The 140,284-nt window shown below is 40.6% G+C and overlaps 1 protein-coding gene and 1 long non-coding RNA gene across 2 annotated transcripts; both read left to right on the top strand.

Moving 5' to 3' along the window:
• The first annotated feature begins 19,007 nt into the window (after nucleotides 1-19,007).
• LOC115149678 (uncharacterized) lies at nucleotides 19,008-21,580 on the top strand. The gene is made up of 2 exons (XR_003866933.1): nucleotides 19,008-19,093; nucleotides 21,274-21,580. It is a non-coding gene; the product is annotated as an uncharacterized LOC115149678 (long non-coding RNA).
• A 22,697-nt stretch (nucleotides 21,581-44,277) lies between these two features.
• On the top strand, nucleotides 44,278-119,952 carry LOC115149579 (zinc finger protein 850-like; the record flags this gene model as incomplete). The annotated part of the gene is made up of 3 exons (XM_029692533.1): nucleotides 44,278-45,153; nucleotides 73,045-73,324; nucleotides 119,195-119,952. Coding segments are annotated over 3 exons (1,914 nt in total), but the record flags the coding sequence as incomplete, so codon positions are not given.
• Nucleotides 119,953-140,284: the final 20,332 nt, after the last annotated feature.

Here is a 140,284-nt window from a genome sequence, read left to right as displayed (position 1 = left end):
CTTTCTACCCCTGGTAGAGTTTTCTACCTTGTAGACTTTCTACCACTGGCAGAGTTTTTCTACCCCTGGTAGACTTTCTACCACTGGCAGAGTTTTCTACCCCTGGTAGACCTTCTACCACTGGCAGAGTTTTCTTCCCCTGGTAGACTTTCTACCACTGGCAGACTTTCTATCCTTGGTATACTTTCTACCACTAGCAGACTTAAGATCCCTGGTAGACTTTCTACCACTGGCAGAGTTTTCTACCCCTGGTAGACTTTCTACCACTGGCAGAGTTTTCTACCCCTGGTAGACTTTCTACCACTGGCAGAGTTTTCTACCAATGGTAGACTTTCTACCACTGGCAGAGTTTTCTACCACTGGTAGACTTTCTACCACTGGCAGAGTTTTCTAACCCTGGTAGACTTTCTACCACTGGCAGAGTTTTCTAACCCTGGTAGACTTTCTACCACTGGCAGAGTTTTCTACCCCTGGTAGACTTTCTACCACTGGCAGAGTTTTCTACCTCTGGTAGACTTTCTACCACTGGCAGAGTTTTCTACCCCTGGTAGACTTTCTATCCCTGGCAGAGTTTTCTACCCCTGGTAGACTTTCTATCCCTGGCAGAGTGTTCTACCCCTGGTAGACTTTCTACCCTGGTAGACTTTCTACCACTGGGAGAGTTTTCTACCCCTGGTAGACTTTCTACCCCTGGTAGACTTTCTACCACTGGTAGACTTTCTACCACTGGCAGAGTTTTCTACCCCTGGTAGACTTTCTACCACTGGCAGAGTTTTTACCACTGGCAGAGTTTTCTACCCCTGGTAGACTTTCTATCACTGGCAGAGTTTTCTACCCCTGGTAGACTTTCTACCCCTGGTAGAGTTTTCTACCCTGGTAGACTTTCTACCACTGGCAGAGTTTTCTACCCCTGGTAGACTTTCTACCACTGGCAGACTTTCTATCCCTGGTAGACTTTCTACCACTGGCAGACTTTCTATCCCTGGTAGCCTTTCTACCACTGGCGTAGTTTTCTACCCCTGGTAGAATTTCTACCACTGGCAGAGTTTTCTACCCCTGGTAGACTTTCTACCCCTGGCAGAGTTTTCTACCCCTGGTAGACCTTCTACCACTGGCAGAGTTTTCTTCCCCTGGTAGACTTTCTACCACTGGCAGACTTTCTATCCCTGGTATACTTTCTACCACTGGCAGACTTTCTATCCCTGGTAGACTTTCTACCCCTGGTAGATTTCTACCACTGGTAGACTTTCTACCACTGGGAGAGTTTCTACCCCTGGTAGACTTTCTACCACTGGGAGAGTTTTCTACCCCTGGTAGACTTTCTACCCCTGGTAGACTTTCTACCACTGGGAGAGTTTTCTACCCCTGGTAGACTTTCTACCACTGGGAGAGTTTTCTACCCCTGGTAGACTTTCTACCACTGGCAGAGTTTTCTACCACTGGTAGACTTTCTACCACTGGGAGAGTTTTCTACCCTGGTAGACTTTCTACCACTGGGAGAGTTTTCTACCCCTGGTAGACTTTCTACCCCTGGTAGACTTTCTACCACTGGTAGACTTTCTACCACTGGCAGAGTTTTCTACCCCTGGTAGACTTCTACCACTGGCAGAGTTTTCTACCCCTGGTAGACTTTCTACCACTGGCAGAGTTTTCTACCCCTGGTAGACTTTCTACCACTGGTAGACTTTCTACCCCTGGTAGAGTTTTCTACCCCTGGTAGACTTTCTACCACTGGCAGAGTTTTCTACCCCTGGTAGACTTTCTACCACTGGCAGAGTTTCTACCCCTGGTAGACTTTCTACCACTGGCAGAGTTTTCTACCACTGGTAGACTTTCTACCACTGGCAGAGTTTTCTAACCCTGGTAGACTTTCTACCACTGGCAGAGTTTTCTACCCCTGGTAGACTTTCTACCACTGGCAGAGTTTTCTACCTCTGGTAGACTTTCTACCACTGGCAGAGTTTTCTACCCCTGGTAGACTTTCTATCCCTGGCAGAGTTTTTCTACCCTGGTAGACTTTCTATCCCTGGCAGAGTTTTCTACCCCTGGTAGACTTTCTACCCTGGTAGACTTTCTACCACTGGGAGAGTTTTCTACCCCTGGTAGACTTTCTACCCCTGGTAGACTTTCTACCACTGGTAGACTTTCTACCACTGGCAGAGTTTTCTACCCCTGGTAGACTTTCTACCACTGGCAGAGTTTTTACCACTGGCAGAGTTTTCTACCCCTGGTAGACTTTCTATCACTGGCAGAGTTTTCTACCCCTGGTAGACTTTCTACCCCTGGTAGAGTTTTCTACCCCTGGTAGACTTTCTACCACTGGCAGAGTTTTCTACCCCTGGTAGACTTTCTACCACTGGCAGACTTCTATCCCTGGTAGACTTTCTACCACTGGCAGACTTTCTATCCCTGGTAGCCTTTCTACCACTGGCGTAGTTTTCTACCCCTGGTAGACTTTCTACCACTGGCAGAGTTTTCTACCCCTGGTAGACTTTCTACCCCTAGCAGAGTTTTCTACCACTGGTAGACCTTCTACCACTGGCAGAGTTTTCTTCCCCTGGTAGACTTTCTACCACTGGCAGACTTCTATCCCTGGTATACTTTCTACCACTGGCAGACTTTCTATCCCTGGTAGACTTTCTACCCTGGTAGATTTCTACCACTGGTAGACTTTCTACCACTGGGAGAGTTTTCTACCCCTGGTAGACTTTCTACCACTGGGAGAGTTTTCTACCCTGGTAGACTTTCTACCCCTGGTAGACTTTCTACCACTGGGAGAGTTTTCTACCCCTGGTAGACTTTCTACCACTGGGAGAGTTTTCTACCCCTGGTAGACTTTCTACCACTGGCAGAGTTTTTCTACCCCTGGTAGACTTTCTACCACTGGGAGAGTTTTCTACCCCTGGTAGACTTTCTACCACTGGGAGAGTTTTCTACCCCTGGTAGACTTTCTACCCCTGGTAGACTTTCTACCCCTGGTAGACTTTCTACCACTGGCTAGCTTTCTACCCCTGGTAGACTTTCTACCACTGGCAGAGTTTTCTACCCCTGGTAGACTTTCTACCACTGGGAGAGTTTTCTACCCCTGGTAGACTTTCTACCACTGGCAGAGTTTTCTACCCCTGGTAGACTTTCTACCCTGGTAGAGTTTCTACCCCGGTAGACTTTTCTACCCCTTGGTAGACTTTCTACCCCTGGTAGAGTTTTCTACCCCTTGTAGACTTTCTACCACTGGCAGAGTTTTCTACCCCTGGTAGACTTTCTACCACTGGCAGAGTTTTCTACCACTGGTAGACTTTCTACACTGGCAGAGTTTTCTACCCCTGGTAGACTTTCTACCACTGGCAGAGTTTTCTACCCCTGGTAGACTTTCTACCACTGGCAGAGTTTCTACCTCTGGTAGACTTTCTACCACTGGCAGAGTTTTCTACCCCTGGTAGACTTTCTATCCCTGGCAGAGTTTTCTACCCCTGGTAGACTTTCTATCCCTGGCAGAGTTTTCTACCCCTGGTAGACTTTCTACCCTGGTAGACTTTCTACCACTGGGAGAGTTTTCTACCCCTGGTAGACTTTCTACCCCTGGTAGACTTTCTACTACTGGTAGACTTTCTACCACTGGCAGAGTTTTCTACCCCTGGTAGACTTTCTACCACTGGCAGAGTTTTTACCACTGGCAGAGTTTTCTACCCCTGGTAGACTTTCTATCACTGGCAGAGTTTTCTACCCCTGGTAGACTTTCTACCCCTGGTAGACTTTCTACCCTGGTAGAGTTTTCTACCCCTGGTAGACTTTCTACCACTGGCAGAGTTTTCTACCCCTGGTAGACTTTCTACCACTGGCAGAGTTTTCTACCACTGGTAGACTTTCTACCACTGGCAGAGTTTTCTACCCCTGGTAGACTTTCTACCCCTGGCAGAGTTTTCTACCCCTGGTAGACCTTCTACCACTGGCAGAGTTTTCTTCCCCTGGTAGACTTTCTACCACTGGCAGACTTTCTATCTCTGGTATACTTTCTACCACTGGCAGACTTTCTATCCCTGGTAGACTTTCTACCACTGGCAGAGTTTTCTACCCCTGGTAGACTTTCTACCACTGGCAGAGTTTTCTACCCATGGTAGACTTTCTACCACTGGCAGAGTTTTCTACCCCTGGTAGACTTTCTACCACTGGCAGAGTTTTCTACCACTGGTAGACTTTCTACCACTGGGAGAGTTTTCTACCCCTGGTAGACTTTCTACCCTGGTAGACTTTCTACCACTGGTAGACTTTCTACCACTGGGAGAGTTTTCTACCCCTGGTAGACTTTCTACCACTGGGAGAGTTTTCTACCCCTGGTAGACTTTCTACCACCGGGAGAGTTTTCTACCCCTGGTAGACTTTCTACCACTGGCAGAGTTTTCTACCACTGGTAGACTTTCTACCCTGGTAGACTTTCTACCACTGGTAGACTTTCTACCACTGGCAGAGTTTTCTACCCCTGGTAGACTTTCTACCACTGGCAGAGTTTTCTACCCCTGGTAGACTTTCTACCACTGGCAGAGTTTTCTACCCTTGGTTGGACTTCTACCACTGGCAGAGTTTTCTACCCCTGGTAGATTTTCTACCACTGGCAGAGTTTTCTACCCCTGGTAGACTTTCTACCCCTGGTAGACTTTCTACCCCTGGTAGAGTTTTCTACCCCTTGTAGACTTTCTACCACTGGCAGAGTTTTCTACCCCTGGTAGACTTTCTACCACTGGCAGAGTTTTCTACCCCTGGTAGACCTTCTACCACTGGCAGAGTTTTCTTCCCCTGGTAGACTTTCTACCACTGGCAGACTTTCTATCCTTGGTATACTTTCTACCACTGGCAGACTTAAGATCCCTGGTAGACTTTCTACCACTGGCAGAGTTTTCTACCCCTGGTAGACTTTCTACCACTGGCAGAGTTTTCTACCCCTGGTAGACTTTCTACCACTGGCAGAGTTTTCTACCCCTGGTAGACTTTCTACCACTGGCAGAGTTTTCTACCACTGGTAGACTTTCTACCACTGGCAGAGTTTTCTACCCCTGGTAGACTTTCTACCACTGGCAGAGTTTTCTACCCCTGGTAGACTTTCTACCACTGGCAGAGTTTTCTACCTCTGGTAGACTTTCTACCACTGGCAGAGTTTTCTACCCCTGGTAGACTTTCTATCCCTGGCAGAGTTTTCTACCCCTGGTAGACTTTCTATCCCTGGCAGAGTTTTCTACCCCTGGTAGACTTTCTACCCTGGTAGACTTTCTACCACTGGGAGAGTTTTCTACCCCTGGTAGACTTTCTACCCCTGGTAGACTTTCTACCACTGGTAGACTTTCTACCACTGGCAGAGTTTTCTACCCCTGGTAGACTTTCTACCACTGGCAGAGTTTTTACCACTGGCAGAGTTTTCTACCCCTGGTAGACTTTCTATCACTGGCAGAGTTTTCTACCCCTGGTAGACTTTCTACCCCTGGTAGAGTTTTCTACCCCTGGTAGACTTTCTACCACTGGCAGAGTTTTCTACCCCTGGTAGACTTTCTACCACTGGCAGACTTTCTATCCCTGGTAGACTTTCTACCACTGGCAGACTTTCTATCCCTGGTAGCCTTTCTACCACTGGCGTAGTTTTCTACCCCTGGTAGACTTTCTACCACTGGCAGAGTTTTCTACCCCTGGTAGACTTTCTACCCCTAGCAGAGTTTTCTACCACTGGTAGACCTTCTACCACTGGCAGAGTTTTCTTCCCCTGGTAGACTTTCTACCACTGGCAGACTTTCTATCCCTGGTATACTTTCTACCACTGGCAGACTTTCTATCCCTGGTAGACTTTCTAACCCTGGTAGATTTCTACCACTGGTAGACTTTCTACCACTGGGAGAGTTTTCTACCCCTGGTAGACTTTCTACCACTGGGAGAGTTTTCTACCCCTGGTAGACTTTCTACCCCTGGTAGACTTTCTACCACTGGGAGAGTTTTCTACCCCTGGTAGACTTTCTACCACTGGGAGAGTTTTCTACCCCTGGTAGACTTTCTACCACTGGCAGAGTTTTCTACCACTGGTAGACTTTCTACCACTGGGAGAGTTTTCTACCCCTGGTAGACTTTCTACCACTGGGAGAGTTTTCTACCCCTGGTAGACTTTCTACCCCTGGTAGACTTTCTACCACTGGTAGACTTTCTACCACTGGCAGAGTTTTCTACCCCTGGTAGACTTTCTACCACTGGCAGAGTTTTCTACCCCTGGTAGACTTTCTACCACTGGCAGAGTTTTCTACCCCTGGTAGACTTTCTACCACTGGCAGAGTTTTCTACCCCTGGTAGACTTTCTACCCTTGGTAGACTTTCTACCCCTGGTAGAGTTTTCTACCCCTTGTAGACTTTCTACCACTGGCAGAGTTTTCTACCCCTGGTAGACTTTCTACCACTGGCAGAGTTTTCTACCACTGGTAGACTTTCTACCACTGGCAGAGTTTTCTACCCCTGGTAGACTTTCTACCACTGGCAGAGTTTTCTACCCCTGGTAGACTTTCTACCACTGGCAGAGTTTTCTACCTCTGGTAGACTTTCTACCACTGGCAGAGTTTTCTACCCCTGGTAGACTTTCTATCCCTGGCAGAGTTTTCTACCCCTGGTAGACTTTCTATCCCTGGCAGAGTTTTCTACCCCTGGTAGACTTTCTACCCTGGTAGACTTTCTACCACTGGGAGAGTTTTCTACCCCTGGTAGACTTTCTACCCCTGGTAGACTTTCTACTACTGGTAGACTTTCTACCACTGGCAGAGTTTTCTACCCCTGGTAGACTTTCTACCACTGGCAGAGTTTTTACCACTGGCAGAGTTTTCTACCCCTGGTAGACTTTCTATCACTGGCAGAGTTTTCTACCCCTGGTAGACTTTCTACCCCTGGTAGACTTTCTACCCCTGGTAGAGTTTTCTACCCCTGGTAGACTTTCTACCACTGGCAGAGTTTTCTACCCCTGGTAGACTTTCTACCACTGGCAGAGTTTTCTACCACTGGTAGACTTTCTACCACTGGCAGAGTTTTCTACCCCTGGTAGACTTTCTACCCCTGGCAGAGTTTTCTACCCCTGGTAGACCTTCTACCACTGGCAGAGTTTTCTTCCCCTGGTAGACTTTCTACCACTGGCAGACTTTCTATCTCTGGTATACTTTCTACCACTGGCAGACTTTCTATCCCTGGTAGACTTTCTACCACTGGCAGAGTTTTCTACCCCTGGTAGACTTTCTACCACTGGCAGAGTTTTCTACCCATGGTAGACTTTCTACCACTGGCAGAGTTTTCTACCCCTGGTAGACTTTCTACCACTGGCAGAGTTTTCTACCACTGGTAGACTTTCTACCACTGGGAGAGTTTTCTACCCCTGGTAGACTTTCTACCCCTGGTAGACTTTCTACCACTGGTAGACTTTCTACCACTGGGAGAGTTTTCTACCCCTGGTAGACTTTCTACCACTGGGAGAGTTTTCTACCCCTGGTAGACTTTCTACCACCGGGAGAGTTATCTACCCCTGGTAGACTTTCTACCACTGGCAGAGTTTTCTACCACTGGTAGACTTTCTACCCCTGGTAGACTTTCTACCACTGGTAGACTTTCTACCACTGGCAGAGTTTTCTACCCCTGGTAGACTTTCTACCACTGGCAGAGTTTTCTACCCCTGGTAGACTTTCTACCACTGGCAGAGTTTTCTACCCTTGGTTGGACTTCTACCACTGGCAGAGTTTTCTACCCCTGGTAGATTTTCTACCACTGGCAGAGTTTTCTACCCCTGGTAGACTTTCTACCCCTGGTAGACTTTCTACCCCTGGTAGAGTTTTCTACCCCTTGTAGACTTTCTACCACTGGCAGAGTTTTCTACCCCTGGTAGACTTTCTACCACTGGCAGAGTTTTCTACCCCTGGTAGACCTTCTACCACTGGCAGAGTTTTCTTCCCCTGGTAGACTTTCTACCACTGGCAGACTTTCTATCCTTGGTATACTTTCTACCACTGGCAGACTTAAGATCCCTGGTAGACTTTCTACCACTGGCAGAGTTTTCTACCCCTGGTAGACTTTCTACCACTGGCAGAGTTTTCTACCCCTGGTAGACTTTCTACCACTGGCAGAGTTTTCTACCCCTGGTAGACTTTCTACCACTGGCAGAGTTTTCTACCACTGGTAGACTTTCTACCACTGGCAGAGTTTTCTACCCCTGGTAGACTTTCTACCACTGGCAGAGTTTTCTACCCCTGGTAGACTTTCTACCACTGGCAGAGTTTTCTACCTCTGGTAGACTTTCTACCACTGGCAGAGTTTTCTACCCCTGGTAGACTTTCTATCCCTGGCAGAGTTTTCTACCCCTGGTAGACTTTATACCCTGGTAGACTTTCTACCACTGGGAGAGTTTTCTACCCCTGGTAGACTTTCTACCCCTGGTAGACTTTCTACCACTGGTAGACTTTCTACCACTGGCAGAGTTTTCTACCCCTGGTAGACTTTCTACCCCTGGTAGACTCTCTATCCCTGGCAGAGTTTTCTACCCCTGGTAGACTTTCTACCCCTGGTGGACTTTCTACCACTGGGAGAGTTTTCTACCCCTGGTAGACTTTCTACCCCTGGTAGACTTTCTACCACTGGGAGAGTTTTCTACCCCTGGTAGACTTTCTACCCCTGGTAGACTTTCTACCACTGGTAGACTTTCTACCACTGGGAGAGTTTTCTACCCCTGGTAGACTTTCTACCACTGGGAGAGTTTTCTACCCCTGGTAGACTTTCTACCCCTGGTAGACTTTCTACCACTGGGAGAGTTTTCTACCCCTGGTAGACTTTCTACCACTGGGAGAGTTTTCTACCCCTGGTAGACTTTCTACCACTGGCAAAGTTTTCTACCACTGGTAGACTTTCTACCACTGGGAGAGTTTTCTACCCCTGGTAGACTTTCTACCACTGGGAGAGTTTTCTACCCCTGGTAGACTTTCTACCCCTGGTAGACTTTCTACCACTGGTAGACTTTCTACCACTGGCAGAGTTTTCTACCCCTGGTAGACTTTCTACCACTGGCAGAGTTTTCTACCCCTGGTAGACTTTCTACCACTGGCAGAGTTTTCTACCCCTGGTAGACTTTCTACCACTGGCAGAGTTTTCTACCACTGGTAGACTTTCTACCACTGGCAGAGTTTTCTACCCCTGGTAGACTTTCTACCACTGGCAGAGTTTTCTACCCGTGGTAGACTTTCTACCACTGGCAGAGTTTTCTACCCCTGGTAGACTTTCTACCACTGGCAGAGTTTTCTACCCCTGGTAGACTTTCTATCACTGGCAGAGTTTTCTACCCCTGGTAGACTTTCTACCCCTGTTAGAGTTTTCTACTCCTGGTAGACTTTCTACCACTGGCAGAGTTTTCTACCCCTGGTAGACTTTCTACCACTGGCAGACTTTCTATCCCTGGTAGACTTTCTACCACTGGCAGACTTTCTATCCCTGGTAGCCTTTCTACCACTGGCGTAGTTTTCTACCCCTGGTAGACTTTCTACCACTGGCAGAGTTTTCTACCCCTGCTAGACTTTCTACCCCTGGCAGAGTTTTCTACCCCTGGTAGACCTTCTACCACTGGCAGAGTTTTCTTCCCCTGGTAGACTTTCTACCACTGGCAGACTTTCTATCCCTGGTATACTTTCTACCACTGGCAGACTTTCTATCCCTGGTAGACTTTCTACCACTGGCAGAGTTTTCTACCCCTGGTAGACTTTCTACCACTGGCAGAGTTTTCTACCCCTGGTAGACTTTCTACCACTGGCAGAGTTTTCTACCCCTGGTAGACTTTCTACCACTGGCAGAGTTTTCTACCACTGGTAGACTTTCTACCACTGGCAGAGTTTTCTACCCCTGGTAGACTTTCTACCACTGGCAGAGTTTTCTACCCCTGGTAGACTTTCTACCACTGGCAGAGTTTTCTACCCCTGGTAGACTTTCTACCACTGGCAGAGTTTTTACCACTGGCAGAGTTTTCTACCCCTGGTAGACTTTCTACCACTGGCAGAGTTTTCTACCCCTGGTAGACTTTCTACCCCTGGTAGAGTTTTCTACCCCTGGTAGACTTTCTACCACTGGCAGACTTTCTATCCCTGGTAGACTTTCTACCACTGGCAGACTTTCTATCCCTGGTAGCCTTTCTACCACTGGCGTAGTTTTCTACCCCTGGTAGACTTTCTACCACTGGCAGAGTTTTCTACCCCTGGTAGACTTTCTACCCCTGGCAGAGTTTTCTACCCCTGGTAGACCTTCTACCACTGGCAGAGTTTTCTACCCCTGGTAGACTTTCTACCACTGGCAGAGTTTTCTACCCCTGGTAGACTTTCTACCACTGGCAGAGTTTTTACCACTGGCAGAGTTTTCTACCCCTGGTAGACTTTCTACCACTGGCAGAGTTTTCTACCCCTGGTAGACTTTCTACCCCTGGTAGACTTTCTACCCCTGGTAGAGTTTTCTACCCCTGGTAGACTTTCTACCACTGGCAGACTTTCTATCCCTGGTAGACTTTCTACCACTGGCAGACTTTCTATCCCTGGTAGCCTTTCTACCACTGGCGTAGTTTTCTACCCCTGGTAGACTTTCTACCACTGGCAGAGTTTTCTACCCCTGGTAGACTTTCTACCCCTGGCAGAGTTTTCTACCCCTGGTAGACCTTCTACCACTGGCAGAGTTTTCTTCCCCTGGTAGACTTTCTACCACTGGCAGACTTTCTATCCCTGGTATACTTTCTACCACTGGCAGACTTTCTATCCCTGGTAGACTTTCTACCACTGGCAGAGTTTTCTACCCCTGGTAGACTTTCTACCACTGGCAGAGTTTTCTACCCCTGGTAGACTTTCTACCACTGGCAGAGTTTTCTACCCCTGGTAGACTTTCTACCACTGGCAGAGTTTTCTACCACTGGTAGACTTTCTACCACTGGCAGAGTTTTCTACCCCTGGTAGACTTTCTACCACTGGCAGAGTTTTCTACCCGTGGTAGACTTTCTACCACTGGCAGAGTTTTCTACCCCTGGTAGACTTTCTACCACTGGCAGAGTTTTCTACCCCTGGTAGACTTTCTACCACTGGCAGAGTTTTCTACCACTGGTAGACTTTCTACCACTGGCAGAGTTTTCTACCCCTGGTAGACTTTCTACCCCTGGCAGAGTTTTCTACCCCTGGTAGACCTTCTACCACTGGCAGAGTTTTCTTCCCCTGGTAGACTTTCTACCACTGGCAGACTTTCTATCTCTGGTATACTTTCTACCACTGGCAGACTTTCTATCCCTGGTAGACTTTCTACCACTGGCAGAGTTTTCTACCCCTGGTAGACTTTCTACCACTGGCAGAGTTTTCTACCCATGGTAGACTTTCTACCACTGGCAGAGTTTTCTACCCCTGGTAGACTTTCTACCACTGGCAGAGTTTTCTACCGCTGGTAGACTTTCTACCACTGGGAGAGTTTTCTACCCCTGGTAGACTTTCTACCCCTGGTAGACTTTCTACCACTGGTAGACTTTCTACCACTGGGAGAGATTTCTACCCCTGGTAGACTTTCTACCACTGGGAGAGTTTTCTACCCCTGGTAGACTTTCTACCACCGGGAGAGTTTTCTACCCCTGGTAGACTTTCTACCACTGGCAGAGTTTTCTACCACTGGTAGACTTTCTACCCCTGGTAGACTTTCTACCACTGGTAGACTTTCTACCACTGGCAGAGTTTTCTACCCCTGGTAGACTTTCTACCACTGGCAGAGTTTTCTACCCCTGGTAGACTTTCTACCACTGGCAGAGTTTTCTACCCTTGGTTGGACTTCTACCACTGGCAGAGTTTTCTACCCCTGGTAGATTTTCTACCACTGGCAGAGTTTTCTACCCCTGGTAGACTTTCTACCCCTGGTAGACTTTCTACCCCTGGTAGAGTTTTCTACCCCTTGTAGACTTTCTACCACTGGCAGAGTTTTCTACCCCTGGTAGACTTTCTACCACTGGCAGAGTTTTCTACCTCTGGTAGACCTTCTACCACTGGCAGAGTTTTCTTCCCCTGGTAGACTTTCTACCACTGGCAGACTTTCTATCCTTGGTATACTTTCTACCACTGGCAGACTTAAGATCCCTGGTAGACTTTCTACCACTGGCAGAGATTTCTACCCCTGGTAGACTTTCTACCACTGGCAGAGTTTTCTACCCCTGGTAGACTTTCTACCACTGGCAGAGTTTTCTACCCCTGGTAGACTTTCTACCACTGGCAGAGTTTTCTACCACTGGTAGACTTTCTACCACTGGCAGAGTTTTCTACCCCTGGTAGACTTTCTACCACTGGCAGAGTTTTCTACCCCTGGTAGACTTTCTACCACTGGCAGAGTTTTCTACCTCTGGTAGACTTTCTACCACTGGCAGAGTTTTCTACCCCTGGTAGACTTTCTACCACTAGCAGAGTTTTCTACCCCTGGTAGACTTTCTATCCCTGGCAGAGTTTTCTACCCCTGGTAGACTTTCTACCCTGGTAGACTTTCTACCACTGGGAGAGTTTTCTACCCCTGGTAGACTTTCTACCCCTGGTAGACTTTCTACCACTGGTAGACTTTCTACCACTGCAGAGTTTTCTACCCCTGGTAGACTTTCTACCCCTGGTAGACTCTCTATCCCTGGCAGAGTTTTCTACCCCTGGTAGACTTTCTACCCCTGGTGGACTTTCTACCACTGGGAGAGTTTTCTACCCCTGGTAGACTTTCTACCCCTGGTAGACTTTCTACCACTGGGAGAGTTTTCTACCCCTGGTAGACTTTCTACCCCTGGTAGACTTTCTACCACTGGTAGACTTTCTACCACTGGGAGAGTTTTCTACCCCTGGTAGACTTTCTACCACTGGGAGAGTTTTCTACCCCTGGTAGACTTTCTACCCCTGGTAGACTTTCTACCACTGGGAGAGTTTTCTACCCCTGGTAGACTTTCTACCACTGGGAGAGTTTTCTACCCCTGGTAGACTTTCTACCACTGGCAGAGTTTTCTACCACTGGTAGACTTTCTACCACTGGGAGAGTTTTCTACCCCTGGTAGACTTTCTACCACTGGGAGAGTTTTCTACCCCTGGTAGACTTTCTACCCCTGGTAGACTTTCTACCACTGGTAGACTTTCTACCACTGGCAGAGTTTTCTACCCCTGGTAGACTTTCTACCACTGGCAGAGTTTTCTACCCCTGGTAGACTTTCTACCACTGGCAGAGTTTTCTACCCCTGGTAGACTTTCTACCACTGGCAGAGTTTTCTACCCCTGGTAGACTTTCTACCACTGGCAGAGTTTTCTACCACTGGTAGACTTTCTACCACTGGCAGAGTTTTCTACCCCTGGTAGACTTTCTACCACTGGCAGAGTTTTCTACCCGTGGTAGACTTTCTACCACTGGCAGAGTTTTCTACCCCTGGTAGACCTTCTACCACTGGCAGAGTTTTCTACCCCTGGTAGACTTTCTATCACTGGCAGAGTTTTCTACCCCTGGTAGACTTTCTACCCCTGGTAGAGTTTTCTACCCCTGGTAGACTTTCTACCACTGGCAGAGTTTTCTACCCCTGGTAGACTTTCTACCACTGGCAGACTTTCTATCCCTGGTAGACTTTCTACCACTGGCAGACTTTCTATCCCTGGTAGCCTTTCTACCACTGGCGTAGTTTTCTACCCCTGGTAGACTTTCTACCACTGGCAGAGTTTTCTACCCCTGGTAGACTTTCTACCCCTGGCAGAGTTTTCTACCCCTGGTAGACCTTCTACCACTGGCAGAGTTTTCTTCCCCTGGTAGACTTTCTACCACTGGCAGACTTTCTATCCCTGGTATACTTTCTACCACTGGCAGACTTTCTATCCCTGGTAGACTTTCTACCACTGGCAGAGTTTTCTACCCCTGGTAGACTTTCTACCACTGGCAGAGTTTTCTACCCCTGGTAGACTTTCTACCACTGGCAGAGTTTTCTACCCCTGGTAGACTTTCTACCACTGGCAGAGTTTTCTACCACTGGTAGACTTTCTACCACTGGCAGAGTTTTCTACCCCTGGTAGACTTTCTACCACTGGCAGAGTTTTCTACCCGTGGTAGACTTTCTACCACTGGCAGAGTTTTCTACCCCTGGTAGACTTTCTACCACTGGCAGAGTTTTCTACCCCTGGTAGACTTTCTACCACTGGCAGAGTTTTTACCACTGGCAGAGTTTTCTACCCCTGGTAGACTTTCTACCACTGGCAGAGTTTTCTACCCCTGGTAGACTTTCTACCCCTGGTAGACTTTCTACCCCTGGTAGAGTTTTCTACCCCTGGTAGACTTTCTACCACTGGCAGACTTTCTATCCCTGGTAGACTTTCTACCACTGGCAGACTTTCTATCCCTGGTAGCCTTTCTACCACTGGCGTAGTTTTCTACCCCTGGTAGACTTTCTACCACTGGCAGAGTTTTCTACCCCTGGTAGACTTTCTACCCCTGGCAGAGTTTTCTACCCCTGGTAGACCTTCTACCACTGGCAGAGTTTTCTTCCCCTGGTAGACTTTCTACCACTGGCAGACTTTCTATCCCTGGTATACTTTCTACCACTGGCAGACTTTCTATCCCTGGTAGACTTTCTACCACTGGCAGAGTTTTCTACCCCTGGTAGACTTTCTACCACTGGCAGAGTTTTCTACCCCTGGTAGACTTTCTACCACTGGCAGAGTTTTCTACCCCTGGTAGACTTTCTACCACTGGCAGAGTTTTCTACCCCTGGTAGACTTTCTACCACTGGCAGAGTTTTCTACCACTGGTAGACTTTCTACCACTGGCAGAGTTTTCTACCCCTGGTAGACTTTCTACCACTGGCAGAGTTTTCTACCCGTGGTAGACTTTCTACCACTGGCAGAGTTTTCTACCCCTGGTAGACTTTCTACCACTGGCAGAGTTTTCTACCCCTGGTAGACTTTCTACCACTGGCAGAGTTTTTACCACTGGCAGAGTTTTCTACCCCTGGTAGACTTTCTACCACTGGCAGAGTTTTCTACCCCTGGTAGACTTTCTACCCCTGGTAGAGTTTTCTACCCCTGGTAGACTTTCTACCACTGGCAGAGTTTTCTACCCCTGGTAGACTTTCTACCACTGGCAGAGTTTTCTACCCCTGGTAGACTTTCTACCACTGGCAGACTTTCTATCCCTGGTAGCCTTTCTACCACTGGCAGACTTTCTATCCCTGGTAGCCTTTCTACCACTGGCAGAGTTTTCTACCCCTGGTAGACTTTCTACCACTGGCAGAGTTTTCTACCCCTGGTAGACTTTCTACCCCTGGCAGAGTTTTCTACCCCTGGTAGACTTTCTACCCCTGGCAGAGTTTTCTACCCCTGGTAGACTTTCTACCACTGGCAGAGTTTTCTACCCCTGGTAGACTTTCTACCACTGGCAGAGTTTTCTACCCCTGGTAGACTTTCTACCACTGGCAGAGTTTTCTACCCCTGGTAGACTTTCTACCACTGGCAGAGTTTTCTACCCCTGGTAGACTTTCTACCCCTGGCAGAGTTTTCTACCCCTGGTAGACTTTCTACCCCTGGCAGAGTTTTCTACCCCTGGTAGACTTTCTACCACTGGCAGAGTTTTCTACCCCTGGTAGACTTTCTACCACTGGCAGAGTTTTCTACCCCTGGTAGACTTTCTACCACTGGCAGAGTTTTCTACCCCTGGTAGACTTTCTACCACTGGCAGAGTTTTCTACCCGTGGTAGACTTTCTACCACTGGCAGAGTTTCTACCACTGGTAGACTTTCTACCACTGGCAGAGTTTTCTACCCCTGGTAGACTTTCTACCACTGGCAGAGTTTTCTACCCCTGGTAGACTTTCTACCACTGGCAGAGTTTTTACCACTGGCAGAGTTTTCTACCCCTGGTAGACTTTCTACCACTGGCAGAGTTTTCTACCCCTGGTAGACTTTCTACCACTGGCAGAGTTTTCTACCCCTGGTAGAGTTTTCTACCACTGGCAGAGTTTTCTACCACTGGTAGACTTTCTACCACTGGCAGAGTTTTCTACCCCTGGTAGACTTTCTACCACTGGCAGAGATTTCTACCCCTGGTAGACTTTCTACCACTGGCAGAGTTTTCTACCCCTGTTAGACTTTCTACCACTGGCAGAGTTTTCTACCCCTGGTAGACTTTCTACCACTGGCAGAGTTTTCTACCCCTGGTAGACTTTCTACCGCTTGCAGAGTTTTCTACCCCTGACAGTTTTGTACACAGTCATGTGATACGTGGTATAGAAAAGTCCAATCTTAGGAGAGTACATGGGAGGCACTATACTGTGTGTCTGCAGGTGTCTATCTGGTCAAAACCACTGACACAGGTGCCCCTCCACCCTCTGCTGGGATGGATCATGTCTACAGAGAAACCTAGACTCAAATACTTAGATGTGTGTGTATTGGGTATATGTTGGGAAATTGTTAGATATTACTTGTTAGATATTACTGCACTGTCGGAGCTAGAAACACAAGCATTTCACTACACCTGCAATAATATCTGCTAAACATGTGTATGTGACCAATAAAATGTGATTTTGATTTGAAATAAACGTCCTATTTATCAAAGGTGCTTTTGGCTGGGGTCAAAATGGCTCCAAGGGATTTGAATTTGTTAAAAGTCCATATTGATACAGAAACACTAAACCATGATATAGATTTATTAACTTCTTGAGGCTACCTGGGACGTTAGCGTGCCACCTGTGGCGCACCCTATCAACAGCAGGTGCATTTCAAGAGCGGCAAATTTGAAACCAAATAAATGTACAAATTCAAATTTCTCAAACATACAACTAACTTACAGCCTTTGAAAGATAAACATCTTCTTAATCTAACCACGTTTACCGATTTCAAAAAGGTTTTACGGGGAAAGCATAAAGTTAGGTTATGTTAGGAGAGTACATTGACAATAGCTGTGTGCAATGCATTGTCGATTCAAAGACATGCCTCACCAAAACCATACAATCAGCTAAAATTATGCACTAACCTTTTACAATCTCCATCAGATGACACTCCTAGGACATTTTGTTAGACAATGCATGCATTTTTAGTTCTATCAAGTTCATATTTATATCTAAAAACAGTGTTTTACTATGGCGTTGATGTTCAGGAAATCGTTTCCCTCCAATACCGGCAGTCAAGTCATGACGACAAAATAATTAATTAATATTAGAAAACATTGCTAAAATATTATATTGTCATTCAAAGAATTATAGATTTACATCTCTTGAACGCAATGGACTTGTCAGATTTTAAATTAACCTTACTGGGAGATCACACTTTGCAATAATCTGAGCACTGCGCCAGACAAATACGCATCGCGATACAGACTAACCGCCATGTTGGAGGAATCTAAAATCGAAAATACTATATAAATAATCCATTACCTTTGATTCTCTTCATCAGATGTCACTTCCAAAGAGTCCCAGGTCCATAACGAATGTATTTTTGTTCAAAAAAGCTCATCATTTATGTCGAAAAACCTCCGTGTTGTAGCGCATGATCTAAGCCAGCCGGACTTCACTTCACTTCAAGAACGGAAAAAATATATTTCCGTTCGTTCAAACATGTCAAACGTTGTATCGCATAAATCATTAGGGCCTTTTTTAACCAGAACATGAATAAAATTCAAGGCGGACCATTGGGTTTTCTTTTAAAACGTTTCGGAATGAGAGTACCCACCATCAAATCGCGCGCCAGGGTGAATGATGGACCATCACGTTCCATGGCTCTTATTCGGTCAGATCTCACTGTAGAACACTCAAAACACTTTGTAAAGGCTGGGGACATCTTGTGGAAGCAATAGGAAGTGCCAGAATATAATTCACCCCCTTTGTTTTTCAATGGCATAGGCTCAAAGTCAATTCAACACATCAGGTATCCACTTCCTGTCAGAATCTGTCTCAGGGTTTTGCCTGCCAAATGAGTTCTGTTATACTCACAGACACCATTCAAACAGTTTTTGAAACTTTAGGGTGTTTTCTATCCATATATAATAAGTATATGCATATTGTAGTTACTGGGTAGGTGTAGGAGGCATTTAAAAATGGGCACATCTTTTTTCAAAAAATTCTCAATACTGCCCCCTATACCCTAACAGGTTAAGAACAAGTTGATTGACAAAGTTATGAAAAAATGAAAGAATTGAATAAATCACATTTTGGCTGTGATAAAAGATATGCCTCTGGGGTCAAAATGATCCATGTCATAAGTATGGTTCAATGCAAATATGTAGTGGGTGTAAAGTTTGTTTTAAATTCTCACTCATTAAACACGAATCAATTAACACATGCTTCTCTTTGAACGACTTAATATAATATTAAACTTTATGAGATAAATGAAAAATAAACGTTTGGTTCCTCAACTGCGTTGCCCCCTCCAGTCAGCAGATGGCGATGTGTGTCTTTTAGGTTCAGGCGATGCTGCCAGTGTGACGTATAATCTAGTGGACGGGACGCTCCTTCAACAACAACAGCTAGTCAGACACCTCGGTAGCTTTCTAGCAAACATAGCTACAACATTCACGCTCTTTACACTGTTTTGGTGTATATTAGTCTCTGTGTATTAAACACACTTCTGTCGTATGTACTTGTTGGCCCATTTAATTATATGTTTACGTTGTTTGTCAGCTAGCTGGTTTGCTAAGTTACCTTAGAACTAGACTAGTCGCTAATGCTAACTAGCTAACATCCCCGACCATGAGTTCACTAAGCTACTCTCCTGATAAAGAAGAGGTCTGCTGGACGGAGAAAGGAGCTCTTGTGAAAGAGGAGGAGGAAGAGAAGGATGTTACAATACAAAGACAAGTAGAGGGTGAGTCTGTTACCGTGAAAGAAGAAGAGAAAGACGTTACAGTGAAAGAAGAGGAAGTCGCGTTCAGAGTGAAAGAGGAGGAGGATGTTACTGTTAAAGAAGAGGAGAAAGAGAAAGAGGAGGAGGGGGAGATGACTGTCACATTGGAGGAAGAAGAGGAGGAAGAGGATGATGCAGTTTTTGGAGTGGAGAAGGAGAAACAGGGAGAGAGAACGGTCATATTGACAGAGGAGTCAGGAGATCTGATTACCACCAGTAAGTACTGTCTTAAAAAACGGGCTCTAACTGTCCAAAGGTTTTGAACGAATGTGTTGTTTTAAAGCAGCACGCTACTGAAATTCTATACTTGAAAATGTTGTTCTGTTCTATAGCAATTCATGTTATAATATAATGTTAAAGCTACATTTTAAAATGGGTGATTAAAGCCCTGAATGCTGATTGGCTGACAGCCGTGGTATATCAGGCCGTATACCATGGGTATGTCATGTATTTTTACTGTTCTGATTACGTTGGTAACCAGTTTATAATAGCAATAAGATGCCTCAGTGATAGATGGCCAATATACCACGGCTAAGTTCTGTATCCAGGGACTCTGCATTGCGTTTTGCATAAGGACAGTCTTTAACCATGCTATATTGGCCATATACCACACTTCCTCTGGCCTTATTGCTGAACTGTAACATGTGTATACCATCAGAGCCCCCCCCCCCCCACCTCAAAATCACAACTTAATTGTCTCACAGAATGGCAAACAAGTTATAAATGAAACGTTTGACGTGTGTCTATTGTAGGCCTTGCGTAGAGTGTGTATACTCGCGACTGAACATATTAGCAAAAGGACAAGCGTTTTGGGGAGACTGAACATATTAGCAAACGTTTGTTAGTCGACAAAAAACATGGGCAAAATAGCCATTTCAAGGAAAGGCTAAACTAAAGAATTATCATTTAGAAAAGATGGTAATTATTACTTTAGAGATGAAGTGGGCCACCAACAAAACGTTAATAACAATGGATCAACTGCAGCCTTTAACATTAGTAATATATATTATTATAGAGCTCTGCTCAGCCTATAAACATGACATTATCTATTATTATAGAGCTCTGCTCAGTCTATAAACATGACATTCTCTATTATTATAGAGCTCTGATCAGCCTATAAACATGACATTATCTATTATTATAGAGCTCTGCTCAGCCTGTAAACATGACGTTATTTATTATTATAGAGCTCTGATCAGCCTATAAACATGACATTATCTATTATTATAGAGCTCTGCTCAGCCTGTAAACATGACATTATCTATTATTATAGAGCTGTGCTCAGCCTATACACATTACATTATCTATTATTATACAGCTCTGATCAGCCTATAAACATGACATTATCTATTATTATAGAGCTCTGCTCAGCCTGTAAACATGACATTATCTATTATTATAGAGCTGTGCTCAGCCTATACACATGACATTATCTATTATTATACAGCTCTGATCAGCCTATAAACATGACATTATCTATTATTATAGAGCTGTGCTCAGCCTGTAAACATGACATTATCTATTATTATAGAGCTCTGCTCAGCCTATAAACATGACATTATCTATTATTATAGAGCTCTGCTCAGCCTAAACATTACATTATCTATTATTATTGAGCTCTGCTCAGCCTATAAACATGACATTATCTATTATTATAGAGCTCTGCTCAGCCTGTAACATGACATTATCTATTATTATAGAGTTCTGCTCAGCCTATAAACATGACATTATCTATTATTATAGAGCTCTGCTCAGCCTATAAACATGGCATTATCTATTATTGTAGAGCTCTGTTCAGCCTATAATCATGATCTATTATTATAGAGCTCTGCTCAGCCTATAAACATGACCTTATCTATTATTATTGAGCTGTGCTCAGCCTATACACATGACATTATCTATTATTATACAGCTCTGATCAGCCTAAAATACGACATTATGTAGACTGGCAGGTGGGAGCGTTGGGCCAGTAACCGAAAGGTTGCTGGATCAAATCCCCGAGCTGAAAAGGTAAAAACGCTGTCATTCTGCCCCTGAGCAAGTCAGTTAACCCACTGTTCCCTGGCTGCCGACGACGTGGATGTCTATTAAGGCAGCCCCCCACACCTCTCTGATTCAGAGGGGTTGGGTTAAATACGGGACACACATGTCAGTTGAATCCATTCAGTTCACTAGGTTTCCCCCTTTCCCTATTGTAGAGCTCTGCTCAGCCTATAAACATGAGAGCAAGATTAGATTTTATGTTCTACATTATTATTATTATTAGGGCAGCCACCAAGTTTTTATTAAACTATGGAATGTTCTGAAAACTGACTTCAGGTTTTTGAGGAATCTATGGAGGTTTAATTCAGTTCTCTGTTTAATATTTAACTAAATACTCTGTTTGTCTTTGGTAGGAGAGGGACCAGACTCTCACTCTGACAGCGGGGAGACTCCTTCAGGGGAACCAGACCCAGAGACGCCCAAACCAGCGAGACAACATCACTGTTCCCAGTGTGGCAAGCGTTTTAAGTTGTTAAGGAACCTGAAAGTACATGAGAGAACGCACACAGGAGAAAACCCTTACGATTGCTCCCACTGTGGAAATAGTTTTACCAAGTTAGGGATCCTAAAAGAGCATGAGAGGACACACACAAGAGAAAAGTGTTTCCAATGTTCCCAGTGTGGAAAGAGGTTTACCCAGTTACGGTACCTGAAACAACATGAAGAAATACACACAGAAGATAGGAAGACCTACCACTGCTCTCAGTGTGGAAAAATATTTACTGGGTTAGGGAACCTGAAAATACATATGAGAATACACTCTGGAGAGAAGCCGTACCACTGTTCCCACTGTGTAAAGAGTTTTACTCAGTTAGGGAGCCTGAAAACACATGAGAGGGGACACACTGGAGAGAAGCCTTATCACTGTTCCCACTGTGGAAGGAATTTTAGGTGGTATGCGAGCCTGAAGGAGCATGAGAGAATACACACAGGAGAAAAGCCTTACCACTGTTCCAATTGTGAAAAGAGTTTTACCCATCGAGGGAGCCTGAAAGCGCATGAGAGAATACACTCAGGAGAAAAGCCTTACAAATGTTCCCGATGTGAAAAGAGTTTTACCCGGTTAGGGAGCTTGAAAAAGCATGAGAGAACACACACAGGAGAAAAGCCTTTCCAACATACTAATACACAGGAGGAGAAGACATACCACTGCTCTCATTGTGAAAAGACATTTTCCCAGTCAGAGGACCTGAAATCACATGAGAGAATAGAGAGGCTGTGTTCTGACTTATGTTTTTGATTGAGAAATTGTGTTTTTGTTCATTCTACATTAAATAATATTGTATGAATGAAATCATACTGAAAAATAGGTCTACATGTTTTTTCCAGCTCAAGACATGATCATGTCGAAAATCGGATTAAAAGAGTAAAAAAAAATGTTTTGATTATGAACTTAAGATTGATTGAATGCAAGTGTAAACCCCTACATGTTGTTCACTATATAATTGGGATATTTCAAACATGTTAATTTTTAAATAGATTGATATTAGTATTTCTTCATTCAGATTGTCATTGTAAATGCGTATTGGTTCTCAATTGACATATCTGATTAAATAAATGTGAAATAAAGTAAATGCCATATTATTTTTGGGAGGTCTATTTGGTTCTATGTTGGGACTATAAGAATATTTTGAAGATAAATACACAAGGCAGAGTACGAGAGAGACAGAGAACGAGAGGTCAGTACAGTACTAACAACCAATGGAAATAGTGTTTTTTCCTGTAATAGGGAGTTATTGATCAGTGGTTCAGCGACATGGGAGGATGTAGATGTACACTACCGTTCAACAGTTTGGGGTCACTTAGAAATAACCTTTTTTTTTAAAAGAAAGCAATTTTTTGTCCATTAAAATAACATCAAATTGATCAGAAATACAGTGTAGACATTGTTAATGTTGTAAATGACTATTGTAGCTGGAAACGGCTGATTATTAATGGAGAATCTGCATAGGCGTACAGAGGCCCATTATCAGTGTCCATCACTCCTGTGTTCCAATGGCACGTTGTGTTAGTTAATCCAAGTTTATCATTTTAAAAGGCTAATTGATCATTAGAAAACCCTTTTGCAATTATGTTAGCACAGCTGAAAACTGTTGTCCTGATTAAAGAAGCAATAAAACTGGTCTGCTTTAGACTAGTTGAGTATCTGGAGCATCAATGTAACCTCTCAAATTCATAGACAGGTGTCGCGTCTTTTTTACCCAAAAGTAGTTTTTTTACCCGGAGACTGTAGTGCTACTTTCTCAAAATGAACATAAATGCTGTAGGAGGAGGGTTCTGGTGTTTTACCAGGAGACTGGGGCCGATCCCCATTTAGGAATGTATGCCTTGCTTACGCACACTCTGCATGTGTTGATACCTTGCTGAAAACCCTCACAATTGTTGGCCAACAGATTTTGTCATGGAGTTTTCATTCAATAGGGTTTAGAGTACATTTCATCTTAAGCCATTCTTTTAAATACGGTAATACCTTTAATTGGAATGTTGTACCTTTAAATACCTTTTTATTCTAATTTTGTTGACGGACTCAATAGAATACACGGAGTCAGAATCTAGGGATCAATTCAAGAAAGTCATCATTCGTCTCTGTTTCAGCACCAACTGGTAGATTTAAAAATACTCTGATCTTGTAGATTATTTAGGTACATTTTAGGGTTAGGAAAGTATGTATGAATCATAAAAAACAATAGTCCTATAAATCTACCCTAATTCTTACTAATCATGGAAGTGTGATGACAACGGCCCAATCCTACATTTACATAAGTGTTCAGACCCTTAACTCAGTACTTTGTTGAAACACCTTTGGCAGCGATTACAGCCTTGAGTCTTCTTGGGTATGACACTAGAAGCTTGGCACACCTGTATTTGGGTAGTTTCTTCCATTCTTCTCTGCAGATCCTCTCAAGCTCTGTCAGGTTGGATGGGGAGCGTCGCTGCACAGCTATTTTCAGGTCTCTCCAGAGATGTTTGATCGGGTTCAAGTCCGGGCTCTGGCTGGACCACTCAAGGACAACAGTGCAATAATTTGTAACAACTTCACAACAAATACACACATCTAAAGTAAAGGAATGGAATTAAGAATATATAAATATTTGGACGAGCAATGTCAGAGTGGCATAGACTAAAATACAGTAGAATAGTATAGAATACAATATATACATATGAGATGAGTAATACATAGACAGATACAGTAGAATAGGATAGAATACAGTATATACATATGAGATGAGTAATACATAGACAGATACAGTAGAATAGGATAGAATACAGTATATACATATGAGATGAGTAATACAGTAGAATACAGATACAGTAGAATAGGATAGAACCTAGTCTGTTCATTATATACTTCAACATCATGTATTGTTACACCATGTAGGAGCAGTATAGACCTAGTCTGTTCATTATATACATCTACATGATGTATTGTTACACCATGTAGGAGCAGTATAGACCTAGTCTGTTCATTATATACATCTACATGATGTATTGTTACACCATGTAGGAGCAGTATAGACCTAGTCTGTTCATTATATACATCTACATGATGTATTGTTACACCATGTAGGAGCAGTATAGACCTAGTCTGTTCATTATATACATCTACATGATGTATTGTTACACCAACACAAAAAAAGGAAATTATATTATTTTATACTAATACAATTGCTCAGAGAAAGAGATTTAGTTTAAAATGTAATTCTCAAAAGGTTGGGGTCTGAATTATTGGCACTCATGTTTTCAGTACTCCAGCACCCTCCCCTTGGGAGGATAATGACACTGAAAGGTTTTATGAGATTAGAGAACACATTGGGTGGGACCTTAGACCCTTCCTCCATACAGAATCTCTCCATGTCCTTGATTTATTTAGTCTGCGCTTATGGACTGCCCTGTTCAATTCAAACCACAGGTTTTCAATGGAGTTCAAGTCCGAAGACTGAGATGGCCATTGAAAATGTTGATTTTTGTGCCCAAATAACCATTTCTTTGTGGATGTTGATGTGTCTTGCTGGAAGATCCACTTATGGCCAAGTTTCAGCCTCCTAGCAGACAGGTAACCATGTTTTGGGCTAAAATATCCTGGTAGTGGGTAAAGTTAATTTATTTATTTCATACAGTAATTTTTGCTCATCTTTATCAAGGGTATCAATAACTAGGTGCTTATTTTGATATCTAGTTATTTGACTGAATCAGAAATACAGATGTGGAGTAGATGTAGAGTTTGTTTTAAATTCTCATAAAAAATCTGAACTAATCAAACAACACTTGTTACTCTTTGTACGTGTTGATATAATATTCTTATTTAATGGAGAGGAAAAAACCGTTTCCCTAAACTGCTTTATAATATTATAATTCAATGAAGAATACAAATAGTTTTCCCTCCTCAACTGCGTTTCCTCCCTCCAGACAGCAGATGGCGATATGTGTCTTTCAGGCGATGTTTCTAGTGTGACGTATAATCTAGTGGACGGAACGCTTCTTCAACAACTGCAGCCACCTCGGTAGCTCGCTAGCCGACAAAGTCTGAACGTTCAAGCTCTTTAGACAATTTCGTGGTTTAACTGTAACTGTGATTTAAACATACTTATGTGTAAACAACTAGCTACCCCATTTAATTTAATATTTACGTTGTAAGTCAGCTAGCTGGCTGGTTAAGTTAGAACTAGTCTAGTCGCTAATGCTAACTAGCTATTATCTCCGACCATGAGTTCACTAAGCTACTCTCCTCCTGCTAAAGAAGAGGAGGTCTGCTGGACGGAGAAAGAAGCTCTGGTGAAAGAGGAGGAGGAAGAGGAGGCTGTTACAATACAAAAACAAGTAGAGGGTGAAGCTGTTACAGTGAAAGAAGAAGAGAAAGACGTTACAGTGAAAGAAGAGAAAGACGCGTTCAGAGTGAAAGAAGAGGAGGAAAAGAAAGAGGAGGATAATAAGGGACTATCATTTGTCCCAACATCACAGGCAACAGACTTTGATACAGTTAAAGACTTCCAAAAGTGTTTTAATGGGGTTTCTCCCTGTGCACCTGCCAATGTAAATCTATTGAACGAGACAAGTTACCAGACAGGACATATTGCTAATGCTCTTCCCATTGATAACCTGAATGACAATTAACTAGTGGGCGGTGGTGGTGACGACGGCCTATTGGATGACGTCCTCCATCGGGATTCCCCCCAAAAAGAAGACGCTCAGAGTTACCTCTGCTGCAGAAGATACGTTCATGAGAGTTAACTGCACCTCAGATTGCAGCCCAAATAAATGCTTCACAGAGTTCAAGCAACAGACACATCTCAACATCAACTCTTCAGAGACTGCATGAATAAGGCCTTCATGGTTGAATTGCTGCATGCAACAACACTGTTTAGAAAAGCTTTGTTAAAGAACAAGAAAGCCAGCACACTGTTTACAAATAATTTGCTTTCCTTTCAAAAACAAGGACATTTCTAAGTGACCCCAAACTGTTGAACGGTAGTATACATCTACATGATGTATTGTTACACCATGTAGGAGCAGTAACGACACTCAAATGTTTTATGAGATTGGAGAACACATTGGGTGGGACCTTAGACCCTTCCTCCATACAGAATCTCTCCATGTCCTTGATTTATTTTGTCTGCGCTTGTGGACTGCCCTGTTCAATTCAAACCACAGGTTTTCAATGGAGTTCAAGTCCGAAGACTGAGATGGCCATTAAAAATTAGATTTTTGTGCCCAATTAACCATTTCTTTGTGGACGTTGATGTGTCTTGCTGGAAGATCCTCTTATGGCCAAGTTTCAGCCTCCTAGCAGAGAGGTAACCAGGTTTTGGGCTAAAATATCCTGGTAGTGGGTAAAGTTTATTTATTTTATACAGTAATATTTGCTCATCTTTATCAAGGGTACCAATAACTAGGTGCTAATTTTGATATCTAGTTATTTGACTGAATCAGAAATACAGATGTGAAGTAGACGTTAAGTTTGTTTTAAATTCTCATAAAAAATCGGAACTAATCAAACAACACTTGTTACTCTTTGTACGTGTTGATATAATATTCATATTTAATGGAGAGAGAAAAAACGTTTCCATAAACTGCTTTATAATATTATAATTCAATGAAGAAGAAAAAAAGTTTTCCCTCCTCAACTGCGTTTCCTCCCTCCAGACAGCAGATGGCGATATGTGTCTTTCAGGCGATGTTTCTAGTGTGACGTATAATCTAGTGGACGGAACGCTTCTTCAACAACTGCAGCCACCTCGGTAGCTCGCTAGCCGACAAAGTCTGAACATTCAAGTTCTTTATACGGTTTCGTGGTTTATTTGCCACTTTGCTTTAAACATACTTATGTGGAAACAACTAGCTACCCCATTTAATTTCATATTTACGTTGTAAGTCAACTATCTGGCTGGTTAAGTTAGCACTAGCCTAGCTAGCTAACATCCCCGACCATGCGCTCACTAAACTACTCCCCTCCTGTTAAAGAAGAGGAGGTCTGTTGGACTGAGAAAGAAGCTCTGGGGCTGAACATTGTCGTGAAAGAGGAGAAGGAAGAGGAGGATGTTACAGTAAAACAAGAAGTAGAGGGTGAGGCTGTTACAGTGAAAGAAGAAGAGAAAGACGTTATAGAGAAAGAAGAAGAGAAAGACGTTATAGAGAAAGAAGAGGAAGACGTGTTCAGAGTGAAAGAGGAGGAGGATGTTACTGTGAAAGAAGAAGAGAAAGATGCAGTCTTTGGAGTGGAGTATGAAGTGAAAGAAGATGAAGACGTTTTTGGAATGAAGGATGAAGAGGGGGAGATTACTGTCACATTAGAGGAGGACGAAGAAGAGAAGACTGGAGAACTGATTAACACCAGTAAATACAGTGAGTACTATCTTATAAAACAGGGACATTGATCTGATTAACACCAGTAAATACAGTGAGTACTATCTAATAAAACAGGGACATTGATCTGATTAACACCAGTAAATACAGTGAGTACTATCTTATAAAACAGGGACATTGATCTGATTAACACCAGTAAATACAGTGAGTACTATCTTATAAAACAGGGACATTGATCTGGTTAACACCAGTAAATACAGTGAGTACTATCTAATAAAACAGGGACACAAACTCTGCAGTTGTTGAACTAATGTGTGATTTTTTTTTTAGTAGATGTTTTTTTTACTAAGTCTTTTTACTAAATATTCTGGGCCCTCAGTTTCCTGCTCCAGTGAGTTCTGGACAGACACAGCTGTAGGCTATTTGTGCAAAGGATAAGAAGTAATCAGGTATTTTATGACATTTCCACAGGATCAGAGCATGACATTTTTATCTTTTATGCCGAGTGGTTATCGAAAGGGCGAGAGCTGGAAATATTTTACGAAAATACTTTGAGGAACTATTGTCATTTACAATTGATTTTGATTAGACTTTGTTTACTTGCTGTTTGAGGTGAAGAAAAATTAGCTTTGAGAAGCTCCTCAGCTCATTAGTGGTGGTGCATTAAGACAATCAGAAATACTATCAGACATCCCCAAATGGGCACATTTATAGGCCTACATTTGCACACAGGCCAGGTAGACTAGTCCTACTTCTATATGTGTAATTAGGTGTGTGTCTTTACTCAACATTGACAGGAGTGTTTCAAACAAAAGACAATGAATAAATTGACAACTGACGCGTTTCATTTAGTATCCGTTTGGGTCGGCATGGGGAATGATTGTATTTCCCCATAGTATGTTGTACCGAAGTTGACCAACTGAAAGGGAGTGTAACTTTATGACTATAATTACTGTTCCCTGAAGGAAAATAAATAAATCCTAAATCATTTCAGAGTTTGCTAAATCCAGTGGTTCTAACCAAGAGTCACTTTAACTTTATTGACACCCAAATAGATACTGTCATTAACGCAGTTCTTCAATAATTACACATAATTCTTAATACTGTAGCTGTTTAGTTACAGTCACATGTTCAACTATCATCAGCTGATCCAGGAAATCATTTTCTGAATGACAGTCACATGACAAACATCACGACATGCAACATCAACCAAGTGCTTCTTCATTCATTACTCTGGTAAAGACAGTTATGCCGTGCTCCACGTTGGATCCAACATCCCTAACAAATTGATGTTTATAAAGTGTTATTATCTGGTTGATTTACAGTAGGGTCTCATTAGTCTGTCTGGACACAGAGATACTTAGCTCATAATGTGTAGAGAACTGTTCCTTGATGGATAGGCTATTGTACAACACACAGAGCTATTTTCCTATATTTGTTGTTAGGTGAAGTTATGGGTCCGACAGTAGGTCTATGTTATTGTTAGGTGAAGTTATGGGCCCTACAGTAGGTCTATGTTATTGTTAGGGGAAGCTATGGGTCCTACAGTAGGTCTATGTTATTGTTAGGTGAAGTTATGGGTCCTACAGTAGGTCTATGTTGTTGTTAGGTGAAGTTATGGGTCCTACAGTAGGTCTATGTTATTGTTAGGTGAAGTTATGGGTCCTACAGTAGGTCTATGTTATTGTTAGGTGAAGTTATGGGTCCTACAGTAGGTCTATGTTATTGTTAGGTGAAGTTATGGGTCCTACAGTAGGTCTATGTTATTGTTTGGTGAAGTTATGGGTCCAACAGTAGGTCTATGTTATTGTTAGGTGAAGTTATGGGCCAATTTGTCAAACTGTACAAACCCTCATTGTCAAGCTGATGGAAAAGCCAAACAGCATTTTACTGGTTGAAGTGTTTTTAAGTACAAAGTGGTTTATTTGCGATGATGACACAAACATTATATTAAGCAGGACATTCAAACGAGCCTTACAATTATAATCCAAAGTAGTGTGAAATGAACTCATCATCAACCTGGAAATGGAGGTTTCTCCCCTGAGTTTTCCCCCGTTCACATTCAGAATACATTGTGAAAAACTCAAATCTTTGCTCACCATTTTTGCTCCAGGCAGATATAGTACATCCATAACTATCGGTTTCCTCATTAGCAGGGAGGAGTTTCTACAACCAAATTGCATGTGCATCGCCCTCGTGCCGCAATTTTAGCAAACACAGAAAGGGGCCTATATTGGAGACCAAAAGTTGTCTGGCACACTGCTTAGAGTTTCAACAACTTGAATAACTCAATCATTGATGTTACTACTAATGTGAAAACAAGACAAAATATGACTATTCTTGCTCATTTTAAGACAAATGTCAAATAATTTTAACATTCATTACAGACGTCAATTGTTGTACAACATCATGGCTACGCTGTTGGCATCACCTTTTACAGTGGATTTCCGCTGTTGTGGGCCTTTAACCATCTGTCTGACTTTGTTGTTCACACAGGAGAGATACTTACCTATCGTGGATCCTCTGGGGAGCCTCAACAACCTCATGATGCTGACAAGGCAAAGAAGAGTCTCTCCAGATCAGAACACCTCAAGAAACACCCGCAGAGATGCACAGGGAAGATAACTCACTGCTGCTCTGAGTGTGGGAAGAGATTCACCTCATCAGGCATTAAAATGCATCAGAGAACACACACAGGAGAGAAACCTTATAGCTGTGGTCAATGTGGGAAGAGTTTTGGTCAATCTTGCCATCTGACTCAACACCAGAGAACACACACAGGAGAGAAATCTTATAGCTGTGGTCAATGTGGGAAGAGTTTTGGTCAATTTTGCCATCTGACTCAACACCAGACAACACACACAGGAGAGAAATCTTATAACTGTGATCAATGTTGGAAGAGTTTTGCTCGATCTGGAGAGCTGACAGCACACCAGAGAACACACACAGGAGAGAAACCTCATAGCTGTAATCAATGTGGGAAGAGATACTCTGATAAAAGATCTCTGATTAAACATCAGAAAATTCATGAAGGAGTTGTTACATGATATCAGTGAAATAAAATGTAGAATGTTTAAACATTGTAGAAGGAGTATTTGAATGATGTCACAATGTAGAACCCTAAACGTTTGTCCCCTGTTCTATTGATTTCAACATGATATGGATATTAGCCTCAGGGGGAAAATCCAGGCTCTGAAATGGAAGAGTTACTATTTATGAGATTTAACAAAAAGTAACTAACAAAAAGAGTTGTTACACTTACCACGTTGGTGACCCACTGGAATCAAAATGCAACACTTCAAAATGTATCTGGCTGTTTTCTACAAATTGTCCTCTAACCAGGGATGTACACATTATTCCCAGATTCCGTGTGGTTTTTGAGCTGTTAGTTTTAACAGGACGTGCAACTTCATCTCCCTCCTCTCGGCACAATTGATTTCAACATGATATCGATGAGTGATGACAAATAAGTGTTGTGTTCCTTTGTTTAGCGACCCCTACATTTAAATGCATCACTCCAAAATGTAGCTGACTGTCTTCTGCAGGTTGTCCTCTAACCAGTGAGGTAAAATATATCTCCCATTTCCATGTGTTTTTTTAGTTGTGTTAGTTTCAACAGCACGTACAACCTGATTTCCCCCCTAATTGATATCAGTGATTTATTGCTACTTGTCAAAACAACAGCATTTCTGGTGCTTGTGCAGTTTATAAGGTGCTTGTTTAAAAAAATACAAGTAATAGGATTATTGTGGCAGATGTTTTGTGTATATAGCACATTTTATGTTTAGGTTTTCAATTCATCCCAAACTGTTTCTGCATATTGGTTATTGATTTCGACACTTTAAAACTGTGTTTTGACATTGGGGCTATTTCATATTTACATTTCATGTAACATTTAGTAATGATATTTTTTCAAGCAACCAACTGACAATTTTTTGGTACAATTATATTGAAATTGTTGCCCTGCTTTTAGAATATCAGGGTTAATTCTCACATATGCCAAACCAAATGTACTAGAGCATGACATTGGGGACTGGGCCCCGATCCAACAACATGCCTATCTAGTGAACCCTGAAAAGAGAGAGAAGCTCTGCAGTGAGGTGGAAAGTTACTATGGATATTGCAGGAGTTTCCTCTTGAAATCAGACATGTCTGTGGTAAGGACAACTTGGTTGCTGATTGTCTCTAGGGTGGGCAGTCAAAAAGTGTTGTGTTTTGCGTTTAGCCAGTGTGTTGCCATGGATCACAATTTATTTTGACTGCACGTTTTTCTGTATTGGAGATGAGTTTTGTTTGGGCTCGTTCCAAGGACGAGAGTTCAAGAAGCTAGTGAGTTTTAGGATTCTATAGAAAGAAAAATGAAGGAGAAAAGTATATATTATTATATTATAGTGTATATTATTTAGAAATGTGTTTTTTCTTGTTTTTAATTGTTGACAGCCAGTAGACACCATGTTTATATTGTAGAAGGGAATCAATTTAGTTGATTATAATGTGAAATGGAAGTTGTTTTCCGTTGGTGGTGAGCAAACTTGTCCAACAAAAATATAGGATATATTTGTTGTCTTAAGGTGTTAAAGGCTTTGGTTTTTCCATTTATGTTTTGAGGTTGGACTTTAGCACGTCTGGCTCGTTAGCACGTCTGGCTCGTTAGCACGTCTGGCTCGTTAGCACGTCTGGCTCGTTAGCACGTCTAGCTCGTTAGCACGTCTAGCTCGTTAGCGCGTAGGACGCACTGATTGGTGTAGGACGCACTGATTGGGTTGGATGTTGCATCCAATTAATATTTTAATCAATGGCATTTCCTTAGAATGTTCATTAGTCTTTCAGTTGTTAATCTTCTGTTTGTTGTGTACTAAATATTTCTGTTTATTTTCATTTTTTTCCTGTGAAGCCATTGTGTTGCATCCATGTCTGAAATGTGCTGTATAAATAAAGCTTGATTTGATTTCAACAAATTAACCCAATGACTGACCAATCAACAGACTCCTGGTCCCTCTTAGTATGAAACCAGTATCAATCCCACTTTTCCAGCCTGCTGAAGGCGTGGTGGAGTGGTAAACACCACCCCCGGCTCTACCAGGGGCTTGAGGTGGTCTCCCACAGCTCTGCTTATGTCATGTTCTGTGGCCTTGCTATTCCATTTCTTGACTGTCCCTGCAACACAGAAACACATTTAGTCATATCATATATAACACTCAAAGTAATGGATATGGAGCATCTATGGCCTCAGTTACACCTGGCACTTAAATGTGACTTCTGTCATCCGATCACTCCAAGCTGCATTAGGTTCAGATCTACCAGGATGGGCCTTTGACATCGTCTGGATGCAGTCAGGCCACCAAATATGCATCAGCAATGTAAAGAGATGGGGTGAATGAGTGGGGAAAGGTACATTTGACACAAATTACCTTCATAATATCAAAGAACATATGTGTGTGTCTGAGGGGAAATTAACTTTCATTCAGCCAAAAGGGGTGAGAAATTACACCAATATCAGTGGACAGTTTGCACTAATGTAAATAAACATGGATGATGGAACATATTCCCTTTAGCTGACGTGATGAACCGCTAAGGGGACATAAATATTTACCATCTAAACCATGTGTCTGTGACCTCTCACCTCTCTGGCTGTAGAAGTGTTCTTCCTAACCAGTCCCTCAACAGCTCTCTGACTGAGCTCCACCCTCACTGGGTCTTCAGAGGAGAGGAAGGCTGAGGAGGGATGGAAGGATGAATGGATCAGTCAGTCAATAAAGTGTAGAGCTGCTGTCTATGCTGTCTGACAAAATCACTATTTTAGTAGTTTATTAAAGTAAATTAGGCTTTATGACTGCTGAATACCAACTATCAATCACTTAGATCATGTATTTTCAGGTAGAGATACATCCTTGGGACGTCCCTAGCCCGTTGAAGTTGACATTTAAAATGGTTAAGGTTAGGGTTTAGGGTAGGGATGTCCCAAGGATCCCAGATAGCATTGACCATTGTGCATTCTTCTGTCTCTTTTATATAGCAGGTGTAAAAGAAACACAGACAAGACAAGTAGGCATGCAGTGCATTATGGTCATTGTAGTTAAAAAAATAGCATCTTATTATGCCAATCTGTATGTGGGGTTGTTAGAGAAGATTGTGATTGTCAGCCCTAACAATCCATTCTAGCACCTCATCAGGCTCTGTAAAAGTCTTCATTGATGACGTGTTCCATCTATTCCAGGGGACAGCAGAGGAACTTAAACGATTCCACTCCTTCATCAATACAAGCAGTGAACATCTGAAATTCACCCTCACCTTTGATGAGCATGAAACAAGTTACCCGATGGTTGGACAATACTTTTCTCGTTAATCATCTTAAATACTTAAACTGGAAATCAACCAATCCTCCATTGTTAACGCAGTGGAAAGGTCAAATGCTTTATTATCTACACATGTAAAGTGGGTGACGGAGAGAAATAAAATGGTTAGGTTATGGTAAAGTTTATAAAAGATCAAATAAAATATTTTTCCCAAAAATTGTTTTAAGTCCCAATGCAAAGTTACACCTCACTGTTCTATTTTTGGAGTTATTACATAAAACCAATAAGAATTCAGAAGAATGATAAAGTCAGGTGTGATGTAGTGTGGAGGACCAGCCTATTCCCTATGATGTAAACTACAACAGAAATAACTTGAAATGTATAACTTCAAATTAAACCATTCGTTTGCACTCATGACTTGAGTGATTAAAGTAAACCAACGTTTTGGAAATACATAACGCCATCTAATCAAAGAATGTTAGCTATATGCAGTTATCTTAGCCAGCCAGCTAACATTAGCTATTTAGCCAACTAGTTATGGTCAGCGAGCTGGAGCCCAACTAGACCAGTTAGAACCCAACTAACAAAACCCAACTAAAACATAACTGCAGATCAAAAGAGCAGAGACATACAGAATGATGGCAGGGAAAATCCCCAACATCCAAAATATATAGATTCCAGATGTCAGTCAGCTAGTGCGCTAGCAGTAAACCAAGGTGGAAAAAGTGACAAAACTCCCGTAGTCGACTTCACAGAGAATATGCTGAAAAGTAGTGATGGGGAAACAAAGCTTCCTGAAGCATTGACGCTTTTCAGCCTGTTGTGTCAACAAAAAACAAAAAAACGAGCAAGCAGGTTGATATCCTCTGTCGTTTTGAACCCACGGCAAGAGGCACCAGAGCCTAATGTTCTAACAGGTTCCCTCTAGATAACACAACCACACAGTTCATGAAAAGCATGAGGTGTGACTAACGTTTGCAAGCTTGAGCTAGATATCGAGCTAGCGTGACCTTCCTGGTCCCTCAAGTCAGTGAGTCAACACAGGAAGGAGCAATGAATGGATAGTTAATTTATTTCCAAAGCTGCAATGATGGGACACACACAGTGTGGATGAATGATCAGTAGTGACGGGATATAAATAGCACTCCCACACAGTATAGATGATATACAGTTTATAATGTAATGTCAACTTTATACATTTCTATGCCAGGAATATTCCATTTTCAACTCACCGACAGCAATTCTCCATAAATCTGATGTGGATTATCAAGAATCCCGAAATAAATTAATACATATTAATACATAAATTAATACATAGGTCAAGCCCGCCTTATCTCAGCTAATTGGTCACCATAGCAGCACCAACCGGTAGCACGAGCTCCAGCAGGTATATTTCACTGGTCATCCCCAAAGCCAACACCTCTTTGGCTGCCTTTCCTTCCAGAAAATGATGTCATGGCTTTAGAAGCTTCTGATAGGCTAATTGACATCATTTGAGTCAATTGGAGGTGTACCTGTGGATGTATTTCAAGGCCTACCTTCAAACTCAGTGCCTCTTTGCTTGACATCATGGGAAAATCAAAAGAAATCAGCCGGGACCTCAGAAAAAAAATTGTAGACCTCCACAAGTCTGGTTCATCCTTGGGAGCAAATTCCAAACGCCTGAAGGTACCACGTTCATCTGTATAAGCAATAGTACGCAAGTATAAACCCCATGGGACCACGCAGCCTTCATACCACTCAGGAAGGAGACGCGTTCTGTCTCCTAGAGATGAACGTACATTGGTGCGAAAAGTGCAAATCAATCCCAGAACAACAGCAAAGGACCTTGTGAAGATGCTGGAGGAAACAGGTACAAATGTATTTATATCCACAGTAAAATGAATCCTATATCGTCATAAACTGAAAGGCCGCTCAGCAAGGAAGAATCCACTGCTCCAAAACCGCCATAAAAAAAGCCAGACTACGGTTTGCAACTGCACATGGGGACAAAGATCGTACTTTTTGGAGAAATTACCTCTGGTCTGATGAAACTGTTTGGCCGTAATGACCATCGTTATGTTTGGAGGAAAAAGGGGTAGGCTTGCAAGCCGAAGAACACCATCCCAACCATGAAGCACGGGGGTGACAGCATCATGTTGTGGGGGTGCTTTGCTGCATTAGGGACTGGGTGCACTTTACAAAATAGATGGCATCATGAGGGAGGAAAATGATGTGGATATATTGAAGCAACATCTCAAGACATCAGTCAGGAAGTTAAAGCTTGTTCGCAAATCGGTCTTTCAAATGGAGAATGACCCCAAGCACACTTCCAAAGTTGTGGCAAAACGACTTAAGGACAACAAAGTCAAGGTATTGGAGTAGCCATCACAAAGCTCTGACCTCAATCCTATACAAAATTTGTGGGCAGAACTGAAAAAGCGTGTGCGAGCAAGGAGGCCTACAAACCTGAATCAGTTACACCAGCTCTGTCAGAAGGAATGGGCCAAGATTCATCCAACTTATTGTGGGAAGCTTGTGGAAGGCTACCCGAAACGTTTGACCCAAGTTAACCAATTTAAAGGCAATGCTAACAAAATACTAATTGTGTGTATGTAAACTTCTGACCCAATGGGAATGTGATGAAAGAAATAAAAGCTGAAATAAATAATTCTATCTACTATTATTCTGACATTTCACATTCTTAAAATAAAGTGTTGATCCTAACTGACCTGAGACAGGGAATTTTTACTAGGAGTAAATGTCAGGAATTGTGAAAAACTGAGTTTAAATATATTTGGCTAAGTGTATGTAAACTTCCGACTTCAACTGTACCTCATCGCCATATTGTTATTTATTGTTTTGCTCCTTTGCACCCCAGTATCTCTACTTGCACATCCATCTTCTGCACATCTATCACTCCAGTGTTTAATTGCTAAATTGTAATTACTTCGTCACTACGGCCTATTTATTGCCTTACCTCCCTAATCTTACCTCATTTGCACACACTGTATATAGACTTTTCTATTGTGTAATTGACTGTACGTTTGTTTATTCCATGTGTAACTCTGTGTTGTTGTTTGTGTCGCACTGCTTTGCTTTATCTTGGCCAGGTCGCAGTTGTAAATGAGAACTTGTTCTAAACTGGCCTATCTGGTTAAATAAAGGTGAACTAAAATTGTAAAAAATATATAAATATGTGATAATTCAAAAACATAACTGGTTGTGCTTATAGGTAACCAGATCTTCAATACAACTAGGTTTCTAAGTTTTTGACCACACTGTGTTGTTACACTGGTGAGTAAAAACTAATGCTTCCTACCCTTTAACTTTTTGTCTGAAAATAAAATAAACATTTTACTCAACTGCGTTACCCACTCCAGTCAGCAGATGGAGGTGTGCGACTTTAAGGTAATACTGTTAGTGTGACGTATAATGTAGTGGACGGAACGCTTCTTTCAACAGTAGCAGCAGTTATTCAGCCACCTCGGTAGCTTGCTAGACAAAATAGCCGAACCAATAAAGCTCTTTAGACGCTTTAGTGTATATTAGCCACTGTGTTTTAAACTCACTTCTATCGTCTAGTTTATTATCCGATTTTATTTCATATTTACAGTGTTGTTATTAGTCAGCTAGCGGGCTGGTTAAGTTAGCATTAGCCTAGCTTGCTAAATGTTAGCTATTATCCCCGACCATGAGGTCACAAAACTACTCTCCTCCTGCTAAAGAGGCCTGCTGGACGGAGAAAGAAGCTCTCGTCAAAGTGGAGGAGGAAGAGGAGGCTGTTTCAATACAAAAACAAGTAGAGGGTGCGACTGTTACCGTGAAAGAAGAAGAGAAAGACGTTTCAGTGAAAGAAGAGGAAGATGCGTTCAGAGTGAAAGAGGAGGAGGATGTTACAGTAAAAGATGAGGAGGATGCAGTTTATGGAGTGAAAGAGGAGGAGGAGGAGATCACTGTCACATCGATAAAGGAGGAGGATGAAGAGGAGGAAACTGGATATCTGGGCCCGGTTTCCCAAACGCATCTTAAGGCGTCCAATGGTTCTAACGGTGAACTTAGCCATAAGATGGTTTTGAGAAACCGTTCCCTGATTAACACTAGTAAGTACTGTCTTAAATACAGAGGCACAAACTCTGCAGTTGTTGAACTGATGTGTGGTGTTAAAGGGGAAATAGTCAATAGCTACATCCATATTTGGACTTAATAATTTATTTATAGCCATTGATTCTTGAAGAATATAACACATGCCTCATGAGCTTAGTTTAACTGTTGTACCCCATCAGAACCCCAAATAAGCTTTTTTTACTCCAATGTTTAGAAACAATGTAAATCAAAACTGTATAGCCTCAACATGGTTAAAACTATAATGTTGATATCATGGATGGTCAGTCCTTGCCTCCATAGGTCTGTCTATGAATCTGAAAGTAGTTACATTTCTCCAACCCCATAGTCATCTTATTACCAAAACAGTGGTGGAATTACAGATTTGTTATTGTTTGATCTGCAGATTGGTTGATAGATGTGCGGCTATTTTATAGAGGTAACCTAGGATTTAAACAGCAAAACATTGTCAGCCCTGAGATTTGGTTTGGTAAACAGCTGAGGAATGGGGGCTGGAGAAATGTAACCACTCTCAAATTCATAGAGGAAGCTATTGTAGAAACCGTAACCCAACACCTAGCGACCTCGTCAAGAAGTTCAGACATCTTGGTGTAACAGTTATAAGGTGTTGGCTTGACAGTCGCTGGACCCAGGTTTGAGTTCAGCTCAGGACTACCCCCTGAATTGACTACACTATAAATACAAGCACTGGCCATCCATAAGGTCATAATTATCATTTTAAACAAGATTTCAAGGCTATACAGTGCTTGTTTACAAACAGTGGCATTATACAAGCTTATGTTTTGGTTTCTGGTGGGGTAATAAAGTTTAAACATTTGAGGCATTTATAAGTTATATTCTTCAAGAATCAATGGTTATATAGTAAATGGGTCTTTCTATAACTGCCAGTGAAGATTTCCTGTGGGGGTCAAATTGTTAACCAGGTAGGTTAGTTGAGAACAAGTTCTAATTTGCAACTGCGACCTGGCCAAGATAAAGCGTAGCAATTCGACACATACAACAACACAGAGTTACACATGTAATAAACAAAACATACAGTCAATAATACAGTAGAACAAAAGAAAACAAAAAGCCTATATACAGTGAGTGCAAATGAGGTAAGATAAGGCAATAAATAGACTATGGTGGCGAAGTAATTACAATCAAGCAATTAAACACTGGAATGGGAGATGTGCAGAAGATGAATGTGCAAGTAGAGATACTGGGGTGCAAAGGAGCAAGATAAATAAATACAGTATGGGGATGAGGTAGGTAGATAGATGGGCTGTTTCCAGATGGGCTATGTACAGGTGCAGTGATCTGTGAGCTGCTCTGACAGCTGGTGCTTAAAGCTAGTGAGGGAGATATGAGTCTCCAGCTTCAGAGATTTTTGCAGTTCGTTCCAGTCATTGGCAGCAGAGAACTGTAAGGAAAGACGACCAAAGGAGGAATTGGCTTTGGGGGTGACCAGTGAGATATACCTGCTGGAGCGCATGCTACGAGTGGGTGGTGCTATGGTGACCAGTGAGTTGAGATAAGGCGGGGCTTTACCTAGCAGAGACTTGTAGATAACCTGTAGCCAGTGGGTTTGGCGACGAGTATGAAGCGAGGGCCAACCAACGAGAGCGTACAGGTCGCAATGGTGGGTGGTATATGGGACTTTGGTGACAAAACGGATGGCACTGTGATAGACTGCATCCAGTTTGTTGGGTAGAGTGTTGGAGGCTATTTTATAGATGACATCACCGAAGTCGAGGATCGGTAGGATGGTCAGTTTTACGAAGGTGTGTTTGGCAGCATGAGTGAAGGATGCTTTGTTGAGATATAGGAAGCCGATTCTCGATTTAATTTTGGATTGGAGATGCTTAATGTGAGTCTGGAAGGAGAGTTTACAGTCTAACCAGACACCCAGGTATTTGTAGTTGTCCACGTATTCTAAGTCAGAGCCGTCCAGAGTAGTGATGCTGGACGGGCGAGCAGGTGCGGGCAGTGATCGATTGAATAGCATGCATTTAGTTTTACCTGCGTTTAAAAGCAGTTGGAGGCCACGGAAGGAGAGTTGTATGGCATTGAAGCTCGTTTGGAGGTTAGTTAACACAGTGTCCAAAGAAGGGCCAGAAGTATACAGAATGGTGTCATCTGCGTAGAGGTGGATCAGAGACTCACCAGCAGCAAGAGCGACATCATTGATGTATACAGAGAAGAGAGTCGGCCCGAGAATTGAACCCTGTGGCACCCCCATAGACTGCCAGAGGCCCGGACAACAGGCCCTCTGATTTGACACACTGAACTCTATCAGAGAAGTAGTTGGTAAACCAGGCGGGGCAATCATTTGAGAAACCAAGGCTGTCGAGTTTGCCAATAAGAATGTGGTGATTGACAGAGCCAGGTCGATGAATACAGCTGCACAGTAATGTCTCTTATCGATGGCGGTTATGATGTCGTTGATGTAGTTAGTATGCCAAAAGTTCCCGGATGTCGTACTAAATTTGCCAAAATATGACGTATACACTCAGTACTTTAGGGCCCATAATGCAATTATTCAGGAAATGGACGTAGCTTCACATCATTTTCAGATTTGAAGAAAATGGCGGAAAATATGCAGCCGAAGTCCAACGAGAGCCGAAACAAATTCATTGCTTTAACTAATTATGACAAATGTTAAGAACATGTTAAGCAATGTAATAAAGACATTTCTTTTCAAGTAAGTTACCTTACACAATATTTTGGCTGACAATTTGCTTGCATGTTATTACAGCAGTATGTACCGGCATGTTAAAACCTCTCTGGGGTAGGTGGGACGCTACCGTCCCACCTCGCCAACAGCCATTGAAATAGCAGGGCGCCAAATTCAAAACAACAAAAATCTCATAATTCAAATTTCTCACACATACAAGTATTATACACCATTTTAAAGATACACATCTCATTAATCCAACCACAGTGTCCGATTTCAAAAACGCTTTACGGCGAAAGCATAGCATTAGATTATGTTAGGACACCACCTAGACAAGAAAAACCACACAGCCATTTTCCAAGCAAGGAGAGGCGTCACAAAAACCAGAAATACAGCTAAAATTAATCACTAACCTTTGATGATCTTCATCAGATGGCACTCATAGGACTTCATGTTACACAATATATGTATGTTTTGCTCGATAAAGTTCATATTTATATCCAAAAACCCCATTTTACATTGGCATGTAATGTTCAGAAATGTTTTGCCTCCAAAACCCCTGGTGAATGAGCATATCAATTTACAGAAATACTCATCATAAACGTTGATAAAATATACAACTGTTATGCATAGAATTAAAGATATACTTCTCCTTAATGCAACCGCTGTGTCAGATTTCAAAAAAGCTTTACGGCGAAAGCACACTTTGCAATAATCTGAGTACAGCGCTCAGACACCAAAACAAGCCATACAGATACCCGCCATGTTGTGGAGTCAACAGAAGTCAGAAATACCATTATAAATATTCACTTACCTTTGATGATTTTCATTGGAATGCACTCCCAGGTATCCCAGTTCCACAATACATGTACGTTTTGTTCAATAAAGTTCATGTTTATGTCCAAATACCTCCATTTTGTTTGCGCGTTAGGTTCACTATTCCAAATGCAGAAGGCGCACGCACTAAAGTCCAGACGAAAAGTCAAAAAAGTTCTATTACAGTTTGTAGAAACACGTCAAACGATGTGTAGAATTAATCTTTAGGATGTTTTTATCATAAATCTTCCATAATATTCCAACCGGACAAGTCCTTTGTCTTCATAAAGGAAAGAGAACTGAGCTCGTGCTCATGGCTGCGCACGTAACTAAAATAAGACACCTGACTCAATCAGCTCTTATTCTCCCCATTCACAGTAGAAGCCTGAAACAACGTTCTAAAGACTGTTGACATCTAGTGGAAGCCTTTGGAAGTGCAATATGACCCCATAGACACTGTATATTGGATGTATATTGTGTGTTAAATAGGCAATCACTTGAAAAACTACAAACCTCAGATTTCCACACTTCCTGGTTGGATTTTTCTACGGTTTTGCCTGCCATATGAGTTCTGTTATACTCACAGACATTATTCAAACCGTTTTAGACACTTCAGTGTTTTCTATCCAAATCTACTAATTATATGCAAATTCTAGCTTTTGGGCCTGAGTAGCAGGCAGTTTACTCTGGGCATGCTTTTCATCCGGACGTGAAAATACTGCCCCCTACCCCGATGAAGTTAAGCATTTCCAATCCAAAATTAAATCTAGAATCGGCTTCATATTTCGCAACAAAGCCTCCTTCACTCACGCTGCCAAACATACCCTCGTTAAACTGACTTTCCTGCCGATCCTTGACTTAGGCGATGTCATTTTCAAAATAGCCTCCAACACTCTACTCAGCAAACTGGATGCAGTCTATCACAGTGCCATCCGTTTTGTCACCAAATCCCCATATACCACCCACCACTGCGACCTGTAAGCTCTCGTTGGCTGGCCTTCTCTAAATATTCGTCGCCAAACCCACTGGCTCCAGGTCATCTATAGGTCTTTGCTAGGCCGCCTTCACTCAGCTCACAGGTCACCATAGCAACACCCACCCATAGCACGCACTCAAAGAGGTATATCTCACTGGTCATCCCCAAAGCCAACACCTACTTTGGACACATTTCTTTCCAGTTCTCTGCTGCCAATGACTTGAACGAATTGCAAAAATCGCTGAAGTTGGAGACATATATCTCCCTCACTAACTTTAAGCATCAGCTATCTGAGCAGCTTACCGATCGCTGCAGCTGTACACAGCCCATCTGTAAATAGCCCATCCAACTGCCTACCTCATCCCCATGTTTTTATTTACTTTTTTGCTCTTTTGCACACCAGTATTTCTACTTGCACATCATCATCTGCACATCTATCACTCCAGTGTTAATTTTCTAAATTGTAATTACTTCGCTGCTGTGGCCTATTTATTGCCTTACCTCCTTACTCCATTTGCACAACTGTATATAGATTTTTCTATTGTGTTATTGACTGTATGCTTGTTTATCCCATGTGTAACTCTGTGTTGTTTGTGTCGCACTGCTTTGCTTTATCTTGGCCAGGTCGCAGTTGTAAATGAGAACTTGTTCTCAACTGGCCTACCTGCTTAAATAAAGGTGAAAAACAAAATGTAATTAAAAATACATTTAAAAATTTATTGACAACACCCAAATGGATACTGTCATTAACTCGGTTCTTAATACTGTAGCAAATATTATATTAAGCAGGACATTCAAGCGAGCTTTACAATTATAATCCAAAGTAGTGTGAAATGCACTCATAAGCAACCTGGAAATGGAGGTTACTCCCCTGAGTTTCCCCCATTCACATTCAGAATACATTGTGAAAAACTAAAATCTTTGCTCACCATTTTTGCTCCAGGCAGATATACTACATCCATAACTATCGGTTTCCTCATTAGCAGGGAGGAGTTTCTGCAATCAAATTGCATGCGCATCGCCCTCGTGCTGCAATTTTAGGAAAAACAGAAAGGGGCCAATATTGGAGACCAAAAGTCGTCTGGCACACTGCTTAGAGTTTCAACAACATGAATAACTTATTTCTAGCCTACAATCTTAGATGTTACTACTAATGTGAAAACAAGACAAAATATGAATGTTCTTGCTCATTTTAAGACAATTGTTAAATCATGTTAACATTCATTACAGATATCAATTGTTGTATAACATCATGGCTACGCTGTTGGCATCACCTTTTACAGTGGATTTCTGCTGTTGTGGGCCTTTAAATCATCTGTCTGACTTTGTTGCTCACACAGGAGAGATACTTCACTATCTTGGATCCTCTGGGGAGCCTCAACAACCTCATGATGCTGACGAGGCAGAGAAGAGTCTCTCCAGATCAGAACACCTCAAGAAACACCTGCAGAGATCCACAGGGAAGAAAACTCACTGCTGCTCTGACTGTGGGAAGAGATTCACCTCATCAGGCATTAAAATTCATCAGATAATTCACACAGGAGAGAAACCTTATAGCTGTACTCAATGTGGGAAGAGATGTACTACATCTGGCCATCTAACTCAACACCAGAGAACACACACAGGAGAGAAATCTTATAGCTGTGGTCAATGTGGGAAGAGGTTTACTCAGTCAACCAGCCTGATATCACACCACAGAACACACACAGGAGAAAAACCTTATAGCTGTGGTCAATGTGGGAAGAGTTTTGTTCAGTCTGGCCAGCTGACATTACACCAAAGAACACACACAGGAGAGAAATCTTATATCTGTGATCAGTGTGGGAAGCGTTTTGGTCGATCTGGAGGTCTGACAGTGCACCAGAGAACACACACAGGAGAGAAACCTTATAGCTGTGATCAGTGTGGGAAGCGTTTTGGTCAATCTGGAGATCTGACAGTGCACCAGAGAACACACACAGGAGAGAAACCTTATAGCTGTGATCTATGTGGGAAGAGTTTTGCTGCACCTAGCACACTGACTCGACACCAGAGAATACACACAGGAGAGAAATCTTATATCTGTGATCAGTGTGGGAAGCATTTTGGTCAATCTGGAGATCTGACAGTGCACCAGAGAACACACACAGGAGAGAAATCTTATAGCTGTGATCAATGTGGGAAGGGTTTTAGTTTGTCTGGCTCTCTGACTTTACACCAGAGAACACACACAGGAGAGAAATCTTATAGCTGTGGTCAATGTGGGAAGAGTTTTGCTGCACCTAGCACACTGACTCGACACCAGAGAATACACACAGGAGAGAAATCTTATAGCTGTGATCAATGTGGGAAGAGTTTTAGTAGGTCTGGCTCTCTGACAGTGCACCAGAGAATACACACAGGAGAGAAATCTTATAGCTGTAATCAATGTGGGAAGAGTTTTACTACATCTGGCTCTCTGACTCAACACCAGAGAATACACACAGGAGAGAAACCTTATAGGTGTGATCAATGTGGGAAGAGTTTTACAGGATCTAGAAATCTGACAATACACCAGAGAACACACACAGGAGAGAAGCCTTATAGCTGTGATCAATGTGGGAAGAGTTTTATTACATCTAGCAATCTGACTCGACACCAGAGAACACACACTATTTATGAGATTTAACAAAAAGTGACTAACAAAAAAAGAGCTGTGTTACATTTACAGCATTGGTGACTCACTTTAATCAAAATGTAGCTAGCTGTTTTCAACAAATTGTCCTCTAACCAGTGATGTACACATTATTCCCAGATTCCGTGTGGTTTTGGAGCTGTTAGATTTTACAGGACGTGCAACCTCATCTCCCTCCTCTCGCGCAATTGATTTCAACATGATATCGATGAGTTATGACAAGTAAGTGTTCCTTTGTTTAGTGACCCCTAAATTTAAATGTATCACTCCAAAATGTAGCTGACTGTCTTCTGCAGGTTGTCCTCTAACCAGTGAGGTAAAATATATGTCCCATTTCCATGTGTTTTTTTTAGTTGTGTTAGTTTCAACAGCACGTACAACCTGATTTTCCCCCTAATCGATATCAGTGATTTATTGCTACTTGTCAAAACAAGGTGCTTGTTTAAAAAAAATACAAGTAATATGATTATTGTGGCAGATGTTTTGTGTATATAGCACATTTTATGTTTAGGTTTTCAATTCATCCCAAACTGTTTCTGCGTATTGGTTATTGATTTGGACACGTTAAAACTGTGTTTTGACATTGGGGCTATTTCATATTTTCATTTCATGTAACATTTAGTAATCATAATTATTTATGCAACCAACTGACAATTTTTTGGTACAATTATATTGACATTGTTGCCCTGTTTTTAGAATATCAGAGTTCATTCCCAGATGTGCCAAACCAAATGTACTAGAACATGACATTGGGGACTGGGCCCCGATCCAACAACATGCCTATCTAGTGAACCCTGAAAAGAGAGAGAAGCTGTGAGGTGGAAAGTTACTATGGATAATGCAGGAGTTTCCTCTTGAAATCAGACATGTCTGTGTCCTATTGGAGATGAGTTTTGTTTGGGCTCCAAGAGGACGAGAGTTCTAGAAGCTAAGGAAGGATTGTATAGAACGAAAGATGAAGGAGAAAAGATACTGTATATTATTTAGACATTTTTTTTCTTGTTTTTAATTGTTGACAGCCAGTAGACACCATGTTTATATTGTAGAAGGGAATCATTTTAGTTGATTATAATGTGAAATGGAAGTTGTTTTCTGTTGGTGGTGAGCAAACTTGTCCAAAAGAAATGTAGGATATATTTGTTGTCTTAAGGGGGAAGGTGTTACAGGCTTTGGTTTTTCTATTTATGTTTTGAGGTTGGACTTTAGCCCGTCTAGCCCGTTAGCCCGTCTAGCTCGTTAGCCCGTCTAGCTCGTTAGCACGTCTAGCTCGTTAGCACGTCTAGCTCGTTAGCACGTCTAGCTCGTTAGCCCGTTAGCACGTAGGACGCACTGATTGGTGTCACCTCGTTAGTCAGTATGTGTTACACCTGTGCTGGCTTGTCCATCTCGTTAGTGGGAAGGTGTTTCACCTGAGCTGGTCCAGGTTCTATTTAAGAGTGTCTGGCCCCGTGCTCCAGTTGTCTTGATACATGTGGAGAGTCAACACCTTTAGTTGCTCCACCTTTTTGGTTTGTTTCCTGTCTTTAAGTTTGGTGTGGGTTTTTATTTTGTTTGTCTCTTCTTGGGCAGATTTAGTGGGTCTCATGGTGGGTGTCTTTTAGGTCTCAGTTGTTGTTTCTAGTCAACTTTCCAAGCTTATATTTTGGGTTGGATATTGCATCCCATTAACATTTTAATCAATGGCATTTCCTTAGAATGCTCATTAGTCTTTCAGTTTAGTCTTCTGTTTTTTGTGTACTAAATATTTCAGTTTATTTTCAATGTTTTTTAAATCTTTTTCCTGTGAAGCCATTTTGTTGCATCCATGTCTGAAATGTGCTGTATGAATAAAGCTTGATTTTATTTGAACATATAATGAACCCAATGACTGACCAATCAACAGACTCTTGGTCCCTCTTAGTATGAAAAACAGTATCAATCCCACTTTTCCAGCCTGCTGAAGGCGTGGTGGAGTGGTAAACACCACCCCCGGCTCTACCAGGGGCTTGAGGTGGTCTCCCACAGCTCTGCTTATGTTATGTTCTGTGGCCTTGCTGTTCCATTTCTTGACTGCCCCTGCAACACAGAAACACATTTAGTCATATTATATAAAACACTCAAAGTAATGAATATGGATTATCTATGGCCTCAGTTACACCTGGCACCTAAATGTGACTTCTGTCATCCGATCACTCCAAGCTGCATTAGGTTCAGATCTACCAGGATGGGCCTTTGGCAGTCAGGCCACCGAATATGCATAAGCAATGTAAAGAGATGGGGTGAATGAGTGGGGAAAGGTACATTTGACACAAATTACCTTCATAATATCAAAGAACAAATGTGTGTGTCTGAGGGGAAATTAACTTTCATACAGCCAAAAGGGGTGAGAAATTACACCAATATCAGTGGACAATTTGCACTAATGTAAATAAACATAGATGATGGAACATATTCCCTTTAGCTGACGTGATGAACCGCTAAGGGGACATAAATATTTACCATCTAAACCATGTGTGACCTCTCACCTCTCTGGCTGTAGAAGTGTTCTTCCTAACCAGTCCCTCAACAGCTCTCTGACTGAGCTCCACCCTCACTGGGTCTTCAGAGGAGAGGAAGGCTGAGGAGGGATGGAAGGATGAATGGATCAGTCAGTCAATAAAGTGTAGAGCTGCTGTCTATGCTGTCTGACAAAATCACTATTTTAGTAGTTCGTTAAAGTAAATAAGGCTTTATGACTGCTGAATACCAACTATCAATCACTTAGATCATGTATTTTCAGGTAGAGATACATCCTTGGGACGTCCCTAGCCCGTTGAAGTTGACATTTAAAATGGTTAAGGTTAGGGGGTAAGGTTAGGGTTTAGGGTAGGGATGTCCCAAGGATCCCAGATAGCATTGACCATTGTGCATTCTTCTGTCTCTTTTACATAGCAGGTGATGGGTTCTGAACTTGAAAATATTAAATATCCTTATTATGTGAAATTGAATGAAACAATAATGTATGTTGATACTAATATGATGTACAATATTCCATGATGTTTCTATATGATAACAATAGAGTAATATATTTAATATGATGTACAATATTCCATGATGTTTCTATATGATAACAATACAGTAATATATTTAATATGCCATAAACTACAGTTTCACTAATTCATTTTAATTAACTTAATCATTATGACACCCCTCACTATTGTCATTGGTTACACTAATTGCACTGTTTGTCTACATAACCTGGTTCAAGTATTCATGACATCACCCTGAGGAAGGCACAATGACGCTGAAACGTTGGTAAATACCCAATAAATTACTGGGAGTTTATATATGGAGTGTGCGGCTTTCTTTATTTTGATAGTTTATAGTTTATTTGCCATTAGTCAGCACCTCCACACAAACTGTTTTTCTGGGTGTGCGCCAGCTCATGTTTTTTAAGGGTAGGTAACAACACATCCGCCACGCTGATCCTCAATACAGGGGCCCCTCAGTGGTGCGTGCTCAGCCCCCTCCTGTACTCCCTGTTCACTCATGACTGCACAGCCAGGCACGACTCCAACACCATCATTAAGTTTGCCGATGCCACAACAGTGGTAGGCCTGATCACCAACAACGAGGAGACAGCCTATAGGGAGGAGGTCAGAGACCTGGCCGTATGGTGCCAGGACAACAACCTCTCCCTCAAAGTGATCAAGACAAAGGAGATGATTGTGGACTACAGGAAAAGAAGACTGAGCACGCCCCCATTCTCATCGACGGGGCTGCAGTGGAGCAGGTTGAGAGCGTCAAGGTCCTTGGTGTCCACATCACTAACAAACTATCATGGTCCAAGCACACCAAGACAGTCGTGAAGAGGGCACAACAAAACCTATTCCCCCTCAGGAGACTGAAAAGATTTAGCATGGGTCCTGAGATCCTCAAATGGTTCTACAGCTGCACAATCGAGAGCATTCTGACTGGTTGCATCCCTGCCTGGTATGGCAACTGCTCTGCCTCCGACCGCAAGGCACTACAGAGGGTAGTGCGTACGGCCCAGTACATCACTGGGGCCAAGATTCCTGCCATCCAGGACCTCTATACCAGGCGGTGTCAGAGGAAGGCCCCCCCCCCCACTCTCTGTTATCATCTATGCATAGTCACTTTAATAACTCTACTTACATGTACATATTACCTCAATTACCTCGACTAACCGGTGCCCCCACACATTGACTCTGTACCGGTACCCCCTGTATATAGTCTAGCTATTGTTATTTAACTTCTGTTCTATAATTACTTGTTCCTTTTATTTCTTATTTGTACTTTTTTAAAACTGCATTGTTGGTTAGGGGCTTGTAAGTAAGCATTTCACTGTAAGGTAAAATTTTGTTTAATTTTATTTGATAGACTCATAGTACAGAATGAATGACTGATTGCCCAGTTCAACATCAGTTCACCGTCTCACCTCATACTGTATTGGAGCAGCAGCAGCTGACTGCCCGGTTCAACATCAGTTCACCGTCTCACCTCATACTGTATTGGAGCAGCAGCAGCTGACTGCCCGGTTCAACATCAGTTCACCGTCTCACCTCATACTGTATTGGAGCAGCAGCAGCTGACTGCCCGGTTCAACATCAGTTCACCGTCTCACCTCATACTGTATTGGAGCAGCAGCAGCTGACTGCCCGGTTCAACATCAGTTCACCGTCTCACCTCACACTGTATTGGAGCAGCAGCAGCTGACTGCCCAGTTCAACATCAGTTCACCGTCTCACCTCATACTGTATTGGAGCAGCAGCAGCTGACTTGATCGTTGATGCTAATCATCATGTTTGAATCTGAGAGTAAATAGAGCCGACTACACTCTAAAAATGAAGGGTTCAACTGGAGTTGTTCTCAGATACCCTAAGAACCGTAGGGTTCTTGGTCAATGAAAAACAGCCCCAAAAGGTTCTTCAAAGAACTTGTTAGAAGGTGGGTTCATCGAGGAACCTCCGTTGTTGCTGGACTTCTTCCGGGAACTTCGCAATTACAACTGAAAACGATGGTGACAAGTTTGGATGCGACAACAGTTAAAAAGGTTAAGTTGGGTTGATGTTTGGCTCTGAATATGTCTCAAAATAATTTATTATAATAATATAACATACTAATAATGAATAACGAAGACGATGGTTTTCTGTGAATATATGCCAGGTCCGCAGGGAGGCTAGTTTTCCCGGAGCCCTGTTCTGTGAGCTCGCAATGAGTCGTCAAGCCACGGAGCAGGAGGGGAGGACCGAGCCGGCCGGGAGGATAGGGGACATAGAGAGTCAAAGGATGCAGAAAGGGAGGAGAGGAGGGTTGAGGAGGAAGAATCAGGAGATTGGTTGGAGAAGGATTGAGCAGAGGGAAGAGATGATAGGATGGAAGAGGAGAGAGTAGCAGGAGAGAGAGCGAAAGTTGCGACGGCGCAATACCATCTAAGTAGGGGCAGAGTGAGTAGTGTTGGAGGAGAGCGAGAGGGAAAAGGATACAAGGTAGTGATCGGAGACTTGGAGGGGAGTTGCAGTGAGATTAGTAGAAGAACAGCATCTAGTAAAGATGAGGTCAAGCGTATTGCCTGCCTTGTGAGTAGGGGGGGACGGTGAGAGGGTGAGGTCAAAAGAGGAGAGGAGTGGAGAGGAGGAGGCAGAGAGAAATGAGTCAAAGGTAGACGTAGGGAGGTTAAAGTCACCCAGAACTGTGAGGGGTGAGCCATCCTCAGGAAAGGAACTTATCAAGGCGTCAAGCTCATTGATGAACTCTCCAAGGGAACCTGGAGGGCGATAAATGGTAAGGATGTTAAGCTTGAATGGGCTAGTGACTGTGACAGCATGGAATTCAAAGGAGGAGATAGACAGATGGGTCAGGGGAGAAAGAGAGAATGTCCACTTGGGAGAGATGAGGATTCCAGTGCCACCACCTCGCTGACCAGATGCTCTCACTAAATAAACAATTAATTATTTAAATCAATATTGTTATTATTATAAAAATATGTTTTTATAATGGAGGGAGGGTGGACAGGGAGTTTAAAAAATGAACCCCAAAAGGTTATTTGAGGAAGCATGATAAGGGGTTCTCCAAAGAACTTATAGGAGTTCCCAAAAAAGGTTCTTCAAATAACTTTTAGGGGTTCCCCTACAGTTACATATTGAAGAACCCCTAAAGGATACTCCAGGAACCTTTACTTTTTAGAGTGTATATTGATAAAAGTCACCTTGTCCGAGAGACATTTACAAAGTTATTTCAAATGTAGTACCCGGACGAAGAAAATCCAATAAGCGTTTTTTAGTTACATCGTTAGGGTAAGACTCGCATCAGCTTCTGAGACAATTGGCCAGACTTTGTAGACTGTTTAATAATGCTTAAAACTTCATCTTTATCAAATTATCCATGAAAGATACCAACTCAAAACCTACGTTCATCTACATATGGGTTGTTTAAATGGTATCTAATTATATTCCCAGTATTACTTTATCAAATCTCTGGTAATCGATTATACACACATACAATTCATCATATTTTCATATATTCACAGAATCCATATAAAACGTAAGAAATTCTCAGGTAGTCACGACAACCATTCCATTTGCTTTTTCAAGGACTCTCCACAGCTACGAAGCATCTCTCCAAACATACTCCCAGCAAAACAAAAAATAAACGTTTGTTTCCCGGACAATGACCATGGGATCCTCAATGGTTCTCTAACCTCCCAGAGACCACGGCAAAATCAAGCCTCCCAGGAACTATAGACCTTTTGCTGCTTTCTAAAATATCATCCCGCTCTCAATACCACCCCGTGATCTTCTATGATGGGCAGTGAAGGAACGGAACCCCAAGATAACGTTATATCAAAGCTTATTATCCAAATGTCAATCATCTGATTAAGCATATTTCTATACGTTACTATCCAAACGTCAGATTAAGACTCAGTCACAAAACTCTCATATCACAGTCACACAATGCTATTCCCAAACAGACCTAATCAATTAGTTGTTTTTCAACAATATTTTAACCTGCAGGAATATTTCCACATTTCTGTGTGGTTTCCCTGAGATCCCAATTTAGAGGAATCCATCGTGCACCGTTTACCCAGGTCGTCAGTCACCAAGAGAAGATTCACAACCCCATCGCCAAATGTGGTGGTTAATTTCTTTAATATCAAATGAGACAAACTTATCACACAAGTCAGAGTTATTCTTAAACTAAATCTTTAATCACTTAATAATGGAGCAGGTCAAGACAACGCACAAATATAGAGTGAATCAATTGAGTGCTCTATGATAATGATGGCTGGTCGACGAATCACCCCCAGATGATTCGTTGAGAGCCACGAGACAAAAGTACAAAGGTCTTTTATACCTCTTTCAACCTACATGACGAACAACAGATGTATAGAACGGGTCACAAGGTTAAGATTTGTATGAAAGATACTTATAATTCTCAGCAGACAGTATCTGCTGTAAAAACAGTACTCTGTGTAGAGACCAGGGTCTGGCCCTGGGGTCATCTCTCCCTGGTACCATATAGAACAGAAACATTAACTTGTGCTCTGGAATGTGGTCTCTTTAGGTTTTATCACCCAAAAGACATTGTAAATCTCCTGTCAGTGTTTTCTCCCAGAGGCCCATCCTCAGTAGAACACACAGACACAATAGTTCTAAGAACCCTCTATTCTGTTGCATAAAACAACCATTTGATGCAATAAAAGTGTAATAACATAATCTTGCAATTTTGCTCTCAGTATCCACTGAAAGTTGACGAGTAACAACAACTGGGACCTAAAAGACACCCACCATGACACCCACTAAATCTGCCCAAGAAGAGGAAAACAAAAGAAAAACCCACACCAAACTTAAAGACAGGAAGCAAACCAAAAAGGTGGAGCAACTAAAGGTGTTGACTCTCCACATGTATCAAGACAACTGGAGCACTGGGCCAGACACTCTTAAATAGAACCTGGACCAGCTCAGGTGAAACACCTTCCCACTAACGAGATGGACAAGCCAGCACAGGTGCAACACATACTGACTAACGAGGTGACACCAATCAGTGCGTCCTACGTGCTAACGAGCTAGACGTGCTAACGAGCTAGACGTGCTAACGAGCTAGACGTGCTAACGAGCTAGACGTGCTAACGAGCTAGACGTGCTAACGAGCTAGACGTGCTAAAGTCCAACATAACATAAATGGAAAAACCAAAGCCTGTAACACCTTAAGACAACAAATATATGCTATATTTTTGTTGGAAAAGTTTGCTCACCACCAACAGAAAACAACTTCCATTTCACATTATAATCAACTACAATGATTCACCTTCACCAATATAAACATGGTGTCTACTGGCTGTCAACAATTAAAAACAAGAAAAAAACACGTATTTCTAAATAATAATATACAATAGGATTATTTGTTTCTCCTTTTTCTTTCTATAGAATCCTAAAACTCACTAGCTTCTAGAACACTCGTCTTCCTAAAACTCACTAGATTCTAGAACTCTCCTCTTTCTAAATCCCACTAGATTCTAGAACTCTCGTCTTCCTAAAACTCACTAGCTTCTAGAACTCTCGTCTTCCTAAAACTCACTAGCTTCTAGAACTAGCTCCTTAATATCCGTAGTAACTTTTCACCTCACTGTGGAGCTTCTCTCTCTTTTCAGGGTTCACTAGATAGGCATGTTGTTGGATCGGGGCCCAGTCCCCAATGTCCTGCTCTAGTACATTTGGGTTGGCACATCAGAATGAATCCTGATATTCTAAAAGCAGGGCAGCAATGTCAATGTAATTGTACCAAAAATTGTCAGTTGGTTGCATAAATAATTATGATTACTAAATCTTACATGAATATTAAACATGAAATATAAAAACCAAATGTACACCCCTTTGTTAATATGTATTAGCAATAATTCACTTAATGGTGAGGCATAACATTTATCTTTTGTCAGGCTTAATGTTTGAGTCATGCTTCTTCAGTAGTGGAATAAAGACAATTAGCACATGAATGTTGTAAATAAATACTGGAGTGATGTAGGAATGTTCATATAATTGATTATTGTACTGTGACTATGTGTTTAGGCTGCAAGTAAGTTATAAACAAACTTATATTGTATGTCGGGCATAGTCTTATTTTCAACGACATTTTGCTAGGTGAGATATCCCCAATGTCACAGTTTAAACGGGTCCAAATCAAAAGTCTAAATGCAGAAACAGTTTAGCAATAAATCACTGATATCGATTAGGGGGGAAATCAGGTTGTACGTGATGTTGAAACTAACACAACTAAAAAAAACACATGGAAATGGGAGATATATTTTACCTCACTGGTTAGAGGACAACCTACAGAAGACAGTCAGCTACATTTTGGAGTGATGCATTTAAATGTAGGGGTCGCTAAACAAAGGAACACAACATTTATGTCATCACTCATCGATATCATGTTGAAATAAATTGTGTGAGAGGAGGGAGATGAGGTTGCACGTCCTGTTAAAACTAACAGCTCAAAAATCACACGGAATCTGGGAATAATGTGTACATCCCTGGTTAGAGGACAATTTGTAGAAAGCAGCTAGCTACATTTTGAAGTGTTGCATTTTGATTCAAGTGTGTCACCAACATGGTAAGTGTAACAGCTCTTTTTGTGTTCGTCACTTTTTTGTTAAATCACATAAATAGTACTCTTCCATTTCAGAGCCTGGATTTTCCCCCTGAGGCTAATATCCATATCATGTTGAAATCAATAGAACAGGGGACAAACGTTTAGGGTTCTACATTGTGACATCATTAAAATACTCCTTCTACAATGTTTAAACATTCTACATTGTGACATTAATTCATTGATATCATGAAACAACTCCTTTATGTATTTTCTGATGTTTGATCAGATGTCTTTTATCGGAGTATCTCTTGTTACATTGACCACAGCTATAAGGTTTTTCTCCCGTGTGTGTTCTTTGGTGTGATGTCAGCTGGCTAAAAGTAGTAAAACTCTTCCAACATTGATCACAGCTATAAGATTTCTCTCCTGTGTGTGTTCTCTGGTGTGATGTCAGATGGCCAGATTGACCAAAACTCTTCCCACATTGACCACAGCTATAAGGTTTCTCTCCTGTGTGTGTTCTCTGGTGTAGAGTCAGAGTGCTAGATGCAGCAAAACTCTTCCCACATTGATCACAGCTATAAGGTTTCTCTCCTGTGTGTGTTCTCTGGTGTATCTTCAGTTCGCCAGATTGAACAAAACTCTTGCCACATCGAGTACAGCTATAAGATTTCTCTCCTGTGTGTCTTCTCTGGTGTATCTTCAGTTCACCAGATTGAACAAAACTCTTCCCACATTGAGTACAGCTATAGGGTTTCTCTCCTGTGTGTCTTCTTTGGTGTATCGTCAGATGGTTAGATTTTTAAAAAAACTTCCCACATCGAGTACAGCTATAGGGTTTCTCTCCTGTGTGTGTTCTCTGGTGAAGAGTCAGATTGCGCAAGCAAGTAAAACTCTTCCCACACTCATCACAGATATACGGTTTCTCTCCTGTGTGTATTCTCTGGTGTGATATCAGGCTGCTTCGATGAGTAAAACTCTTCCCACATTGATCACAGCTAAAAGGTTTCTCTCCTGTGTGTGTTCTTTGGTGTACAATAAGATGGCTAGATGTATCAAAACTCTTCCCACATTGAGTACAGCAATAAGGTTTCTCTACTGTGTGTGTTCTCTGATGAATTTTAATGCCTGCTGATGAGGTGAATCTCTTCCCACAGTCAGAGCAGCAGTGAGTTCTCTTCCCTGTGGGTCTCTGCAGGTGTTTATTGAGGAGTTCTGATCTGGAGAGACTCTTCTCTGACTTGTCAGCATCATGAGGTTGTTGAGGCTCCCCAGAGGATCCACGATAGTCACGTCTCTCTCCTGTGGGAACAACAAAGTCAGACAGATGGTTAAAGGCCCACAACAGCAGAAATCCACTGTAAAAGGTGATGCCAACAGCGTAGCCATGATGTTGAACAACAATTGACATCTGTAATGAATGTAATGATTACTTGACATTTGTCTTAAAATGAGCAACAATAGTCATATTTTGTCTTGTTTTCACATTAGTAGTAACATCTAAGATTGGAGGCCCTTTTCTATGTTTGCTGGTGAGAAAAGATTTTTGCTCAGGGGAGTAACCTCCATTACCAGGTTGCTTATGAGTTCATTTCACACTACTTTGGATTATAATTGTCAGGCTCGCTTGAATCTCCTGCTTAATATGTTTGTGTTATCATCGCAAATCAACCGCTTTGTACTTAAAAAACACTTCAACCAGTAAAATGCTCTTTGGCTTTTTCATCAGCCTGACAATGAGGGTTTGTACACTGTTTGCCAAATTGGCCCATAACTTCACCTAACAACAACATAGACCTACTGTTGGACCCATAACTTCACCTAACAACAACATAGACCTACTGTTGGACCCATAACTTCACCTAACAACAACATAGACCTACTGTAGGACCCATAACTACACCTAACAACAAATACAGGAAAATAGCTCTGTGTGTTGTACAATAGCCTATCCATCAAGGAACAGTTCTCTACACATTATGAGCTAAGTATCTCTGTGTGCAAACAGACTAATGAGACCCTACTGGAAATCAAGTAGACAATAACACATTATAAACATCAATTTGTTAGGGATGTTGGATCCAACGTGGAGCACGGCATAACTGTCTTTACCAGAGTAATGAATGAAGAAGCACTTTGGTTGTTGTTGCATGTTGTGATGTTTGTCATGTGACTGGCATTCAGAAAAGTATTTCCTGGATCTTCTGATAGTTGATCATGTGACTGTAACTAAACATCTACAGTATTAAGAATTATGTGTAATTATTGAAGAACTGCATTAATGACAGTATCCATTTGAGTGTTGTCAATAAAGCTAAGATTAAAAAAAAAAAAAATGTATTTCACCTTTATTTAACCAGGTAGGCTAGTTGAGAACAAGTTCTCATTTACAACTGCGAGCTGGCCAAGATAAAGCAAAGCAGTGCGACAAAAACAACAGTTACACGTTGGATAAACAAACGAACAGTCAATAACACAATAGAAAAATCTATATACAGTGTGTGCAAATGGAGTACGGAGGCAAGGCAATAAATAGACCATAGTAGTGAAGTAATTACAATTTAACACTGGAGTGATAGATGTTCAAGTAGAAATACTGGTGTGCAAAAGAGCAAAAAAACGTAAATAAAAACATGGGGATTGTTTTCACCTCCGGATGAAAAGCGTGCCAAAGTAAACTTGGTAGATTTGGATAGAAAACACTCTACAGTTTCCAAAACTGTTAAAATAATGTCTGTGAGTATAACATAACTGATATGACAGGTGAAAACCTGAGAAAAATACATCCAGGAAGTGGGATTTTGTTGTTGTTGTAGTGTTCCATTGACTGCCTATACAGATTCCATTGACTTAGGTCTCAAATTGCACTTCCTATGGCTTCCACTAGATGTCAACAGTCTTTAGAAATGGTTTCAGGCTTGTATTCTGAAAAATGAGAGTGTAAGACCACTCTGAATGAGTAGACCATTCAGTGTCCCATAGATTTTTCATGCGCGAGACCGAGAGCGCACCTTTCTTGTTTACCTTTTATATTGACGACGTTATTGTCCGGTTGAAATGTTCTATATTATTTAGGCTAAAAACAACCTGAAGATTGATTATAAACATCGTTTGACATGTTTCTACGAACTTTACTGATACTTTTCTGATTTTTCGTCTGGCTGTTGTGATTGCCTTTGAGCCTGTGGATTACTGAACAAAACGCATGAACAAAACGGAGGTTTTTGGATATAAAGAGAGACTTTATCGAACAAAACGAACATTTATTGAGTAAATGGGAGTCTTGTGAGTTGCAACGATATGAAGATCATCAAAAGTAAGTGATTCATTTTATTCGTATTTCTGAGTTGTGTAACTCCTCTACTTGGCTGGTAACTGTTTGTAATGATTTGTCTGCTGGGCGCTGTTCTCAGATAATCGCATGGGATGCTTTCGCCGTAAAGCCTTTTTGAAATCTGACACCATGGTTTTATTAACAAGAAGTTAATCTTTAAACTGATGTATAACACTTGTATGTTTTATGAATTCTTATAATGAGTATTTCTGTTTTTGAATTTGGTGCTCTGCAATTTCACTGGATGTTTGCCATGTGGGATGGTAGCGTCCCACACCCCCTAGAGAGGTTAAGCATATCCCAGTTTAGGTCACCTAACAGAACAAACTCTAAAGATAGATGGGGGCCAATCAATTCACATATGGTGTCCAGGGCACAGCTGGGAGCTGAGGGGGGTCTGTAACAGGCGGCAACAGTGAGAGAATTATTTCTGGAGAGATTCATTTTTTTAATTAAAAGCTCGAACTGTTTGGGCTTAGACCTGGAAAGTATGATAGAACATTGCAGGCCATCTCTGCAGTAGATTGCAACTCCTCTCATTTTGATGGAAAATGTTGTAGTTGGGGATGGAAATTTCAGAATTTTTGGTGACCTTCCAAAGCCAGGATTCAGACACGGCAAGGACATCAAGGTTGGCGGAGTGTGCTAAAGCAGTGAGTAAAACAAACTGAGGGAGGAGGCTTCTGATGTTAACATGCATGAAACCAAGGCTTTTACGGTTACAGAAGTCAACAAATGAGAGCGCCTGGGGACACACAGGGCCTGGGATAACCTCTACATCACCAGAGAAGTAGGATGAGGGTACGGCTAAAGGATTTCAGAACTGGTCGGCTCCCTCCAGTCAGGTTACGTTGACGACTGGCTCCCTCCAGTCAGGTTATAGTGACGACTGGCTCCCTCCAGTCAGGTTATAGTGACGACTGGCTCCCTCCGGTCAGGTTATAGTGATGACTGGCTCCCTCCGGTCAGGTTATAGTGATGACTGGCTCCCTCTAGTCAGGTTATAGTGATGACTGGCTCCCTCTAGTCAGGTTATAGTGACGACTGGCTCCCTCTAGTCAGGTTATAGTGATGACTGGCTCCCTCCAGTCAGGTCACGTTGACGACTGGCTCCCTCCGGTCAGGTCACGTTGACGACTGGCTCCCTCCGGTCAGGTCACGTTGACGACTGGCTCCCTCCGGTCAGGTCACGTTGACGACTGGCTCCCTCCGGTCAGGTCACGTTGACGACTGGCTCCCTCCGGTCAGGTTATAGTGATGACTGGCTCCCTCTAGTCAGGTTATAGTGATGACTGGCTCCCTCTAGTCAGGTTATGTTGACGACTGGCTCCCTCCAGTCAGGTTACGTTGACGACTGGCTCCCTCTAGTCAGGTTATAGTGACGACTGGCTCCCTCTAGTCAGGTTATAGTGACGACTGGCTCCCTCTAGTCAGGTTATAGTGATGACTGGCTCCCTCCAGTCAGGTCACGTTGACGACTGGCTCCCTCTAGTCAGGTTATAGTGATGACTGGCTCCCTCTAGTCAGGTTATAGTGATGACTGGCTCCCTCCCTCTAGTCAGGTTATAGTGATGACTGGCTCCCTCCCTCCCTCTAGTCAGGTTATAGTGACGACTGGCTCCCTCCGGTCAGGTTATAGTGATGACTGGCTCCCTCTAGGTCAGGTTACGTTGACGACTGGCTCCCTCCAGTCAGGTTACGTTGACGACTGGCTCCCTCCAGTCATTTGTGTGTTTTAATTATTTAATCAAATAGCATGCTTAAAGCATCAGACAAGTTCAGTACATATAGTTGATTTTATAAAAACACATGGGGCGATTTGTAGAAAGAACAGATGACTCTTGGTTGACCAAGATTTATTTTAGTTGGGGACAGCACTAGAACATGATTTTGGGGCTCCCGAGTGGCGCAGCGGACACTGCATCTCAGTGCTTGAGGCTTCACTACAGACACCCTGGTTCAAATCCAGGCTGTATCACAACCGGCCGTGATTTGGAGTCCCATAGGGCGGCGCACAATTGGCCCAGCGTTGTCCGGGGTAGGCAGTCATTGTAAATAAGAATTTGTTCTTAACTGACTTGCCTAGTTAAATAAAGGTTACATTTAAATACATTTAAAAAATAGAGTTTCATGACAAACCATTTTTTACAAATCCGGCAAGGCACCAATTTTGAGAAGGGTTTAAAACAAAGGTTTCAAACCAATTCATGAATGTAATTGAATCTAGGTATGTCTTGCCTTTAATGTAATGGCATGAAAAACAATTGGCTGAATATTATACAATGACTTATCAACAGCTCTAATAATTTGCCTCCACAGGAAATCTACACTGGCAGTTATAGAATATACTATATATCCTAGAAACCTGGTTAAACTATCATTATGACATCATGGATGAATTCTAGAATATACTATATATAGCCTAGAAACCTGGTTAAACTATCATTAGGACATCATGGATGAATTCTAGAATATACTATATATCCTAGAAACCTGGTTAAACTATCATTATGACATCATGGATGAATTCTAGAATATACTATATATCCTAGAAACCTGGTTAAACTATCATTATGACATCATGGATGAATTCTAGAATATACTATATAGCCTAGAAACCTGGTTAAACTATCATTATGACATCATGGATGAATTCTAGAATATACTATATATCCTAGAAACCTGGTTAAACTATCATTATGACATCATGGATCAATTCTAGAATATACTATATAGCCTAGAAACCTGGTTAAACTATCATTATGACATCCTGGATGAATAAATTTGAGTGGTTACACTCCTCCTTCCCCCATCCCTCAGCTGTTTACCAAACCAAGCCTCTGGGCAGCCATTTTGTTACTGTTGAAAAAACCCACACAACCCAGCAATCTGCAGTTCATACAATAACAAAGCTGTCATTCCACCACTGTTTTGGTTATAAGATGACTATGGGGTTGGAGAAATGTAACTACTTTCAAATTCATAGACAGACCTATGGATGCAAGGACTGACCATCCATGATATCAACATTATAGTTTTAACCATGTTGAGGCTATACAGTGTTGGTTTACATTGTTTCTAAACATTGGAGTAAAAAAAGCTTATATTCTGATGGGGTACAACAGTTGAACTAAGCTCATGAGGCATGTGTTATATTCTTCAAGAATCAATGGCTATAAATTAATAATTTAAAAGTCACAATATGGATGTAGCAATTGCAGATTTCCGATTTAACACCACACATCAGTTCAACAACTGCAGAGTTTGTGCCTCTGTATTTGAGACAGTACTTACTAGTGTTAATCAGGGAACGGTTTCTCAAAACCATCTTATGGCTGAGTTCACCGTTAGAACCATTGGACGCCTTAAGATGCGTTTGGGAAACCGGGTCCAGATATCGAGTTTCCTCCTCTTCTTCCACCTCCTTTTTGGATGTGACAGTCATCTCCCCCTCTTCCTCTTTCACTCCATAAACTGCATCCTCCTCTCCTTTTACTGTGATATCCTCATCTTCTTTCACTCTGAACGCGTCTTTTTCTTCTTTCACAGTAATGGCCTCACCCTCTACTTCTTGTTTTACTGTGATGTTCTCTTCTTTAGCAGGAGGAGAGTAGGTCAATGACCGCATGGTTGTGAATGTTAGCTAGCTAGGCTAATGCTAACTTAACCAGCCCGCTAGCTGACCAATAACAACAACACCGTAAATATGAAATTAAATCGGATAACTAACTAGACGACAGTAGTGGGTTTAAAACACAGTGGCTAATATACACTAAAGCATCTAAAGAGCTTTATTGGTTCGGCTATTTCGTCTAGCAAGCTACCGAGGTGGCTGACTAACTGGTGCTACTGTTGAAAGAAGCGTTCCGTCCACTAGATTATACGTCACACCAACAGCATTACCTTAAATTCCCAGACCGCCATCTGCTGACTGGAGTGGGTAACGCAGTTGAGTAAAAGTTTATTTTATTTTCAGACAAAAAGTTAAAGTGTAGGAAGCGTTAGTTTTTACTCACCAGTGTAACAACACAGTGTGGTTAAAGACCTAGTAAGCTAGTTGTAGTCACGATATGGTTACCTATAAGTACAAACAGTTATGTTTTTGCATTATTACAAATGTATTAACTTATTTCGGGAAATCTTCTAAACTACCCACAATGCACTATTTCCCAACGTCATATGTATTATCAACTCTATGCTACCGAGTTTGTATGCCAGTGTAACGGTGTTATGAAGTTACATTTTAAAAAACGTATTTAACCTTTATTTAAACAGGCAAGCCAGCGAAGGACAAATTCTTATTTACAATGACGGCCAAACCCCTGCCAAACCCTAACCCAGACGATGCTGGGCCACTGTGCATTGCCCTATGGGACTCCCAATCCCGGCCTGTTATGATACAGCCTAGTTTTGAACCAGGGTCTGTAGTGACGCCTCTAGCACTGAGATGTAGTACCTTAGACTGCTGCTCGTGTGTTTACATTACATTCAGTGATAAAGGTATGGGATTCTGGGTAATCCACAGCAGATTTTTGGAGAATTTGGAAATTGGGTGGTCCTGGGATAGAAATGTATAAAGTTGACATTAGATCATAAAATCCACCTTTTACATCATAAATTAGCAATTTATGTTTTAGTAACTTCTGTTGTTGGTTTGGCCTCTCTTTATATGTTATTTGCCGAATCTCAGTTTTCTATGTGGGTTTTATGCTAAAGTTCCCTCTTTCAAGTTGGTAGCAAACTGGAAAATGCATCTTCTATAGGAGTGCTATTTATATCCTGATCATTCATCCACACTGCATCTTCTATAGGAGTGCTATTTATATCCTGATCATTCATCCACACTGCATCTTCTATAGGAGTGCTATTTATATCCTGATCATTCATCCACACTGCATCTTCTATAGGAGTGCTATTTATATCCTGATCATTCATCCACACTGCATCTTCTATAGGAGTGCTATTTATATCCTGATCATTCATCCACACTGCATCTTCTATAGGAGTGCTATTTATATCCTGATCATTCATCCACACTGCATCTTCTATAGGAGAGCTATTTATATCCCGTCACTACTGACCATTCATCCATACTGTGTGTGTCCCATCATTGCAGCTTTGGAAATAAATTAACTGTCCATCCATTGCTCCTTCCTGTGTTGACTCCCTGACTTGAGGGACCAGGAAGGTCACACTAGGTCGATATCTAGCTCAAGCTTCACCTCATGCTTTTCATGAACTGTGTGGTTGTGTTATCTAGTGAGAACCTGTTAGAATGGTAGACTGGTGCCTTCTTGCTGTGGGCTCAAATCGACAGAGGAAATCAACCTGCTTGCTCCTTTTTGTTTGGTCAACTTTTCATTAGGGATGTTATGTTTGATACCGGAGCTACGAGCCCTGCGTCCAAATCGCTAAGCAGTAAACTTCAAAGCAGTGTACCGATGCCTGTATCACTTTATCAGCAGCATGTCATCAATGGCATCTGAAGCTTCATTTCATCAAACAACCACCTGATTGGTTTGGTATTGGGCTTGTTCGACACTGCAGGCGACTGCCGACTGACTGATCTACAAATCACCTTACATCATAAATAACTATTCATTATTATTTATAAATCAGTCAACCAGTCACCATTTACCCACAATGCAGCATGGATTTCATGCTCTCGAACACGGCCAGTGGTTTAGTAGATGACATAAAGGCTATGCTGCTACGGTGTGGGACGTCATCTATAATAATGATATTACATTTTACATTTTTACATTTTAGTCATTTAGCAGACGCTCTTATCCAGAGCGACTTACAGTAGTGAATGCATACATTTCATACAATTTCATACATTTTTTTTCCTGTGCTGGCCCCCCGTGGGAATCGAACCCACAACCCTGGTGTTGCAAACCCTGGTGTTGCAAACACCATGCTCTACCAACTGCTGCTACGGTGTGGGATGTCATCTACAATAATGACATGAAGGCTATGCTGCTACGGTGTGGGACGTCATCTATAATAATGACATAAAGGCTATGCTGCTACAGTGTGGGATGTCATCTATAATAATGACATAAAGGCTATGCTGCTACGGTGTGGGACGTCATCTATAATAATGACATAAAGGCTATGCTGCTATGTGCTACGATGTAGGATGTCATCTATAATAATGACATAAAGGCTATGCTGCTACGGTGTGGGATGTCATCTATAATAATGACATAAATGCTATGCTGCTACGGTGTGGGACATCATCTATAATAATGACATAAAGGCTATGCTGCTACGGTGTGGGATGTCATCTATATAAATGACATAAAGGCTATGCTGCTACGGTGTGGGATGTCATCTTTAATAATGACATAAAGGCTATGCTGCTATGTGCTACGATGTAGGATGTCATCTATAATAATGACATAAAGGCTATGCTGCTATGTGCTACGATGTAGGATGTCATCTATAATAATGACATAAAGGCTATGCTGCTACGGTGTGGGATGTCATCTATAATAATGACATAAAGGCTATGCTGCTACGGTGTGGGATGTCATCTATAATAATGACATAAAGGCTATGCTGCTACGGTGTGGGACGTCATCTATAATAATGACATAAAGGCTATGCTGCTACGGTGTGGGACGTCATCTATAATAATGACATAAAGGCTATGCTGCTACGGTGTGGGACGTCATCTATAATAATGACATAAAGGCTATGCTGCTATGGTGTGGGATGTCATCTATAATAATGACATAAAGGCTATGCTGCTACGGTGTGGGACGTCATCTATAATAATGACATAAAGGCTATGCTGCTACGGTGTGGGACGTCATCTATAATAATGACATAAAGGCTATGCTGCTACGGTGTGGGACGTCATCTATAAAAATGACATAAAGGCTATGCTGCTACGGTGTGGGACGTCATCTATAAAAATGACATAAAGGCTATGCTGCTACGGTGTGGGACGTCATCTATAATAATGACATAAAGGCTATGCTGCTACAGTGTGGGATGTCATCTATAATAATGACATAAAGGCTATGCTGCTACGGTGTGGGATGTCATCTATAATAATGACATAAAGGCTATGCTGCTACGGTGTGGGATGTCATCTATAATAATGACATAAAGGCTATGCTGCTACGGTGTGGGGTGTCATCTATAATAATGACATAAAGGCTATGCTGCTACGGTGTGGGATGTCATCTATAATAATGACATAAAGGCTATGCTGCTACGGTGTGGGACGTCATCTATAATAATGACATAAAGGCTATGCTGCTACGGTGTGGGACGTCATCTATAATAATGACATAAAGGCTATGCTGCTACGGTGTGGGACGTCATCTATAATAATTTGGCTGTTCTAAATTCTGTGTTGCTCAAAGCCTTGAGTAATGAACCTATTTTTGAGACAATTGGCTGGAAAGCGTCAATGCTTCAGGAAGCTTTGTTTCCACATCACTACTTTTCAGCAAAAATTGATTTTAAATAGCGTTAGACATGCTTCTAAAAGGGGGTTTCTCCCTGTGAACCTGCCAATGTACCTGAATGTCAATTAACTTGTGGGCGGTGGTCGTGATGACGGCCTATTGGATGACGTCGTCCATCGGGATTCCCCCCAAAAAGAAGATGCTCCGAGATTGATCACTAGAGTCAGATGTGAAGGAGGAGGTTGATCATCAGGAGTCAGATTTGAAGGCGGAGGTTGATCATCAGGAGTCAGATGTGAAGGAGGAGGTTGATCATCAGGAGTCAGATGTGAAGGAGGAGGTTGATCATCAGGAGTCAGATGTGAAGGAGGAGGTTGATCATCAGGAGTCAGATGTGAAGGAGGAGGTTGATCATCAGGAGTCAGATGTGAAGGAGGAGGTTGATCATCAGGAGTCAGATGTGAAGGAGGAGGTTGATCATCAGTGAACCTCTAGGATTGTGGTTGGGCTGGCGTTTACACTTCCAGCTTGGTCATATATTTTGATACATTGAATGTTGATATTGTGAACCTATGTTATATATTGGTACCTCCTGTTTCAGGAAGTGATGTCACTAAGTACTGCTCCTATATATACAGTGCAGTCGGAAAGTATTCAGACCCCTTCACTTTTTACACATTTTGTTACGCTATTCTAAAATAGATTAAATCAATATTTTACCCTCAATCTACACACAATACCCCATAGTGACATCACAATACCCCATAATGACATCACAATACCCCATAATGACATCACAATACCCCATAATGACATCACAATACCCCATAGTGACATCACAATACCCCATAATGACATCACAATACCCCATAATGACATCACAATACCCCATAATTACATCACAATACCCCATAATGACATCACAATACCCCATAATGACAAAGCAAAAACAGGTTTTTATAAATGTTTCAAATGTAACAAAAACAACAAGTGAAATATCACATTTACATACAGTACCAGTCAAAAGTTTGGACACACCTACTCATTCAAGGGTTTTTATTTTTACTATTTTCTACATTGTAGAATAATAATGAAGACATCAAAACTATGAAATAAAGCATATGGAATCATGTAGTAGCCAAAAAATGGTTAAACAAATCAAAAGATATTTCACCCTTTGCCTTGATGACAGCTTTGCACACTCTGGCATTCTCTTAACCAGCTTCATGAAGTAGTCACCTGGAATTAATTTCAATTAACAGGTGTGCCTAGTGAAATGTTAATTTGTGGAATTTTTTTCCTTCTTAATGCGTTTGAGCCAATCAGTTGTGTTGTGAGAAGGTATGGGTGGCTCTCATGAGGATTGCCACAGGGAAGGAAGACCCAGAGTTACCTCTGCTGCAGAAGATACATTAACTGCACCTCAGATTGCAGCCCAAATAAATGCTTCACAGAGTTCAAGTAACAGACACATCTCAACATCAACTGTTCAGAGACTGCATGAATCAGGCCTTCATGGTTGAATTGCTGCATAGAAAAACACTGTTTACAAAAGCTTTGTTATTAAAGAACGAGAAAGCCAGCACACTGTTTACAAATAATTTGCTTTACTTTCAAAAAACAGGACATTTCTAAGTGACCCCAAACTTTTGAACGGTAATATACATCTACATGATGTATTCTTACACCATGTGGGAGCAGTATAGACCTAGTCTGTTCATTATATACATCTACATGATGTATTGTTACACCATGTAGGAGCAGTATAGACCTAGTCTGTTCATTATATACATCTACATGATGTATTGTTACACCATGTAGGAGCAGTATAGACCTAGTCTGTTCATTATATACATCTACATGATGTATTGTTACACCATGTAGGAGCAGTATAGACCTAGTCTGTTCATTATATACATCTACATGATGTATTGTTACACCATGTAGGAGCAGTATAGACCTAGTCTGTTCATTATATACATCTACATGATGTATTGTTACACCATGTAGGAGCAGTATAAACCTAGTCTGTTCATTATATACATCTACATGATGTATTGTTACACCATGTAGCAGCAGTATAGACCTAGTCTGTTCATTATATACATCTACATGATGTATTGTTACACCATGTAGGAGCAGTATAGACCTAGTCTGTTCATTATATACATCTACATGATGTATTGTTATACCATGTAGCAGCAGTATGGACCTAGTCTGTTCATTATATACATATACATGATGTATTGTTATACCATATAGGAGCAGTATAGACCTAGTCTGTTCATTATATACATCTACATGATGTATTGTTACACCATGTAGCAGCAGTATAGACCTAGTCTGTTCATTATATACATCTACATGATGTATTGTTACACCATGTAGCAGCAGTATGGACCTAGTCTGTTCATTATATACATCTACATGATGTGTTGTTACACCATGTAGGAGCAGTATAGACCTAGTCTGTTCATTATATACATCTACGTGATGTATTGTTACATCATGTAGGAGCAGTATAGACCTAGTCTGTTCATTATATACATCTACATGATGTATTGTTACACCATGTAGGAGCAGTATAGACCTAGTCTGTTCATTATATACATCTACATGATGTATTGTTACACCCTGTAGGAGCAGTATAGACCTAGTCTGTGCATTATATACATCTATATGATGTATTGTTACACCAAAATAAAGGGAAATTACATCATTTTATACTAATACAATTGCTCAGAGAGAAATATTTAGTTTAACATGTAATTCTCAAAAGGTAGGGGTCTGAATTATTGCCACCCATGTTTTCAATACTCCAGCACTTTCCCCTTGGAAGGATAACGACACTCAAATGTTTTATGAGATTAGAGAACACATTGGGTGGGATCTTAGACCATTCCTCCAGACAGAATCTCTCTTTTGTCTGCGCTTGTGGACACACTTATGGCCAAGTTTCAGCCTCCTAGCAGAGATATAACCAGGTTTTGGGCTAAAATATCCTGGTAGTGGGTAAAGTTTATTTATTTATTTTATACAGTCATTTTTTCTCGTCTTTATCAAGGGTATCAATAACTAGGTGCTTATTTTGATATCTAGTTATTTGACTGAGTTAGAAATACAGATGTGGAGTAGATGTAGTTTGTTTTAAATTCTCATAAAAAAATGAACTAATCAAACAACACTTGTTGCTCTTTGCACGTGTTGATATAATATTCATATTTAATGGAGAGGAAAAAACCGTTTCCCTAAACTGCTTTATAATATTATAATTCAACGAAGAATAAAAAAAGTTTTCCCTCCTCAACTGCGTTTCCTCCCTCCAGACAGCAGATGGCGATATGTGTCTTTCAGGCGATGTTTCTAGTGTGACGTATAATCCAGTGGACGGAACGCTTCTTCAACAACTGCAGCCACCTCGGTAGCTCGCTAGCCAACAAAGTCGGAACATTCAAGTTCTTTAGACAATTTCCTGGTTTAATTGTAACTGTGATTTAAACATACTTATGTGGAAACAACTAGCTACCCCATTTAATTTAATATTTACGTTGTAAGTCAACTATCTGGCTGGTTAAGTTAGCATTAGCCTAGCTAGCTAACATCCCCGACCATGCGCTCACTAAGCTACTCTCCTCCTGCTAAAGAAGAGGTCTGTTGGACTGAGAAAGAAGCTCTGGGGCTGAACATTGTCGTGAAAGAGGAGAAGGAAGAGGAGGATGTCTCAGTAAAACAAGAAGTAGAGGGTGAGGCTGTTATAGTGAAAGAAGAAGAGAAAGACGTTATAGAGAAAGAAGAGGAAGACGCGTTCAGAGTGAAAGAGGAGGATGTTACAGTAAAAGAAGAGGAGGAAGTGAAAGAAAATGAAGACGTTTTTGGAATGAAGGATGAAGAGGCGGAGATTACTGTCACATTAGAGGAGGACGAAGAAGAGAAGACTGGAGAACTGATTAACACCAGTAAATACAGTGAGTACTATCTTATAAAACAGGGACATTGATCTGATTAACACCAGTAAATACAGTGAGTACTATCTAATAAAACAGGGACATTGATCTGATTAACACCAGTAAATACAGTGAGTACTATCTAATAAAACAGGGACATTGATCTGATTAACACCAGTAAATACAGTGAGTACTATCTAATAAAACAGGGACATTGATCTGATTAACACCAGTAAATACAGTGAGTACTATCTTATAAAACAGGGACATTGATCTGATTAACACCAGTAAATACAGTGAGTACTATCTTATAAAACAGGGACATTGATCTGATTAACACCAGTAAATACAGTGAGTACTATCTTATAAAACAGGGACATTGATCTGGTTAACACCAGTAAATACAGTGAGTACTATCTAATAAAACAGGGACATTGATCTGATTAACACCAGTAAATACAGTGAGTACTATCTAATAAAACAGGGACACAAACTCTGCAGTTGTTGAACTAATGTGTGATTTTTGTACTTGATATTTTTTTTTACTAAATCTTTTTGCCAAATATTCTAGGCCCTCAGTTTCCTGCTCCAGTGAGTTCTGGACAGACAGCTGTAGGCTATTTGTGCAAAGGATAAGAAGTAATCAGGTATTTTATGACATTTCCACTGGATCAGAGCATTACATTTTTCTCTTTTATGCTGAGTGGTTGTCGAAAGGGCGAGAGCTGGAAATATTTTACGAAAATACTTTGAGGAACTATTGTCATTCGCAATTGATTTTGATTAGACTTTGTTTGCTTGCTGTTTGAGGTGAAGAAAAATTAGCTTTGAGAAGCTCCTCAGCTCATTAGTGGTGGTGCATTAAGACAATCAGAAATACTATCAGACATATTATCAGACATCCCCAAATGGGCACATTTATAGACCTACATTTGCACACAGGCCAGGTAGACTAGTCCTACTTCTATATGTGTAATTAGGTGTGTGTCTTTACTCAACATTGACAGGAGTGTTTCAAACAAAAGACAATGAATAAATTGACAAAACTGACGCGTCTTGAAGAGGTCAGGTCTGGGTGGTCTGCCAGGGGCCGTTTCATTTAGTATCTGTTTGGGTCAGTTGGGGAATGATTGTATTGTCCCATAGTATGTTGTACCGAAGTTGACTGACTGAAAGGGAGTGTAACTTTATGACTATAATTACTGTTCCCTGAAGGAAAATAAATAAATCCTAAATCATTTCAGTTTGCTAAATATAGTGGTTCTAACCAAGAGTCACTTTAACTTTATTGACACCCAAATGGATACTGTCATTAACGAGATTCTTCAATAATTACACATAATACTGTAGATGTTTAGTTACAGTCACATGTTTAACTATCATCAGCTGATCCAGGAAATCATTTTCTGAATGACAAACATCACGACATGCAACAAACCAAAGTGCTTCTTCATTCATTACTCTGGTAAAGACAGTTATGCTGTGCTCCACGTTGGATCCAACATTCCTATCAAATTGATGTTTATAATGTGTTATTGTCTACTTGATTTACTGTAGGGTCTCGTTAGTCTGTTTGGACACAGAGATACTTAGCTCATAATGTGTAGAGACCTGTTCCTTGATGGATAGGCTATTGTACAACACACAGAGCTATTTTCCTTTATTCAGGACATTTAGAATGACAACTCATTACAGAGTAGCCTAGTGGGATTATTCACAAAATTATCTGGTGATCAGGTTATGAAATGTCATGACAAAGACATTTTAGTGTCCTTGTTTCACCTTAAATATTAAATTATATATAATCTTAGGTGAAGTAGGTCTATGTTGTTGTTAGGTGAAGTTATGGGTCCTACAGTAGGTCTATGTTATTGTTAGGTGAAGTTATGGGTCCTACAGTAGGTCTATGTTATTGTTAGGTGAAGTTATGGGTCCTACAGTAGGTCTATGTTATTGTTAGGTGAAGTTATGGGTCCTACAGTAGGTCTATGTTATTGTTAGGTGAAGTTATGGGTCCTACAGTAGGTCTATGTTATTGTTAGGTGAAGTTATGGGTCCTACAGTAGGTCGATGTTATTGTTAGGTGAAGTTATGGGCCAATTTGGGTACATTTATTTTACAAACGCTCATTGACAGACTGGTAGCAAAGCTAGTCAAAGTGCATTTTACTGGTTGAAGTGTTTTTTTTTTTAAGTATAAAGCAGTTGATTTGCGACAACACATTATATTAAGCAGGACATTCAAACGAGCCTAACAATTATAATCCAAAGTAGTGTGAAATGTACTTGCTGGCAGCCTGTAAGTTTCCCCACTGTGGTGAAATAGTGAATAGACAACAGAGCTTAATGTTTCCTTGAGTAGCACTCCTGATCTTTCTTTGTAATATTCAGAATACATTGTGAAAAACCAAAATCTTTTCTCACCATTTTTGCTCCATGCAGATATACTACATCCATAACTAGTGGTTTCCTCATTACCAGATATACTACATCCATAACTAGTGGTTTCCTCATTACCAGATATACTACATCCATAACTAGTGGTTTCCTCATTACCAGATATACTACATCCATAACTAGTGGTTTCCTCATTACCAGATATACTACATCCATAACTAGTGGTTTCCTCATTACCAGATATACTACATCCATAACTAGTGGTTTCCTCATTACCAGATATACTACATCCATAACTAGTGGTTTCCTCATTACCAGATATACTACATCCATAACTAGCGGTTTCCTCATGACCAGATATACTACATCCATAACTAGTGGTTTCCTCATGACCAGATATACTACATCCATAACTAGTGGTTTCCTCATTACCAGATATACTACATCCATAACTAGTGGTTTCCTCATTACCAGATATACTACATCCATAACTAGTGGTTTCCTCATTACCAGATATACTACATCCATAACTAGTGGTTTCCTCATTACCAGATATACTACATCCATAACTAGTGGTTTCCTCATTACCAGATATACTACATCCATAACTAGTGGTTTCCTCATTACCAGATATACTACATCCATAACTAGTGGTTTCCTCATTAGCAGATATACTACATCCATAACTAGTGGTTTCCTCATTAGAATGGAGGAGTTTCTACAACCAAATTGCGTGTGCATCGCTGCAATTTTAGCAAACACAGAAAGGGGCCTATATTGGAGGCCAAAAGTCATCTGGCACACTGCTTAGGTCTTGACTGTCTTAAGATAGTATTGTCAAATGTTGTACAACTTCATGGGTACTCTCTGGTCATCCCTTTTTACCTCAAATAAACAGTGGATTTCTGCTGTTGTGGGCCTTTAACCATCTGTATGACTTTGTTGTTCACACAGGAGAGAGACGGGACTACCGTGGATCCTCTGGGGAGCCTCAACAACCTCATGTGGCTGAAGAGGCAGCGAAGAGTCTCTCCAGATCAGAACACCTCAAGAAACACCTGCAGAGACCCACAGGGAAGATAATTCACCGCTCTGACTGTGGGAAGAGATTCACCTCATCAGGCATTAAAATTCATCAGAGAACACACACAGGAGAGAAACCTTACAGCTGTGATCAATGTGGGAAGAGTTTTACTACATCTGGCCAGCTGACTATACACCAGAGAAAACACACAGGAGAGAAATCTTATAGCTGTGATCAATGTGGGAAGAGTTTTGGTAAATCTAGCAATCTAATTGTACACCAAAGAACACACACAGGAGAGAAACCTTATAGCTGTGATCAATGTGGGAAGAGTTTTACTACATCTGGCCAGCTGACTGTACACCAGAGAACACACACAGGAGAGAAACCTTATAGCTGTGATCAATGTGGGAAGAGCTACTCTAGTAAAAGACCTCTGATTAAACATCAGAAAATACATGAAGGAGTTGTTTCATGATATCAATGAATTAATGTCACAATGTAGAATGTTTAAACATTGTAGAAGGAGTATATTAATGATGTCACAATGTAGAACCCTAAGCGTTTGTCCCCTGTTCTATTGATTTCAACATGATATGGATATTAGCCTCAGGGGGAAAATCCAGGCTCTGAAATGAAAGAGTTACTATTTATGAGATTTAACAAAAAGTGACTAACAAAAAAAGAGTTGTGTTACACTTACCACGTTGGTGACCGACTGGAATCAAAACACAACACTTCAAAATGTTTAGGTTTTCAGTATATCCCAAACTGTTTCTAAATATTGGTTATTGATTTGGACACGTTACAACGGTAACTGTTTAGACATTGCTCTATTCCCATTTAGCAAAATGTAATTCAAAAGACGTTGAAAATAAGACTATGCCAGATGTCCAATATATGTTTGGTTGTAGTTGAAAGTGAAAGTTGAAAAGAGGTCTTTTCTGGTCGTTTTTTCAATGACTTGAAAACAGCTTCATTTCAACGTACTTGCAGCCTATACACATGGACGCAGTATAATAAATTGATCTATAATCAATTTTATTAACAATCCTACATCACTCCAGTATTTCTTTACAACATTCAAGTGCTAATTGTCTTTATTCCACTACTGAAGAAGCATGACTCAAATCACCTCATATTTCAAACATTCAGCCTGACAAGAGATACGTTTTATTATTTCATGCCTCACCATTAAGTTAATTATTGCCAATACATATTAACAAAGGGGTGTACATTTGGTTTGATATTTAATATTTACAATTCATGTAACATTTAGTAATCATAATTATTTATGCAACCAACTGACAATTTTTGGATACAATTATATTGACATTGTTGCCCTGCTTTTACAATATCAGGGTTCATTCTCAGATGTGCCAACCCAAATGTACTAGAGCATGACATTGGGGACTGGGCCCGATCCAACAACATGCCTATCGAGATATTGCAGGAGTTTGCTCTTGAAATCAGACATGACTAATACAATTTGATTTGATTTTTGTTTGGGCTTGTTCCAACGGGACGAGAGTTCTAGAAGCTAGTGAGTTTTAGGAAGACGAGAGTTCTAGAAGCTAGTGAGTTTTAGGAAGACGAGAGTTCTAGAAGCTAGTGGGTTTTAGGAAGACGAGAGTTCTAGAAGCTAGTGGGATTTAGGAAGACGAGTGTTCTAGAAGCTAGTGAGTTTTAGGAAGACGAGAGTTCTAGAAGCTAGTGAGTTTTAGGAAGACGAGAGTTCTAGAAGCTAGTGGGATTTAGGATTCTATAGAAGAAAAAGGAGAAAAATTATATGATTGTATATTATTATTTAGAAATACGTGTTTTTTGTTGTTTTTAATTGTTGACAGCCAGTAGACACCATGTTTATATTGGTGAAGGTGAATCATTGTAGTTGATTATAATGTGAAATGGAAGTTGTTTTCTGTTGGTGAGCAAACTTGTCCATCAAAAATATAGGATATATTTGTTGTCATAAGGGGGAAGGTGTTACAGGCTTTGGTTTTTCCATTTATGTTTTGAGGTTGGACTTTAGCACGTCTAGCTCGTTAGCGCGTCTAGCCCGTTAGCGCGTCCAGCTCGTTAGCACGTCTAGCTCGTTAGCACGTCCAGCTCGTTAGCACGTCCAGCTCGTTAGCACGTCTAGCTCGTTAGCACGTCTAGCTCGTTAGCACGTAGGACGCACTGATTGGTGTCACCTCGTTAGTCAGTATGTGTTACACCTGTGCTGGCTTGTCCATCTCGTTAGTGGGAAGGTGTTTCACCTGAGCTGGTCCAGGTTCTATTTAAGAGTGTCTGGCCCAGTGCTCCAGTTGTCTTGATACATGTGGAGAGTCAACACCTTTAGTTGCTCCACCTTTTTGGTTTGCTTCCTGTCTTTAAGTTTGGTGTGGGTTTTTCTTTTGTTTTCCTCTTCTTGGGCAGATTTAGTGGGTCTCATGGTGGGTGTCTTTTAGGTCCCAGTTGTTGTTACTAGTCAACTTCCAGTGGACACCCCCATAGTGTCTTTCAGAGCCCCTCCTAAAAAACAAGCTATATTTTGGGTTGGATATTGCATCCAATTAATATTTTAATCAATGGCATTTCCTTAGAATGTTCATTAGTATTTCAGTTGTTAGTCTTCTGTTTGTTGTGGTAAATATTTCTGTTTATTTTCATTTTTTTCCTGTGAAGCCATTGTGTTGCATCCATGTCTGAAATGTGCTGTATAAATAAAGCTTGATTTGATTTCAACAAATTAACCCAATGACTGACCAATCAACAGACTCTTGGTCCACCTTAGTATGAAAAACAGTATCAATCCCACTTTTCCAGCCTGCTGAAGGCGTGGTGGAGTGGTAAACACCACCCCCGGCTCTACCAGGGGCTTGAGGTGGTCTCCCACAGCTCTGCTTATGTCATGTTCTGTGGTCTTGCTGTTGCATTTCTTGACTGTCCCTGCAACACAGAAACACAGTTAGTCATAGTATATAAAACATAACATATATAAAACATCCAATCACTCCAAGCTGCATTAGGTTCAGATCTACCAGGATGGGCCTTTGACGTAGTCTGGACACAGTCAGGCCACCGATTATGCATCAGCAATGTAAAGAGATGGGGTGAATGAGTGGGGAAAAGTACATTTTACACAAATGACCTTCATAATATCAAAGAACAAATGTGTGTGTCTGAGGGGAAATGAACTTTCATACAGCCAGAAGGGGTGAGAAATTACACCAATATCAGTGGACAATTTGCACTAATGTAAATAAACATAGATGATGGAACATATTCCCTTTAGCTGACGTGATGAACCGCTAAGGGGACATAAATATTTACCATCTAAACCATGTGTGACCTCTCACCTCTCTGGCTGTAGAAGTGTTCTTCCTAACCAGTCCCTCAACAGCTCTCTGACTGAGCTCCACCCTCACTGGGTCTTCAGAGGAGAGGAAGGCTGAGGAGGGATGGAAGGATGAATGGATCAGTCACTCAATAAAGTGTAGAGCTGCTGTCTATGCTGTCTGACAAAATCACTATTTTAGTAGTTTATTAAAGTAAATAAGGCTTTATGACTGCTGAATCCCTACTATCAATCACTTAGATCATGTATTTTCAGGTAGAGATACATCCTTGGGATGTCCCTAGCCCATTGAAGTTGACATTTAAAATGGTTAAGGTAGGGGTTAAGGTTAGGGTTTAGGGTAGGGATGTCCCAAGGATCCCAGATAGCATTGACCATCGTGTATTCTTCTGTCTCTTTTACATAGCAGGTGTAAAAGAAACACAGACAAGACAAGTAGGCATGCAGTGCATTATGGTCATTGTAGTTTAAAAAATAGCATCTAATTATGCCAATCTGTATGTGGGGTTGTTTGAGAAGAATGTGATTGTCAGCCCTAACAATCCATTCTAGCAGCTCATCAGGCTATGAAAAAGTCTTCATTGATGACGTGTTCCATCTATTCCAGGGGACAGCAGAGGAACTTCATCGATTCCACTCCTTCATCAATACAAGCAGTGAACATCTGAAATTCACCCTCACCTTTGATACGCATGAAACAAGTTACCCGATGGTTGGACAATACTTTAACTTAAACAAGTTGTCTGGACATTTTGATTAAGAGGGAGAAGGGTGGCTTTAGCACAGACCTATACAGGAAGCCGACGGACAGGAATTCCCTGTTACGCGGAGACAGCTTCCACCCGACACCCCTAAAAAACACTATTGTAATACTTGAGTGAAGAAAACATTTTAAAATGTAAATTTGTCATTTTAATTTAGTAAATTTAAAACAGAAACATAACTGTTTGTACTTATAGGGAACCAGATCGTGACTACAGCTCATGCTTCCTACCCTTTAACTTGTTGTCTGAAGATAAAATGTACATTTTACTGAACTGCGTCCAGTCAGCAGATGGACTAGATGCCTCTTAGGCCGCCCATTGTGACTCCATCAAGAATTCAGCAGAGCAAGTTTGTATGAAGGTCTGGTTATTAAATGGGTACATAGTTCAATAGTAATATCCTCTAAAACGCTCTGGTGACAAACTTTGCTGCCCTGTTTCCAGTTGTCCACATGGCTGGAAGAACCTATTCAAGTAAGTAAGTAAATAGATTTTGAAAAAGTAAAAAAAAACACGTATTATTAGCTAACTAGCTACAGTGCAGGCTAACTCAAATGAGCTGCTAAATGAGCTAGCTAGCCAACTTCAAATACTGTATAGATAGATAGGTAGCTGGTGATATTTAATTCACTTAGCTAGCTAACTTCATATTAGCTAGATATCTATTTATCACTGTAAAAAACAAACTCCAAATGCATTTGTAGGTAGCTAGCTAACAGCCATGGAGGAGGGTGAAAGGATAGCAGCCCCAACTGTCAGTGAGAGAGGAGGCTATTCTGGATAGGGCAGGTACTTTTGTGTAGTTCCTGTCCCTAGAAGTGAGGACGGAGATAATAGTAACATAATATTCAGTGTGGTGTAATTTGACTATAATGAAGTCTGTTTCTTGTGAGGTTTTCTGTCCTCAGATAAAGAGCTCTATGAAAGCCAGTCTACATATGAAGAGGTCCCAATGAAGAGCAGTGGTTCTCAGTCCTGGGGACTCAGAGGGGCACATTGTTGTTTTTGCCTTCACACTGCACAGCTGATTCAAATGATCAACTCATCATCAAGCTTCAAGTGGTATTTATGTATTCATTTGTGATGCCATCCTTGATATGATCCTGTTATTGTCACATGCTACACATGTACATATGTGTGCCCAAGCATCTATCAATCCAATGTTATCATGATTTGTTATCAGGGATATTATACTTTAGTAATCCACAATGACCTGGTGATGTAACAGTCTAATAATTACATTGTCTTCCATATTCCTACAGAGACCCTGTAACTGGAGATTCCTTCAAAACGATTGCCTACAGTTACCGTGTAGGGCACTGTAAGGTTGGGTGACCAGGGTCATCTAGGACTGCCTCCTGGAGGAATTCAGATGTTTGAAGGCTACCTGTGTCCTGCGTAACTTCATGAGGATGGACACGAGGACCAGGAGGGGATCTGCAGCTCGCCGCCATGTGCCAGAGGAGGAGTCTGCTGCTCTGCAGGATGTTTCAAGGATGGGGTCCAACAACGCAGCAAGAGAGGCAATCCGTGTGCATGAGATCTTCACCTCCTACTTCTTCAAAGAGGGTGCTGTTCCCTGGCAACACCACAGACTACACTATGCACAACCAAAGGCTCTTTTAAGAGCCATTCACATTGCAATAAGAGTATTCTTCCATTTACTTAGCTATGTCAACTGCAGTTGTTCAATTCCCAGTTTCTGTCCAATTGATTTCTACTTCTCAGGTGAGGGTGCTGTTTAGGTAAGGGTGTGATGTCTGTGCAAAAACAAAACAGGCTATTTTAAATCACCCATATTGAAAAAAATGTAGAACAATTAGACACCCTATAACCCACACCTACACACTCATGTATCGATCTGATTGATGGATTGTGTTGTGCAGTAAACAGGTTCAGGTGTATAACTGTGGCTCCTTCCACCTTCAAAGAATAGGCAAGAGGGCCAACCATGGAGAATAGTAAGACACTTCATTATTTCTATAACTACGCTATATTGTTTGTTCTTGTGGGTCCGTTCATGTTTTTCAGCATAAAGTACTCTGCAGCCACTTAGTGTGGTGTGGACACCAGGTGAGGCCACACACAGATTCCTGTTGAACATTGTCACTTTAACTACCTTATTTTCTCAATAACAGTCTCTCTCCTTCACTTCATCCCTCTCTCCTCTTCTCCCTAAATCCTCAAGGTTATATCAGCTGTCGGTGAACTGTGGTGGCTAATTTCTGCATTACCAAATGAGAAGTTACAAACACACCAGTCCGAGTTAAATTACATCTTTAATACTTAAGATACTTTTGCAAAAGTACTTGACCTTCAATAATGCACTCTCTCGAATGAATCATTTAATAATGTGAAATAGGTTCCCCTGTCTTACTTTCTGTCATGTTGAGATTGGTTTCCCTGTCTTACTTTCTGTCATGTTGAGATTGGTTAGTTCTTCTTGAGAGAACTAACCGAAAATTAGTCCAACTAACCCAAAATTAGTCGAAAGGCTAAGGGATTTTCTAAATAGCTCAGTCTTATCACTCAATATGAGTCAAAATCTGTCACTTCCAGGACTGCTCATTTTGTCAAAAATGAAAAAATGAAAAAAATAACAACTCACAGCTGTGTTAATAGACCCAACTCAAACATCTGCTATCTTGAAATGTCCAAAAAAGGTATTTAAATGGGCCTACCAGACATCTTCTTGAGATGTGTGGGTTTTTATTTTGTTTTCCTCTTCTTGGGCAGATTTAGTGGGTCTCATGGTGGGTGTCTTTTAGGTCCCAGTTGTTGTTACTATTCAACTTCCAGTGGACACTGAGAACAAAACTGCATGATTATGTTATAATACTTTTATTGCATCAAATGGTTGTTTTATGCAACAGAATAGAGGGTTCTTAGAACTATTGTGTCTGTGTTCTACTGAGGATGGGCCTCTGGGAGAAAACACTGACAGGATATTTACAATGTCTTTTGGGTGATAAAACCTAAAGAGACCGCATTCCAGAGCATGAGTTAATGTTTCTGTTCTATATGGTACCAGGGAGAGATGACCCCAGGGCCAGACCCTGGTCTCTACACAAAGAGTACTGTTTTTACAGCAGATACTGTCTGCTGAGAATTATAAGTATCTTTCATACAAATCTTAACCTTGTGACCCGTTCTATACATCTGTTGTTGGTCCTGTAGGTTGAAAGGGGTGTATCTTGGCTGTAAAATACCTTTGTACTTTTGTCTCGTGGCTCTCAACGAATCATCTGGGGGTGATTCATCTCTCAACGAATCATCTGGGGGTGATTCATCTCTCTCAATGAATCATCTGGGGGTGATTCGTCGACCAGCCATCATTATCGTAGAGCACTCAATCGATTCACTTTATATATGTGTGTTGTTTTGACCTGCTCCCGTATTAATAAGTGAATAAAGATTTAGTTTCAGAATTACTCTGACTTGTGTGATAAGTTTGTCTCCTTATTTGATATTAAAGAAATTAACCACATTTGGCGATGGGGATGTGAATCTTGACTTGGTGACCGCTCCTGACGACCTCGGTAAATGGTGCACAAGGGACCCCTCTAACTTGGGATCTCAGGGAAACCACACTTCGGGAACGGAGCAGATGGACCCACCTTTGATCTGAGAGGCAGCGAGCCGAGTGGATACCACATCTCGAACGTAGTTTAAAAATAAAGAATGAGGTGAGAGAAACAAGTGGAATTTTTTAGAAAAGCCTCGTAGGCTCAGAGTGTGTATTCCTGTGTGAGGGGGGGCACCTTGGAGGTGTAAACAGGGCCGAGGCAGTAGGCTCTGAGTGTGTTTTCCTGAGTGAGGGGGGCACCTTGGAGGTGTTAAGAGGGGCGAGGCAGTAGGCTCTGAGGCCGAGTCAGCTATCTGTGTGAGCTGTATGAAACCTAGAATCTGTGTTTACTAGTTAAGACCATTTATGATATAGTATAAGATAGTAAGGTGCACCTGTAATTATTTTAAACCTGTAATTATTTTAAACCTGTAATTGTTTTAAACCTGGACCCCATTTTAGAAGTATTGAAAGATGTAAATGTATGAGTTACATTATCCTAGGAACTAACCATGAGATAGAAATGTGAAAATATTCCTGCAGGTTAAAATATTGTTGAAAAACGTGTAGTTGATTAGGTATGTTTGAGAATAGCATTGTGTGACTGTGATATGAGAGTTGTGTGACTGTGATATGAGAGTTGTGTGACTGTGATATGAGAGTTGTGTGACTGTGATAGGAGAGTTGTGTGACTGTGATAGGAGAGTTGTGACTGTGATATGAGAGTTGTGTGACTGTGATATGAGAGTTGTGTGACTGTGATATGAGAGTTGTGTGACTGTGATAGGAGAGTTGTGTGACTGTGATAGGAGAGTTGTGTGACTGTGATATGAGAGTTGTGTGACTGTGGTATGAGAGTTGTGTGACTGTGGTATGAGAGTTGTGTGACTGTGATATGAGCATTGTGTGACTGTGATATGAGAGTTGTGTGACTGTGATATGAGAGTTGTGACTGTGATATGAGAGTTGTGTGACTGTGATATGAGAGTTGTGTGACTGTGATATGAGAGTTGTGTGACTGTGATTATGAGTCTTAATCTGTCGTCTGGATAGTAACATATAGAAATATGCTTAATCAGATGATTGAAATGTGGATAATAAATAATTATATTTTAGAAAGCAGCAGAAGGTCTATAGTTCCTGGGAGGCTTGATTTTGCCGTGGTCTCTGGGAGGTTAGAGAACCGTTGAGGATCCCATGGTCATTGTCCGGGAAACAAAAGTAAATTTTTTTGTTCCGCTGGGAGTATGTTTGGAGAGCTGCTTCGTAGCTGTGGAGAGTCCTTGAAAAAGCAAATGGAATGGTTGTCGTGACTACCTGAGAATTTCTTACGTTTTATATGGATTCTGTGAATATATGATAATATGATGAATTGTATGTGTGTATAATGATTACTAGAGACTTGATAAAGTAATACTGGGAATATAATTAGATACAATTTAAACAACCCATATGTAGACGAACGTAGGTTTTGAGTTGGTATCTTTAATGGATAATTTGATAAAGATGAGGTTTAAGCATTATTAAACTGTCTACAAAGTCTGGCCAGTTGTCTCAGAAACTAATGGGAGTGTGTCCACTTTAGGGGAAGTTACCCTAACGATGAAACTATAAAATGCTTTTTGGACTTTCTCCGTCCGGGTACTATATTTGAAAGAAAACTGCCCTTAAGGTCTGGGGGGGGGGGCTGCCCCTACAAGCGACTTCCCCTACAAACCAATGACTCCCTTTGAAAACGGGCGATGCGGCATCAGAAACATTTATTATAGTGTAAAAATGTACTACAAAGTGTAGCTAAATAGAATAACTTTGGTCATACCCAGTCAGCATGTGACGTCAAAGGACGTTGAATTATGGTCGATATCAGGTCTGTCTGTTGTGGCCGCTATTTCACCCTAAAATAGTTATCCCAAATTGGGCTGTGTATAACTATGTAAATGTCTCTCGGACAAGGTGACTTTTATCAATATACACTCTAAAAAGTAAAGGTTCCTGGAGTATCCTGTAGGGGTTCTTCAAATTGGAACTGTGGGGGAACCCCTAAAAGTTATTTGAAGAACCTTTTGTGGGAACCCCTATAAGTTATTTGAAGAACCTTTTGTGGGAACCCCTATAAGTTCTCCAAAGAACCCCTTATCATGGTTCCTCAAAGAACCTTTTGGGGTTCATTTTTTTAACTCCCTGTCCACCCTCCCTCCATTATAAAAATATATTTTAATAACAATATTGACAGTATTGATTTAAATAATTCATTGTTTATTTAGTGGCACCACAAATGTGAATTAATATTTACAAAACAATTTACCAAACAAAACACATTACAAAATTGCAACATTTCTGCAGACATGTCAGACCATAATAAATTATACATTTACTTAGTATAGTGATTTTCATGACATATAAAAAATAATAATGATGTACAATAAAAATAACATTAAAAATGAATCATAGGTCAACTAACAATATTGTAGACTTGATGCTAAATACAGATTTTTCAGCTTTAGTGTGTATATCGTATCCACTTAGTTATGTTAGGAAGTTCTCCATCTTTATGACCGGCCCTGGTAACTTCACCCCAACTTCTCTGATCCCCAGAACAAAAAATCCAGTCGTAGCAGAGCCCCAAGTCCCATGGGGACGTCCTCGAGGGCCTGGATGTTCTCCCCATCAAAGGCCAGCGGGATTTCACTCTCATGGTGAAATGGATTTCCACCGATGTGCAGTAAAGGAGTGAAGAGCGGTGAAATCTGTGTCAACAAAAGTAAGAAAATATTAATACACAAACAATTAACAAAGAACAGAACAAATGTTCAGCAGTAGTTTTATATAAGCATGCACACCTATGTTTATGAAGAAACAGATGATTGGTGCATAGACATACCTTGTCACGGACATAAAGGCCACTCGGGTCCTCATTGAAGAGGTAGGGCAAGAGCAGAATCACTGCTGTGGTCTCCAGTCCTAGTAAAGTAAAGCAATGATATTACTACACTTGCTAATTTCATTACAAAATACATTAGAGAAAGGGAAGGAATAAGAGAAGATCCCTCTTCTGTATTGTCCTTCAGGGACTGTCAAAGTAGCAGGATGATGTCTTCACCCCTGCCTCGCCTCTCTACCTCTGATAGTCCTTGGATTATCTTTTCGTCTATATCCATTCCATGGACTTGATTCATTTCTGAGAAGATCTGGGAAGATCATTTGGACACATTTGTATGCTAATGGATTTCAGTTTGTATTGACTGCTATGTAGGTTAAATGTACACTTCAAATGCAACTGTCCTACAACATATCTGTACCTTCTTCATGATCCCAATTGCATTGTCCATGTTCTGTCCTATAAGAATTTCAAAGGAAGAGAAAATGTGTCAAAGAATAGTCTTACAAGCATTAAAACATATATATATTAAATAAATATTGAAAGATAAATGGCATCGACATACAGTTGAATGCAAAATAGAAGAACATATTGGAGAAAGCACTAGCCAATACAGTACTGCCATACAGTAACAGTACTGCCATACAGGCCTAATCACATTTCAAGATATCTTTGTACACAAATTGTTCAATATTTTATCAGGCTGACTTGAAAGATTATACGCAACATTTTGCTGCATGGCAATACTGTGTTTGGATTCTGAAGGGCATTTATACAAAAGAGGTAGTCTAGACACTGTATTAATAATACCATTATGCATTTGAATCCCATCTACAGCTACCATCTAAGATATTAATTTCCCTCCACAAGGGGGCGGACATGTAACGTTTCCAAAATAGGATAGTATTGTGCATGTAACGTTTCCAAAATGGGATAGAATTGTACATGTAACGTTTCCAAAATGGGATAGTATTGTACATGTAACGTTTCCTAAATGGGATAGTATTGTACATGTAACGTTTCCTAAATGGTATAGTATTGTACATGTAACGTTTCCTAAATGGGATAGTATTGTACATGTAACGTTTCCTAAATGGGATAGTATTGTACATGTAACGTTTCCTAAATGGGATAGCATTGTACATGTAACGTTTCCTAAATGGGATAGTATTGTACATGTAACATTTCCAAAATGGGATAGTATTGTACATGTAACGTTTCCTAAATGGGATAGTATTGTACATGTAACGTTTCCTAAATGGTATAGTATTGTACATGTAACGTTTCCTAAATGGGATAGTATTGTACATGTAACGTTTCCTAAATGGGATAGTATTGTACATGTAACGTTTCCTAAATGGGATAGTATTGTACATGTAACATTTCCAAAATGGGATAGTATTGTACATGTAACGTTTCCTAAATGGGATAGTATTGTACATGTAACGTTTCCTAAATGGGATAGTATTGTACATGTAACGTCTCCAAAATGGGACAGAATTGTCCATGTAACGTTTCCTAAATGGGATAGTATTGTACATGTAACGTTTCCTAAATGGGACAGTATTGTCCATGTAACGTTATGCCCCCTTGTGAGTTAATAGTATTGCATGCTGTAGCAGGCTATATAAAGAGGAAGACCTCCATTGACGATTCAGTTTGTTTTAACATCTCGTCTGGACAGGTCACCGTCCTTAGTTAGTTAGTTAGTTAGTTAGTTAGTTAACGAAGCTAACGTTAGTTAGTTCATTATCACAAAAGTGAGAACTGCTCTAGATTGGAAACTTACATTAATGAGTATAAAGCCATGCTGGCTTTATGGAAACGATATACAATATATGGGAAAGAATATAGTTGAGGAAATAATCCAAACCTAGTTGTGCCTAGTTAGGACATAACGTTAGCTAGCTAGCTAACGGTACTGTACTGTAGCTCATACAACGCCGACGGTCAAACCCGGCTTTCTAATATTTACGTTCATTAACTATAGTAACGTTATGGAAGATATTCACAGAAAACCATCATTGTCTTCGTTATTCATTATTAGTATGTTATATTATAATAATAAATGATTTCGAGACATATTCAGAGCCAAACATCAACTTAACCTTTTTAACTGTTGTCGCATCCAAACTTGTCACCATCGTTTTCAGTTGTAATTGCGAAGTTCCCGGAAGAAGTCCAGCAACAACGGAGGTTCCTCGATGAACCCACCTTCTAACAAGTTCTTTGAAGAACCTTTTGGGGCTGTTTTTCATTGACCAAGAACCCTACGGTTCTTAGGGGATCTGAGAACAACTCCAGTTGAACCCTTCATTTTTAGAGTGCAGTCGGCTCTATTTACTCTCAGATTCAAACATGATGATTAGTATCAACGATCAAGTCAGCTGCTGCTGCTCCAATACAGTATGAGGTGAGACGGTGAACTGATGTTGAACCGGGCAGTCAGCTGCTGCTGCTCCAATACAGTATGAGGTGAGACGGTGAACTGATGTTGAACTGGGCAGTCAGCTGCTGCTGCTCCAATACAGTATGAGGTGAGACGGTGAACTGATGTTGAACCGGGCAGTCAGCTGCTGCTGCTCCAATACAGTATGAGGTGAGACGGTGAACTGATGTTGAACTGGGCAGTCAGCTGCTGCTGCTCCAATACAGTATGAGGTGAGACGGTGAACTGGGCAGTCAGCTGCTGCTGCTCCAATACAGTATGAGGTGAGACGGTGAACTGATGTTGAATCATAATGATTAAGATAATTAAAATGAGTTTGTGAAACTGTTTAAAAAATGGTTTATGTCATATTAAATATATTACTCTATTGTTATCAGATAGAAACATCATGGAATATTGTACATTATATTAAATATATTACTGTATTGTTATCATATAGAAACATCATGGAATATTGTACATCATATTAAATATATTACTGTATTGTTATCATATAGAAACATCATGGAATATTGTACATCATATTAGCATCAACATACATTATTGTTTCATTCAATTTCACATAATGAGGATATTTCATATTTTCAAGTTCAGAACCCATCACCTGCTATGTAAAAGAGACAGAAGAATGCACAATGGTCAATGCTATCTGGGATCCTTGGGACATCCCTACCCTAAACCCTAACCTTAACCCCTACCTTAACCATTTTAAATGTCAACTTCAACGGGCTAGGGACGTCCCAAGGATGTATCTCTACCTAAAAATACATGATCTAAGTAATTGATAGTTGGTATTCAGCAGTCATAAAGCCTAATTTACTTTAATGAACTACTAAAATAGTGAATTTGTCAGACAGCAGCTCTACACTTTATTCACTGACTGATCCATTCATCCTTCCATCCCTCCTCAGCCTTCCTCTCCTCTGAAGACCCAGTGAGGGTGGAGCTCAGTCAGAGAGCTGTTGAGGGACTGGTTAGGAAGAACACTTCTACAGCCAGAGAGGTGAGAGGTCACACATGGTTTAGATGGTAAATATTTATGTCCCCTTAGTGGTTCATCACGTCAGCAAAAGGTAATATGTTCCATCATCCATGTTTATTTACATTAGTGAAAATTGTCCACTGATATTGGTGTAATTTCTCACCCCTTTTGGCTGTATGAAAGTTAATTTCCCCTCAGACACACACATTTGTTCTTTGTTATTAGCCGAGCCACTGCCTGTTCAGCCTGCTATCATCCAGAAGGCGAGGTCAGGACAGGTGCATCAAAGCTGGGACCGAAAGACTGAAAAACAGCTTCTATCTCAAGGCCATCAGACTGTTAAATAGCACAGAGAGGCTGCAGCCTACATATAGACTTGACATCATTGGCCACTTTAATAAATGGAACACTCGTCACTTTAATAATGTTTACATATCATTTCTCATCTCATATGTATAAACTGTATCTCAGTCTATGCTGCTCTGACATTGTTTATCCATATATTTATATATTCCTAATTCCATTCCTTTACTTAGATTTGTGTGTATTAGGTATTTGTTGTGAAATTGTTAGATATTAATTGTTAGATATTGTTGCACTGTGGGAACAAGAAGGACAAGCATTTCACTACACCCACAATAACATCTGCTGAACACCTGTATGTGACCAACAACATTTGATTTGATTTATGAAGGTAATTTGTGTCAAATGTATTTTTCCCCTCATTCACCCCATCTCTTTATATTCAGTGGCCTGACTGCATCCAGACTATGTCAAAGGCCCATCCTGGTAGATCTGAACCTAATGCAGCTTGGAGTGATCAGAAGTCACATTTAGGTGCCAGGTGTAACTGAGGCCATAGATGCTCCATATCCATTACTTTGAGTGTTTTATATAATATGACTAAATGTGTTTCTGTGTTGCAGGGGCAGTCAAGAAATGGAACAGCAAGGCCACAGAACATGACATAAGCAGAGCTGTGGGAGACCACCTCAAGCCCCTGGTAGAGCCGGGGGTGGTGTTTACCACTCCACCACGCCTTCAGCAGGCTGGAAAAGTGGGACTGATCTGGTTCATCCATTTGTTTGTTTCAGTTATCAGTAGTTGAATCCTTTGACATGGGATTGATACTGTTTTTCATACTAAGAGGGACCAAGAGTCTGTTGATTGGTCGGTCATTGGGTTCATTAGTTTTGCAATATGTTCAAATCAAATCAAGCTTTATTTATACAGCACCTGTCAGACATGGATGCAACACAATGGCTTCACAGGAAAAAACAATGAAAATAAACAGAAATATTTAGTACACAAACATAAGAGGATAAAAAAAACAGAAGACTAACAACTGAAATACTAATGAGCATTCTAAGGAAATGCCATTGATTAAAATATTAATTGGATGCAATATCCAACCCAAAATATAAGCATGTTTTTTAGGAGGGGTTCTGAAAGTTGACTAGTAACAACAACTGGGACCTAAAAGACACCCACCATGAGACCCACTTAATCTGCCCAAGAAGAGGCAAACAAAATAAAAACCCACACCAAACTTAAAGACAGGAAGCAAACCAAAAAGGTGGAGCAACTAAAGGTGTTGACTCTCCACATGTATCAAGACAACTGGAGCACTGGGCCAGACACTCTTAAATAGAACCTGGACCAGCTCAGGTGAAACACCTTCCCACTAACGAGATGGACAAGCCAGCACAGGTGTAACACATACTGACTAACGAGGTGACACAAATCAGTGCGTCCTACGTGCTAACGAACTAGACCTGCTAACGAGCTAGACGGGCTAACGAGCTAGACGGGCTAACGAGCTAGACGTACTAACGAGCTAGACGTGCTAACGAGCTAGACGTGCTAACGAGCTATACCTGCTAAAGTCCAACCTCAAAACATAAATCGAAATACCAAAGCCTGTAATACCTACCCCTTTAAGACAACAAATATATCCTATATTTTTGATGGACAAGTTTGCTAACCACCAACAGAAAACAACTTCCATTTCTCATTATAATCAACTACAATGCTTCACCTTCACCAACATAAACATGGGGGATGTCATTCGAAAACATAATGTTAAATTTCACTGCTATGCGGACGACACACAGCTGTACATTTCAATGAAACATGGTGAAGCCCCAAAATTGCCCTCGCTAGAAGCCTGTGTTTCAGACATAAGGAAGTGGATGGCTGCAAATTTTCTACTTTTAAACTCGGACAAAACAGAGATGCTTGTCCTAGGTCCCAAGAAACAAAGAGATCTTCTGTTGAATCTGACAATTAATCTGGATGGTTGTACAGTCGTCTCAAATAAAACTGTGAAGGACCTCGGCGTTACTCTGGACCCTGATCTCTCTTTTGAAGAACATATCAAGACTGCTTCAAGGACAGCTTTTTTCCATCTACGTAACATTGCAAAAATCAGAAACTTTCTGTCCAAAAATGATGCAGAAAAATTAATCCATGCTTTTGTTACTTCTAGGCTCGACTACTGCAATGCTCTACTTTCCGGCTACCCGGATAAAGCACTAAACAAACTTCAGTTAGTGCTAAATACGGCTGCTAGAATCCTGACTAGAACCAAAAAATTTGATCATATTACTCCAGTGCTAGCTTCCCTACACTGGCTTCCTGTTAAGGCAAGGGCTGATTTCAAGGTTTTACTGCTAACCTACAAAGCATTACATGGGCTTGCTCCTACCTATCTTTCCGATTTGGTCCTGCCGTACATACCTACACGTACGCTACGGTCACAAGACGCAGGCCTCCTAATTGTCCCTAGAATTTCTAAGCAAACGGCTGGAGGTAGGGCTTTCTCCTATAGAGCTCCATTTTTATGGAATGGTCTGCCTACCCATGTGAGAGACGCAGACTCAGTCTCAACCTTTAAGTCTTTACTGAAGACTTATCTCTTCAGTAGGTCCTATGATTAAGTATAGTCTGGCCCAGGAGTGTGAAGGTGAACGGAAAGGCTGGAGCAACGAACCGCCCTTGCTGTCTCTGCCTTGTCGGTTCCCCTCTTCCCACTGGGATTCTCTGCCTCTAACCCTTTTACAGGGGCTGAGTCACTGACTTACTGGTGTTCTTCCATGCCGTCCATGGGAGGGGTGCGTCACTTGAGTAGGTTGAGCCACTGACGTGGTCTTCCTGTCTGGGTTGGCGCCCCCCCCTTGGGTTGTGCCGTGGCAGACATCTTTTTGGGCTATACTCGGCCTTGTCTTCGGACGGTAAGTTGGTGGTTGTAGATATCCCTCTAGTGGTGTGGGGGCTGTGCTTTGGCAAAGTGGGTGGGGTTATATCCTGCCTGTTTGGCCCTGTCCGGGGGTATCATCGGATGGGGCCACAGTGTCTTCTGATCCCTCCTGTCTCAGCCTCCAATATTTATGCTGCAGTAGTTTATGTGTCGGGGGGCTAGGGTCAGTCTGTTACATCTGGAGTATTCTCTTGTCTTATCCAGTGTCCTGTGTGAATGTAAATATGCTCTCTCTAATTCTCTCTTTCTTTCTTTCTTTCTCTCGGAGGACCTGAGCCCTAGGACTACCTGGCATGATGACTCCTTGCTGTCCCCAGTCCACCTGGCCATGCTGCTGCTCCAGTTTCAACTGTTCTGCCTGCGGCTACGGAACCCTGACCTGTTCACCGGACGTGCTTGTTGCACCCTCGACAATTACTATGATTATTATTATTTGACCATGCTGGTCATTTACGAACATTTTAACATCTTGACCATGTTCTGTTATAATATCCACCCGGCACAGCCAGAAGAGGACTGGCCACCCCTCATAGCCTGGTTCCTCTCTAGGTTTCTTCCTAGGTTTTTGGCCTTTCTCAGGAGTTTTTCCTAGGGAGTTTTTCCCAGCCACCGTGCTTCTTTCACATGCATTGCTTGCTGTTTGGGGTTTTAGGCTGGGTTTCTGTACAGCACTTTGAGATTTCAGCTGATGTACGAAGGGCTATATAAATAAATTTGATTTGATTTGATGGTGTCTACTGGCTGTCAACAATTAAAACAAGAAAAAAAACGTATTTCTAAATAAAAATATACAATCGTATTATTTTTTTTCTCATTTTTCTTTCTATAGAATAAAACTAACTAGCTTCTAGAACTCTCGTCTTCCTAAAACTCACTAGCTTCTAGAACTAGCTCCTTAATATCCGTAGTAACTTTTCACCTCACTGTGGAGCTTCTCTCTCTTTTCAGGGTTCACTAGATAGGCATGTTGTTGGATCGGGCCAGTCCCCAATGTCATGCTCTAGTACATTTGGTTTGGCACATCTGAGAATAAACCCTGACATTCTAAAAGCAGGGCAACAATGTCAATATAATTGTACCAAACATTGTCAGTTGGTTGCATAAATAATTATGATTACTAAACATTACATGAATTGAAAATATGAAATATCAAAACCAAATGTACACTCCTTTGTTAATATCTATTGGCAATAATTAACTTAATGGTGAGGCATGGAATAATAAAACTTGTATCTTTTGTCAGGCTGGATGTTTGAAATATGAGGTGATTTGAGTCATGCTTCTTTAGTAGTGGAATAAAGACAATTAGCAATTGAATGTTGTAAAGAAATACTGGAGTGAAGTAGGATTGTTAATCAAATTGATTATAGACTAATTTATTATACTGCGTCCATGTGAATAGACTGCAAGTACGTTGAAATGAAGTTGTTTTCAAGTCATTGAAAAAAACAACCCGAAAATACATATTTTTAACTTTCAACTAAAACCGAACGTATATTGGACTTCGAGCATAGTCTTCTTTTCAATTACATGTTGCTAGGTGGGATATTTCATTGATATCATGAAACAACTCCTTCATGTATGTATTTTCTGATGGTTGATCAGAGATCTTTTATCGGAGAATCTCTTGTCACATTGATCACAGCTATAAAGTTTCTCCCCTGTGTGTGTTCTCTGGTGTATAGTCAGATAGCCAGATGTACTAAAACTCTTCCCACATTGATTACAGCTAAAAGGTTTCTCTCCTGTGTGTCTTCTCTGGTGCACTGTCAGGTGGCCAGATTGACCAAAACTCTTCCCACATTGACCACAGCTATAACGTTTCTCTCCTGTGTGTGTTCTCTGGTGCACTGTCAAATGGACAGATTGACCAAAACTCTTCCCACATTGACCACAGCTATAAGGTTTCTCTCCTGTGTGTGTCCTCTGGTGTACAATTAGATGGCTAGATGTATTACAATTCTTCCCACATTGATCACAGATAAAATATTTCTCTCCTGTGTGTGTTCTCTGGTGTACAATTAGATGGCTAGATGTAGTACAACTCTTCCCACATTGATAACAGCTACAAGATTTCTCTCCTGTGTGTGTTCTCTGGTGCACTATCAAGGAGTTTGACACAGTAAATTTCTTCCCACATTGATTACAGCCAAAAGGTTTCTCTCCTGTGTGAATTCTCAGGTGTACTTTCAGTGCATCTGCTCTTGAGTAACTCTTCCCACAATCAAAACAGTGGTGAGCTTTCCCTCCTGTGTGTACTTGCTGGTGTATTTTAAGTTCTGACGACAATTTGCAGTAAGATTTCTTCCCTGTGGGTCTCTGCTGGTGTTTCTTGAGGTGTTCTGATGTGGAGAGACTCTTCTCTGCCTCGTCAGCATCATGAGGTTGTTGAGGCTCCCCAGAGGATCCACGATAGTCACGTCTCTCTCCTGTGTGAACAACAAAGTCAGACAGATGGTTAAAGGCCCAGAACAGCAGAAATCCACTGTTTATTTGAGGTAAAAGGTGATGCCCAGAGCATACCCATGAAGTTGTACAACAATTGACGTCTGTTGAATGATTTGACAATTAAGACAGTCAAGTTAGCAACAAGTAATTTTGTCTTGTTTTCACATTAGTGGTAGCTAGAAATAAGTTCATAAAGTTGTTGACATCCTAAGTAGTGTGCCAGACGACTTTTGGTCTCCAATATAGGCCCCTATCTGTGTTCAATAAAATCGGGGCATGAGGGCAATGCGCACACAATTTGATTGCAGAAACACCTCCCTGCTAATGAGGAAACCGCTAGTTATGGATGTAGTATATCTGGTAATGAGGAAACCACTAGTTATGGATGTAGAATATCTGGTAATGAGGAAACCACTAGTTATGGATGTAGTATATCTGGTAATGAGGAAACCGCTAGTTATGAATGTAGTATATCTGCCTGGAGCAAAAATGGTGAGCAAAGATTTTAGTTTTTCACAATGCATTCTGAATATTACAGCGCATTATCAGGAGTGCTACTCAAGGAAACTCTCATTAAGCTCTGTGTCTATTCACTAATTCACCACCGTGGGGGAAAACTCAGGGGAGTTCTCATAGACTGACAGCAAAAATAGCCTCCAGGTTGCTTATGAGTGCATTTCACATTACTTTTGGATTATAATTGTTAGGCTTGCTTGAATCTCCTGCTTAATATAATGTTTGTGTTAGTGTCGCAAATCAACTGATTTATACTTTAAAAAACACTTCAACCAGTAAAATGCTCTATGGCTAGCTTTGCCATCAGCCTGACATTTACATTTACATTTTAGTCATTTAGCAGACACTCTTATCCAGAGCGACTTACATTAGTGAATGCATACATTTTATTTCAAGCATTTTATTTTTTTTGTACTGGCCCCCCGTGGGAATCGAACCCACAACCCTGGCGTTGCACACACCATGCAGGCGTTGCAAACACCATGCTCTACCAACTGAGCCACAGGGAAGGCTATGACAATGAGGGTTTGTACACTAAGTGTTTAAAAAATTGGCCCATAACTTCACCAAACAATACCATAGACCTACTGTAGGACCCATAACTTCACCTAACAACAACATAGACCTAGGACTATAAATCATTTAATATTTCAGGTGAAACTAGGAAATTAAAATGTCTTTGTTATGACATTTCATAACCTGATCACCAGATAATTTAGTGAATAATCCCACGAGGCTACTCTGTAATGTGTTGTCATTCTAAATGTCCAGAATAAAGGAAAATAGCTCTGTGTGTTGTACAATAGCCTATCCATCAAGGAACAGTTCTCTACACATTATGAGCTAAGTATCTCTGTGTGCAAACAGACTAACGAGACCCTACTGTAAATCAAGCAGACAATAACGCAGTATAAAAATGAATTTGTTAGGGATGTTGGATCCAACGTCGAGCACGGCATAACTGTCTTTACCAGAATAATGAATGAAGAATCACTTTGGTTGTTGTTGCATGTCGTGATGTTTGTCATTCAGAAAATTATTTCCTGGATCAGCTGATGATAGTTGAACATGTGACTGTAACTAAACAGCTACAGTATTAAGAATGACGTGTAATTATTGAAGAACCACATTAATGACAGTATCCATTTGGGTGTTGTCAACAAAGTTAAGATGACTCTCGGTTAGAACCACTGGATTTAGCAAACTCTGAAATGATTTAGGATTTCTGTTCCCATGAAAACTGTTTTCCCAGCGTAACATAAGGAGACACTAAATGTTACGTAGTTAGGGAGCATTTCAGAGATCTGAATACAAAAAAACTGTCCGACAGCAAGATCCAGTATTTAAGTTGAAGTTCATCATATGACAAGCGTAATGTTATGACTATAACTACTGTTCCCTGAAGGAGGGAAACTAGGTACAACATACTATTAAATCCACACGTTATGAATATAACTACTGTTCCCTGAAGGAGGGAAACTAGGTACAACATACTATTAAATCCACGTTGGATTAACAAGAAGTTTCTTTAACACGGTGTATAATACTTGTATGTTTGAGGAATTTTAATTATGAGATTTCTGTTGTTTGAATTTGGTGCCCTGCAATTTCACTGGCTGACAAATCCCAGAGAGGTTAACCAAGTTTAATTCTTCCCAAAGGGTCATTACAGCTGTAAGTCAGACAAAACATGTTCTCACCATCACAAGTATATATACCCCACTTTGGACACTCCTATCCAATCATTACATCTTCTGGTTTCGTCAGGAAGAGGGTAACAGGATACTAAACCCTTATTACTCCCTTCAGGGTATCTGACCTGACCTCCTGACCTCAACCCCTCCTTCGCCTAATCCACAGATGTCCATCCGCTCCCCCTAAAGCAATCCTGTGATCTCCTCCCGTCCACCCAGCACATTCCACAGCCACTCTGTCTTTCTACAGATCTCAGTCCTTTATATACTCTGCGTCTGATCTATCATGTCTTTAATATGTTCAAAGTTTAGAATCCAACAATAGTCATTAACTTACACTCCCTTTTAGTTGTTCAACTTCGGTACAACATACTATGGGACAATACAATCATTCCCCATGCCGACCCATACGGATACTAAATGAAACGGCCCCTGGCAGACCACCCAGACCTTACCCCTCAAGACGCGTCAGTTTTGTCAATTTATTCATTGTCTTTTGTTTGAAACACTCCTGTCAATGTTGAGTAACGACGCACACCTGATTACACATATAGAAGTTGGACTAGTCTACCTGGCCTGTGTGCAAATGTAGGCCTATAACATGATTTTGGGGCTCCAGAGTGGCAGGAGTGGACACTGCATCTCAGTGCTTGAGGCGTCACTAGACGCCCTGGTTCAAATCCAGGCTGTATCACAACTGGCCTTGATTGGGAGTCCCATAGGGCAGCGCACAATTGGCCCAGCGTCGTCCGGGGTAGGCAGTCATTGTAAATAAGAATTTGTTCTTAACTGACTTGCCTAGTTAAATAAAGGTTACATTTAAATAAATAAAAAAAGTGTTTTACGACAAACTGTTTTCTACAAATCCGTCAAGGGAACAACTTTGAGAAGGTTTTAAAACAAAGGTTTCAAACCAATTCATGAATGTAATTGAATCCAGGTATGTTTCGCCTTTAACGTAATGGCATGAAAAAAATTGGCTGAATATTATACAAATGACTTTTCAACAGCTCTAATAATTTGCCTCCACAAGAAATCTACACTGGCAGTTCTAGAATACACTATATAGCCTAGAGACCTGGTTAAACTATCATTATGACATCATGGATGAATTCTAGAATATACTATATACCCTAGAAACCTGGTTAAACTATCATTATGACATCATGGATGAATTCTAGAATATACTATATAGCCTAGAAACCTGGTTAAACTATCATTATGACATCCTGGATGAATTCTAGAATATACTATATAGCCTAGAAACCTGGTTAAACTATCATTATGACATCATGGATGAATTCTAGAATATACTATATAGCCTAGAAACCTGGTTAAACTATCATTATGACATCATGGATGAATTCTAGAATATACTATATACCCTAGAAACCTGGTTAAACTATCATTATGACATCATGGATGAATTCTAGAATATATTATATAGCCTAGAAACCTGGTTAAACTATCATTATGACATCATGGATGAATTCTAGAATATACTATATACCCTAGAAACCTGGTTAAACTATCATTATGTCATCATGGATGAATTCTAGAATATACTATATAGCCTAGAAACCTGCTTAAACTATCATTATGACATCATGGATGAATTCTAGAATATACTATATAGCCTAGAAACCTGGTTAAACTATCATTATGACATCATGGATGAATTCTAGAATATACTATATACCCTAGAAACCTGCTTAAACTATCATTATGACATCATGGATGAATTCTAGAATATACTATATAGCCTAGAAACCTGCTTAAACTATCATTATGACATCATGGATGAATTCTAGAATATATTATATATCCTAGAAACCTGGTTAAACTATCATTATGACATCATGGATGAATTCTAGAATATACTATATAGCCTAGAAACCTGCTTAAACTATCATTATGACATCATGGATGAATTCTAGAATATATTATATATCCTAGAAACCTGGTTAAACTATCATTATGACATCATGGATGAATTCTAGAATATACTATATAGCCTAGAAACCTGGTTAAACTATCATTATGACATCATGGATGAATTCTAGAATATACTATATAGCCTAGAAACCTGGTTAAACTATCATTATGACATCAGGGATGAATTCTAGAATATACTATATAGCCTAGAAACCTGGTTAAACTATCATTATGACATCAGGGATGGCCAGTCTTTGTATTCATAGTGCAGTGAATTCAGGGGGTTGCCCTGAGCTGAACTCAAACCTGGGTCCAGTGACTGTCAAACCAACACCTTGTAACTGTTATGCCAAGATGTTACTGTTACACCAAGTCTCTGGGCAGCCATTTTGTTGCTGTTTAAAAAAAAACACATCAATCAATCAACCAATCTGCAGTTCAAACACTGTCTTGGTAATAAGCTGATGGATGGGTCTGGAGAAATGTAACTAGTCTCAAATGCATAGACAGAGTCTATACAGTGTTGATTTACATTGTTTCTAAACATTGGAGTAAAAAAGCTTATTTGGGGTTCTGATGGGGTACAACAGTTGAACTAAGCTCATGAGGCATGTGTTATATTCTTCAAGAATCAATGGCTATAAATAATTTAAAAGTCCAAAAATGGATGTAGTTATTGCAGATTTCCCCTTTAACACCAAACATCAGTTCAACAACTGCAGAGTTTGTGCCTCTGTATTTAAGACAGTACTTACTAGTGTTAATCAGGGAACGGTTTCTCAAAACCATCTTATGGCTAAGTTCATTATTGGATGCCTTAAGATGCGTTTGGGAAACCGGGCCCAGATGTCCAGTTTCCTCCTCTTCTTCCACCTCCTTTATCAATGTAACAGCCATCTCCCCCTCCTCCTCCTCTTTCACTCTGAACGCGACTTCCTCTTCTTTAACTGAAACGTCTCTCTCTTCTTCTTTCACAGTAACAGCCTCACCCTCAACTTGTTTTTGTATTTCAACAGCCTCCTCTTCCTCCTCCGCTTTGACGAGAGCTTCTTTCTCCGTCCAGCAGGCCTCTTCTTTAGCAGGAGGAGAGTAGCTTAGTGAACTCATGGTCGGGGATGTTAGCTAGCTAGGCTAATGCTAACTTAACCAGCCCGCTAGCTAACAAATAACAACAACGCCGTAAATATGAAATTAAATCGGATAACTAACTAGACGACAGAAATCTGAAGAGCTTTATTGGTTCGGCTATTTTGTCTAGCAAGCTACCGAGGTATCTGATTAACTGTTGCTGCTGTTGAAAGAAGCGTTCCGTCCACTAGATTATACGTCACACCAACAGTATTACCTTAAATTCCCAGACCGCCATCTGCTGACTGGAGTGGGTAACGCAGTTGAGTAAAATGTATATTTTAATTTTCAGACAAAAAGTTAAAGTGTAGGAAGCAAGAGTTTTTACTCACCAGTGTAACAACACAGTGTGGTTAAAGACTTAGTAACTGAGCTGTAGTCACGATCTGGTTCCCTATAAGGACAAACAGTTATGTTTTAATGTTATTACATATTTATTATATAACATAATATACACTACTGGTCAAAAGTCTTAGAACACCTACTCATTCAAGGGTTTTTCTTTATTTTTACTATTTTCTACATAGTAGATTAATAGTGAAGACATCAAAACTATGAAATAACACATATGGAATCATGTAGTAACCAAAAAAAGTGTTAAACAATTCAAAATATATTTTATATTTGAGACTCTTCAAATAGCCACGCTTTGCCTTATTGGCAGGTTTGCACACTCTTGGCATTCTCTTAACCAGCTTCACCTGGAATGCTTTTCCAACAGTCTTGAAGGAGTTCCCACATATGCTGAGCACTTCTTGGCTGTTTTTCCTTCACTCTACAGTCCGATTCAGGGAGCCGTCAGTTGGACTCATTTCTCAATGTGTCCACATGACCCGTCAAATAGTAATTAAAGTAATTTGCAATGTCAGGTGGTTTTGGTAATGAATGTTATAATGGGTGGGAATTCAAACATGTCTGCCACTTGTGTTGAACCAAAGTTGTCCATAGATGTTTTCCATCAGCCTTGATTTAGTGATGATAATATCCTTTCTTTTTACCTTGGTCACCAGATGTATTCATTTACAATAACTGGTCTAGCTTGGTCACTAGATTAATTCATTTACAATAACTGGTCTAGCTTGGTCACCAGATGTATTCATTTACAATAACTGGTCTAGCTTGGTCACTAGATGTATTCATTTACAATAATTTGTCTAGCTTGGTCACTAAAAGTATTCATCTACAATAACTGGTCTAGCTTGGTCACTAGATGTATTCATCTACAATAACTGGTCTAGCTTGGTCACTAGATGTATTAATTTACAATAACTGGTCTAGCTTGGTCACTAGATGTATGTATTCATTTACAATAACTGGTCTAGCTTGGTCACTAGATGTATTCATTTACAATAACTGGTCTAGCTTGGTCACTAGATCTATTCATTTACAATAACTGGTCTAGCTTGGTCACCAGATGTATTCATTTACAATAACTGGTCTAGCTTGGTCACTAGATGTATTCATTTACAATAACTTTGCTCATCAGACAGATCTGTTCGCTACCTTTTTGGTTTCATTACGTTGAACCGTTACATTTCTCAGCTCATCAATCCCTGGGACATCGTTTGACCTCAGTCTGTTTTCTGAATGGGGCCTTGCTTATCAACAATACTCATAAATCATTTCATAAACACACTCTGTGCCCTTTCAGGATCATCCTCACTACACTCTTCCAGCCATCACACATTCTGAACCTCATCCACAAATGAGTCCTGAATGAACCTCTAGTAGGGCCTTGGGTAGATTACTTTAGAATCAGCCTTTGATATATGAGTCCTGGCTGAACCTCTTGTAGGGCCTTGGGTAGGTTACTTTAGGATCAGTCTTTGGTATATGAGTCCTGACTGAACCTCTTGTAGGGCCTTGGGTGGATTACTTTAGGATCAGTCTTTGGTATATGAGTCCTGACTAAACCTCTTGTAGGGTCTTGGGTAGGTTACTTTAGGATCAGCCTTTGGTATATGAGTCCTGGCTGAACCTCTTGTATTGACCCCAAAATATATATTTTTTGTGAAGGAATATTGTGAAACACGATCATTCCACTATTAATGCAGATATTACCGAGATTTTCTTAATTTTTTAAAATTCAATTCTAATTGTAGCTCCTTTAACTTAGACCCAAAATGTATTTGCTATAATCTGTGTCTGAGGACGTATGACTTGACCTTCGCCTCCCCAGCCTGTTGGGGAGTTGCAAAGATGAGACAAGATTGAAATTGAGGAGAAAAAACGGGGGTAAAATTATATTTCTATAAAAAAAAGGATATTAAAAAAAGGTTGCATCCCAACGTGGCAATAAACAGCAGGCAAAGTGACCGTGTCACAATGAACTGTAACATTTTACCATTGGAACGCTTGATGTAATTAAATCAGACGTTTTACCATTGAAACACTTGATGTAATTAAATCAAACGTTTTACCATTGGAACGCGTGATGTAATTAAATCAGACGTTTTACCATTGGAACACTTGATGTAATTAAATCAAACGTTTTACCATTGGAACGCGTGATGTAATTAAATCAGACGTTTTACCATTGAAACACTTGATGTAATTAAATCAAACGTTTTACCATTTGAACGCGTGATGTAATTAAATCAGACGTTTTACCATTGGAACACTTGATGTAATTAAATCAAACGTTTTACCATTGGAACGCGTGATGTAATTATTTTTTTCGGATATAAAGACTACGCTGTATCAACAAAAAACGGATTGCAACTTGCAAAACATCCGGGAAGAAAATTACAGACGGAGGCGCAACAAATTCCAACGTTGTTCGACATTTGAAGCTGCACAAAGAACGGTAAGTCGTGGCTAATATAGCCGACAGCTATATAATTTTTTGCTAGTATAGCATGTAGGCTAACGTAACATTAAATCAATGAGCCTCCACACAGTCAGTCAGTGCGGGAACGTGATCATTGCACCCAAGATTGAGCTACAACTGGCCAGGCTGTTGGTAGTCTAAATCCTGACTGATGTTACTGCTGTCCCTAAAACCATTGACATACGTTAGCCAACTGTAACCACACACAGAGAGGGTGTGTGTGTTAAGGTTGGGCGATTGTGTACAAGCCTACATCGCCCGATTGCGCCCCATAGCTTGTCTTGACTTGAGTGCTGAGACTTGAGACTTACTTGTGACTTGTAAAACAATGACTTGGTCCCACCTCTGGTATATACTGTATTCTATCCTATTCTACTGTATCTGTCTATGTATTACTCATCTCATATGTATATACTGTATTCTATTCTACTGTATCTTAGTCTATGCATTACTCATCTCATATGTATATACTGTATTCTACACTATTCTACTGTATCTGTCTATGTATTACTCATCTCATATGTATATACTGTATTCTATCCTATTCTACTGTATCTGTCTATGTATTACTCATCTCATATGTATATTCTGTATTCTATTCTACTGTATCTTAGTCTATGCCGCTCTGAAATCACTCATCCAAATATTTATATATCCTTAATTCCATTCCTTTAGATTGTGTGTATTGTTAGATATTACTGGACTGTTGGAGCTAGAAACACAAGCATTTTGCTACACCCACAATAACATCTGCTAAACAAGTGTATGTGACAAATAAAATGTGATTTGATGTATATAGGTCTGGTGTTGGAGATCATTCTACACTCTGTGTTCTACTACCCAGGTCTGGTGTTGGAGATCATTCTACACTCTGTGTTCTACTACCCAGGTCTGGTGTTGGAGATCATTCTACACTCTGTGTTCTACTACCCAGGTCTGGTGTTGGAGATCATTCTATACTCTGTGTTCTACTACCCAGGTCTGGTGTTGGAGATCATTCTACACTCTGTGTTCTACTACCCAGGTCTGGTGGTGGAGGTCATTCTACACTCTGTGTTCTACTACCCAGGTCTGGTGTTGGAGGTCATTCTACACTCAGTGGATCTCCTGCATGTATTTTATAATGTTTAATCAGACCATTTGAATGAGAGTATCTCTTGTCACATTGATCACAGCTATAAGGTTTCTCTCCTGTGTGTGTTCTCTGGTGTGATTTCAGGCTGTTTGACTGAGTAAAACTCTTCCCACACTGATTACAGCTATAAGGTTTCTCTCCTGTGTGTACTCGCTGGTGTACTACCAGCTGGCTTGATGTAGTAAAACTATCCTCACATACATCACAGCTATATGGCTGATGTCCTGTGTGTGTTCTCTGGTGTGATACCAGGTTGGTTGACAGAGTAAAACCCTTGCCACACTGATCACAGCTATATGGCTGCTCTCCTGTGTGTGTTCTCTGGTGTGATACCAGGCTACTTGACTGAGTAAAACTCTTGCCACACTGATCACAGCTATAAGGCTTCTCTCCTGTGTGTGTTCTCTGGTGTGATACCAGGTGGCTTGACTGAGTAAAACTCTTCCCACATTGATTACAGCTATAAGGTTTCTCTCCTGTGTGTACTCGCTGGTGTTTTTTCAATTCTGATGAAGACTTGAAACGTGTCCCACAGTCAGAGCAGCAGTGAGGTTTCTTTCCTGTGGGTCTCTGGTGTTTCTTGAGGTGTTCTGATCTGGAGAGACTCTTCTCTGCCTCGTCAGCTTCATGATGTTGTTGAGGCTCCCCAGAGGATCCTTGATAGTCCCGTCTCTCTCCTGTATGAACGTCAAAGTCAGATAGTCAATGTAGTGAATATTTAAATGTTTTTACAAACTTTGACAAATGTCTTGTTTTAGTTTGATTTTGGTCCACCAGCCACTGTAACAGGCAGATGATAGAATATACCAGCAACTGTAACAGGCAGATGATAGAATATACCAGCCACTGTAGCAGGCAGATTATATAATATACCAGCCACTGTAACAGGCAGATGATAGAATATACCAGCCACTGTAGCAGGCAGATGATAGAATATACCAGCCACTGTAACAGGCAGATGATAGAATATACCAGCCACTGTAACAGGCAGATGATAGAATATACCAGCCACTGTAGCAGGCAGATGATAGAATATACCAGCCACTGATTTTTTACCAGCCAAAATCTTTTTTTGCCATGACTGATCACACCAAAAATCACAACTACAAGAAAACTAATGAGCAGCTTGGTAGTGTTTGTTAAACAAGGAATGTAAGTAAGAAGTAATGTGGTATATTGCTCCATGTAATTACATTTTTGTGACAAGAGTCTTTTAACCAATGTGTTAAAATAATTCATTTAGATACAATAGTAATGATGAACAGTTGTACAAGTGAACATCAAGAATCAACAAAGTGCCTCCATAACACAACACATCACTACACACCACACTGTCCTGCCAGATAAACTGCTGATCACTACACACCACACTGTCCTGCCAGATTAACTGATCACTACACACCACACTGTCCTGCCAGATAAACTGATCACTACACACCACACTGTCCTGCCAGATAAACTGCTGATCACTACACACCACACTGTCCTGACAGATAAACTGCTGATCACTACACACCACACTGTCCTGCCAGATAAACTGATCACTACACACCACACTGTCCTGCCAGATAAACTGATCACTACACACCACACTGTCCTGCCAGATAAACTGATCACTACACACCACACTGTCCTGACAGACAAACTGCTGATCACTACACACCACACTGTCCTGCCAGATAAACTGCTGATCACTACACACCACACTGTCCTGCCAGACAAACTGCTGATCACTACACACCACACTGTCCTGCCAGATAAACTGCTGATCACTACACACCACACTGTCCTGCCAGATAAACTGCTGATCACTACACACCACACTGTCCTGCCAGATAAACTGCTGATCACTACACACCACACTGTCCTGCCAGATAAACTGCTGCCTTATTATTATAGTTCAGGGCTCTACGCTGACATGTGTTCCTAAGTTTATATACTGAACAAAAATATAAACGCAACATGGAAAGTGTTGGTCCCATGTTTCATGAGGGATCGTCTGAGGAGGGGGGGCTGAGGAGTATTTCTGTCTGTAATGAAGCCCTTTTGTGTGGAAAACTCATTCTGTTTGGCTGGGTCTTGTGCCCCAGTGGGTGGGCCTACGGCAGCAGAACCTGCCCAGTCGTGAAACCCATAGATTAGGGCCTAATGAATATATTTCAATTGGCTTCTATGAACTGTAACTCAGTAAAATCTTTGAAGTTGTCGCATGTTGCGTTTATATGTTTTGTTGAGTATAGTTAGGAGCTGGACAATTCCACAGTAACAGAATTACACCAGACTCTGATTTTTCATTTTAAAATGTATGCAAAACAAAAACCATTGCTGCTTTAAAACCACGTTTGTGTAAATCAGTTCAACAACTGCAGGAATTGTGCCCCGTTATTAAATAATAGTATTTACTGGTGTTAATCTGACCTTCTGTCTCCTCCTCCTTCTTCACTCCAAAAACAGCATCATCCTCTTCTTCCTCTTGTTTAACTGAAAAGTCTTTCTCTTCTTCTTTCACTGTAACAGCCTCACCCTCTACTTCTTGTTTTACTGTAACATCCTCCTCTTCCTTCTCCTCTTTCACGACAATGTTCAGCCCCAGAGCTTCTTTCTCCGTCCAGCAGACCTCCTCTTCTTTAACAGGAGGGGAGTAGTTTAGGGAGCTCATGTTCGGGGATGTTAGCTAGCTAGCTATCATTAGCGACTAGGCTAATGCTAACTTAACCAGCCAGCTACTACAGTAGCTGACTAATAAAAAATAACGTAATATTAAATTAAATAGGTTAACAAGTAGATACGACAGAAGTGTGTCTAAAACACAGTAGCTAATATAGACCGAAAGCGTCTAAATAGCTTGAATGTTTCGGCTATGTTGGCTAGCAAGCTACCGAGGTGGTTGACGAGCTGTTTATGAAGAACCGTCCACTAGATTATACGTCACGCTGCAGCATCGCCTTAAAGACGCACATCGCCGTCTGCTGACTGGAGGGAAACGCAGTTGGGGATCACATTTTATTTTCAGACAAAGATAATTTTACATGGATTTAATTAAATAATACTATTATATTGAGACAAACAAAGACAGGGATGTGTTGGTTGATTAGTGCGAATAAAACATGTTTTCTACAGCACATTTAAGGCAGTTTCATTCAGTCAAACTACATCTAAATAAGTAGCCAGCTACTGTAGGTCTATACTGCTCCTACATGGACTAACAATACATCATGTAGATGTATATAATGAACAGACTAGGTCTATACTGCTCCTACATGGTGTAACAATACATCATGTAGATGTATATAATGAACAGACTAGGTCCATACTGCTCCTACATGGACTAACAATACATCATGTAGATGTATATAATGAACAGACTAGGTCTATACTGCTGCTACATGGTGTAACAATACATCATGTAGATGTATATAATGAACAGACTAGGTCTATACTGCTGCTACATGGTGTAACAATACATCATGTAGATGTATATAATGAACAGACTAGGTCTATACTGCTGCTACATGGACTAACAATACATCATGTAGATGTAAACTACCATTCAAAAGTTTGGGGTCACTTAGAAATGTCCTTGTTCTTGAAAGAAAATCACATAACAGTCATGATGTAGTGAATGTTTTAATAATACTGATGGGAACAGCCATGATGTAGTGAATGTTTTAATATGGTAACAGTCATGATGTAGTGAATGTTTTAATAATACTGATGGGAACAGCCATGATGTAGTGAATGTTTTAATAATACTGATGGGAACAGTCATGATGTAGTGAATGTTTTAATATGGGAACAGTCATGATGTAGTGAATGTTTTAATATGGGAACAGTCATGATGTAGTGAATGTTTTAATATGGGAACAGTCATGATGTAGTGAATGTTTTAATATGGGAACAGTCATGATGTAGTGAATGTTTTAATATGGGAACAGTAATGATGTAGTGAATGTTTTAATATGGGAACAGTCATGATGTAGTGAATGTTTTAATAATACTGATGGGAACAGTCATGATGTAGTGAATGTTTTAATATGGGAACAGTCATGATGTAGTGAATGTTTTAATAATACTGATGGGAACAGTCATGATGTAGTGAATGTTTTAATATGGTAACAGTCATGATGTAGTGAATGTTTTAATATGGGAACAGTCATGATGTAGTGAATGTTTTAATAATACTGATGGGAACAGTCATGATGTAGTGAGTGTTTTAATATGGGAACAGTCATGATGTAGTGAATGTTTTAATATGGGAACAGTCATGATGTAGTGAATGTTTTAATATGGGAACAGTCATGATGTAGTGAATGTTTTAATAATACTGATGGGAACAGCCAGGATGTAGTGAATGTTTTAATATTGGAACAGTCATGATGTAATGAATGTTTTAATAATACTGATGGGAACAGTCATGATAAAGTGAATGTTTTAATAATACTGATGGGAACAGTCATGATGTAGTGAATGTTTTAATATGGGAACAGTCATGATGTAGTGAATGTTTTAATATGGGAACAGTCATGATGTAGTGAATGTTTTAATAATACTGATGGGAACAGTCATGATAAAGTGAATGTTTTAATATGGGAACAGTCATGATGTAGTGAATGTTTTAATAATACTGATGGGAACAGTCATGATAAAGTGAATATTTTAATATGGGAACAGCCATGATGTAGTGAATGTTTTAATAATACTGATAGGAACAGTCATGATGTAGTGAATGTTTTAATATGGGAACAGTCAGGATGTAGTGAATGTTTTAATAATACTGATGGGAACAGTCATGATGTAGTGAATGTTTTAATATGGGAACAGTCATGATGTAGTGAATGTTTTAATATGGGAACAGTCATGATGCAGTGAATGTTTTAATATGGGAACAGTCATGATGTAGTGAATGTTTTAATATGGGAACAGTCATGATGTAGTGAATGTTTTAATAATACTGATGGGAACAGTCATGATAAAGTGAATGTTTTAATATGGGAACAGTCATTATGTAGTGAATATTTTAATATGGGAACAGCCATGATGTAGTGAATGTTTTAATAATACTGATGGGAACAGTCATGATGTAGTGAATGTTTTAATAATACTGATGGGAACAGTCATGATGTAGTGAATGTTTTAATATGGGAACAGTCATGATGTAGTCAATGTTTTAATAATACTGATGGGAACAGTCATGATGTAGTGAATGTTTTAATAATACTGATGGGAACAGCCATGATGTAGTGAATGTTTTAATAATACTGATGGGAACAGTCATGATGTAGTGAATGTTTTAATATGGGAACAGTCATGATGTAGTGAATGTTTGAATAATACTGATGGGAACAGCCATGATGTAGTGAATGTTTTAATAATACTGATGGGAACAGTCATGATGCAGTGAATGTTTTAATTATACTGATGGGAACAGTCATGATGTAGTGAGTGTTTTAATAATACTGATGGGAACGGTCATGATGTAGTGAATGTTTTAATAATACTGATGGGAACAGCCATGATGTAGTGAATGTTTTAATAATACTGATGGGAACAGTGATGATGTGGTATAAATGATGGGTTATGAACTAACAGGTATAAATGATGGGTTATGAACTAACAGGTATAAATGATGGGTTATGAACTAACAGGTATAAATGATGGGTTATGAACTAACAGGTATAAATGATGGGTTATGAACTAACAGGTATAAATGATGGGTTATGAACTAACAGGTATAAATGATGGGTTATGAACTAACAGGTATAAATGATGGGTTATGAACTAACAGGTATAAATGATGGGTTATGAACTAACAGGTATAAATGATGGGTTATGAACTAACAGGTATAAATGATGGGTTATGAACTAACAGGTATAAATGATGGGTTATGAACTAACAGGTATAAATGATGGGTTATGAACTAACAGGTATAAATGATGGGTTATGAACTAACAGGTATAAATGATGGGTTATGAACTAACAGGTATAAATGATGGGTTATGAACTAACAGGTATAAATGATGGGTTATGAATTAACAGGTATAAATGATGGGTTATGAACTAACAGGTATAAATGATGGGTTATGAACTAACAGGTATAAATGATGGGTTATGAACTAACAGGTATAAATGATGGGTTATGAACTAACAGGTATAAATGATGGGTTATGAATTAACAGGTTGTCAGAATGCTCAAGGAAGCAGGAGGGTTGAAGTCAGGCGCAGGAGACACAAGTCCGTGAACACTCGTTTTTTTTAAATAAATAATCCACGCTTGCCAAAAACAGGTAGGGCAGGGCAAGGTAAAACAAATACCCATAAACAGCCCGAACACAGCGTAGGGACGCAGCCCAAAACACACTGCCACAAAACCTACAGGCAGAAGGGAAAAAACACCTGTTCCCCAGACCTACAACCTGACAAAAATAATCACGCACAAACACAGACATACCTTGCTAGACTAAATAACCCCCCCTACTAATAACTAAACCAGAACAGGTGCGTGCCTACCTAGACCTAACCAACAGAAAGTGAAACAAAAAGGATCGATGGCAGCTAGTAGGCTGGCGACGACGACCGCCGAGCGCCGCCCGGTCGAAGAAAGGCGCCACCATCCGTCGGTGTCGTGACACAGGTATAAATGATGGGTTATGAATTAACAGGTATAAATGATGGATTATGAATTAACAGGTATAAATGATGGGTTATGAACTAACAGGTATAAATGATGGGATATGAATTAACAGGTATAAATGATGGGTTATGAATTAACAGGTATAAATGATGGGATATGAATTAACAGGTATAAATGATGGGTTATGAATTAACAGGTATAAATGATGGGTTATGAATTAACAGGTATAAATGATGGGTTATGAATTAACAGGTATAAATGATGGGTTATGAATTAACAGGTATAAATGATGGGTTATGAATTAACAGGTATAAATGATGGGTTATGAACTAACAGGTATAAATGATGGGTTATGAATTAACAGGTATAAATGATGGGTTATGAATTAACAGGTATAAATGATGGGATATGAATTAACAGGTATACATGATGGGTTATGAACTAACAGGTATAAATGATGGGTTATGAATTAACAGGTATACATGATGGGTTATGAATTAACAGGTATAAATGATGGGATATGAATTAACAGGTATACATGATGGGTTATGAATTAACAGGTATCAATGATGGGTTATGAACTAACAGGTATAAATGATGGGTTATGAATTAACAGGTATAAATGATGGGTTATAAATTAACAGGTATAAATGATGGGTTATGAATTAACAGGTATAAATGATGGGTTATGAATTAACAGGTATAAATGATGGGTTATGAATTAACACATCCCCTGCGAGCCCAGGCATTTCAATACCTTCAGGATTTCTTACGGTCCATGTGCAATGTATATGGTTACCTCTCTATCTCTGCTTTAACAAGCAGCCATGTTGTTGTCATTCCACTAGGGACCTGTTTTCAGCATTTTAAGTCTCCAGTCAATAACCGGTACACTGGAATTATCCCTCTACACATGTACTGTACTGGAATTATCCCTTTACACATGTACTGTACTGGAATTATGCCTCTACACATCTACTGCACTGGAATTATCCATCTACACATGTACTGTACTGGAATTATCCCTCTACACATGTACTGCACTGGAATTATCCCTCTACACCCTTTACACATGTACTGTACTGGAATTATTCTTCTACACATGTACTGCACTGGAATTATCCCTCAACACCCTTTACACATGTACTGTACTGGAATTATCCTTCTACACATGTACTGTACTGGAATTATCCCTTTACACATGTACTGTACTGGAATTATCCCTCTACACCCTCTACACATGTACTGCACTGGAATTATCTCTCTACACATGTACTGCACTGGAATTATCCCTCTACACATGTACTGTACTGGAATTATCCCTCTACACATGTACTGTACTGGAATTATCCCTCTACACCCTTTACACATGTACTGCACTGGAATTATCCCTCTACATATGTACTGTACTGGAATTATCCCTCTACACATGTACTGTACTGGAATTATCCCTCAACACCCTTTACACATGTACTGCACTGGAATTATCCCTTTACACATGTACTGCACTGGAATTATCGCTCAACACCCTTTACACATGTACTGCACTGGAATTATCCCTCTAAACCATTTACACATGTACTGCACTGGAATTATCCCTCTACACATGTACTGCACTGGAATTATCCTTCTACACATGTACTGTACAGGAATTATCCCTCTACACATGTACTGCACTGGAATTATCCTTCTACACATGTACTGTACTGGAATTATCCCTCTACACATGTACTGTACTGGAATTATCCCTCTACACATGTACTGCACTGGAATTACCCCTCTACACATGTACTACACTGGAATTATCCCTCTACACATGTACTGTACTGGAATTATCCCTCTACACATGTACTGCACTGGAATTATCCCTCAACACCCTTTACACATGTACTGCACTGGAATTATCCCTCAACACCCTCTACACATGTACTGTACTGGAATTATCCCTCTACACATGTACTGTACTGGAATTATCCCTCTACACATGTACTGCACTGGAATTATCCCTCTACACATGTACTGCACTGGAATTATCCCTCTACACCCTTTACACATGTACTGCACTGGAATTACCCCTCTACACCATTTACACATGTACTGTACTGGAATTCTCCCTCTACAGTTAGGAGCACTCCCTTTAAGAGTGTGCTCCTAATCTCAGCTCGTTACCTGTATAAAAGACACCTGGGAGCCAGAAATCTTTCTGATTGAGAGGGGGTCAAATACTTATTTCCCTCACTAAAATGCAAATAATTTTATAACATTTTTGACATGCATTTTTCTGGATTTTTTTGTTATTCTGTCTCTCACTGTTCAAATAAACCTACTATTAAAATTATAGACTGATAATTTCTTTGTAAGTGGGCAAATGTACAAAATCAGCAGGGGATCAAATACTTTTCCCCCCCACTGTACATCTACATAATGTATTGTTACACCATGTAGGAGCAGTATAGACCTAGTCTGTTCATTATATACATCTACATGATGATGTATTGTTACACCATGTAGGAGCAGTATGGACCTAGTCTGTTCATTATATACATCTACATGATGTATTGTTACACCAAAAAAAGGGAAATTATATTATTTTATACTAATACAATTGCTCATAAAAAGAGATTTAGTTTTATATGTAATTCTCAAAAGGCAGGGGTCTGAATTATTGCTACCCATGTTTTCAATACTCCAGCACCCTCCCCTTGGGAGGATAATGACACTGAAATGTTTTATGAGATTAGAGAACACATTGGGTGGTATCTTAGACCATTCCTCCAAACAGAATCTCTCCAGGTCCTTGTTTTATTTAGTCTGTCTTATGGACTGCCCTGTTCAATTCAAACCACAGGTTTTCAATGGAGTTCAAGTCCGAAGACTGAGTTGGCCATAGACATTTTTTAATTTTGTGCCCAATTTACAGTTTCTTTGTTTTGCTGGAAGACCCACTTATGGCCAAGTTTCAGCCTCCTAGCAGAGAGGTAACCAGGTTTTGGGCTAAAATATCCTGGTAGTGGTTAAAGTTGATTTATTTTATACATTTTTGCTCGTCTTTATCAACGGTATTAATAACTAGGTGCTTATTTTGATATCTTGTTTTTTGACTGAGTCAGGAATACAGATGTGGAGTAGATGTAGAGTTTGTTTTAAATTCTCATAAAAAACGGAACTAATCAAACAACACTTGTTGCTCTTTATACGTGTTGATATAATATTAATATTTAATAGAGAGGGAAAAAAACGTTTCCCTAAACTGCTTTATAATATTATAATTCAATGAAGAATAAAAATAGTTTTCCCTCCTCAACTGCGTTTCCTCCCTCCAGACAGCAGATGGCGATATGTGTCTTTCAGGCGATGTTTCTAGTGTGACGTATAATCTAGTGGACGGAACGCTTCTTCAACAACTGCAGCCACCTCGGTAGCTCGCTAGCCAACAAAGTCGGAACATTCAAGCTCTTTAGACACTTTCCTGGTTTAATTGTAACTGTGATTTAAACATACTTATGTGTAAACAAATAGCTACCCCATTAAATATAATATTTACGTTGTAAGTCAACTATCTGGCTGGTTAAGTTAGCACTAGCCTAGCTAGCTAACATCCCCGACCATGCGCTCACTAAGCTACTCTCCTCCTGCTAAAGAAGAGGTCTGTTGGACGGAGAAAGAAGCTCTGGGGCTGAACATTGTCGTGAAAGAGGAGAAGGAAGAGGAGGATGTTACAGTAAAACAAGAAGTAGAGGGTGAGGCTGTTACAGTGAAAGAAGAAGAGAAAGACGTTTCAGTTAAACAAGAGGAAGAAGAGGATGATGCTGTTTTTGGAGTGAAGAAGGAAGGAGAGATTACTGTCACATTGAAAGATGAAGAGGAGGAGACAGGAGATCTGATTAACACCAGTAAGTACCGCCTTCAATTAGTTTTTAACTTTGGATATTCGGAGTTGGCTCGTCAATACCTCTTCAACGGAGGGCCCTGGGATGATGACTGATATGTCTAGAATCAGACGACGTAGAGAACAAGCTACCCCTTGTTTTCTCCGTTCCGTTTCCAAAAAGTGACTTAGCATATATATTTGAGGAGGGTCTATCTGCTGACCGCAGACTGGGGGGGCCACGGCATGTAGTGATTTTAATGTAGTGATGTTTTACTACACACCGTGACCCCCAATAGAGCCATGTGAGAGTTGGGTTGGCTACACCAAAGATTATGGATATACTGACAAGATGTCTCTCCGTCCTGACAAGGGGAGTCGTTGTCCACAAAGCTGCACTGTGGGTTGTCTATCTCCCACCTATCCTGTCTTTGGATTGGTGGATTCATCTTATTATTGTAATCTATTGTTTATATTCTATGAGGGTTGTTGACGTCAACTGCCTGTATTCAATGGAGAGAGATGCTAAGCTACTAGCATGAATATGCATAGCGATCTGGAGACAACTCCTATAGTGTTTTATCAAAGTTGTCGGTATGTCACGTGTCCACATAACAACTTAATCATTACGAAACTTCTGTTAGATCAAGTAAACCTCACGTAGCAAATAAGCCATTCATTTTGTTGTTGACCAAATTCAACACTTTCCACATTGGGTTGATAATTGTTTCCACTTGGATACAACCTACTGTAACCTACTGGCATGACCTAGAGAGTTACAACCTACTGTAACCTACTGGCATGACCTAGAGAGTTACAACCTACTGTAACCTACTGGCATGACCTAGAGAGTTACAACCTACTGTAGCTACTGGCATGACCTAGAGAGTTACAACCTACTGTAACCTACTGGCATGACCTAGAGAGATACAACCTACTGTAACCTACTGGCATGACCTAGAGAGATACAACCTACTGTAGCCTACTGGCATGACCTAGAGAGTAGAGGTTGACCGATGATGATTTTTCAGCGCCGATACCGATTATTGGAGGGCCACAAACCCTGATACCGATTAATTGGCCAATTTTTATTTTATTTATTTATTTGTAATAATGACAATTACAACAATACACTATGAATACAAAGACTGGCCATCCATGATGTCATAATGATAGTTTAACCAGGTTTCTAGGATATATAGTATATTCTAGAATTCATCCATGATGTCATAATGATAGTTTAACCAGGTTTCTAGGCTATATAGTATATTCTAGAATTCATCCATGATGTCATAATGATAGTTTAACCAGGTTTCTAGTAGAGGTCGACCGATTATGATTTTTCAACGGCGATACCGATTATTGGAGGCCCAAAAAAAGCCTATACTGATTAATCGGCTGATTTAAAAATATATATATATTTATTTATGTATTTGTAATAATGACAATTACAACAATACTGAATGAACACTTATTTTAACTTAGTATAATACATCAATAAAATCAATTTAGCCTCAAATAAATAATGAAACATGTTCAATTTTATTTAAACAATGCAAAAACAAAGTGTTGAAGAAAGTAAAAGTGCAATATGTGCCATGTAAAAAAGCTAACGTTTAAGTTCCTTGCTCAGAACATGAGAACATATGAAAGCTGGTGGTTCCTTTTAACATGAGTCTTCAATATTCCCAGGTAAAATGTTTTAGGTTGTAGTTATTATAGGAATTATAGGACTATTTCTCTCTATACGATTTGTATTTCATATACCTTTGACTATTGGATGTTCTTATAGGCACTTTAGTATTGCCAGTGTAACAGTATAGCTTTCGTCCTTCTCCTCGCTTCTACCTGGGCTTGAACCAGGAACACATCGACTACAGCCACCCTCGAAGCAGCGTTACCCATGTAGAGCAAGGGGAACAACTACTCCAAGTCTCAGAGTGAGTGACGTTTGAAACGCTATTAGCGCGCACCCGGCTAACTAGCTAGCCATTTCACATGGGTTACACCAGCCTAATCTTGGGAGTTGATAGGCTTGAAGTCATAAACAGTGCAATGCATTGCGAAGGGCTGCTGGCAATTTTGAATGAATACTTACGAGCCTGCTGCTGCCTACCATCGCTCAGTCAGACTGCTCTATCAAATCATAGACTTAATTATAACATAATAACACACAGAAACACGAGCCTTAGGTCATTAATATGGTCGAAAACAAAACGTTATTCCTGTTACATTGCACCACCTTCAGTGTTATGTCATAATTACGTAAAATTTTGACAAATTACCCAAAGTGTTGCATATACCCTGACTGCGTGCAATGAACGCAAAATGACACAATTTCACCTGGTTAATATTGCCTGCTAACCTGGATTTCATTTAGCTAAATATGCAGGTTTAAAAATATATACTTCTGTGTATTGATTTTAAGAAAAGCATTGATGTTTATCGTTGGAGCAACGTGTACCTAAGCGATTATATGCAACGCAGGACAGGCTAGATAAACTAGTAATATCATCAACCATGTGTAGTTAACTAGTGATTATGATTGATTGATTGTTTTTTATAAGATAAGTTTAATGCTAGCTAGCAACTTACCTTAGCTTCTTACTGCATTCGCGTAACCTCGTGGAGTGCAATGTAAAGCAGGTGGTTAGAGCATTGGACTAGTTAACCGTAAGGTTGCAAGATTGAATCCCTGAGCTGATAAGGTAAAAATCTGTCTTTCTGCCCCTGAACAAGGCAGTTAACCCACCTTTCCTAGGCCGTCATTGAAAATAAGAAAGTGTTCTTAACTGACTTGCCTAGTTAAATAAAGGTCTAAAAAAAAAAAAACGGCCAAATCGGCGTCCAAAAATACCGATTTCCGATAGTTATGAAAACTTGAAATCGGCCCTAATTAATCGGCCATTCCGATTAATCGTTCGACCTCTACTAGAGAGTTACAATCTACTTGTAACCTACTGTAGCCTACTGGCATGACCTAGAGAGTTACAACCTACTGTAGTCTACTGGCATGACCTAGAGAGATACAACCTACTGTAACCTACTGGCATGACCTAGAGAGATACAACCTACTGTAGTCTACTGGCATGACCTAGAGAGATACAACCTACTGTAACCTACTGGCATGACCTAGAGAGTTACAACCTACTGTAGCCTACTGGCATGACCTAGAGAGATACAACCTACTGTAGCCTACTGGCATGACCTAGAGAGATACAACCTACTGTAACCTACTGGCATGACCTAGAGAGATACAACCTACTGTAACCTACTGGCATGTCCTAGAGAGATACAACCTACTGTAGCCTAATGGCGTGACCTAGAGAGATACAACCTACTGTAACCTACTGGCATGTCCTACAGAGATACAACCACTGGTATGCAAGTATTTAAAAAAAAAAATCTCACTTTTATGGAGTATTGTGATATCATTATGGGGTGTTGTGATGTCATTGAGGTGAAGATTGATCATTAAAAAAATGACATTTTCTATTTAATCCATTTCAGAATAAGGCTGTAAAGTAACAAAATGTGTAAAAAGGGAAGGGGTCTGAATGCACTATGTTCTAGGGCTGTCCCAAATAAAAATAAAAAAATAGTATTTTATTTCTACCAATTGATTGGTTGAAATGTTATGACGTGTATTTTTCCATATAGACACACCCCGTGTGTTTAATAAAATCAACTGTATGTGCAGAACTTGAACTGAACAGATGCTTCAAGTGTTTGATTAAATAATTAACACTCACAAATGACTTGAGGAAGCCAGAGGTCAATATAACCAGAAGAAAATAACCAATTCCCAACCTGCTGCTGGCCCCACACACCAGTAAATACAGTGAGTACTATCTTATAAAACAGGGACACAAGCCATTTTCAAGTCTTGCCATAGACTTTCAAGACGATTTAAGTCCAAACTGTAACTAGGTCACTCAGGAACATTCAATGTCATCTTGGTAAGCTCCTCCAGTGTAGATTTGGCCTTGTGGTTTAGGTTATTGTCCTGTTAGTACAGTTTTTTTGTATTCAGATCTCTGAAATGCTCTCTACCTACGTAACATTTAGTGTTTCCTTATATTACGCTGGGAAAACAGTTTTCATGGGCACAGAAATCCTAAATCATTTCAGAGTTTGCTAAATCCTATTGTTCTAACCGAGTCACCTTAACTTTATTGACAACACCCAAATGGATACTGTCATTAATGTGGTTCTTCAATAATTACACATAATTCTTAATACTGTAGCTGTTTAGTTACAGTCACATGTTCAACTATCATCAGCTGATCCAGGAAATCATTTTCTGAATGACAGTCACATGACAAACATCACGACATGTAACAACAACCAAAGTGCTTCTTCATTCATTATTCTGGAAAAGACAGTTATGCCGTGCTCCACGTTGGATCCAACATCCCTAACAAATTGATGTTTATAATGTGTTATTGTCTGCTTGATTTACAGTAGGGTCCCGTTAGTCTGTTTGCACACAGAGATACTTAGCTCATAATGTGTTCTTGTCCTTGATGGAAAGGCTATTGTACAACACACAGAGCTATTTTCCTTTATTCAGGAAACACCTTCCCACATTTAGAATGACAACACATCACAGAGTAGTCTAGTGGGATTATTCACAAAATTATCTGGTGATCAGGTTATGAAATGTCATGACAAAGACATTTTACTTTCCATGTTTCACCCGAAATATTAAATGATTTATAGTCCTAGGTCTATGTTGTTGTTAGGTGAAGTTATGGGTCCTACAGTAGGTCTTTGTTATTGTTAGGTGATGTTATGGGTCCTACAGTAGTTCTGTGTTGTTGTTAGGTGAAGTTATGGGTCCTACAGTAGGTCTATGTTGTTGTTAGGTGAAGTTATGGGTCCTACAGTAGGTCTATGTTGTTGTTAGGTGAAGTTATGGGTCCTACAGTAGGTCTATGGTATTGGTATAACTAGCAGTTTCCGCATTAGCAGGGAGGAGTTTCTGCAACTAAATTGCGTGCGCATCGCCCTCGTGCACCAATTTTTGCAAACGCAGAAAGAGGCCTATATTGGAGACCAATAGTCGTCTGGCACACTGCTTAGGATTTCAACAACTTTAATAACTTATTTCTAGCCTACAATCATCAATGTTTCTGCTAATGTGAAAACAAGACAAAATATCACTACAGTTTCTGACTTGACTGTCTTAACTTTTTACGGATAGGGGGCAGTATTTGCACGGCCGGATAAAAAACGTACCCGATTTAATCTGATTATTACTCCTGCCCAGAAAACTAGAATATGCTTATAATTATTAGCTTTGGATAGAAAACACTCCAAAGTTTCTAAAACTGTTTGAATGGTGTCTGTGAGTATAACAGAACTCATTTGGCAGGCCAAAACCTGAGAAGATTCCAAACAGGAAGCGCCCTCTCTGACCATTTCTTGGCCTTCTTGATCATCTCTATCCAAAACAGGGGGTCTCTGGCATAACGTGACATTTTCTAACGCTCCCATAGACTCTCAGAAGGCGCCAGAACATTGAATGATGACTTTGCAGGCCATGGCTGAAAAACAGTAGCACATTTGGTAAGTGGTCGATCTGAGAACAATGAGACTGGGGCGCGCGTGCACAAGACGACACCATGTTTACATTCTCAGTCTTTGAACAAAAACAACGACTCCTGGCCGGAATATTATTGCTTTTTTCCGAGAAAAATCGCATAAAAATTTATTTTAAACAGCGGTTGACATGCTTCTAAGTACAGTAATGGAATATTTGCATTTTTTTTGTCACGAAGTCACCCTTCGTTACCCTTCGGATAGTATCTTGAACGCACGAACAAAACGCCGCTATTTGGATATAACTATGGATTATTTGGAACCAAACCAACATTTGTTATTGAAGTAGAAGTCCTGGGAGTGCATTCTGACGAAGAACAGCAAAGGTAATCCAATTTTTCTTATAGTAAATCTGAGTTTGGTGAGTGCCAAACTTGGTGGGTGTCAAAATAGCTAGCCCGTGATGGCGAGCTATCTACTCAGAATATTGCAAAATGTGCTTTCACCGAAAAGCTATTTTAAAACCTGACACCGCGATTGCATAAAGGAGTTCTGTATCTATAATTCTTAAAATAATTGTTATGTTTTTTGTGAACGTTTATCGTGAGTAATTTAGTAAATTCACCGGAAGTGTACGGTGGGAATGCTAGTCCTGAAGGTCACATGCTAATGTAAAAAGCTGTTTTTTTATATAAATATGAACTTGATTGAACAAAACATGCATGTATTGTATAACATAATGTCCTAGGAGTGTCATCTGATGAAGATCATCAAAGGTTAGTGCTGCATTTAGCTGTGGTTTTGTTTTTTGTGACATTATATGCTAGCTTGAAAAATGGGTGTCTGATTATTTCTGGCTGGGTACTCTGCTGACATAATCTAATGTTTTGCTTTCACTGTAAAGCCTTTTTTAAATCGGACAGTGTGGTTAGATAAAGGACAGTCTTGTCTTTAAAATGGTTTAAAATAGTAATTTGTTTGAAAAATGGACGTTTTCAGGTTTTCGAGGACTTTGTATTTCGCGCCACGCCCATCATTGGAGCAGGTGTTCCGCTAGCGGAACGTCTAGATGTAAGAGGTTTTAAGACAGCATCACCTTTTACAGTGGATTTCTGCTGTTGTGGCCTTTAACCATCTGTCTGACTTTGTTGTTCACACAGGAGAGAGATGTGGCTATCGTGGATCCTCTGGGGAGCCTCAACAAGATCATGATGCTGACAAGGCAGAGCAGAGTCTCTCCACATCAGAACACCTCCAGAAACACCAGCAGAGACCCACAGATGATCAATCTCATTGCTGCTCTGACTGTGGGAAAGGTTGCAAATCTTCATCAGAACTTAAAATACACCAGCAAGTACACACAGGAGAGAAACCATACTGCTGCTCTGACTGTGGGAAACGTTTCTCAAGATCAAATTCACTAAAAGTACACCTGCGAATTCACACTGGAGAGAAATCTCACCACTGTTTTGATTGTGGGAAGAGTTACTTCAGATTAAAATCACTAAAAGTACACATGAGAATTCACACTGGAGAGAAACCTTATAGCTGTGATCAATGTGGGAAGAGTTTTACTATATCTAGCTGTCTGACTATTCATCAGAGAACACATACAGGAGAGAAACCATATAGCTGTACTCAATGTGGGAAGAGTTTCACTACATCTAGCCAATGGATTGTACACCAGAGAACACATACAGGAAAGAAATATCTTAGCTGTACTCAATGTAGGAAGAGTTTTACTCACTTAGGCAGCCTGTTATCACACCAGAGAAAACACACAGGAGAGAAATTTTATAGCTGTGATCAATGTGGGAAGAGTTTTACTCAGTCAAGCAACCTGGTATCACACCAGAGAACACACACAGGAGAGAAACCTTATAGCTGTGATCAATGTGGGAAAAGTTTTACTAAGTCTAGCAGTCTTATTGTACACCAGAGAACACACACAGGAGAGAAACCTCATAGCTGTGGTCAATGTGGGAAGAGTTTTGTTACATCTAGCCATCTTATTGAACACCAGAGAACACACACAGGAGAGAAACCTCATAGCTGTGATCAATGTGACAAGAGATACTCTGATAAAAGATCTCTGATTAAACATCAGAAAATACATGGAGTTGTTTCATGATATCAATGAATTAATGTCACAATGTAGAATGTTTTTAACATTGTAGTAGGAGTATTTTAATGATGTCACAATGTAGAATGTTTTAACCTGTTTGGGATAGGGGGCAGTATTTTCACGGCCGGATAAAAACGTACCCGATTTAATCTGGTTACTACTCCTGCCCAGAAACTAGAAAATGCATATAATTAGTAGATTTGAAGAGTCTTGGTGGTTCCAAATGTCTTCCATTTAAGAATAATGGAGGCCACTGTGTTCTTGTGGACCTTCAATACTTCAGCCATTTTTTGGTACCCTTCCCCAGATCCTGTCTCGGAGCTCTACGGACAATTCCTTCGACCTCATGGCTTGGTTTTTGTTCTGACATGCACTGTCAACTGTGGGACCTTATATAAACAGGTGTGCCTTTACAAATCATGTCCAATCAATTGAATTTACCGCAGGTGGACTCCAATCAAGTTGTAGAAACATCTCAAGGATAATCAATGGAAACATGATGCATGTAAGCTCAATTTCGAGTCTCATAGCAAACATCTGCCTCAGTCAAGGACACATCTGCCTCAATCACATCTGCCTCAGTCATGGGAACATCTGCCTCAGTCAAGGACACATCTGCCTCAATCACATCTGCCTCAGTCATGGACACATCTGCCTCAATCACATCTGCCTCAGTCATGGACACATCTGCCTCAATCACATCTGCCTCAGTCATGGACACATCTGCCTCAATCACATCTGCCTCAGTCATGGACACATCTGCCTCAATCACATCTGCCTCAGTCATGGACACATCTGCCTCAGTCACATCTGCCTCAGTCATGGGAACATCTGCCTCAGTCAAGGACACATCTGCCTCAATCACATCTGCCTCAGTCATGGGAACATCTGCCTCAGTCAAGGACACATCTGCCTCAATCACATCTGCCTCAGTCATGGGAACATCTGCCTCAGTCAAGGACACATCTGCCTCAATCACATCTGCCTCAGTCATGGACACATCTGCCTCAATCACATCTGCCTCAGTCATGGACACATCTGCCTCAATCACATCTGCCTCAGTCATGGACACATCTGCCTCAATCACATCTGCCTCAGTCATGGACACATCTGCCTCAATCACATCTGCCTCAGTCATGGGAACATCTGCTTGATGCTGATCATGGGAGGATCAGGACAGTCATGGGAACATCTGCTTGATGCTGATCATGGGAGGATCAGGACAGTCATGGGAACATCTGCTTGATGCTGATCATGGGAGGATCAGGACAGTCATGGGAACATCTGCTTGATGCTGATCATGGGAGGATCAGGACAGTCATGGGAACATCTGCTTGATGCTGATCATGGGAGGATCAGGACAGTCATGGGAACATCTGCTTGATGCTGATCATGGGAAGATCAGGAAAGTCATGGGTACATCTGCTTGATGCTGATCATGGGAGGATCAGGACAGCCATGGGAACATCTGCTTGATGCTGATCATGGGAAGATCAGGACAGTCATGGGAACATCTGCTTGATGCTGATCATGGGAGGATCATGACAGTCATGCTGCTTCAGGTAGTTGTGCAGCACAGCTGTAGCAATGATCACCTTGCAGCAACTTCTTGGCTTGAAACCAAGTGTATTGCGAAAACACTGGAATCGATTTTTCCATTCTCCAAACATACGCTGGACCATCCCTCTCGTGTGGATATGAGGTCTGTTGTATCTTTGCTGCTCAGCTGTTGTGGGATTTATGTCTGGAGTGAATAAAAAGTTACTCTAGTAGTCCACTATGTTGTCCTCTCTGAAACTGAGACCAATGAAGAGTTGAGGGAAATCCTTCAATGGTGAGTTGCACCTTTCCAACAGGCAACAATGTTTGAGAACTCTAAATGAGGATTAGCATCCACCCTGAACATTGATGGAGAACCAGTTGTTATGGTTACGATACTCCTCAGCATCAGGAGTTGATGGGAAACCAGTTGTTATGGTTACGGTACTCCTCAGCATCAGGAGTTGATGATAAACCAGTTGTTATGGTTACGGTACTCCTCAGCATCAGGAGTTGATGGTAAACCAGTTGTTATGGTTACGGTACTCCTCAGCATCAGGAGTTGATGGTAAACCAGTTGTTGTGGTTACGGTACTCCTCAGCATCAGGAGTTGATGGTAAACCAGTTGTTATGGTTACGGTACTCCTCAGCATCAGGAGTTGATGTAAAACCAGTTGTTATGGTTACGGTACTCCGCAGCATCAGGAGTTGATGGTAAACCAGTTGTTATGGTTACAGTACTCCTCAGCATCAGGAGTTGATGGTAAACCAGTTGTTATGGTTACGGTACTCCTCAGCATCAGGAGTTGATGGTAAACCAGTTGTTATGGTTACGGTACTCCTCAGCATCAGGAGTTGATGTAAAACCAGTTGTTATGGTTACGGTACTCCTCAGCATCAGGAGTTGATGGTAAACCAGTTGTTATGGTTATGGTACTCCTCAGCATCAGGAGTTGATGTAAAACCAGTTGTTATGGTTACGGTACTCCTCAGCATCAGGAGTTGATGGACACTTGATGGGAACATGACATCCATCTAACCAGCCAATCACTCCTGGGAACTGCCCATATTCAGAGAATTGCACTTTATAGTTGGCTTGACCAGCAGCATCAGGAAACTAGATGTAAAGACTCCTCCTGCAGACTTTATAGTTGGCTTGACCAGCACCATCAGGAAACTAGATGTAAAGACTCCTCCTGCAGACTTTATAGTTGGCTTGACCAGCAGCATCAGGAAACTAGATGTAAAGACTCCTCCTGCAGACTTTATAGTTGGCTTGACCAGCAGCATCAGGAAACTAGATGTAAAGACTCCTCCTGCAGACTTTATAGTTGGCTTGGCCAGCAGCATCAGGAAACTAGATGTAAAGACTCCTCCTGCAGACTTTATAGTTGGCTTGACCAGCAGCATCAGGAAACTAGATGTAAAGACTCCTCCTGCAGACTTTATAGTTGGCTTGGCCAGCAGCATCAGTAAACTAGATGTAAAGACTCCTCCTGCAGACTTTATAGTTGGCTTGACCAGCAGCATCAGGAAACTAGATGTAAAGACTCCTCCTGCAGACTTTATAGTTGGCTTGACCAGCAGCATCAGGAAACTAGATGTAAAGACTCTTCCTGCAGACTTTATAGTTGGCTTGACCAGCAGCATCAGGAAACTAGATGTAAAGACTCCTCCTGCAGACTTTATAGTTGGCTTGACCAGCAGCATCAGGAAACTAGATGTAAAGACTCCTCCTGCAGACTTTATAGTTGGCTTGACCAGCAGCATCAGGAAACTAGATGTAAAGACTCTTCCTGCAGACTTTATAGTTGGCTTGACCAGCAGCATCAGGAAACTAGATGTAAAGACTCCACCTGCAGACTTTATAGTTGGCTTGGCCAGCAGCATCAGGAAACTAGATGTAAAGACTCCTCCTGCAGACTTTATAGTTGGCTTGGCCAGCAGCATCAGGAAACTAGATGTAAAGACTCCTCCTGCAGACTTTATAGTTGGCTTGGCCAGCAGCATCAGGAAACTAGATGTAAAGACTCCTCCTGCAGACATTGTGAACTATTAAACACACAGTTGCTTCACTGGCACCGACACAAATCACCAGTTTCACGATGAAATATTCCAGATGCCAAAAACCTCAGTGATCAGAACTTGGAGAGAATTGGGTGAAGGCCTTCCTCTTTGAGACAGAGAGGAAAGTCTAGGCTCAAGCAGATATAATCTCCAATGCATTTTCTTTGTACATACGAAAGCGGTCTGAAAATAATTTAATGGATTCCTCCTATCCACAAGTACTAGTCTGGCTGGCCTCTGTAGTGCATGTTGGTCTTCATTTAGACATTCCACATAGTCCAGGCTCCCTCACAAACAGCACTAAGCAGAAGTTAAACCTGCCTCTTTGAAAGATTCATTTAATCTTCCATTTAGTCCTGGAGTAGCTCTAATCCTCCCTCTTGCAATGGGCTTTGATTAGTCCAGAACAGCTAAATCTACGACTATTGTAAGATAACTCAAAGCGACATGCACAGACTTAAGACAGCTCAAACAAGCATTTTAGTCTGGGACTAAGCTTAAGCCTTGTCTGTGAAACCCTGAGTGTTTTATATAATATTACTAAATGTGTTTATTTCTGTGTTGCAGTCAATAAATGGAACAGCAAGGCCACAGAACATGACATAAGCAGAGCTGTGGGAGACCACCTCAAGCCCCTGGTAGAGCCGGGGGTGGTGTTTACCACTCCACCACGCCTTCAGCAGGCTGGAAAACTGGGATTGATACTGTTTTTCATATTAAGATGGACCAAGAAATGTGTTGCTTTTACACATATTTGTTCATTGGTTTGGAAAAAGTCTTGATTGGTCAATTTGATCGGTTATTAAAAAAAAAAAAGTTAAAATCAAATCAAGCTTTATTTATACAGCACATTTCAGACAGATGCAACGCAATGGTTTCACAGGAAAAAAAACAAATATTTGGTACACAACATACATAAGAGGATAAAAAACAAGATTAACAACTGAAAGACTAATGAGCACCCTAAAGAAATGCCATTGATTAAAATATTAACAATTGGATGCAATATCCAACCCAAAATATCAGCTTGTTTTACTACATTGTTTGTTGTTACGTTCCCCAGCATGAAAAATCTAAAATGTTTCTCAAACAGAAGAGGAACTAACAAAGAGTCACTGACAACAACCACAACTAAACAGGTGAGGTTTTAGGAGGGTCTCTGAAAGACACTATGGGGGTGTCCACTGGAAGTTGACTAGTAACAACAACTGGGACCTAAAAGACACCCACCATGAGACCCACTAAATCTGCCCAAGAAGAGACAAACAAAAGAAAAACCCACACCAAACTTAAAGACAGGAAGCAAACCAAAAAGGTGGAGCATCTAAAGGTGTTGACTCTCCACATGTATCAAGACAACTGGAGCACTGGGCCAGACACTCTTAAATAGAACCTGGACCAGCTCAGGTGAAACACCTTCCTACTAACGAGATGGACAAGCCAGCACAGGTGTAACACATACTGACTAACGAGGTGACACCAATCAGTGCTAACGAGCTAGACGTGCTAACGAGCTAGACGTGCTGACGAGCTAGACGTGCTAACGAGCTAGACGTGCTAACGAGCTAGACGTGCTAACGAGCTAGACGTGCTAACGAGCTAGACGTGCTAACGAGCTAGACGTGCTAACGAGCTAGACGTGCTAACGAGCTAGACGTGCTAACGAGCTAGACGTGCTAACGAGCTAGACGTGCTGAAGTCCAACCTCAAAACATAAAATGGAAAAACCAAAGACTAACACCTTAAAAGTTTGCTCACCATCATCAGAAAACAACTTCCATTTCACATTATAATCAACTACAATGCTTCCCCTTCACTAATATAAACATGGTGTCTACTGGCTGTCAACAATTAAAAACAAGAAAAAAAACATTTTTTCCCCCACTAGCTTCTAGAACTCTCATCATCCTAAAACTCACTAGCTTCTAGAACTCTCCTCTTCCTAAAACTCACTAGCTTCTAGACCTCTCGTCCCCTTGGAACGAGACCAAACAAAACTAATCTCCAATACGAAAAAGGTGCAGTCAAAATAAATTGTGATCCATAGCAACTCACTGGCTAAACGCAAAACACAAAACTTTTTGACTGCCCACCCTTGAGACAATCAGCAACCAAGTTGTCCTTACCACGGACATGTCGGATTTCAAGAGGAAACTCCTGCAATATCCCTAGTAACTTTCCACCTCACTGCGGAGCTTCTCTCTCTTTTCAGGGTTCACTAGATAGGCATGTTGTTGGATCGGGGCCCAGTCCCCAATGTCATGCTCTAGTACATTTGGGTTGGCACATCTGAGAATGAACCCTGATATTATAAAAGCAGGGCAACAATGTCAATATAATTATACCAAAAAATTGTCAGTTGGTTGCATAAATAAATATCATTACTAAATGTTACATGAAATGTAAATATGAAATAGCCCCAATGTCAAAACACAGTTTTAAAGTGTCCAAATCAATAACCAATATGAAGAAACAGTTTGGGAAAAAATGAAAACCTAAACATAACATATGCTATATACACAAACATCTGCCACAATAATCATATTACTTGTATTTTTTTAAAACAAGCACCTTATAAACTGCACAAGCACCAGAAACGCTGTTGTTTTGACAAGTAGCAATAAATCACTGAAATCGATTAGGGGGGAAAATCAGGTTGTACGTGCTGTTGAAACTAACACAACTAAAAAAACACATGGAAATGGGAGATATATTTCACCTCACTGGTTAGAGGACAACCTGCAGAAGACAGTGAACTACATTTTGGAATGATGCATTTAAATGTAGGGGTCGCTGAACAAAGGAACACAACACTTATTTGTCATAACTCATCGATATCATGTTGAAATCATTTGTGTGACAGAAGGGAGATGAGGTTGCACGTCCTGTTAAAACTAACAGCTCAAAAAACACACGGAATCTGGGAATAATGTGTACATCCCTGGTTAGAGGACAATTTGTAGAAAACAGCTAGCTACATTTTGAAGTGTTGCATTTTGATTCCAGTGGGTCACCAACGTAGTAAGTATAACACATCTCTTTTGTTGTTAGTCACTTTTTGTTAAATCACATAAATAGTACTCTTCTAATTCAGAGCCTGGATTTTCCCCCTGAGGCTAATATCCATATCATGTTGAAATCAATAGAACAGGGGACAAACGTTTAGGGTTCTACATTGTGACATAATTAAAATACTCCTACTACAATGTTTAAACATTCTACATTGTGACATTAATTCATTGATATCATGAAACAACTCCTTCATGTATTTTCTGATGTTTGATCAGAGATCTTTTATCAGAGTATCTCTTCCCACATTGACCACAGCTATAAGGTTTCTCTCCTGTGTGTGTTCTCTGGTGTACAGTCAGAGAGCCAGATGTAGTACATCTCTTCCCACATTGATCACAGCTGTAGGGTTTCTCTCCTGTGTGTGTTCTCTGGTGCACTGTCAGCTGGCCAGATTGACAAAAACTCTTCCCACATTGACCACAACTATAAGGTTTCTCTCCTGTGTGTGTTCTCTGGTGTAGAGTCAGATAGCTAGATGAAGCAAAACTCTTCCCACATTGACCACAGCTATACGGTTTCTCTCCTATGTGTGTTCTCTGATGAATTTTAATGCCTGCTGATGAGGTGAATCTCTTCCCACAATCAGAGCAGCGGTGAGTTCTCTTCCCTGTGGGTCTCTGCTGGTGTTTATTGAGGTGTTCTGATCTGGAGAGACTCTTCTCTGCCTCGTCAGCATCATGAGGTTGTTGAGGCTCCCCAGATGATCCACGATAGTCTCGTCTCTCTCCTGTGTGAACAACAAAGTCAGACAGATGATATAAAAGCCCACAACAGCGGTATTCCACTGTAAAAGGTGATGCCAACAGCGTAGCCATGATGTTGTACAACAATTGACGTCTGTAATGAATGTTACAAATATTTATTCATTTCCAGGTTGCTTATGAGTGCATTTCAGTGCATTTCACACTACTTTGGATTATAATTGTAAGGCTCATTTGAATGTCCTGCTTAACTTGTTATGGATAGGGGGCAGTATTTTCACGGCTGGATAAAAAACGTACCCGATTTAATCTGATTATTACTCCTGCCCAGAAACTAGAATATGCATATAATTATTAGCTTTGGATAGAAAACACCCTAAAGTTTCTAAAACTGTTTGAATGGTGTCTGTGAGTATAACAGAACTCATTTGGCAGGCCAAAACCTGAGAAGATTCCAAACAGGAAGCGCCCTCTGACTATTTCTTGGCCTTCTTGATCATCTCTATCCAAAACAAGGGATCTCTGGCATAACGTGACATTTTCTAATGCTCCCATAGGCTCTCAGAAGGCGCCAGAACTTTTAATGATGACTTTGCAGGCCATGGCTGAAAAACAGTAGCACATTTGGATAGTGGTCGATCTGAGAACAATGAGACTGGGGGCGCATGCACGAGCCGGCACCATGTTTTTATTTTTTCGTCTTTGAACGAAAACAGGATATCCCGGTCGGAATATTATCGCTTTTTTGCGAGAAAAATCGCATAAAAATAGATTTTAAACAGCGTTTGACATGCTTCGAAGTACGGTAATGGAATATTTTGAATTTTTTTGTCACGAAACGCGCCGGGCGCGTCACTCTTCTTTACCCTTCGGATAGTGTCTTGAACGCACGAACAAAACGCCGCTATTTGGATATAACTATCGATTATTTGGAACCAAACCAACATTTGTTATTGAAGTAGAAGTCCTGGGAGTGCATTCTGACGAAGAACAGCAAAGGTAATCCAATTTTTCTTATAGTAAATCTGAGTTTGGTTAGTACCAAACTTGGTGGGTGTCAAAATAGCTAGCCATGATGGCCGGGCTATCTACTCAGAATATTGCAAAATGTGCTTTCACCGAAAAGCTATTTTAACATAAGTCATTTAGCAGACGCTCTTATCCAGAGCGACTTACAAATTGGTGCATTCACCTTATAAAATCGGACACCGCGATTGCATAAAGGAGTTCTGTATCTATAATTCTTAAAATAATTATGTTTTTTGTGAACGTTTATCGTGAGTAATTTAGTAAATTCACCGGAAGTGTTCGGTGGGAATGCTAGTTCTGAACGTCACATGCTAATTTAAAAAGCTGGTTTTTGATATAAATATGAACTTGATTGAACAAAACATGCATGTATTGTATAACATAATGTCCTAGGAGTGTCATCTGATGAAGATCATCAAAGGTTAGTGCTGCATTTAGCTGTGGTTTTGGTTTTTGTGACATTATATGCTAGCTTGAAAAATGGGTATCTGATTATTTCTGGCTGGGTACTCTGCTGACATAATCTAATGTTTTGTTTTCGTTGTAAAGCCTTTTTGAAATCAGACAGTGTGGTTAGATAAAGGAGAGTCTTGTCTTTAAAATGCTGTAAAATAGTAATATGTTTGAAAAATTGACGTTTTCGGATTTTCGAGGACTTTGTATTTCGCGCCACGCCCATCATTGGATATTGGAGCAGGTGTTCCGCTAGCGGAACGTCTAGATGTAAGAGGTTTTAATATAATGTTTGCTACAGTATTAAGAATTATGTGTAATTATTGAAGAACCACATTAATGACAGTATCCATTTGGGTGTCAAGAAAGTCAATCTTTTTTTATTTCATTTTTTTTATTTCACCTTTATTTAACCAGGTAGGCTAGTTGAGAACATGTTCTCATTTACAACTGCGACCTGGCCAAGATAAAGGAGGGGTGGATCAAGGAATCACCGGCAGCAAGAGCAACATTGTTGGTATATACAGAGAAAAGAGTCGGTCCGAGAATTGAACCCTGTGGTAGCTCCATAGAGACTGCCAGAGGTCCGGACAACAGGCCCTCCGACTTGACACACTGAACTCTGTCTGAGAAGTAGTTGGTGAACCAGGCGAGTCAGTCATTTGAGAAACCAAGGCTATTTGAGTCTGCCGATAAGAATACGGTGATTGACAGAGTCGAACGCCCTGGCCAGGTTGATGAAGACGGCTGCACAGTCTTTTATCGATGGCGTTTATGATACAGTGAGGGAAAAAAGTATTTGATCCCCTGCTGATTTTGTACGTTTGCCCACTGACAAAGAAATGATCAGTCTATAATATTAATGGTAGGTTTATTTGAACAGTGAGAGATAGAATAACAACAAAAAAATCCAGCAAGGGATCAACTACTTCTTTTCATCATATGACAAGGGTAACAGATGTCCATCCGCTTCCCCCAAACCAATCCTGTGATCTCCTCCCGTCCACCCAGCACATCCCACAGCCACTCTGTCTTTCTACAGATCTCACTCCTTTATTTACTCTGTGTCTGATCTATCATGTCTTTAATATCTCAATGTTCAAAGTTGAGCCCGAATCCAACAGTCATAAAGTTATACTCCCTTTCAGTCGGTCAACTTCGGTACAACATACTATGGGAAAATACAATCATTCCCCATGCCGACCCAAACGGATACTAGTGGGGGGGGGGGGGGGTTCTTCTGGTTAGGTTGGGGCGGCAGAGTAGCCTAGTGGTTAGAGCGTTGGACTAGTAACCAAAAGGTTGCAAGATCGAATCTGTCGTTCTGCCCCTGAACAAGGCAGTTAACCCACTGTTCCTAGGCCATCATTGAAAATAAGAATTTGATCTTAACTGACTTGCCTAGTTAAATAAAGGTTAAAAATAAATTAAGGTTGTTGATGACTGGCTCCCTCTAGTCAGGTTATAGTGATGACTGGCTCCCTCTAGTCAGGTTATATTGTCCTTTGAGAAGGTTTTTAAAAAAAAGTTTCAAACCAATTCATGAATGTAATTGAATCTAGGTATGTAATGGCATGAAAAAAAAAATATTATACAATGACTTATCAACAGCTCTAATAATTTGCCCCCCACAGGAAATCTTCACTGGCAAATCTAATCCAGGCACTTGTCATCTCCCGTCTGGATTACTGCAACTCGCTGTTGGCTGGGCTCCCTGCCTGTGCCATTAAACCCCTACAGCTCATCCAGAACGCCGCAGCCCGTCTGGTGTTCAACCTTCCCAAGTTCTCTCACGTCACCCCGCTCCTCCGCTCTCTCCACTGGCTTCCAGTTGAAGCTCGCATCCGCTACAAGACCATGGTGCTTGCCTACGGAGCTGTGAGGGGAACGGCACCTCCATACCTTCAGGCTCTGATCAGGCCCTACACCCAAACAAGGGCACTGCGTTCATCCACCTCTGGCCTGCTGGCCCCCCTACCTCTGAGGAAGCACAGTTCCCGCTCAGCCCAGTCAAAACTGTTCGCTGCCCTGGCACCCCAATGGTGGAACAAGCTCCCTCACGACGCCAGGACAGCGGAGTCAATCACCACCTTCTGGAGACACCTGAAACCCCACCTCTTTAAGGAATACCTGGGATAGGATAAAGTAATCCTTCTAACCCCCCCCCCCACTTAAAAGATTTAGATGCACTATTGTAAAGTGGTTGTTCCACTGGATATCATAAGGTGAATGCACCAATTTGTAAGTCGCTCTGGATAAGAGCGTCTGCTAAATGACTTAAATGTAAATATACTATATAGCCCAGAAACCTGGTTAAACTATCATTATGACATCATGGATGAATTCTAGAATATACTATATAGTCTAGAAACCTGGTTAAACTATCATTATGACATCATGGATGAATTCTAGAATATACTATATATCCTAGAAACCTGGTTAAACTATCATTATGACATCATGGATGAATTCTAGAATATACTATATATCCTAGAAACCTGGTTAAACTATCATTATGACATCATGGATGAATTCTACAATATACTATATATCCTAGAAACCTGGTTAAACTATCATTATGACATCATGGATGAATTCTAGAATATACTATATAGCCTAGAAACCTGGTTAAACTATCATTATGACATCATGGATGAATTCTAGAATATACTACATATCCTAGAAACCTGGTTAAACTATCATTATGACATCATGGATGGCCAGTCCTTGTACTCATAGTGTAGTGAATTCAGGGGGTTGCCCTGAGCTGAACGCAAACCTGGGTCCAGCAACTGTCAAGCTAACACCTTATAACTGTTACACCAAGATGTCTGAACTTCTTGAAGAGGTCGCTAGGTGTTGAGTTACGGTTGCTACAATAGCTTTCTCTATGAATTTTAGAGTGGTTACACTTCACCTTCCGCCATCCCTCAGCTGGTTACCAAACCAAGCCTCTGGGCAGCCATTTTGTTACTGTTTAAAAAACCCACACAACCCATCAATCTGCAGTTCATACAATAACAAAGCTGTAATTCCACCACTGTTTTGGTAATAAGATGATTATGGGGTTGGAGAAATGTAACTACAGACAGACAGACCTATGGATGCAAGGACTGACCATCCATGATATCAACATTATAGTTTTAACCATGTTGAGGCTATACAGTGTTGGTTTACATTGTTTCTAAACATTGGAGTAAAAAAAAAACTTTTTGGGGGTTCTGATGCGGTACAACAGTTGAACTAAGCTATAAATAAATATTTTATAAGTCACAAAATGGATGTAGCAATTGCAGATTTTCCGCTTTAACACCAAACATCAGCTCAACAACTGCAGAGTTTGTGCCTCTGTTTTTAAGACAGTACTTACTAGTGTTAATCTGGGAACGGTTTCTCAAAACCATCTTATTGCTAAGTTCACCGTTAGAACCATTGGACGCCTTAAGATGTTCAACGTTGGATGTCTTAAGATGAGTTTGGGAAACCGGACCTAGATGTCCAGTTTCCTCCTCCTTTCTCGATGTAACAGTCAAATCCCCCTCTTCCTCTTTCACTCCAAAAATGGCATCATCCTCTTCTTTCACTCTGAATGGTCATTTTCTTCTTTCACTGTAACAGCCTCACCCTCTACTTGTTTTTGTATTGAAACAGCCTCCTCTTCCTCTTTCACGAAAACGTTCTGCCACAGTCCCTCTTTCTCCTCCGTCCAGTAGACCTCTTCTTGAGCAGGAGAGTAGCTCAGTGACCGCATGGTCGGAGATGTTAGCTAGGCTAATGCTAACTTAACCAGCCCGCTAGCTGACTAATAACAACACCGTAAATATGAAATTAAATCTGATAACTAACTAGACGACAGAAGTGGGTTTAAAACACAGTGGCTAATATACACTAAAGCGTCTAATGAGCTTTATTGGTTCGGCTATTTTGTCTAGCAAGCTACCGAGGTGTTGACTAACTGTTGCTACTGTTGAAAGAAGAGTTCCGTCCACTAGATTATACGTCACACTAACAGCATCGCCTTAAATTCCCAGACCGCCATCTGCTGACTGGAGTGGGTAACGCAGTTGAGTAAAATGTTTGTTTTAATTTCAGACAAAAAGTTAAAGGGTAGGAATCAGGGACGTCGCTAGGCCTAAAATATTCATTAGCCCCCCCCTAAATAAATCAATATCAGTCAATATATTTTTTCTGTGATTCATTTTTTTCGTGAACAGTTACATCGCATCTTAAACTTCTTACCGGGCCGCACTAGGACCAGGGGAGGCTGCTGCTGCACTAGTGACTGTTAGACTTTCTTCAGAAATACTAGGAGAGAGGGGTACCCCTACACAGAACTGAACTGGATCAAAGATGGCGGACAGAAATACTAGGAGAGAGGGGTACCCCTACACAGAACTGAACTGGATCAAAGATGGCGGACAGAAATACTAGGAGAGAGGTTTTTATTTATGTATTTAATTTATTAACAGTAACATGCAAAAGATAAACATAACAGCCAGAGGGATTCCAAAGAAATGAGAAAAAAATTAAATAAAACTATTCCACATTAGATCAAATCAAATACAGACATATAGCGAATACATTTTTTTGACATTTTGTTTTGTATACGTTTTAAGGACTCTAAATAGTTTTCCACATCAGATAAAAAAATTAAGAAAAGGGGCTTTTTCTTCATACATTTTGATTTGTGTATGAAACATTTTCCTAATAAAATAAAGAGATTTATGATGTACCCCTACGCAGAACTGAACTGGGTCAAAGATGGCGGACAGAAATACTAGGAGAGAGGGGTACCCCTACACAGAACTGAACTGGATCAAAGATGGAGGACAGAAATACTAGGAGAGAGGGGTACTCCTACACAGAACTGATCTGGATCAAAGATGGTGGACAGAAATACTAGGAGAGAGGGGTACCCCTACACAGAACTGAACTGGATCAAAGATGGTGGACAGAAATACTAGGAGAGAGGGGTACCCCTACACAGAACTGAACTGGATGAAAGATGGAGGACAGAAATACTAGGAGAGAGGGGTACCCCTACACAGAACTGAACTGGATCAAAGATGGCGGACAGAAATACTAGGATGGAAGCAAATGTAAGGGATTATAACGTCATAACGAATCATGCAAAAACATGTACAGTTGACAGGAATGTTAGTTAATGTAGAGACAAACGATTATGCTTTTTTTTAATCGTAAAGTTCATTTACGAAAATCGCGATTTAGCAAGCTAGCTGACTAGCTAACATTAACCAACTAGCTGACTAGCTAACATTAGCCAGCTTGCTGACAAGCTAACATTAACCAACTAGCTTACTAGCTAACACTAGCCAGCTAGCTGACTAGCTAACATTAACCAGCTAGCTGACTAGCTAACATTAGCCAGCTAGCTGACTAGCTAACATTAGCCAGCTAGCTGATTAGCTAACATGAACCAACTAGCTGACAACTAACATTAGCCAGCTAGCTGACTAGCTAACATTAACCAGCTGGCTGACTAGCTAACTTTAACCAACTAGCTGACTAGCTAACATTAGCCAGCTAACTGACTAGCTAACATTACCCAACTAGCTGACTAGCTAACATTATCCAGCTAGCTGACTAGCTAACATTATCCAGCTAGCTGACTAGCTAACAATAGCCAGCTAGCTAACATTAGCCAGCTAGCTGACTAGCTAACTTTAGCCAGCTAGCTGACTAGCTAACATTAGCCAGCCAGCTGGGCTAGCTTTATGGGTGTTGTGACATGAGTATGAAATTGTCATTCTGGTTGTTTTAGGGACTCCTGAAACAACCAGCAAACCAGGTTGTCGTTTTGTGAAACAGTGAATGTATAGAATCTAGTTAGCTGAAGAATTTACTGCAAATTGAATGTACAATTGTGTAAGCTTGCCTTGCTGATATTTGCCATGCAGATAGATGAAATAACATAGCTAGCTATGTTCTTGCATATTGTGCAGTGGATGATTAAAATACCTGTATGCCTATGGATGTGTAGCTAGCTATCTAGCCGATCTGTGTATGGACCCAAACATTTGGTATACATATTAGTTCAGAACCTATGAACCTCAGCTATCATAGCCAGTAATTAATTAATCATGTGCTGCCTTCCCTGCTCTTATGTGCTTACCTCTTTCCCTTTCTGTCTTTTACACCTCTCTCACCACCTCCTCTTTCTTCCTCTGTTTTTATAATGCACAACAGATGTGCATTGAAGGACAGATAAACTTGTATTTATAACACTTGGATAATGAGCTTTTCAATAAAGCGTTTCACATTCTCTACTGGTTGAAATGAAGTGTAATGTGATGAAATACTCCACCTATCCTGTGTTTATCAGATCAATGCAGATGAAGGGCATTAGATGTTGAGATGAACCAGTGTTAGAGTATTTACATGATGCATAGGAAGTGTAGTGTTCTGTTTTTTAACATTATATTTCTGTATATATGAATTAACTAGTTAAATCCTGTTTCTAGTCTATTAGTTACAATGTGTAACCATTGATGTCCCAGGACCAAGATTGGTAAACACTGTTGAAGTGTATAATTGTAATACATACATGCAGACACAGCATCATTCAAAGACTGGAATTTGATACTCCTGGTATTGGATATGACTGAAAAATAATCTCAAAGACATTCATACCTAAACTGCACCTTTATTTGCCAAGGTAGAGTACATGATCAGTGAATATATTAAATGTACAGGCTACAATGTGGGGATCTCATGCATGGTAATAACTACATGTATATACGACTTGCATCCTTGGCACAAAGTTATATTATATTCTACTTGATCCATAGGCTTCATTAATGTCATTCAGGCTGTTTTGAAGTTGATACAACTGGCTATGATAGCTGAGGTTCACAGGTTCTGAACTAATATGTATACCAAACGTTTGGGTCCATACACAGATTGGCTAGATAGCTAGCTACACATCCATAGGCATACAGGTATTTTAATCATCCACTGCACAATAAGCAAGAACATAGCTAGCTACGTTATTTCATCTATCTGCATGGCAAATATCAGCAAGGCAAGCTTACACAATTGTACATTCAATTTGCAGTAAATTCTTCAGCTAGTTAGATTCTATACATCCACTGTTTCACAAAACGACAGCCTGGTTTGCTGGTTGTTTCAGGAGTCCCTAAAACAACCAGAATGACAATTTCATACTCATGTCACAACACCCATAAAGCTAGTCAGCTAGCTGGCTAATGTTAGCTAGTCAGCTAGCTGGCTAATGTTAGCTAGTCAGCTAGTTGGTCAATGTTAGCTAGTCAGCTAGCTGGCTAATGTTAGCTAGTCAGCTAGTTGGTTAATGTTAGCTAGTCAGCTAGCTGGTTAATGTTAGCTAGTCAGCTAGCTGGTTAATGTTAGCTAGTCAGCTAGCTGGCTAATGTTAGCTAGTCAGGTAGCTGGCTAATGTTAGCTAGTCAGCTAGCTGGCTAATGTTAGCTAGTCAGCTAGCTGGCTAATGTTAGCTAGTCAGGTAGCTTGCTAAATCGCGATTTTCGTAAATTAACTGATCCAGTTCAGTTCTGTGTAGGGGTACCCCTCTCTCCTAGTATTTCTGTCCGCCATCTTTGATCCAGTTCAGTTCTGTGTAGGGGTACCCCTCTCCTAGTATTTCTGTCCGCCATCTTTGATCCAGTTCAGTTCTGTGTAGGGGTACCCCTCTCTCCTAGTATTTCTGTCCTCCGTCTTTGATCCAGATCAGTTCTGTGTAGGGGTACCCCTCTCTCCTAGTATTTCTGTCCTCCATCTTTGATCCAGTTCAGTTCTGTGTAGGGGTACCCCTCTCTCCTAGTATTTCTGTCCTCCATCTTTGATCCAGATCAGTTCTGTGTAGGGGTACCCCTCTCTCCTAGTATTTCTGTCCTCCATCTTTGATCCAGTTCAGTTCTGTGTAGGGGTACCCCTCTCTCCTAGTGTTTCTGTCCGCCATCTTTGCTGAAGAAAGTCTAACAGTCACTGGTGCAGCAGCAGCCTCCCCCGGTCCTAGGAGTTTAAGATGCGATGGAACGGTTGACGAAAAAAAATAAATCACAGAAAAAATATATTGACTGATATTGATTTATTTAGGGGGGGGGGGCTAATGAACATTTTAGTACCAGCGATGTCCCTTATTCCTACCCTTTAACTTTTTGTCTGACAATAAAATAAACATTTTACTCAACTGCGTTACCCACTCCAGTCAGCAGATGGTGGTCTGGGAATTTAAGGCGATGCTGTTGGTGTGACGTATAATCAAGTGGACGGAACTCTTCTTTCAACAGTAGCAACAGTTATTCAGCCTCCTCGGTAGCTTGCTAGACAAAATAGCCGAACCAATACAGCTCATTAGACGCTTTAGTGTATATTAGCCACTGTGTTTTAAAACCACTTCTGTCGTCTAGGTAAATATCCGATTTAATTTCATATTTACGGTGTTGTTGTTATTAGTCAGCTAGCGGGCTGGTTACGTTAGCATTAGCCTAGCTAGCTAACATTCACAACCATGCGGTTACTGAGCTACTCTCCTCCTGCTAAAGAAGAGAACATCACAGTAAAACAAGAAGTAGAGGGTGAGGCCGTTACTGTGAAAGAAGAAAAAGACGCGTTCAGAGTGAAAGAGGAGGAGGATGTTACAGTAAAACAAGAAGTAGAGGGTGAGGCCGTTACTGTGAAAGAAGAAAAAGACGCGTTCAGAGTGAAAGAGGAGGAGGATGTTACAGTAAAAGAAGAGGAGGATGCAGTTTTTGGAGTGAAAAAGGAGGAGGAGGAGATGACCGTTACATCGATAAAGGAGGAAACTGGATATCTGTGCCCGGTTTCCCAAACACATCTTAAGGCATCCAATGGTTCTAACGGTGAACTTAGACATAAGACCTGTTCCCTGATTAACACTAGTAAGTACTGTCTTAAATACAGAGGCACAAACTCTGCAGTTGTTGAACTGATGTTTGGTGTTAAATCGGAAATCTGAAATTGCTACATCCATATTGTGACTTTTATATTAGTTATTTATAACCATTGATTCTTGAAGAATATAACACATGTCTCATGAGCTTAGTTCAACTGTTGTACCCCATCAGAACCACAAATAAGCATTTTTTTTACTCCAATGTTTAGAAATGTAAACCAACACTGTATAGCCTCAACATGGTTAAAACTATAATGTTGATATCATGGATGGTCAGTCCTTGCATCCATAGGTCTGTCTATGAATTTTGAAAGTAGTTACATTTCTCCAGCCCCATAGTCATCTTATAACCAAAACAGTGGAGGAATGACAGATTTGTTATTGTTTGAACTGCAGATTGCTGGGTTGTGTGGGTTTTTTAAACAGCAACAAAATGGCTGCCCAGAGGCTTGGTTTGGTAAACAGCTGAGGGATGGGGGAAGGAGAAGTGTAACCACTCTCAAATTCATAGAGAAAGCTATTGTAGCAACCGTAACCAAACACCTAGCGACCTCTTCAAGAAGTTCAGACATCTTGGCGTAACAGTTATAAGGTGTTGGCTTGACAGTTGCTGGACCCAGGTTTGCGTTCAGCTCAGGGCTACCCCCTGAATTCACTACACTATGAATACAAGGACTGGCCATCCATCAGGTCATAATGATAGTTTAACCAGGTTTCTAGGCTATATAGTGTATTCTAGAATTCATCCATGATGTCATAATGATAGTTTAACCAGGTTTCTAGGCTATATAGTGTATTCTAGAATTCATCCATGATGTCATAATGATAGTTTAACCAGGTTTCTAGGCTATATAGTATATTCTAGAATTCATCCATGATGTCATAATGATAGTTTAACCAGATTTCTAGGCTATATAGTATATTCTAGAATTCATCAATGATGTCATAATGATAGTTTAACCAGATTTCTAGGCTATATAGTATATTCTAGAATTCATCCATGATGTCATAATGATAGTTTAACCAGGTTTCTGGGCTATATAGTATATTCTAGAATTGCCAGTGTAGATTTCCTGTGGAGGCAAATTATTAGAGCTGTTGATAAGTCATTGTATAATATTCAGCCAATTGTTTTTCATGCCATTACATTAAAGGCAAGACATACCTAGATTCAATTACATTCATGAATTGGTTTGAAACCTTTGTTTTAAACCCGTCTCAAAATTGGTGCCTTGCCGGATTTGTAAAAAATGGTTTGTCATGAAACTCTATTTTTTAAATGTATTTAAATGTAACCTTTATTTAACTAGGCAAGTCAGTTAAGAACAAATTCTTATTTACAATGACTGCCTACCCCGGACAACGCTGGGCCAATTGTGCGCTGCCCTATGGGACTCCAAATCACGGCCGGTTGTGATACAGCCTAGATTTGAACCAAGGTGTCTGTAGTGACGCCTAAAGCACTGATATGCAGTGTCCGCTGCGCTACTCGGGAGCCCCAAAGTCATGTTCTAGTGCTGTCCCCAACTAAAATACATCTTGGTCAACCAAGAGTCATCTGTTCTTTCTACCAATCACCCCATGTGTTTTTATACAGTCAACTATATGTACTGAACTTGTCTGATGCTTTCAGCACGCTGTTTGATTAAATAAATAAGACACACAAATGACTAGAGGGAGCCAGTCGTCAACATAACCTGACTAGAGGGAGCCCCCCTTCCCCCTCTGCTGCTGGACTTCGTAAATTCTGCCGTTCTGCTCCTGAAATTTTCAGTAATTGACTACACCAGCAATCAGCAACCTTTTCCAGTTTGAGTGCCAATTTATCTGACCATTTCTACCAATCTGTGTGCCAGTTATGATTTTCATATGCACATTTTCGTGGAACAGTTTCATTTAATTTATAATAGTATCTCAAAATTATTGCCTGTGATTAATCTACATTCTATCTAAATCTAAATGAACATTTTACAAATCTAAAAGTAACTTTTATTGCCATTGCCAACTATGTAAAAAAATAACCTCCATAAAGCCAACAAATAAAAACATTGCATTCTGCATGTAGAAAATATCCTGATAAAAATAAATATCATAGAAATCACATTGGCTGCACATGGCCTGTCTACAACAAACTTGAAACATTGTATCAACTGGGTCAGCAAAACTCAGATAGCAAGCTTGCAACATTGTATCAAATATTCTAGGCCCTCAGTTTCCTGCTCCAGTGAGTTCTGGACAGACACAGCTGTAGGCTATTTGTGCAAAGGATAAGAAGTAATCAGGTATTTTATGACATTTCCACTGGATCAAAGCATTACATTTTTCCCTTTTATGCTGAGTGGTTATCGAAAGGTGGAAATATTGCTGCTGGAAATATTTAACGAAAATACTTTGAGGAACTATTGTCATTTGCAATTGATTTTGATTAGACTTTGTTTACTTGCTGTTTGGGGTGAAGAAAAATTAGCTTTGAGAAGCTCCAACTCATTAGTGGTGGTGCATTAA

The sequence above is a fragment of the Salmo trutta genome, chromosome 15 (genome assembly GCF_901001165.1).
Source record: "Salmo trutta chromosome 15, fSalTru1.1, whole genome shotgun sequence".
NCBI lineage: Eukaryota > Metazoa > Chordata > Actinopteri > Salmoniformes > Salmonidae > Salmo > Salmo trutta.
Note: the sequence above shows the minus strand (reverse complement) of the source record. Positions and strands in the feature narration are given on the sequence as shown.